Raw genomic sequence first — 144,179 nt, 5'->3', positions numbered from 1 at the left:
CCCTTTGACAGGTCTTGTTTTTGGTCCTTCTGGGGGTCCACAGCCCCCTCCTCACCTGGCAAACCAGGTGGGGGAGATGGTTTAGTCGCCGACTATCCGACCATGGAGCAGGTAGCAGGGGATTACATGGTAACCGTGGCGGGGGGAACTTCCCCTGGTGTTGTCAAAGGTCTTGCTAAAGTCCATGTAGACAATGCCTCCAACTCTGTCCTCATCAGTTCTCTTGCCCAAACCCATGAGACGCGATCTCTACACATAAAGCAACGCTAACTATCCCGAATAAGTCCTAACCTTTCCAAATGCAGGTAGATATGTCTTTCAAAACCCCCTCCAGTAACTTTATCACCACTGATGTTAGACTCTCCAGCCTGTAGTCCTCTGGTTTGATCTTCAGGTCAAGTTTATTCGTCACGTACACATTACAAGATGTGCAGTGAAATGAAAAGTGGCAATGCTCGCGGACTTTGTGCAAAAAACAAACAAACTACAAGCAGAATGGAACAGAATCACATATTCTTTTACATATTAAATATTGTGGGCGGAAGGAAAAAGGGAAAAAAAACAACAAAAACAGCAATTTAAAAAAAACAGTAGAGTGGTTCAGTAAAGTTAGTCCCTGGTGAGATAGGAGTTTACAGTCCTAATGGCCTCTGGGAAGAAACTCTTTCTCAACCTCTCCGTTCTCACAGCATGGCAACGGAGGCGTTTGCCTGACCGTAGCAGCTGGAACAGTCCGTTGCTGGGGTGGAAGGGGTCTCCCATGATCTTATTGGCTCTGGAGTTGCACCTCCTGATGTATAGTTCCTGCAGGGGGGCGAGTGAAGTTCCCATAGTGCGTTTGGCCGAACGCACTACTCTCTGCAGAGCCTTCTTGTCCTGGGCAGAGTAATTCCCAAACCAGATTGTAATATTTCCGGACAAGAAGCTTTCCACAGCCGCTGAGTAGAAGCACTGGAGGATCCTCGGAGACACTCTGAATTTCCTCAATTGCCTGAGGTGGTAAAGGCGCTGCCTTGCCTTACTCACCAGTGCTGTGGCGTGTGATGTCCATGTCATATCCTCAGAGATGTGGACTCCCAGATATTTAAAACAGCTCACCCTATCCACAGTATCCCCATTTATCCTCAATGGTGTGTACGTCCTCGGATGATGTGCCTCTTGCAGTGCTTCTTAAATAATGGTACCTTAACCAGCCTCCCTGTCCCCCCCCCCCATCCTGCACCCCGGCTTCAAACAGTGCCTGACATGTGCTTGATGATTATACAAATATCTCTGCCTGGGCCCCAGTAATTTCTTTCCTAACTTTCCATAATGTCCTAGGCACCTCATGGTCAGTCCCCAGGGATTTATTCATCTGTATGTTTCAAAACATCTGTATTCTCTTCCCCAAATTCCTTCATTTCCATGAACCTCTCCATGATAAATATAGACAAACAGATTTTGTCCCTCTCCTGTGACTCGATACATTGATAGATGCAAAACCAGCATCTGCAGTTCCTTCCCACACACTCCATACATTGATCCTGAAGAAGACCTAATCCCTCCCTAATATACCTTTTACTCTTAATAAACATAGCCAATCTCCTGGAATTCCTCTTTACCTTATCTGCCAAAGAAACATCATGCCCTCTTTTTCCCCCTTTACCTCACATATGCCTCATTTTCCTGACCAGTGCTACAATATCCTTCACCAATCAAGGTTTCCTAATCCTGTGTGCTTCTCCCTTCACTCGAACTGGAACATGCTGGCCCTAACTTTCCCTACTTCACTTTTAACAGTCTTCCAGTTGCCAGATGTGACATATTTTCCCAGTCAATCTTTGCAAGTTCCTGCCTAATGCCTTAAGGATTAATCTTGGCCCAATTTAGAACTTTAATTGTGGAGCAATCCCATCTTTTTCTATAACAATTTTAAAACTAAATAGAAATCTGGTCACTGGCACGAAAGTCACCGGCCCCGCCTCATTTCCCAATAGAAGGGCCAGTTGCTCCCCTTCTGGTAGGGCTTTCTGTATATCATGAGAAAAATCTTCCTGGCCATTAACAAATTCCACCCCATCCAAGCTTAGAACGCTACAACGGTCTCCATCAATAATCAGGAAGTTAAAATCACTTACTACTACAATCCTATTATTCTTACAACAAACTATCTCCCTACATATTTCCACCTTTAACTGCCACTGACTATGAGTGGGACTCAAGTACAATCCCATCAAAGTGACAACCCCTTTCTTATTTTTAGGTCCCATCTATAAAGAATCACCAGATGATCCCTCAGGAATATCTCCTCCAAGGACCGCTATATACCACCGGGTGGCACCGTGATGGCAGCCTCGCCAAGTCTTTTTAAATTACTTTCGTCCCTTCCTAATTATTTTTAGTGTGTTTTAAAAGTCTGTGTTAATGTTCTCTGGTTTGTTTTATGTTGGGGTTGGGGGAAACTTTTTTTCAATCTTTTACCTTGCCGGAGATGGGATTGTTTTCCGGGTCGTATCTCCGGTGGCTCTGCGGCCTAACATCATGGAGCTGGAGGCCTTGTTCATGACTGACTTCGAGCCCCACCGCGGGGCGTGGACTTTCATTGGAGCCTGCGATCCCTTGCCTGGGATCGACGCTCCAACCGCAGCCTGCAGACTTTAACATCAAAAGATCAGTCTTGAGAGAGGCCGAGTCGGGAGCTCCAACAACGCAGGTTTGACAAGCCCCGACTCGGGGTCAGAGTTGACATCCCCCCGATGCAGGAGCTTGATCGCCCCAACAAGGAGGCCCACTGCCGGCTACAGGAATCAAGATCGTCCCATCAACAGAAGGCTCGAGGTCCCCCGATCCCAGGAGAACAATGAAGGGAAGAGATTGAACTTTTTTTCACCTTCCATCACAGTGAGGAATGTGGAGGAGTCACTGTGGTGGATGTTCATGTTAAAATGTATTTTGTGTGTTCTGTTGCTTTTTATTAGTATGACTGTATGGCAAACCAAAACATACTTGGCTAATAAAGTATGATTATGATAATATTCTCCCTGATGAAAAACACAACTCCCCTTCCTCTCTTCCCACCATCTTCATCATGCCTGTAACATCTGCATACTCGAACATTGATCTGCCAGTCCTGCTCTTCCCTCAACCAAGTTTCTGTAATAATATCCCAGTCCCACTTACATCTGGGTTACAGCGTGCCAGTGATTAGATCAATAGAGGCTCAAAGGTTTCTTTCACAAGGTGACAGAAGTTTTGATGTTGTGGCATCAGTAGCTCATTAAATTCTCTTTTCCTCTTTGCCTTCTCCATTCTAGCTCCCTCATACGAGTGAGCTCCCTATATGTTGCAGGTACTCCAAATTGTTGATCCTGGCGCTATGTGTCATTGTTCTAAAAGTGACTTTGTATCTCTTCTTCTGCCCACCACATGATCTTGTGCCATCAGTCATTTCTCCATAAAGTGGTTGCTTTGATATTCTATATTTCTAAGAGAACATGTTGGTCTGCTAGCACAATGCATGTTAAAAAGGACAAGTACACATTGCATTTCCAGTATGTTTTTTTATGAATTAAGTTTATTTTTCAAATAAAAAAATGTTCACTCAATTTTCTTAATTACATCCACACTTGGAGAATCAGGCACTAATTTCATCGCCATTATCCCTTATGTCTCTTTGCATTCCAACCCAATTAATCAACACCCGGTTCTGTTCCTATCATCAAAGGCATATTATGGTGCAAGTTGTTGGATATCCCAGGAACTACTGCCCCCTCCCGCCCGGCCAAAACGAACTCATGCACCACTTGTATGTTTAATTCAGCCCATCCTGGCTGGCTACATATCAATCATTGTATTAACTGATTACGTAAGTATCCAATCAAGTTGATAACTAGGCATTATGTGGCGGTAGGAAATCTGGGCCATCTATAATGTTTACCAGACTCCTTATCAACCATCACTGAGCTTTAACAATGAATCCTGATATTTAAGATTTCCTTATCTCAATTGTTCTGCCTTTGTGTTGTTGAGAGAGAGAGAGATTCTACTGAGCTGTAACCACAGCGTGTAGTCAAGGCCCACAGTTTTCCATTTTATTTCACAATACATGGTTAGAGGAAGCTTGTTTCCTATGATCTATCCCCAAAACGTTTCTTGATAAAACAAATATGCAAAATCATTGTAGCTGAATCATAAAACAGGTGCACTATTAAGTAAATACTCTGAAAGCAAGCAACAGATAAGGTATGGCATGTTCAGTTAATGCACCAAAAGGACATTGTCCTTGCAGAAGAGTTAGTCTATGCAAAATACTGCCACAGGACGCAAAGGAACGAGACTGAACTCCAAAATGTAGAATGGAGGGTGCCCCGAAAGCAACATAGACAGTTGCTAATTCTAACAGGGAGGAACCCCTTCTTTCGAGGAAGCAATGTGCTCTACATCAAGCAAAAGAAGTTCAGTAACCAAGTAGATTATTAAACAACATTGTGATAACAGTATAAAATAAATAAGCAGTCACATAAGTATTATAAAACATGTAAATGTATAAATTTAAGTGTAGCATTAGTTATATCCCCATATTTGTGCAAGGTCTATGACAAACTTCCATCTTTGCTGAGAAAAAAGGACAGCAATTTTTATCCAAAACTTTACTTGTTACATTTGCAAATTTTAATAAAATAATCACAAAAATAACTAGCTTGAGTATTCGCCCATTTTAATCAGCATGTGGACAAACAATGGTCTTCCAGCCCTATGTCATAACTTCATAAAGCAAAGATAAATATTGGGGCAAACATTTGTGGCAGGCACTGTGACCTGCTACAGTTGCCTGTTTCGAGTGATGCCCAATATTCAGCATCAGAACATTTGGCTGTACTTATAAATGATGATTAAAGCAATCCCACCTATTGCACAAATGGAAATTTCTACATCCATGTCCCCAACATAATGCAAAAAGTAAGTATATGGTACTACAGTGTCATTCCCTGATGCTCAGTCTCAGCCTCTCTCAAACAGGGCCCCACATGCTCTCCAGCTTTTCCCATTACCCTTTCCATTCGCTGCCATGTGAAGATCTTGATACTTCACTTCTCTTTTCCTCCTTTCACTGCTGAGGAGTTGCACATGGTTATATAGCAACTAGTGGACATGGTTATATAGCAACTTGTCCCCTGCCATGCTCTGCTCAAAAGCACTTCAAACAGGCCTAGGTACGAGCAAGTACACCCATCAGTAGTGTGCAGCTTCTGTCTTCAACGGATGTGGCGAGAGATGCGGATTGACTATTGCACTAACCTCACCATTAAAAGACACCTTAGTTGCCACCTTCCCAAGATTTGCAATGTGCTTCTGTGCACACAGAAGCTGCAATTTCCACAAGGTGAAACATTCTATCCATACAAATTTCATGTATTTCTGTCATCTCTGTTTGGCACGCTATGCTTACATTGATGCACAAACATTTACCAGGTAAATACATAATACATAAAAACTTGCATTCTTTCAGTTCCATCATTTCTGGGATTATGGAACTGCATTTCCCCATCAGGTGACATTTGCACTGGGTTGATGTTAATGTGACTCCTTGGGCCACAGGGATCACAGAGCAGATACTGGAGAAATGACATTGTTCAGCTTGCTCACTTCCATCTGCCAGTTCGGAAGTTTATTAGCAGAGAGGTGACGCCGAGCGTGCTTTGTCAAGTGATCGCTCCTCATGAATCGCCGTTCACACATCGGGCACACAAACTTCTTTTCGCCTGTGTGCGTCCTGCGATGTCGGGAGAGCTCATCAGATCGTGCAAATTTCCTATCACAATCTTCCCAATTGCAACTGAAAGGTTTCTCACCTGTAACAGGATACACAGCTTTATTTAAAATATATATTAGATACATGTCGAATCACAACATCAATTTTACCCTCAAATTGTAAAAGAAAAATACACATATCAAATTAAAAAATATTACTACCCTGCTTCTACTTACTCTGCTGCAATCCTTAATTACCATGTTATGAGACTACAACATTTGGTTGGTTTAATCTCTCAATTTCTGGGAAATAATGACATACACGGTAAATAAAGGTAATCTGAGAATTAAGAAAAGAACAAAGAGGCAAGGAGATGCACCACTTCACTAAGGCACTGACGCTTCCCCAGAGACAGTAGCAGCCTATCATTATTTATCTCCCAGTCCTCAATCAGCGGAGTTTCAAGAACATCTCACTTCACTGAACTCAATTCAACCCCGAGGAAACAAAACAGTTTGATAGCATATTATAAGCTCTGAAAGTGCACTTTCCATACCTGTGTGAGTCCTCGTGTGGGCCTTCAGGTGAGAACTTTTGAAGTAGGTTTTCCCACAGCCTGGGTGAACACAGATGTGGCTGCGGTGTCGAGATACATCAATCTGTGCTTCTATCTTCTGCACAGGTGGCATGATCCCTGGGGCAGGTGCAATGGGAGAGAGTTTGGTACCATTGAGGCTGGTGACCTGCGGCATTATGGGCTTGACTGTAGGCTGAGGCATGACAAACATCAAGGTACCCTTTGAGACCGGAGTTCCCATGAAGACAAGAGGAGCAGGGCTCAAGGCCATGTGTTTACCAGGAGTTTTGGGGATTACAGCAGTTACAACAGGGCTGCTTGTAGTGACTGGAAGCACTTGGCAGATGATAGGCAGCGGCGGGATACTGGAAGAGACTCGAGGTGACACCATCAATGAATTCTGCTGAATATGAGCATCTGAAGGAAGCTGGCTCCTTGAAAAGAGGGATTGTACTGTAGCTGGTGTGGAATTCATGGTTGAAGCTAAGCTTTGGTTTTGACTTTTATCTTCTTTTGGTCCTTTATTGGTTTCAATTACTGGTTTGATAGAAGAAATCAGTTCCTGCGATATACAGTTTCTCTTTTTACTGTCATTAATTTCCATCAATTCCTCTTCATTTCCACCCAATGCAACTGTCCTGTGTATTGCTTGCTGACCAGCAGACACCTGGGCCATCCCAACGGGACAAGATCCATCTGCACAGGGCAATATGTCAGCAGTATGACGAATAACACTTGTGGCTTGGGATCGTTGGCTTGTGGCCACATTGGTTGGAATTGGAGTCCTGGCATACATTGCATCCGTGGACACACTCACAGATCCTGCCGCAACCCTGCTGGTATGCCCGGATAAAGGAGCTCCCAACTTAGGTACAGTGGAAGGGAATTTCATTATAGGATGAACCATTTGAGATGCCTCAAAAGTAGGAGGACTATACGGTGGGGTTAAACACTAGAAACAAAGAAAACAAGAGTTGGAGTCAACCCATTCCTTTCAATACATTGTACATCTTACTTTTCCACACCGGTTTTCATTTAAAAACAGAACAGTGCGGCACTGAGAAGGTTCCGCATTCACTGATGTGGACAGACGGTTGAGATATTAACTAAAGCCATTGTCTATCCATTGAGATGGATGCTGAAAATTCTTGAGAATGTAAATGGACAAGCGGTGCCCTGACTTCCTGACTAAAATACATCCAAATGCTACAAACTGCTGCTGGTTATTAATCTCACTGCTGCTTGTGGCGCTTGTTGTACTCAGTGAAGGTGCCTTAAAGCAATGAACCATCCGTGAAGCACTTGGAATTTATGATGTAAAAGATGCTTTAACAAAGCTAATCCCTCTTTCTTTGCTGAATCCCTTCTCCCCCTTTCTTCAATGGGTGCATCCTGAATGCAGGGAAACCACGGCTTTATAGGAGCAAGCAGTGTTGGATACCTCCGCTTTCTTCATGCACAAATTAAATAAACATTTAGGAACTGCTGGTCAAGCCTGATCCTGATGTCCCCATGGTACTGATTTTCTGTTCCCCTGGTATTGGGACAGAGGTTAATTATATTGTCACCCAATGACTGTGTATGAGGTTCTCTGTTTTAATGGCTCAATGCATCCCACAGATACCGAATTTCCCCAATAAACCATTGACAAGGCCATTTTTTCACAAGCTTGATCAACTCTTCTTAATAGTTTTAATTGCACCAATTGTTACTTACAAATAGGGGCAATGCATGGAAATCCTTCGAGCTGGACAGTAAACTATCTTCGGATTCCTCAGACATATCGGAGGCTGGTGTCAGTGGTCTCAGCTCAGTGTACCTTCTGGCATCTGACTTCCAACTGCAGCTCATCGACATGAGTGCTTCGACCGCCTCAATGTCCCCCTGCTCTGTTCTGCTGCCCCAGCAATACTCATTGTCCTGGCACACTTGGACACCCGTCTCCATTATTCTTTCCTGTTGATGGAAAAACATAAAGAATTCCGGTTTAACCGAGGATGTAGATTCATGATTATTTTCTTCTCCTAACATTTTACTCAAATAATACAAAAAATTCAAGCCCAGATTGTTCTGATCACCATCTCCGTACATGGTGCAGCATGATGAACTAGATGTCATAGTCTTACACAAAAACAGGCGACAAACAACAAATAAATCAATGTTGAGATTTAATTTATTCATCAGGTGTCCACTTCAATCTGAACATTATTTAATCCTGTCAACATTTTAAAATCAATGCAGCATTCCTCTCCATCTCCTCCTCCTGTTACCAAAACAAACTTCCCATATCCTCCACTCTGCCTGTTCAGTTACTTTTCCTTGTCCCCAAACTGACCTAAATTGTAAAAGCTATTCAGCAAATGCCAGTCCTCTCAATAAAAAAATATTAAAATCCAACACAACACCCAAAACTCTTTGAAAAGTTCATTCAGACTCCTTTTCCCTCCAAATATCACCCACTGCAGTCTTTTGTCTTAGATATACATATTAACACCCATTGTTCTACAAATCCATCTGAGTTTCTTCAGTGTTCAGCACCAATCCCAGCACTATCCCCATAACTCGAAATCACCTTTACCAAACCAACAAGGATACATTTGAGATGGCGAATACCATGTGTTGAATGGAAATAAAGGTATGTGCTGTTTTCATTGCATTTCCTGATAATATTTTCTGCCACAGAAGACAGTGGAGGCCAATTCACTGGATGTTTTCAGGAGAGAATTAGATTTAGCTCTTCGGGCTAACGGAATCAAGGGATATGGGAAAAAAGCAGGAACGGGTTCTGATTTTGGATGATCAGCCATGAGCATATTGAATGGCGGTGCTGGCTCAAAATGCTGAATGGCCAACTCCTGCACCTATTTTCTATGTTTCTAATGTTTTTTATGAATAAAGTGTATTTTTAAAATAAAAAAGATCTTGTATTATACAGAAGATATTTGCTATAAAACTCAAGAGGTCAGGCAGCCTCTGTGGAAACTAAACAATCAACATTTTGGTTCTGAGAAACATTGATGGCTTTTCTTTCTAGCATTTAAGCATTCCAGCATCTGTAGCTATTATGGTTTTCAATGTCCTGCATTACTTCTCCTCAAACTCTCATTTGAAACAATCCATATTTCAAACAGGAGTGTGAGTAATTATCATATTATCATTGAAAGGATTAAAGCCACAAACAAGGAGATTGAGGTCAGAGGAAACCTCTTTACCACAGAATTACAAAGCTTTGTAATTCATATGCCCAAATTACAGTTTATCTACCGCAACCTCCAAGTATTTCTCAGTTTCTATCAACCATACATTCCCTTACTCTTATTTCACTCCCATTCCCTGTTGCCGACATGGAATTAAATCTTGTGTCCTGGTCCATCAAGGGAACAATCACACTTCATCACAATTCCTTTGCAATATTATCCGCTTTTCTCCTGCCTTGATCCTCATCATCACCAATGAAATGTTCGTAATACTGTGGTCAGCTCTAGATATAATTCCTTCAGGCTTGTAAGTGCCAGTTTATGCGAAGTTCTGCTTCACATAATCTAAGCCATACTAGGTTTGCTCACCTATCGTTATAGGCACGTGTTCATTATCAGAAATCTAAAACCCTTATACTCATGCATCACATATTCTAGCCCTACTGTTGCTATGTTGCCCCTTCTGGTCTCTACCTCCCTCAGCCCTTTTCGGCAGGGTTCCCTCCTAGTCAACTGCGTTTGCTACCATTCACATCACCTTTATAATCCTCCTCAAAAATTGTCTATTGATCCATAATTTTGAACATCTGCCAACCCGTGTTATCAATGAATGTTAATTTCTCTTGTCATCGCCTAAAGATTGCCCAGTTCATATAATTATGCCATTGGAAATGCAGCATTGTCAGTTAATTTTAATACGCTAATGTTCTGTGTAATTTACTTCCATCAGATAATCACACCAGTGCCAGTCTAGGTTTCCAAAATGGTACCGTTGTATGTTTTTAATTTACACAAAAAACTCTACAGCAATGCATAATGACAAGATTGCTCAGTTGATTTTCTAAATGAAATAATTTGTACTAACTTGGTTTTACACAATTTGAGAGAGAAAACAGGAGAATGAAGAAGAGCTATTAGATCAAGGACATAAAAGTAATTTAGCCCTGATTTTAGAATTAAAGTCATTTTTACGTAATACGTTAATCTTTATATTATTTATGGCTTAGTTGTGCTAAGTGCAAAGCAAATGCTAAGCTGATTTGGGTGAAGCATAGTTGAGCATTTTGAGGAACTGGAAGAAACAAAACATTGCTAGGGATGAGGCTTAATTATACATTGGCTAGGCTAGGCAGACAGTTTATATTGTAATTATGGACATAGCAGGAGAAAATATTGGCAGAAATTTTGTATAACAGAAGAATTTTGTATTAACTCATTATCACTTCAGCGACACGTTACATAATAATGATGAAATGAACCAGGAGAAACAAATTAAAGTTTTTATTTATTTATGTTTTAAAAGCATTACAAAATGTAAATCAACAGAACTACTGAAATACAACATACTTAAAGCGTCTCTATTTAATTAAAATGTTAAGAGATTGGTTTGCTTAGAAGAGATTAGTAGCTACATTCTGAAACTGATATCCATTTACCTCAATAAAGCCAATGCACAGTTTAAAAAGAGAACTCAAGTTACCCACAATTCTGTTTCATAATTTGAAAATGATGGGACTGCCTTCCCTTTTCTAAATTTAGAAATCTCTCTGTCAGTCAGAAGCTAATGTACAGAGCTCAGTACATAAATCATACATGCCTGTATAGACCTCGACTAATTCACAAATTGTATGTACAACTGCTGCAGACAATGTTCAAATTAGTTTGGTGTCACTTTTCTGCTTCTGGGAATCTATTAAGACAAGGAACTGCACATGTTATGATCTTGAGTAAAACACGAAGTGCTGGAGTAACTCAGCAGGTCAGGCAGTATCTCTGGAGGGAATGGACAGGCAACATTTTTATCATTTAAAAATAAATTGGATAGTTATATGGACGGGAAGGGAATGGAAGGTTATGGTCTGAGCGCAGGTATATGGGACTAGGGGAGAATACGTGTTCGGCACGAACTAGAAGGGTCGAGATGGCCTGTTTCCGTGCTGTAAATTGTTATATGGTTATTTCAGGTCAGGACCCTTTTTCCGATTGAGTCACTTTGTGTTTTACTCTGGAAAACGAAACTTGTGTGGGATAAAGGTGACCAACTGATCAATGATATGTCTACTTCTGACCAATGAACTTTCCATTGAAAGTGATTTTAATAAAAAGCAACCCAGTGGCAGTAAGCCAATAATGTGTTGTTTAGCCACCGGCAGGGCCTGGCTGCAGCACATACAAAACAAATATACCAATGATCTGAAAAATTAAAATCCCTTTAATCCCTTTAATCCTTGCAGAAAATATATTATCTTAAAATAAAGACGTGCATTTAGGAATATTTCTCAAATGAACCCCAGTTGATTAGCTCTTTAACACATATCACATCACCCAGAGAGTTGGGAATTTATGGAATTCACTGCCACAGGGGGTCAGTGGAGGCCAAGTCACTGGATGGATTTAAGAGAGTTATAGAGCTTTAGGGGCTAGTGGAGTCAAGGGATATGGGGAGAAGGCAGGCACGGGTTATTGATAGGGGACAATCAGCCATGATCACAATGAATGGCGGTGCTGGCTCGAAGGGCCAAATGGCCTCCTCCTGCACCTATTTTCTATGATTCTATAGCAATAATCCCTGTTAAAATGTTTGACATTCTCTGGTCTCGGTACTGTTAAGAAAGCGTACTGTTAAAATGTCTTAACTAAATCTCAATCCACTTACAGGGAGACACTAAAATGCAGCAACATTAAGTTACAGGTAAAAGGAAACTACCATTGTACAACAACTTCATGCTCTGGGATTTTAACGAACTGCGCACAAAACTATTTCGCTGCACAACCAGGAAAGGGAAGTACATCATGACAGCTACACAGCATCAGCATTCTTTCTCAGTAAGACTGTAAATTCATTCTTTGGACTTGGGAAGAAAAATCTGCAAAAGGCACTCCCTTTAGCATGCAGCACAAATCCAAGTCCAGTTCAGATCCCTCACGTAGTTGTGAAAGGTGCCAAGGCTCTACATTGAAGTAGAGCTGGGGAATCAACATTGCTGGCCACAAATCCTACATTACAATTGATCAGATTTCAAAAGTACTCAATTGGTTGTAAGGTGTTTTAGAAAATTCTGAAGTAATGTTGAAAAGGACCATACTTTTCTGCCCTACTCAGACACACCCCTCACCTTTGTTCCTACAACACTGCGATGATTGCATTGGCACGGTTTCCTGTTCTCATCCTGAAATGGGAACATTGCAGCTGTCATGCCAATTTCTATCATCACCATCTTTCTGGAACTTCCTTTCCATGACCCCCCAACCCCCAACTCTCTCCCTCTATGATCCTGGAGAATAGAATGACAACAGTATTAGCCCACCGACTCCCACAGCACTTTGATTTCCAGCCACACCACACCCTAACAGCTTCCTGCATTAACTATGCTATCCTCCATTTCTTATGCTGCCACGTTCCATACCAGTACTTCAGAGATGGCCTCAACTTCTCTCAATATAGGACTCCACTCTATAGTAACCGACAACTATGCACCTAATTTGTTCCTTCTCCTGATTTTTTGTTAACACTCATTCCCCATCTTTATAAAACCTTGACAAACGTTTCCCTGTCCCCATCTTCCATTTTATATCTCATATTCATCAGTATAGCGAAGGTGAGCCCACTACCATAAACCTCTCCAACCGCACCATTGTTCTTCCTCCCAATATCCTAAGGGGAACTTTCTTTACATCTGCACTGCCTACTCCTTAATCAATTTCTCCTCCTCCCCTTCCGACATATTCATGCAAGCTTCTTTAATTTCCTCAGGTGCCAAAATGTTCTTTCAAGGTTAAATTGACATTTATTTGCATTTCTCTCAAATATTTAGTGCTTCTGATTCACTTGATGGAAGATCCAATACTGATGAGGTGACCACTTTGTGGAAATTTCCATTCAGTCTGCCTGATCCAGGGATGCCACTATCTCTTGGCTTCCTACACTACTCTAATGAAACTCAATGCGAGCTTGAACAAGGACGGCTCATCTTTCAACTGGGTACATATCAGTCTTTCAGATTCCACACTGGTTTAGTAATTTCATACCATAACCCAATGCCTTAAATTTCTGCCTAATGCAGCTTTAGGCATAAGCATATTTACACTCACTCTATGACCAACATCCCGTTGTCATTTAATCTCACCACCTTCCCAACACAGACCTTCTCTGTGTTTAAGAAAGAACTGCAGATGCTGGAAAAAATCAAAGGTAGACAAAATTGCTGAAGAAACTCAGCAGATGAAGCATTTATGGATCTCCATACATGCTGCCTCACCCACTGAGTTTCTCCAACATTTTTTGTCTACCCAGACCTTCTCTTTAGTCATTTCCTGTCACCCCTTCTCTTCCTGATTCTGCATATATTTAAAACCTACAAATATTTCATGAGAAAAAAGGTCATCCTGAAACTTTAACTCTCCCCACAAATGCTAAAGCCTGCAAGCATATGCTCTTTCTAAAATCATCTTCTGACAACCACTCGAGTTTGGCCTGCAGAATTAACGTGGAAAATACCCGCAACTGCTTGCTCATATGGTGGTGGGAGAAACAATATCTATCTATCTTCTATACACAACTAAAACTTTGACCTTGTTATCTTCCGGTTTGCTCGGTTTTTCTATATGCGCAAAAACGGTACGCAATAGCGCTATGGTTTTTCGCCAGCTCACTCACCTTTCTCGTGCTGCGAATGCACCGTTTCGTTCCGACCAATGGCTTATTGTAAAACTTAGCGAGGCTTAAAAATCTTAAAAACCGCGCTGCACAGGTCGATCTCCTCTCCTGCCAGCTAGGGCTGCGCGAATTAGTCTCTTCTCCTGTCACTTCACGGGACGGTCCTGTGCCATCGCATCTTTACTGGAGCTGAGGGTGGCCGGCGGAGGTCTCAATTTTCGGAGGGACCGGAAGCGGCCCAGCCCGGCTCTGCACAGAGTCGGAGATGTCACCAAACGGAAAGCGGAGACTCTGATCCCAGCGGAGCGGAAAGACCAGCATTCCCATCGCACCGCCAGCTCCAGCCCCTTCCCCTCTGGTCCCACTCGCTGTCACCTGCCCCCATTCCCCCATGATACCCCCCCTCCCCCCCCCATGGCTCTTCCCCAGTCTTTTCTCCAAGCTCTCACCCCCCCCCCTCCTGCCCACACAACCCCTCCTCCCCCCCCACACCCCCCTCCCCCACAAGCCCCTTCCCCCACAACCCCCAGCCCACGCACACACCCCCCCTGCGCACACACTCCCCCCTCCCCCGCCCACACACCTCCCACCGGCCAAACCCCCCCCCCACCCGCAACCCCACCTCCCCCCCGCCCATACACACCCCCCCCCCGCCCCCTACACATCCCCCCCCTCCACATCCCCCCCCCCTCCCCCCCCCCCGCCACACACCCCCACTTCCCTCCCACACATGAAGAGGAGGGGGAGTGAGTGCTGGGTGATATGGGGAAATGAGCCATGCCTGCGCAGTTAGTGGCTATGGATGAGTGGTAGAATTTTGCATTGGGGGAACGGGTTGTGTTGGGGAACCAGGCCTCCCGTGTGACTGGGACCCAACGGGTTCCACTTAATCCAATGTAAGAATAAATGGGACAAAGCATGTTGTGCCTGGAAGGAAAGGGAAACTTGGAGGGGATAGTGGGGGATCCATTGAGCAAGGGCACGACTAGGATAAACATAGTACAATGGGACAATAAGCATTGGGTAACCTTTGACCATCACTAGCCTAAAGCCTGCCAGAGTTACCTTAGGAAAAAATCTAGTTTGACAAAAACATTAATGATGGATAGTAGTTGAAAGACCAAGGACATGTGGGGAACAATTAGAAAAAAGGCATTATTGGTGAGAAAAGTTATAAGCTCAGCACCATGGGGATGGTCGAGAAGGAGGGAGACCAAGTGTTCAGAGTTTGTGAAAAAGGCTATAAAACAATGACTAGACTACGACTAGCTGGAAGAAATTGCTACTCACACAATATCTGGCAAGTACCCACAGCACATGCAGATTTGAGGTCGAGATCAGCATGTTGATAGTTATAGGGTTCAGGCAAGCACTAGAGAGGAGAAGGATCTTCTGAGGTACATGAGGAAGTCGGCTGCATCTTTGGAATAACATAGTGCAAGTTGAAAGAGATGGAAGGGGGTGGGAGGATGAATTCTAAGGTAGTCCAAGCCCAAGGAATGAGTAAAGAATGCTGCTGTTGAAGATGAAGTGGCTGCAACCAGGAAACTTGGAACTGTACCAAGTAGTTATAGTTCCATGTACTTAGCCAACAGTGTCACAATCTACTAAGGATAAATTACTATGGTCAACTTGACACAATGATACTAAACACAAAAAAGTCATTGCCAAACATCCACAGTTTTAGAGTATCAAATTCACTAGGCTCATACAAAATAAATTGATGATGGTTACAATGTCTTGGCTTCATCCAAAATAATTAATGCAGCATTTTGATATATTTGTGCAGAAAGCCAGAACCAGATTTGTCACATTCACTTGTAGATCAGATAAAACTTGCAATTCAGAAGAAATCATATCTCTGCCAGATGAAAAAGAGCAAGTTACATACCCTCTTGCATCAGGTATGTAACACTGCATACTGTAGCATTTAAAGTAGTCATCAGCACAGACACAGGCCACTTGTTCCACAATGTTGATGCCAATCATTGAGTATCCATCTACACAAATCCCATTTTACAGTATTTTTTGATAGCTTTCTATACCTTAGTGGTTTGTGCTTTTGTAGATATATCTTAAATATTGTGGTTGTGTCTTAGGCAGTGCATTTCAGATTCCAACCACTCTCTGGCTGCAAAAAAATCTTCCTCCGTTTCCCTCTACTCCCTTCACCCCATAGCATATATCTATGCCCTATGACCTCCTTCGATCACTTCTGTTCCAGGGAAGACAATTCCAACCTCTTTGCTCAATATTCCCAGTTCGATGGCTCTCCTCTGCACCTTGAAGATAGACACAGAAAGCTGGAGTAACTCAGCGGGACAGGCAGCATCTCTAGATAGAAGGAATGGGTGTCATTTCGGGTAGAGACCCTTCTTCAGACTGGTTAGGGATAAGGGAAACAAGAGATATGGAATGTGGAGAGATAAAGAACAATTAATGAATGCAAAAAAGTAACGATGATAAAGGAAACAGGCCATTGTAAGCTGTTGTAGGGTGAAATTGAAAAGCTAGTGCGCCCTGAGTGGGGGAGGGATAAAGTGGGAATGCCAGGGCTACATGAAGTGAGAGAAATCAATATTCATACCACTGGGCTGCAAGCTGCCCAAGCAAAATATGAGATGGTGTTCCTCCAATTTGCGTTAGCCTCACTCTGACAATGGAGGAGACTGAGGATGGAAAGGTCTGTGTAGGAATGGGAAGGAGAATTAAATTATCCAGTAACTGGGAGATCAGGTTGGTGCAGGTGGGCTGAGCGAAGGTGTTCTGTGAAACGATCGCCCAGTCTGCCTTTGGTCTCGCCAATGTATACGAGTCCACATTTTGAACAATGGATACAGTAGATGAGGTTGGAGGAGGTGCAAGTGAACCTTTGCCTAACCTGAAAGGACTGTCTGGGTCCCTGGGCAGAGTCGAAGGAGGAGGTATAGCGACAGGTGTTGCATCTTCTGCGGTTCCAGGGGCAGGTACCCGAGGAGAGGGGGTGGTTTGGATGTGAAGTGATGAGTTAACCAGGGAGTTGCGGAGGGAACGGTCTCTGCGGAAGGCGAAAAGGGGTGGAGATAATGTGGCTAGTAGTGGGATCCCGTTAGAGGTGGCGGAAATTTCGTAGGATTATGTGTTGTATGCGACGGCTGTTGGGGTGGAAGGTAAGGACTAGGGGGACTGTGTCTCTGTTGCGACTAGGGGAGGGGGAGTAAGGGTGGAGCTGCAGGGTACCGAGGAGACACGAGTGAGGGCCCCATCTATGATGGGAGAGGGGAACCCCCATTCCCAAAAGAATGAGGATATCTCAGATATTCTAGTATGGAACACCTCATCTTGGGCGCAGATGCGGCGTAGACGGAGGAATTGGGAGTAGGGGCTAGTCTTTGCAGGGAGCAGGGTGGGAAGAAATGTAGTCGAGATAGTTGTGAGAGTCAATGGGTTTGTAATAGACGTCAGTCAATAGTCTATTTCCTGTGATGGAGACTATGAGATTAAGAAGGGGGAGAGAGGTGGTCCAAGTAAATTTGAGTGCAGAATGACACATTCTCTAGTGCAGTTATATCCTTCCAATTCCCTGGTCATCGGCAATTTTGCAGTAATCTACTGTGGGGAAATGTTTCTCATTATCTCCCCTATGTAGATCTCTCGTCAATTTATATCCCTCTATCAAGTCATCCCTACACCTTCTCCGCTCCAAGTAAATTAAACCTAGCCTATCCAGCCTCTCCTCATAACTGAAATACTCCAACTTAGTCAACATTCTGGTGAATATTCACCGTGGTGCAATCAGTGTATGGCGAACAAAACTGATATTATATTCTATTCCTTGGCTAATATGCTTCTTCATCAACTGTACTTGCTCCTTCAGGGATCAATAGGCTTATACTTTGAGCTCCTCCTGTTCTTCAAGCCTTCTCATACGATCCTACCATTCATGGTATATTACCGCCTTATCGGTTCTTCCAAAATGCACTTAAATGTTAAGGATTACTGCCTCTATTGTCCTTTTAGGCAGTAAACCCCATGCTTCTAGCACTCTCTGCAACATTATTTTCTCCCCTCCCCACTGATTCTTGAACCTATTACTTGAAATCTATATCCGCTGATTATTAACTCTTCTTCTTAATAAAGAGGTTCTCTCCTGCCTTATCACGGCAACTCTTAATTGTGAACACTCAAATAAATTTGTCCCACACCCACGGAAAGCAACCGCAGCCTATTTGCTAAAATTTCACAGTTCTAGCTATCTTAACTTTAGGATCTCTAGTGCAATCATATCTTTCCCATCCCCTCATCAGTAATTTATGAAATGCTCAAGTTATGGTCTAATTGGTATTGCAGGTTCTAGCATTACCTTTGTGCTCTTATGTTCTATGCCCCAGTTATAAAGCAAAGCCTCCTATAGGAAGCAGCATAACAGAGAACACCCTTATCTATGGGCTGTTCCCATGAATGCTTACTGAGACAAACATCAACTGCTGACAGAAGAACATCAACTCAGTGAAAGATGTAAAATAAAAACAGAAAATGCTGGAAATGCTCAGCAGGTCAGATCGTATCTGCGGGAAAATAAACAGAGTTAATGTTTCAGATCGAAGACATTTTATCAGCATCTTCAGTTTTCACTTACTCAATGAAAGATATACTTTGGTTTGCCTGAAATGTATTTATATTCCAGGGTAAGGTGATGTTCATGAGGGAAGACACAAAAGACTGCAGGTACTAGTTTCTAGAGCAAAAAAGCAAACTGCTGGAATAATGGGCATGTCCCACTTAGGCGATATTTTGGGCGACTACAGGTGACTACCGCAAAACTTTCAACAACTAGAACATTTTTGGCGACAGCGGCGACAATTTTTGCTGTCGTAGGTGAATTCCATTAAAACTAGTCCCTGGCAGTCGCCGAAAGAGTCGCCTAAGTGGGGCAGGCCCTTAACTTAACCACAGGGTCTCACAGAACTCCTGTCAGGGTGGGCATACTTTGCAGAGATTTCACAATAGGGAAGTAAAATGAAGGCACAAAAGTCTGCAGATGCTGAAATCTTAAGAAAGTTGTTGAAGAATAGGAGACCTCTCCTTACATGGATCCACCCATCCATCACTTGCCGGCTCTTGCCCCATCCCTTCCCCATACCTGTCTCCTAGCTAATTCTCGGACACTTCAGTCTTAAATAATGTTCCGACCCGAAATGTCATGCGTCCATTTCCCTCCATGGATGCCACCCCACCTGCTGAGTTGGTTGAGCAGTTTGTTTATTATCCACGAGTGAAAGCTGCTGTCTGGCACATTCCAAGATGCAAGAGAACATGCCGAGAGCAGAGATGCAATGAAGCTTGGTGCATGCGCCACAAAGAGTTTGCAGGGTGTGCAGGAAGGACCAGTCTAGGGTCCACTGGACACTGAGGAGCTGCATCCTGTAAAGCAGCATCTCAAATACTTCATGGACATACGGTTTACAGAAGGAAATTAACCTCTGAAACTTTCTAATAGAATGTACTGGTTTGATGTCACTATGAATTAATAAAAAAATGTGTACTGATTACATTGCATATTCTGTACACATTTATGAATAAGGTATGTTTTCAAATAGATATTAAATATTTTCAACCACGTTGATTCAGCAGCTATTTTTAAGGATCAGAGTATGCAGTCCGCACCTCGGTACCCTCCCATTTATTCTATTAAATATTTTACCCTTGTTCCCCTCCCCAAATTAACGCCCTCACTCTTCCTCTACCATACCCTGCAAGCATTTAACGTTATACGTCTTATTAGGAGCCCCCTAGATCGGCTTCCCTTTGCAGTGTTTTAACACAAAGTCAATGATTTGGCTTTTAGTTCAGATGTATGTCCGTTACGGCGATCTGGGTTTATACTTAGGTTCCTAGAGAGTGTAAAAAAAATGCAAACGTCCACGCAGGTACTCTTCGGCAGCAATCTCCTCACTCACCAACACGAATGATGAGCAGAACAGAGCCCTGCCCCCGCCCCAGCTAGAGTCTGCGGGAGGAGGATTGGCGCAGATCCGAGCCCACGTGAAGGCTGCGTGCTGAGCCGTGTGCGAACTTGAACCAGTCACCGCGGCAACCTTTCACCCACTTCCAGACAAGCTTCAACTCACACTCCCCTCCCCCGGAAAAAAAAGGCAGAAAGTAGGCAGCGGCGTCACTTGCATATAAGTGCAAATGATTCGTAGGGAAAACCCAGCACTGAATGCTGCAAACTATTGTGCAAGATTGCAGGGGGGAAACATCCCCTTGTTGACGAGTTTAAACCTGGAACCGGCATTCGATAGACGTGCATTCAATTTAAAACGAACTCGTTTATTCCCTGGAGAAGGGGTTCGTCCCGAAACGTCGCCTCTATCCTTCGCTCCATAGATGCTGCCTCACCCGCTGAGTTTCTCCAGCACTTTTGTCTACCTCCAGTTTATTCCCATTGACACCGGATGGGTGAGAAGGGATGAAATCACTAGGCATTTAAAAAAAATTAACAAATACAACACAAACCTCTGAGCAGCAATATCCTTGTATTACAAGGGTATTGCTGCTCAGAGGTTTGTGTTAGCAACTGAATAAACCTACAGCTGCTTCGTTAGAATGAAACATTTATATAAAAGTTCTCTAAACGCCTACATTATAATAGACGAGTTTTCACCAGTCACCTGCAATGAGTGAAATTATTTTGGATTCAGCCAAGAAAAGCGGTACTACTAGTATGACAAGATGAAAAGCAAAGATACTAGAGGAGCTCCTTTAGTATCTTTGATGAAAAGTACCAAATAGATTCACTGAACATTAACCCCCGGGGAATCACAAAACGGATCAAGGGAATTGGATGCGAGAGGTTGGACTCTCTTTATTCTATTAAGAAAGGAGAAATACTCACTCACTCACACGCAGCCTAAGCGTTGCCGTTCACCGGTGAAACTCATGCATTGGGCGCAGACGCGCTCTCTCAGAGACAGCACCGTGCGTGCAGACACTGCTGTTGCTGCTGTTGTTGCTGCTGCCACCTTTGCAGCTGTTGACACCGGCTGCTCGCTCGCGCCCCGGCCCTGCCCGGCCCGGGTTCCATTCAGGTGGAGCGCGCGGGCGGGCGGGGGCGGCGCCGATGGGCCCGGCCAATCGGACGGACAGGCGTGCAGCGCGGCGGCCAATGGAGGGGCGCGAGCTGCGTGATCAGCGGCTGGCGGTTGGCATGACCGGGCGGTGGGGCCCGCGCTGCCTCGCGCGCGCGAACGAGCCAGCGCCTCCCGGGGATGTGTGGGCTCTTGCCTGCTCCAGACCTGACTCAGTCACAGCACATGCCCTGACTCACCACGCACCATAACCATGCACCACAGAAACAAGTAAACAACTGCAAAGAACAAAAAGCACCACGTCTGGTTGAACAAACAAGGGGACATGATTTGAGAATTAAGGGACAGAAGTTTAGGGGTAACATGAGGGGGAATTTCTTTACTCAGAGGGTGGTAGCGGTGTGGAATGAGCTTCCAGTGGTGGAGGAAGGTTCGATTTTATCATTTAAAAATAAATTGGATAGGACGGGAAAGGAATGGAGGGTTATGGTCTGAGTGCAGGTAGATGGGACTAGGTGAGAGTAAAGGGCCTGTCCCACTTGCATGTGTCTAGCGTGACCAAAGTTGGTGGCTTGAGGCGTACGGCCTCGCGGGGCCGGTCCCACTTCCAACCGCGGAGTCGTCTGGAGTTGTGCGGGGCTGGTCCCGACATCATACTCACCAATCGGCTGGGCAGGAGGTGGGCCGACTGAATTTGGACGTGGCACGGCGGTGGGTGGTTACGTCATCACGCAATGGCACACTGGGCGGTGACGTCATCGCGCAAAGCCACGCGCTAGGTGTACGCCGTCAAGACGCTGCATATTCCCGCCGAGGCGCTGCGTACGGCCTCAATGCGGCTGCGGGCCGACAGGCCATTGCTGCGCGGAATTTTTGGACAGTGTCAGTTTTTCGGAGCACCGCGCGATGTCGGGACCAGCCCCGCACAACTTCATACGGCTCCGGCAATCCAAGTGGGACCAGCCCCGCGAGGCCGTACGGCTCAAGCGACCACGTTGGGTCGCGCTCGCCGCATGCTGGTGAAACAGGCCCTTAAGTGATCGGCGCGGACAAGAAGGGCCTTCACACAGAGAGTGGTGAATCTCTGGAACTCTCTGCCACAGAGGGTAGTTGAGGCCAGTTCATTGGCTATATTTAAGAGGGAGTTAGATGTGGCCCTTGCGGCTAAAGGGATCAGGGGGTATGGAGAGAAGGCAGGTACGGGATACTGAGTTGGATGATCAGCCATGATCATATTGAATGGCGGTGCAGGCTCGAAGGGCCGAATGGCCTACTCCTGCACCTAATTTCTATGTTTCTATGGCCTGTTTCCGTGCTGTAATTGTTATATGGTTATTTAGACATGCAGGGAAGGAACTGCAGTCCCGCTGAATCACTCCAGCTTTTTGTATCTATCTTCAGAACTTTTCCAAATTACATTGATATGAAGAGAATATGACTCAGGAGAAAGAGCAAATTAAAGGATAATCGAGAAAGGTTTAGATAAATTGAAATTGTAACCTCAAAATTAAGACAGGAAGCTTTATTTTCTAGCGCTAAGTGTGTGCAAATCATTTTTATTTTCATAATAGAAAACCATGGCCAATTGGGTCACTCTAGAACATCAACAAGGCTGTGAAGGACCCTTCGAAACAAAGAACCACAAATGTTGGTTTACAAAAAAAAAAGACACCAAGTGCTGGAGTAACTTAGCGGGTCAGGCAGCATCTCTGGAGAACATGGATTGGTGACGTTTCTGGTGCAGACCCTTCTTCACATTCTTGCTTCAGACCCTTGCTTGTCAGTTGCCATCCACTGCACCAGGTTCCAGATCTATCTGGTTCCCAGCTACAGGATCTCTCTTGCCCCATTACTGGCCAGACTTTTTAAACAGGTCTTATGGCCCAACCCACCCATCCTGACCAAGATGCCCCATCTAAGCTAGTCCCATGTGCCTACGCTTGATCCATATCCCTCTAAACCTTTCCTTTCTCATTTCCTATTTTATGACATTTTCCTATTTCCGATTTGATGGATGGCTTTGCAGGAATCAGAAAATGATGTGCAATTATGCTTCTGAAGCAGTTGCTGACTAATAATGTTATTGTCAAGGGACCTTTAGGGAGTGTGACCATAAAGTGTACTATTTTACCTTTGGATTTGAACAATGTACAATTAGGGCCTTTAAAGTAGCAAACGGAGATAAAAGATGCCAGAGTGTTTAATCGTCATATGCATCCAATCAGAACAATGAAACTCGTACTTCCTGTAGCTTTATATGTAAAAGAAAATGTGTGTGTTTATGACTGTGTTTATAGTTTGTTTGGTTGTTTGTCTTTTTGCACAAAGTCCGCGAGCATTGCCACCTTTCATTTCACTGCACATCTCGTATGTGTATGTGACAAAAAAACTTGACTTGACTTTAAAGGCACATTGAAGCCACAACATGACAAATAAATATACATAAACAGTAATGCAATAACATCAGTTATACGAGGTAACCAAACAATAATAGTTTAAAAGATTAAATACATAGTGCAACCTTGTACAAAGTCCATACTAGTTTGGTACTGAAGTAGGCTGTAGTTAGGATTGTGAAAGGTGTTTCGAGGACCCAATGATTGATGCAAATAAACTGTTCTTGAACCTGGAGGTCACAGTTCTCAGTCTTCGGTATCATCTCCCCAATGGTAGCTGTGAGAAGAGAGCATGGCCAGGGTGGTGGGGGTCTGATGATGTTAGCTGTTTTCTTGATGCAATACTTCCTGTCGATCCCTTCAATGGTGGGGAGGTCAATACCTGTTATGGAGGACAATTGCCACCACTTTCTGTAGCCCCCTTCGTTCTTGGGCTTTCGAATGACCAAACCATGCCGTGATGCAACCAGTCAGTACACCCTCCACTATAACTGCAGAAATTCGATACAGTATTCGGTGACATGCTGAATTTCCAATTCTTCTAAGGAAGTAGAAGTTTTCTTTGTGATTTAATCAACCTGCTGGGCCCAGGACAAATCATCCGAGATGTGCACTCCAGGAACTTAAAGATGTTGACTCTCTTCACTGCCATTCCACTGGTGAAAACAAATACATGGTTTCTCAGGTTTCCCTTCTATTAAGGTATGTTGGGAGATTTAACTGTCTTTGATTGGGAGAGTACATGTGACAATGGATGGGCAAAGGTTAGCATTTAAAGAAATAGTGCACGAGAAGCAAACAAATATTTCTTCCTTTTAGGCAGAAAATCACAAAAGGAAAATGATTACTCAGCAGCTGATTAGATAAATTAAGGATAAGTGTTAAATTAAAAGAAGTTTTGGTGAGTTGCCAGAATTAGAAGGGGACCGGCATTGGGAACATTCTAGAATTCAACAAAGGAAGACGAGGAAATTAATATGCAAAGGCAAGAAGAATGTGAAGCTACACAGGTAAGAAACATAAGAAGAGTATAGGGACTTTTATCAGTATTTAAAAAGTGAAGCCAATTATGAGCCTTACTAGCAGAGAATTTAAAATGGAGATTGAAAAGACTAGGCTTGTATTCACTTGAGTTTAGAAGGATGAGGGGTAATCTTATAGAAACACATAAAATTATAAAAGGACTGGACAAGCTAGATGCAGGAAAAATTTTCCCAATGTTGGGTGAGTCCAGAACCAGGGGCCACAGTCTGGCGGCAAAAACAAGGGGGCAGATTATTATCTCAATGGGGTTAGGTTAGGTAAGGGGGAGGTGCAGCGAGACCTGGGCGTCCTTGTACACTGGCCACTGAAAGTTGGCTTACAGGTACAGCAGGCAGTGAAGAAAGCTAATGGAATGTTGGCCTTCATAACAAGAGGATTTCAGTATAGGAGCAAAGAGGTTCTTCTGCAGTTGTATAGGGCTCTGGTGAGACCACATCTGGAGTATTGTGTACAGTTTTGGTCTCCAAATTTGAGGAAGGTCATCCTTGTGATTGAGGCAGTGCAGCGTAGGTTCACGAGATTGATCCCTGGGATGGTGGGACTGTCATATGAGGAAAGATTGAAAAGACTAGGCTTGTATTCACTGGAGTTTATAAGGATGAGGGGGTTCTTATAGAAACATATAAAATTATAAAAGGACTGGACAAGCTAGATGCAGGAAAAATGTTCCCAATGTTGGGCGAGTCCAGAACCAGGGGCCACAGTCTTAGAATAAAGGGGAGGTCATTTAAGACTGAGGTGAGAAAAAACTTTTTCACCCAGAGAGTTGTGAATTTATGGAATTCCCTGCCACAGAGGGCAGTGGAGGCCACGTCACTGAATGGATTTAAGAGACAGTTAGATAGAGCTCTAGGGGCTAGTGGAGTCAAGGGATATGGGGAGAAGGCAGGCACGGGTTATTGATAGGGGACGATCAGCCATGATCACAATGAATGGTGGCGCTTGCTCGAAGGGCCGAATGGCCTCCTCCTGCACCTAGTTTCTACGTTTCTATGAGATAAGAAAATGGCAGAGGAATTAAGCTGTTAATTTGCATTTGTCTTTATGTAAGGATACACACAAAACCTGCTGGACACGTCAGAGAGTCATGAATCTAGCGAATATGAGGACTGAAGGAACGAAGTAATGGTCAAAAAATAGAACAATAGATTCTGTGAGCTTGTAGGCTAATAATCTCCAGGATCTCATGATCTACAGTACATCCCAGAGTTTTAAAAGAGATGGTAGTTATCATCTTCCAAGCATTTGTCTCTGGTCTCTGCTTGTAAAGGGCTCATACTTGGCTTCACTTTTTAAAGTATTTATAAAGGTTCCCATGATTTGGAGCGAAGCAAATGTGGCCCCACTATTTAAGAAAAGAGGAAGAGAAAAACAGAACTGCTGACCCATGACAGTGGCCGGGAACGTGCAAATTATAATTTATGGTCTTTTATGTCGAAAATATTAAACAGAAACAATGGCTTTGAGCAGAGGAAATCTTGTTGGAAATGTATAGGGTCTCTGTGAGATTGCACTAGTGTACAATTTGGTTTTCTAACCTAACAAAGGATGTGCTTGCCATTGAAGAATTGCAGTAGCTGGTTCTAAAGGTGATTTTGCCAATATGAGTTGAGATTTAATAGACTGCAACTGTTTTTTTTCTTCTCCTAAGTATAGAGAATGAGAAAAAACAAATAAAAATTCTTGAACAGCTTGGCAGTCTGGATGCATGAACGGGACAGGCCATGTTGGACTAGGATGTGAAGAGGTTTCTTCGCTGACGGTGGTGAAGCTGTAGAATTCTCTGCCCTGGATGCCTGAAAGCTCAGTCACTGTCAAATTAAAGGAAAGTCGTGAATTTATGCAGTTAACAGATGTGGGAAAGTGCTGAAAATGACACTGCGGTGGGAGATCAGCATGGTTTTGGAGAATGGCCAAAGGACCCATTCTAATCCTGTTTCATATGTCTTTATCAATTCAAAGAATTCTAATAGATGAATTAAACATGATTTTTGTTTTCCATGGATCCATATCTCTTCTCAATCATTATTATTTTCTAAGTGTCTTAATACAATCTCCCCGACAGTTGATGACACCAACAATGTCACAATATCAAGTTAATGGTTCCCTGTTTTCTCTTATCCTACTTCCTTAAGCAGTGCTTACCTCTAATGGCAGGAATCAATAGAATTTTGGAAGATGCTAATCAGAGCATCCACTACCTGAATTGTCAATAGACAATAGGTGCAGGAGTAGGCCATTCAACGCTTTGAGCCAGCACCGCTATTCAATGTGATCATCCCCAATCAGTACCCCGTTCCTGCCTTCTCCCCATATCGCCTGACGCCGCTATCTTTAAGAGCCCTATCTAGCTCTCTCTTGAAAGTATCCAGAAAACCGGCCTCCACCGCCCTCCGAGGCAGAGAATTCCACAGACTCACAACTCTGTGTGAAAAAGTGTTTCCTCATCTCCGTTCTAAATGGCTTACTCCTTATTCTTAAACTGTGGCCCCTGGTTCTGGACTCCCCCAACATCGGGAACATGTTTCCTGCCTCTAACGTGTACAAACCCTTTATAATCATACATGTTTCAATAAGATCCTCTCTCATCCTAAATTCCAGAGTATACAAGCCCAGTCGCTCCATTCTTTCAGCATACGACAGTCCCGCCATCCCGGGAATTAACCTTGTAAACCTACGCTGCACTCCCTCAATAGCAAGAATGTCCTTCCTCAAATTAGTGGACCAAAACTGGACATAATAATCCAGGTGTGGTCTCACTAGAGCCCTGCACAACTGCAGAAGGACCTCTTTGCTCCTATACTCAATTCCTCTGGTTATGAAGGCCAACATGCCATTCGCTTTCTTCACTGCCTGCTGAACCTGCAAGCTTACTTTCATTGACTGATGAACAAGGACCCCCAGATCCCATTGTACATTCCCTTTTCTCAACTTGATACCATTTAGATAATAATCTGCCTTCCTGTTTTTGCTAACAAAGTGGATAACCTCACATTTATCCACATTAAACTGCACCTGCCCATTCACCCAAACTGTCCAAGACACCCTGCAATCTCATAGCATCCTCCTCACAGTTCACACTGCCACCCAGATTTGTGCCATAGAAACATAGATAATAGGTGCAGGAGTAGGCCATTTAGCCCTTCGAGCCTGCACCGCCATTCAATATGATCATGGCCGATCATCCAACTCAGTATCCTGTACCTGCCTTCTCTCCATACCCCCTGACCCCTTTAGACACAAGGGCCACATCTAACTCCCTCTTAAAAATGAATTGGCCTCAACTACCTTCTGTGGCAGAGAATTCCAGAGATTCATCACTCTCTGTGTGAAAAATGTTTTTCTCATCTCGGTCCTAAAAGATTTCCCCCTTATCCTTAAACAGTGATCCCTTGTTCTGGACTTCCCCAACATCGGGAACAATCTTCCTGCATCTAGCCTGTCCAACCCCTTAAGAATTTTGTAAGTTTCTATAAGATCCCCCCTCAATCTTCTAAATTCTAGCGAGTACAAACCAAGTCTATCCAGTCTGTCTTCATATAGTCCTGACATCCCAGGAATCAGTCTGGTGAACCTTCTCTGTACTCCCTCTATGGCAAGAATGTCTTTCCTCAGATTAGGAGGCCAAAACTGTACGCAATACTCCAGGTGTGGTCTCACCAAGACCCTGTACAACTGCAGTAGAACCTCCCTGCTCCTATACTCAAATCCTTTTGCTATGAATGCTAACATACCATTTGCTTTCTTCACTGCCTGCTGCACCTGCATGCCTACTTTCAATGACTGGTGTACCATGACACCGAGGTCTCGTTGCATCTCCCCTTTTCCTAATCGGCCACCATTCAGATAATAGTCTACTTTCCTGTTTTTGCCACCAAGGTGGATAACCTCACATTTATCCACATTATACTGCATCTGCCATGCATTTGCCCACTCACCCAGCCTATCCAAATCACCTTGCAGCCTCCTCACAGCTAACACTGCCCCCCAGCTTCGTGTCATCCATAAACTTGGAGATGTTGCATTCAATTCCCTCGTCCAAATCATTAATATATATCGTAAATAGCTGGGGTCCCAGCACTGAGCCTTGCGGTACCCCATTAGTCACTGCCTGCCATTGTGAAAAGGACCCGTTTACTCCTACTCTTTGCTTCCTGTCTGCCAGCCAGTTCTCTATCCACATCAATACTGAACCCTTAATACCGTGTGCTTTAAGTTTGTATACTAATCTCTTATGTGGGACCTTGTCAAAAGCCTTCTGAAAGTCCAGATATAACACATCCACTGGTTCTCCCTTATCCACTCTACTAGTTACATCCTCGAAAAATTCTATAAGATTCGTCAGACATGATTTACCTTTCATAAATCCATGCTGACTTTGTCCAATGATTTCACCACTTTTCAAATGTGCTGCTATCCCATCTTTAAGAACTGACTCTAGCAGTTTCCCCACTACCGACGTTAGACTAACTGGTCTGTAATTCCCCATTTTCTCTCTCCCTCCCTTTTTAAAAAGTGGGGTTACATTAGCTACCCTCCAATCCTCAGGAGCTACTCCAGAATCTAAAGAGTTTTGAAAAATTGTCACTAATGCATCCACTATTTCTGGAGCCACTTCCTTAAGTACTCTGGGATGCAGCCTATCTGGCCCTGGGGATTTATCGGCCTTTAATCCATTCAATTTACCTAACACCACTTCCCGGATTACCTGGATTTCACTGAGTTCCTCCATCTCCTTTGACCCACGGTCCCCTGCTATTTCCGGCAGATTATTTATGTCTTCCTTAGTGAAGACAGAACCAAAGTAGTTATTCAATTGGTCTGCCATTTCCTTGTTCCCCATGATCAATTCACCTGTTTCTGACTGCAAGGGACCTACATTTGTTTTAACTAATCTTTTTCTCTTCACATATCTATAAAAACCTTTGCAGTCAGTTTTTATGTTCCCTGCCAGTTTTCTTTCATAATCTATTTTCCGTTTCCTAATTAAGCCCTTTGTCCTCCTCTGCTGGACTATGAATTTCTCCCAGTCCCCTGGTAGGCTGCTTTTTCTGGTTAATTAGTATGCTTCATCCTTTGCTTTGATGCTATCCCTGATTTCCCTTGTTATCCATGGATGTACTACCTTCCCTGATTTTTTTTTTTTGCCAAACTGGGATGAACAATTGTTGTAGTTCATCCATGCAGTCTTTAAATGCCTTCCATTGCATATCCACTGTCAACCCATTAAGAATCAATTGCCAGTCTATCTTGGCCAATTCAAGTCTCATACCCTCAAAGTTACCTTTCTTTAAGTTCAGGACCCTTGTTTCTGAATTGACAATGTCACTCTCCATCCTAATGAGAACTCAACCATATTATGGTCACTCTTGCCCAAGGGGCCACCTACAACAAGACTGCTAACTAACCCTTCCTCATTACTCAATACCCAGTCTAGAATAGCCTGCTCTCTCGTTGGTTCCTCTATATGTTGGTTTATAAAACTATCCCGCATACATTCCAAGAAATCCTCTTCCTCAGCACCCATGCCAATTTGATGCACCCAATCTATATGTAGATTGAAGTCACCCATTATAACTGTTTTACCTTTGTTGCACGCATTTCTAATTTCCTGTTTGATGCCATCCCCAACTCCACTACTACAGTTAGGTGGCCTGTATACAACTCCCACTAGTTTTTTCTGCCCCTTAGTGTTTCACAGCTCTACCCATATCGATTCCACATCCTCCAAGCTAATGTCCTTCCTTTCCATTGAGTTAATCTGCTCTCTAACCAGCAATGCTGCCCCACCTCCTTTTCCTTTCTGACTATCCCTCCTGAATATTGAATATCCCTGGATGTTCAGCTCCCAGCCTTGATCACCCTGGAGCCATGTCTCCGTGATCCCAACTATATCATAGTCATTAATAGCTATCTGCACATTCAACTCATCCACCTTATTACGAATGCTCCTTGCATTGAGACACAAAGCCTTCAGGCTTGTTTTTACAACACTCTTACCCCTTATACAATTATGTTGAAAAGTGTCCCTTTTTGATTTTTGCCCTGGATTCGTCTGTCTGCCACTTTTACTTTTCACCTTGCTACCTATTGCTTCTACCCTCATTTTACACCCCTCTGTCTCTCCGCTCACTCATTTAAGAAACCCTTTCCCTTTAACTCCACCCTCCACTATCCCATTTAACACCCCACCTTTGTTCAGTTTAAAACCACACGTGTAGCAGTGGCAACCCTGCCTGCCAGAATGCTGGTCCCCCACCTGTTAAGATGCAATCCGTCCCTTTTGTACAGTTCCCCCTTACTCCAAAACAGATCCCAGTGATCTAAGAATCTAAATCCCTGCCCCATGCACCAGTTCCTCAGCCACCCATTCAGGTCCCGTATCTCATTGTTCCTGCTCTCGCCAGCACGAGGAACTGGAAGCAAACCGGAGATAACAACCCTGGAGGTCCTGCTTTTCAGCATTTTTCCGAGCTCTCTAAAGTCACACTGCAGAATATTCATCCCCTTCTTTCCGACATCGTTTGTGCCGACATGCACTACCACTTCTGGCTGCTCACCTTCGCCCTTGAGGATTTTCTGCACTCTGTCCGTGACATCCTGGATCCTGGCACCAGGAAGGCAGCACACCATCCTCGCATCCCGTCTGTTGCCGTAGAAACTCCTGTCTGTACCTCTCACAATGGAGTCTCCCACTACAATGGCGTTGCCTGACTTTGGTCTATTTGGTTTTGGCTCAACAGCCCTATTTGCATCGCAAGCCAGTCCGCCGCTCAGTGTAAAAACGTCCTCAGTCCCGACAGCTTCTAAGTCGGTGAACCTGTTCACAAGAGGTACAACACCCGGGGACGTTGGCATTCCATGCTTCCCTCCCTTTCTCACCGTCTCCCACCTTCTCTCTTCCAGTACCTTAGATGTAACAATCGTACTGTAGGACTTGTCGAGGAAAGACTCCGTTTCTCGGACGAACCCGAGGTCATCCACTTGCTTCTCCAGTTCCCCAACACGGTCTTTCAGGAGCTCTACCTGGATGCACTTCTCACATTTGTAGCAGCCAGAGGCACCAGCGGTGTCCTTGACCTCCCACATACTGCAAGCATCACACTGAATCAGCTTGCCTGACATCTCCTTCTTTCGTCTCTCCCTCTCCAGCGTGCCTCTCCCCAATAGCCGTCTTGTTTATATTGACTGATAAATTGCCTAATTTACCAATTTACAAACCAAATTCCTCAGTTTTCAACTGTTTTCCCCCCTCTGACTCACTTCTAACTCTCCTCCCACTTGGGCTAGAGCCAATCAGTGTTTTATCTTGCTTATCTTCTCCTGCTGTTGCTTCCAAATTCACAGCAGCTCTGAGTCATCTGCAAATTTGCTAACATTGCTTTGTATCCCTTCATCTAAATCATTGATGTATATTGTAAATAGCTCCGGTCCCAGCACCGAGCCTTGTGGTACCTCATTAGCCACTGCCTGCTATTCTGAAAGGGACCCGTTAATCCCTACTCTGTTTCCTGTCGGCCAACCAATTTTCTATCCATGTCAGCACTCCGCCCCCACCCAATACCATGTGCCCTAATTTTGCCCACTATTCCCCTATGTGGGACCTTACCAAATGCTTTCTGAAAGTCCAGGCACACTACATCCACTGGCTCTCCCTTGTCCATTTTCCTAGTTACATCCTCAAAAAATTCCAGAAGATTAGTCAAGCATGATTTCCCTTTCATAAATCCATGCTGACTCAGACCGATCCTGTTACTGCTATCCAAATGTGTGGCTATTTTATCTTTTATGATTGACTCCAGCATCTTCCCCACCACCGATGTCAGGCTAACTGGTCTATAATTCCGTTTTATCTCTCCCACCTTTCCTAAAAAATGGGATGACATTAGCTACCCTCCAATCCACAGGAACTGATCCTGAATCAATAGAACATTGGAAAATTATCGCAAATGCATCCACGATTTCTAGAGCCACTTCCTTAAGTACCCTGAGATGCAGACCATCAGGCCCTCGTGATTCATCAGCCTTCAGTCCCAGCTGTCTACCTACCACCATTTCCCGCCTAATGTGGATTTCCTTCAGTTCCTCTGTCAACCCCATATCCTCTGGCCACTAGTACATCAGGAAGATTGTTTGTGTCCTCCTTAGTGAAGATGGATCCAAAGTACCTGTTCAACTCATCTGCCAATTCTTCGTTCCCTATATTAAATTCACCTTTTTCCAGTCTTCAAGGGTTCAACTTTGGTCTTAACTATTTTTGTCCTCTTCACATACCTAAATAAGCGTTTTCTATCCTCCTTTATATTCTTGGCTAGCTTACTTTCGTTCCAAATCTTTTCTCCCCGTATTGCCTTTGTAGTTATCTTCTGTTGCTCTTTAAACATTACACAATCCTCTTGCTTCCCGCTCATCTTTGCTACATTGTACTTCTTCTCTTTAATTTTTATACTGTCCCTGACGTCCCTTGTCAGCCACGGTCGCCCCTTACTCCAGTTGGAATCTTTCTTCCTCTTTGGAATGAACTGATCCTGCACCTTCTGTATTATTCCCAGAAATACCTGCCATTGTTGTTCCACTGTCATCCCTGCTAGGGTATCTTTCCAGTCAACTTTGGCCAGCTCCAACCTCATGGCTCCATAGTCCCCTTTGTTCAACTGTAACACTGACACCTCCGATTTACCCTTCTCCCTCTCCAATTGTAGATTAAACCTGACCATGTTATGGTCACTACCTCCTAATGGCTCCTTAATCTCAAGTTCCTTTATCAAATCTGCTTCATTTCATAACACTAAATCCAGAATTGCCTTCTCCCTGGTAGGCTCCAATACAAGCTGCTCTAAGAATCCATCACGGAGGCACTCCACAAACTCCCTTTCTTGGAGTCCAGTAACAACCTGATTTTCCCAGTCTACCTGCATGTTGAAATCACCCATAACAACCGTAGCATTACCTTCACTACATGCCAATTTTAACTCCCGATTCAACTTGCACCCCATATCTAGGCCACTGTTTGAGGGCCTGTACATCCCAATAGGGTCTTTTTATCCTTACAATTCCTTAATTCAATTCACAATGACTCCCCATCTCCTGTTTCAATGTCACCCCTTGCAAGGGACTGATTTTCATTCCTCACCAACAGAGCTACCCCACCCCGTCTGCTCATCGGTTTGTCTTTTCGATTAAAGGTATAGCCTTGAATATTCAGCTCCCAGCCCTCTTGCAGCCATGTCTCTGTAATTCCCACAACATCATACTTGCCAATTTCTAACTGAGCCTCGAGCTCGTCCACTTTATTTCTTATACTCCGTGCATTCATACACAACACTTTGTCCTCCGTTTTCACCTCCCCTCTCACAATTGGCCCTGACCTTACTCTCTTATCCCTTCTCAAACTTTCCTTTCCATTAATTTGGGAGTCTTTGTAATTTTTCCTGTACTCACTTCCCCTTCAACTCCATCTTTATACTTCCAATTTGTCAATCCCTCCCCACTATACAGGTCACCCCTACAGTCATGTCGTCATATACACCAACAACGGAACAATGCAATTATTATTCGCAGCGGAGTAACAGGCAAAGGCAATACACACAGATTAAATATAATAAACAAAAAACCCCAATAAATTAACAACCACGGTAGTGCAGCGGTAGAGTTGTCGTCTTACAGCGCCAGAAACCCTGGTACGATTGCGACTACGGGTGCTGTCTGTATGGAGTTTTACACTCTCCCCGTAACCGCGTGGGTTTTCTCCAACTCCAAAGTACAAGATTGTAGGTTAATTGGCTTGGTATAAGTGTAAATTGTCCCTAGTGTGTGTAGGATAGTGTAAATGTGCGGGTATACAATACAATTTATTTATCGTGTGGACCCCGATGAGGTCCAAACGAAATGTCGTTTCTGCAGTCATACATACAAAACGAAAAAGACCCAAGACACAACACAATTTACACAAACATCCTTCACAGCGCACCTTCTCCTCGCTGTGAAGGCAAAAAAAAAACATACCTCTCCCCTGCACTGGTTGGTGCGGACTCGGTAGGCCAAAGGGCCTTCCTTGCTATATCTCTAAACTAATAATATACTAAACAATACTTGTGCAAAAAAACCTGCAGTCGTTAGTGCAAGTAAAGTCTAAAGAAGTTCATAGTTGAAGTTAGTATTGTGTGATTGAACCTGATGATTGCTGGGAAGAAGCTATTCTTGGCCAGGTGATCACGGTTTTCAGACTCCTATACTTTCTTCCTAATATGAAATGAGAGCATGGCCAGAGTGATGCGAGTCCTTGATGATATTGGTTGCCTTTTTGAGGCAGCATGTTCGATAGATTCCTTTGATTGTGGGGACGTTAGTACCTGTGATGGACTCGGCAGTGTCTACCATTCTGTCATCTTCATTCCTGGATATTCGAGTTGCTGAACTAGATCTTGATACAACTGGTCAGTATGCTTTCTACCATACACCTGTGGACATTCAAGAGAGTATTTGTCGACATACTAAATCTCCTCAATATTTTAAGAACATAGAGGCGTTGATGGGCATTTGTGATTACATCAATGTGCTGGGCCCAGGACAGGTATTCAGAGATGTGCATGCCTAGGAACTTGAAATTGGTCTCTCGCCTACACTAACCCATCGACAATGACAAGTTTGTGGATCCTCAGCTGTCCTCTTCTAAAGGTAACTGTCAATTCCTTGATCTTGCAGATGTTCAGAGCAAGATTACTCTTCTGGCAACATTCAATCAGAATTTAAATCTCCCTCATGTACCCTGACTCGCCATTACCCGTTAGTCATCCAATAGCCACTTCTTTCAAAACTTTGAAATGCAGATCATCTATTGGAATTTGTTATACACTAATCTCAAACCTCTCACCTGAAAGTACTTTGCTCTATACCCTGGTGTATAAGCCTGCCTCCTTAAATGTATAAACTGCTCTCTGTCGCCCTGGATGAATACATTGTTATCTATTCACCTAGGTGTGTATTTTGTGCACTACTCATTAACTCCCCGACTCAATAAATTGCTCTCTACTCACTGGCTGCAAATGCTGCCTTATATACTTCTGCATGCATTTAATACTGTGTCCCTTAATAAATGTACTCTGTCCCCCAGCTGCCTATACTGCTCTCTATCCAGTGTTTGTGTTGTGGTCTCTGCAGTCTGTCTCTGTGTATGGGTATCTAACCCCTCTGCTGTATGTACAGTCCCTTTGGTATTGGTATTGATTCATTATTGTCACGAGATAGTGACATTTTTGACTTTCATGCTGTCCAGTCAAATCATACTAGACATGAGTACGAAAAAAGACACACACATAACGAGCAGTGAAAGAAAAAAATAATCAGAGAGCAGAATAGTGTTACAGCCACAATCAACTGGTATCTGTGTGGTTATCTTGGGACATTAACTTGGTCTGGCTGTTTAGCTCGCTGGCTGTGGATAGATACCTCACTCTATTCAATGAGCTGAATGGCCAATCTGCACCCCTAGTGGATGTGCTGCTCTCTGTTCCCTAGGCTGACAATTTCCACAAGTTCTCACCTTTACATAGTCCATCTCTGACTCTTCTCTTCCCACAGTGCAAAGGATGATCCAGGTGAAACACTGATTCACTTGCACTTCTTCCAATCTAGTGTACAGTGCTCGATGCTCAAAATTAGGTCTCCTCTATATCTGAGAAATAAACAGATTGGGTAACCAGTTTGTGGAGCACCTGTGTTCTGTTCATCAGGGAAACCCTGAGCTTCGCCATTTATTTCACCATCCCACACCCCTTCTGACCTTTCCTTCTGCCTTCAGGATTGAAATGCAATGCTTGCTCGAGGAACGGCATCTTATATTGTGCTAGGACAAATCTTCAACTTTAGAAACTTACCTTTTCATTCTGTGTTCATTGGAACTGACCACTTCTCTGCCACCATATTGGTTGTTTAAATTTTTTTTTTATTTTTAGTACCGTTTGGAATTGGGAATCACCTAGGACTGTTTGTTAAGGCACATCAGCCAGCAAATTTCCATTTGCACTGCAATGTGTAAATAAGGTGGAATTTCAGTTATGTGTCATTATTGATCAAAGGCAGACTTGCATGTCAAAGGCAGATTTGCACGTCTGAAGAAGGGTTTCGGCCGGAAACGTTGCCTTTTTCCTTCACTCGATAGATGCTGCTGCACTCGCTGAGTTTCTCCAGCTTTTTTGTGTACCTTACATTTCTTTCGTTCCTTTCAAACATAATGCATGGTGCTTCCAGTAGAGCTGCTGTCTTATGGCTCCAGAGCCCCAGGTTTGATCCTAACCACCAGCGCTGTCTGTGTGTAGTTTGCAGTTTCCCTGGTGGGCATGTCCTACAACCTTTCAATGAGCAATGTATTACTCAAAGAAGCTTATCCTGATTTTAACTGCCACCTAAACTAACTTTGAATCATAGCACCATTTAGTATGGAAACAGACCCTTCAGCCCAACTTGTCCATGCCGACCAAGATGTATCAAATCAGCTAGTCCCACTTGCTTGTATTTGACACATATCCTTCTAAATTCTTCCTATCTATGTTTCTAAGTGTTTTTTTTTTTTTTTTAAAGCTATCATAGCATTTGCTACCTGAACTCCCGGTGGCTCAGCACTTCAACTTCCCCTCTCATTCCCAATCCGACCTCTCTGTCCAGGGTCTCCTCCATTGCCAGAGTGAGCAACACCGGAAATTGGAGGAACAGCACCTCATATTCCGCCTGGGTTGCTTGCGTCCGGATGGCATGAACGTTTAGTTCTCCCAGTTTTGCTAACCCTTGCTGTCTCCTCCCCTTCGTTAACCCTCGAGCTGTCTAATCCCCCCGCCCTCGAGCTCCTCCTCCCTTTTTCCTTTCCCCCCCCCCCCCCCCCCCAGTCCCAGTCTGAAGAAGGGTTTCGGCCCGAAACGTCGCCTATTTCCTTCGCTCCATAGATGCTGCTGCACCCGCTGAGTTTCTCCAGCTACCTTCGATCTTCCAGCATCTGCAGTTCCTTCTTGAACCATAGTATTTGCCTCAACTGGCAGCCTTACATAATCCCGCAACCTTCTGTCTGAAAAAGCTGCCCTCTCAGTTTTGTATTAAATCCTGCTCCCTCATATAAACATATGTCCTATCGTTTTTGATTCCTTACCCTGGGTGACTCCGTGCAGCTTGCTTCTCTCTTTCCCAGTTCTGATAGTCTTGGATCTGACCTACTGAGTGTCCTTAGCATTTACTTTTATTCCTGCTCCCTCCACCAGTTGTATCTACTGCTAACCCATCATTATATTAATGATCTGGATGAGGGAATTGAAGGCAATATCTCCAAGTTTGCGGATGACACTAAGCTGGGGGGCAGTGTTAGCTGCGAGGAGGATGCTAGGAGAATGCAAGGTGACTTGGATAGGCTGGGTGAGTGGGCAAATGTTTGGCAGATGCAGTATAATGTGGCCCTTATCATTTTGGTGACTATAAATCTAAATGGTGGCCGATTGGGAAAGGGGGAGAGAGACCTGGGTGTCATGGTACACCATCATGAAGGTAGGCATGCAGGTGCAGCAGGCAGTAAAGAAAGCGAATGGTATGTTAGCTTTCTTTGCAAAAGGATTTGAGTATAGGAGCAGGAAGGTTCTACTGCAGTTGTACAGGGTCTTGGTGAGACCACACCTGGAGTATTGCGTACAGTTTTGGTCTCCAAATCTGAGGAAGGACATTATTGCCATAGAGGGAGTGCAGCGACGGTTCTGATTCCTGGGATGTCAGGACTGTCTTATGAAGAAAGACTGGATAGACTTGGTTTATACTCTCTAGAATTTAGGAGATTGAGAGGGGATCTTATAGAAACTTACAAAATTCTTAAGGGGTTGGACAGGCTAGATGCAGGAAGATTGTTCCCGATGTTAGGGAAGTCCAGGACAAGAGGTCACAGCTTAAGGGGGAAATCCTTTAAAACCGAGATGAGAAGAACTTTTTTCACACACAGAGAGTGGTGAATCTCTGGAACTCTCTGCCACAGAGGGTAGTTGAGGCCAGTTCATTGGCTATATTTAAGAGGGAGTTAGATGTGGCCCTTGTGGCTAAGGGGATCAGGGGGTATGGAGAGAAGGCAGGTACGGGATACTGAGTTGGATCATCAGCCATGATCATATTGAATGGCGGTGCAGGCTCGAAGGGCCGAATGGCCTACTCCTGCACCTAATTGCTATGTTTCTAACACCCTGCTTGCTCACAGCTGCGTAGGTGCTGTCTATCACACTGGCTACATGAAATTGCCAGCATGGCCATGTTGCATTTGCATAAACGCTCATTAATTGTTCATTATCCCTCTTGCTGCCTCCACTGACTTGCTCATCCTCTGGCATTGTGCAGTGCCTACTATTCCTCTGGCTATGTTTTACACATCTCCATGCTCCTGGCTACATCTACCACCCTATTTCATTGCACCTGGTCAGTATTCAGATCTGCAAGCATTGGTCTCTCTTCTCCTGCTACATGCACTGCTTTCTCACTTCCTGACTTACTTCAGTCTCTTTGTCTGCATACCCTGCTTTGTCCCAGTGGCTGCACTGACAAAGATAAGCAAACACAATTCTGAGACCCCGACAGTCAAAAATTAGGAAATTATAATAAGGAACAAAGATAGAGCAGAACAATTGAACATATACTTTGGTTCTGTCTTAACAAAATAGGACACAGGTAATCTCCAAGGTATGGTACACAAAAATGCTGGAGAAACTCAGCGGGTGCAGCAGCATCTATGGAGCGAAGGAGATAGGTAACGTTTCGGGCTGAAACCCTTCTTCAGACTGAAGAAGGGTTTCGGCCCGAAACTTTACCAGTCTGAAGAAGGGTTTCGGCCCGAAACGTTACCTATCTCCTTCGCTCCATAGATGCTGGTGCACCCGCTGAGTTTCTCCAGCATTTTTGTGTATCTTCGATTTTCCAGCATCTGCAGTTCATTCTTGACCACCTAATCTCCAAAGTATGTTTGGAGACCAAGAGTCCAGAGAGAGGAAGGAACTGGAGGAAGTTGCAATTGTTAAGAAAGAGTTTGGGGGAAATTAATGCAGCTAAAGGCAGACAAATCCCGAGTCTGATAATCTATATCCCAAAGTACTAAAGAAAGTGACTCTGGAAATAGTCGGCAATTGATGGTGATCTTCCAAAGACTTTGGAGCAGGTTGGACCAGTTATTCATAGTATATGTGAATGATTATGTGAGGGATCTAAATATGTGTAAGTTTGCAGTCAACACAAATTTGATGCTGAGGATGGGGAGCTGTGAGAAGGATGCAAAGAGATTACAATGTGATTTGAACAAGTTGGATGAGTGGGAATATGCAAGGCTGATGCAGTTTAACATGAATATTTTGTGAAGTTTCCCACTTTGTTTCTAAAAACAGAAAGACAAATTATTACTTAAATAGTGATAGATTGCAAAAAAGGAAAGGTGCAGCAAGACCAGGGTGTTCTTGCACACCAATCGCTGAAAGCAAGTTTTCAGGTATACCAAGCATTTGGGAATGCAAATTTTATGGTGGCCTTCAAGGCAAGAACATTTAAATACAGGAACAAAGAAGGTTCACAGGGCCCTGGAGTCACTCAGATGGAATTCAGTTATAAATCACTTTAGTTTATTGTCACCTGTACCGAGGTACAATGAAAAGCTTTTGTTGCTTCTGGGCCAGTTGTTCTTCACAGGTTTACCCTCAAGAAGGCTGATCTAACCTCTGCTAGTCACCCTGGGGAGAGGCACACTGGAATCTGAAGGGTCAGGTGTCATGGTTTTAAAGAAATATCTTCCCCAAATCCTATAGCACATCCTTCAGTGGTCATCATTCTCAAGAAATGTAACTTGTTCAGGCATGCAAATGAAATAGAGGCTGGACATTCTGTGCAGAATGACTCCCCAAAGACTTTATCATCACCTGTAAGGCAGATAATGAATACTGTTTGCTGCAAACATATGAAAAAGCAGCATCATTCAACACAAAGGAAATATTATCCCTCTACCTCTGCTGTTGTACTGTTTCTACAGCAAGAATTTACAATCTATATATTATTAAAACTCTTTGTTGTGCCGGCAATGACACTCTACTCTGCTTTTTCCTATCTTCTTCCAAACGCTAGGCTACAGCCTTCTCATTTTCACATATTCTACTCACATTTTTCCCGTCGAAGCGATAAACATCTTCCCGTCGCATTCTGACCCATATTTCCGAAGTTATTGATGATTTAAAGTTCCAAAAAAGCCTAAAGCGCTTTCTCAGGGAGCATCCAGTGATGATGTCACAATGCCTCTCACAGTGCACCAATCACAATGGGCTCTCAAGCTGTCCAGGCCCTGTCGCTACCAAAGACAAGACAAAATGCTGGAGTAACTCAGCAGCATCTCTGGAGAAAACAGATAGGTGATCACCTCACCTTTCTATTCTCTGCCTGACCCACAGTTACTCCAGCATTTTGTGCCTATCTTTGACAGAATTTAAAATTCATAATTTGACTCAATTCTAAACATCAATGTGCATTCATTTCAGTGACTCCTTCGCCCTCTTCAAGCTTCTTTGCGAGGGTGCGACTATTCCCCGAATCGCATCTTCGCCACCCCCCCCTCTCCCCCGGCCTACCAACTGGATGGGCTGGCCTTTCATGCCGGAGACTGATCAGAGCTTCAGCAGCGGTGCAGCACTGATTTACCATCGAGGAGCGGGCGATGCCTTACCTGGGATCAGCGTTTGACGCTCCGGAGTGCTGGGCCTGCTGCTTCAACATCGTGGAGCTGTGGTTTGCGGGGCTTCTAGCCGCGGGCGGTGCTGACTTCAACATTGCGGAGTCCTGGGATCCCTTTGCCGAGGGCCGCCAGTGTGAATCTCCGCCAAGCTCAGCCTGTGGACTTCGGGAGCCGCAGTCTCCGGTAAGAAGTGGCCGATTCGGAAGTCCAAGCCGCTGAGAATGTTCTTCCTTTCCGACATCATCCTAGCGAGAGGGCCCGAACATCGGGCCGCCCGTAGCGGCGACTGCAGGGGGCTCGGGAGGCCCCGATCACGGGTGAACAACAAAGTGGATGACTTCCTTCCCTCACAGTGGGAAACTTTGATTCCGCTGTGTGGGAATGTTTATGTTAAAGTCAATCGTGTGTTGTGTTCTTTTTTATTCGTATGGCTGTATGGTAACCCAAATTTCACTGTACCAATTGGTGCATGTGACAATAAATGTAACTTGAACTTGAACTGGTTGTATTTAGATAATAGACAATAGGTGCAGGAGTAGGCCATTCGGCCCTTCGAGCCAGCACCGCGATTCAATAAGATCATGGCTGATCATCCCCAATCAGTAACCCGTTCCTGCCTTCTCCTCATATCCCGACTCGGCTATTTTTAAGAGCCCTATCTAGCTCTCTCTTGAAAGCATCCAGAGAACCTGCCTCCACCGTCCTCTGAGGCAGAGAATTCCAGACTCACCACTCTCTGTGAGAAAAAGAGTTTCTTCGTCTCCGTTCTAAATGGCTTACTCCTTATTCTTTAACTGTGGCCCCTGGTTCTGGACTCCCCAACATCGGGAACATGTTTCCTGCCTCTAGCGCGTCCAAACAGGTACAGGATACCGAGTTGGATGATCAGCCATGATCATATTGAATGGTGGTGCAGGCTCGAAAGCCGAATGGCCTACTCCTGCACCTATTTTCTATGTTTCTAAACCCGTAACAATCTTATATGTTTCAATGAGATCCCCTCGCATCCTTCTAAACTCCAGAGTATACAAACCCAGTTGCTCCATTCTCTCAGCAAATGACAGTCCCGCCATACCGGGAATTAACCTTGTAAATCTACGCTGCACTCCCTCAATAGCAAGAATGTCCTTCCTCAAATTAGGGGACCAAAACTGCACACAATACTCCAGGTGTGGTTTCACTAGGGCTCTGTACAACTGCAGAGGGACCTCTTTGCTCCTATATTCGATTCCTCTTGTTATAAAGGCTAACATGCCATTCACTTTCTTCATTGCCTGCTGTACCTGCATGTTTACTTTCATAGGCTGATGTACAAGGTCCCCCAGATCCCGCTGTACTTCCACCTTTTCCCAACTTGACGCCATTTAGATAGTAATCTGCCTTCCTGTTTTTGCTACCAAAGTGGATAACCTCACATTTATCCGCATTAAACTTCATCTGCCATGTATCTGCCCACTCCCCCAACCTCCAATTCACCCTGCATTCTCATAGCATCCTCCTCACAGTTCACATTGCCACCCAGCTTTCTGTCATCTGCAAATTTGCTAATGTTATTTTGAATCCCTTCATCCAAATCATTGATGTATATTGTAAATAGCTGCGGTCCCAGCACCGAGCCTTGCAGTACCCCACTAGTCATTGCCTGCCATTCTGAAAGGGACCCGTTAATCCCAACTCTGGTTGGTTTCCTTTCTGCCAACCACCTCTATCCATGTCAGCACTCCACCCCCAGTACCATGTGCCCTAATTTTCCCCATTAATCTATGTGGGACCTTATCAAAATGCTTTCTGAAAGTCCAGGTACACTTGCTCTCCTCCCTTGTCCATTTTCCTAGTTACATCTTCAAATAATTCCAGAACATTTCTTCAAATGTTGCCTTTTATGCATCCCTGATTTTCTTCACATCTTTTGCAGGTATGTATTACTGTCAAGACCTTAAGCGCGGTACTCCTTCAATCTACTCTTTTTAAACATAGTTAAATTGTATATAATATTCCTGTTAAATATGTTGAGCCATTTATCCAAACTTGGTGCAGCACATTTGTTTTCAGAGGTATCCTATTAGCAAATGTATTCAAAACCTTGTTTAACATGTCTATTGTTCTTTAATTATAGTAATTGCTCACACTTCATGATTTCCTATACATGAACAGTTGAAGAGCTTTCCTTGATCAAACATCGAAAAACATGTTGTGTTCGAAGGTCAAATAGAGGTATATATTTCTGTGAAGAATACATCCCACCACTTCTTAAATTGGAAGAAATCTCACAAAGAAGCCTAAAGGGATTTAACCCCATCGTAGGTCGAGGAGCAGCTGTAGTATTGCCTAATCGTTTACAATGATAGAAAAGTAAGGAAAACAAGGCTTAAATGCATGGAAGAGCTGATTGTCTTCTTCAAATGACTCGTCGATCAATGTTCAAGACGTCGCACAAGAACTACTTCAAAATCACACTTTGCTTCTCTTGAATAACCTCTGCTTCCTTCCATGGAGCCAATTTGCTACCCATCCAACTATCTCTCCTTGGATCCCATGCAATCTAATCTTCCAATGCAACCTACCATGTGGAACCTTGTTACTCCAGCTTTTTGTCTATCTTCGATTTAAACCAGCATCTGCAGTTCCTTCCGGCACTGGCCTAGTACACCAAAGGTTGGATTTTTTAGTTTGGATAGGATTAATATTTCATATGCAGTCAACTCAATAGTCGTGAATGTGGGTAACAAAAAACACCCAGAAAAATAGCTCTGCAATTACAGCTTTTAAATACAGCACTAAAAATTTCAGATAAAGCAGTAAGAAATCAAGCCTACTGTCTACAAAGGTAAACACCAAGATGTCTTTATATAAAAAAAGATGTTTTATCAACGCAAGTGTACGCGTTTGAAAATACCACGAGCAGAACATGTAGGCCAGCTTGGATTCTTATCTGATTTTTGTAATTGTTTTACATTTATCCAATTCAATCAACAAGAATAATCATAAGAGGAACTTAACTTTTCAGTTAGCATGGCCTTTCAGATAATGTTTTGTACAGCAATAATTTAAAATGAGCAGTAGATTTGCCGATTTCTGTTCTTTAACAAGTCTTGGTATATTTTGCTCAATTAACAAAGAACCAAAATGAAGCTATATAATTTTATTGGAAATCAATAACAGGGACAATAGATCATATAAAGTTTGCTGCAATTTTACATTTATTAAACTACAGAATGAAGCACATATTTTACACATCCTAAACATTTTACACATCAAATCTTTCAGGTTATTCTGTTAAAATGGGTAAATGAAAACCTCAAGACATCTATAACAAGAATATCTGTATAAAAAATGTGTATATGTAAACTGTTTAAGCAGGGAACCCTGTGAAAGGTTTCCACCTCTTCCAAGTCATCCATTTTGTTGCATATTTTATTGTTGGTTTGTGGGGGGAGGGAGAGGGAGGGGGGGGGGGAGAAAGTAAAAAGTTACATCAACTCACAGGCTTCATTTCAGATGGTTAAAATGTTAATTTTTTCCACATGACCACTTGTAGTTATTCTAGCCGATTTCTGCCTGGTCCCGATTAACTATTTCAAGTGTTCAAGTTAAAATTTTAACAAAAATTAAGAAAGCAGGCTTGTTCCACTGGTTTCCTTCCATGTTGGAATGTCAACCAGACATGCGACTGAACAGAACTGCAATTCCATAACTTAAACACTGATGCCAGACAAACTAGTAGCTGGAAAACCACCATCCCGGCTGAACTGAAAACAAGAAGGCACACACGAGTTCTTCACAGATGTTTCCAAGGTTAAACCAACTTCCTGCATCCAACACCTGAGACAAGAGAAAATCCATCAAAGATGAACATATTAAAAAAAAAAGTACACTTATCTGCTGAATTTCAGCATGGTGATTAGTTATTAATGCTGTGGCTTATCTTTATGATAATTTAACAAGTCTATTTTGAGTTACTCACCAATCGCTTGTTGACATCACACAGTAAATGGGCAACTTCTGGAACTCATTAAAAGTAGACTGCTTTAATGTATATGCTCCCATGTTTTCAAAGATGACCCAATCACCGACACTTAATTCTGGTAGAAGACAATGCTCCACAACCTGATCAAGCCCATCACAGGATGGTCCCCACAGGCTACTGGCAAATACTGGCTCTCCTGAAATAGGTTTCTATTAGAGAAAAGGGTATATCAGAATGATTTTTCAGCTACAATGAATTATCCCATATTTATCCAGAAAGCATGCTTGACATAACTTAAACCAAGAGTATCTGCAAAAATAATCTTGTATGCTAAATGAGTGTGCTAAATGAATAGCAGCCTTCCAGTATTTTTACTTCAAAGAGGTCTTGCATTCCGAGGCTGCCAGTACTCTCATTATATCAACCTGCTTCAAGGTCACAATTTATATTATAGCTACCCGTACTTATATTTTATACTTATGTTTATATTTAATGTAAATGTTTCATTGTATTTTACAATTTTTTTTTTTTTTTTAAACTGATTTTCATCATAAAATCATTAACCCACCTTGTGAAGAATTGGAATAGCATTCACAGTTCCGTACAGATTGTTAACAAAAGATCCATAAACACCATCACTGATGTAATACATGAAGAATGGTTCATCATTCATGGACGAAACTAAGGGATGAAGAAATTATGATTAATATTCTGCAGTCAATTTTATTAATTCGTGTTTAGTATAATAAAACCGTCACTGAAGACTGTAGGTCAATAGTTTTGAACACTATCTTTCCAAAGAAGTCAAATTCAATCCAGATTGACAGGATGACTGTCCAATAGTTTGCAACTTTACAAAGGATAAGGTTTAAAAGGAAAGTTTAGAAAATGTTTTCAGGATTTAAAGAGTATTAAGAAGAATTGTTACAGAAAACATAAATAGTGCGTGAATTCAAAAAGTGTTAACTCTGAGAGCCTTACTTCAAAAACCACAAATAAACAATGAGAGAGGGGAAAAAACAGGATGAGGCCAGGAAGGACTTCTTTCAGACTGATGAATGCCAGGGACTATCTTTTTGGCGGTGAATGGGGCATAAATCATTTGAGATCAGTAAAGGCATTTAAGAAATTGTAGTCTTAATCGTAGAATTAAGAAACAGGGGTTAAATTAGGTGATTGGCCTCCTTAAATCTTTTGAAGTTTTTAAAATGGGTTCAATGTGCTCCCTTGAGTGTCAAAAGTCTGCAGGTGGAAAAAAATCAAACAAATGCGAATCCTCTCTTTGAGAACCTTCAACGGACTGAAAATACAGGCAGTGGTGTAACTGGGAGTGAATTATTGAAGACAAGAGTACACATTTAGGTTGATGGTAAATGTACACTTTTGATGAAAAATAGAATTCTGCTCAAAACCTAATGCTACATTCAATCTATATTTTATGTTAATCAAGGTTGGCTTAGCTTTTTCTAACATATCAAACCAAACATATATAAAATAAACTAATTATTAGACACTGGTGTCAACCACTGGGATAGCATTACAGACATCTTCGGAATATGTTGTATAATTATCGTTTGAATTAATAAATGGAGCAAATTACATATTGTTCAACTAACAATGACAGCCAGTGGAAATATTTGTGATTACCTTCTGACTCATCCTGTGAATCTCTTGCAAGGGCCTTCTTGGCTACTATGTTAACTGCTAGAGTGAATGCCGAATTCACATAGTAGCTACCGGGTTCAGCAATAATTTTAATACCATTTTCGGAGGGAAAGTAAATCTCAAGGAGTGGAGTAATGGCATCAAAAAGCTATCAATGGAGAAAAATAAATAATGAAAACACAATCACTTGCAAATTATATTAATACGTAGGCTAGCTTAATAATGCTCTAAAAATAGTCATTACATAGAAACATAGAAAATAGGTGCAGGAGTAGGCCATTCGGCCCTTCGATATGATCATCCAACTCAGTATCCCGTACCTTCTCTCCATACCCCCTGATCCCTTTAGCCACAAGGGCCACATCTAACTCCCTCTTAAATATAGCCAATGAACTCAACTACCCTCTGTGGCAGAGAATTCCAGAGATTCACCACTCTCTGTGTGAAAAATGTTTTTCTCCTCTCGGTCCTAAAGGATTTCCCCTCTATGCTGTGGCCCCTTGTCCTGGACTTCCCCAACATCGGGAACAATCTTCCTGCATCTAGCCTGTCCAACCCCTTAAGAATTTTGTAAGTTTCTATAAGATCCCCCCTTAATCGCCTAAATTCTAGCGAGTACAAGCCGAGTTTATCCAGTCTTTCTTCATATGAAAGTCCTGACATCCCAGGAATCAGTCTGGTGAACCTTCTCTGCACTCCCTCTATGGCAAGAATGTCCTTCCTCAGATTTGGAGGCCAAAACTGTACGCAATATTTCAGGTGTGGTCACACCAAGACCCTGTACAACTGCAGTAGAACCTCCCTGCTCCTATACTCAAATCCTTTTGCTATCGATGCTAACATACCATTTGCTTTCTTCTCTGCCTGCTGTACCTACATGCCTACTTTCAATGACTGGTGTACCATGACACCCAGGTCTCGTTGCATCTCTCCTTTTCATAATCGGCCACCATTTAGATAATAGTCTGCTTTCCTGTTTTTGCCACAAAAGTGGATAACCTCACATTTATCCACATAATACTGTATCTGCCATGCATTTGCCCACTCACCCAGCCTATCCAAGTCACCTTGCAGTCTCCTAGCATCCTCCTCACAGCTAACACTGCCCCCCAGCTTCATGTCATCCGCAAACTTGGAGATGTTGCATTCAATTCCCTCGTCCAGATCATTAATATATATTGTAAATAGCTGGGTTCCCAGCACTGAGCCTTGCGGTACCCCGCTAGTCACTGCCTGCCATTCTGAAAAGGACCCGTTTACTCCTACTCTTTGCTTCCTGTTTGACAGCCAGTTCTCTATCCACATCAATACTGAACCCCCAATACCGTGTGGTTTAAGTTTGTATACTAATCTCTTATGTGGGACCTTGTCGAAAGCCTTCTGAAAGTCCAGATACAGGTGCACAACCTTTTATCCGGAGTTCCGGAAACCGAAAAGCTCCGAAAACTGGACATTTTTTCCAGGATGTCGGCTGCACACCAAAGCTCGCGTTTGGCGCCAAACTTGACCTGAAACGACCCACGGTCAACCCAGGTCTGTACTACTGTAGCGGCTGCCTCCTCCCCGGAGACCGGGGAGACACTTAAACATCTGTAAATCATTGCTTAAATGTTAGTCAGTTAGTTTGGAGGGCTTTTATGTGGGGGGGGGGGGGGGGGGGGGGGGGGGGGGATGAAGGGGGGAAACTTTAATTCTTAGTCCCCTACCTGGTCGGAGAGGCAGGGAGCGGGCAATGCCTTACTGGGTCGCCGTGCAGTAAGGTCCGGAGCGCTGTGGCCGCCGACTCCCAACATCGCGGAGCTGGGGCTGCGGGCGGCGCCGGTTGTAGCTCCGACCCCGGCAACTCTACCCCTGGCTGCGCGGCGCTCCAAATCCAGTGGGGCCCGCGGCTGGACGCCCGCAGCCCCAGCTCCGTGATGTTGTGAGTCGGCGGCCACAGCACTCCGGAGCTTACCGCACAGCAACCCAGTAAGGCATTGCCTGCTCCCCGCTGGTATCCCAGCGCTGCGACACCGCCGACTCCCAACATCGCGGAGCTGGGGCTGCCGGCTGGATTTGGAGCGCCGCGCAGCCAGGGGTAGAGTTGCCGGGGTCGGAGCTACAACCGGCGCCGACCGCGGCCGGACGCCCGCAGCCCCAGCTCCGCGATGTTGGGAGTCGGCGGCCACAGCGCTCCGGAGCTTTGCCCGCTTGCCGCCTCTCCGACCAGGTAGGGGACTAAGAATTAAAGTTTCCCCCTTCACCCCCCCCCCACCGCATAAAATCCCTCCAAAATAACTGACTAACATTTAAGCAATGATTTACAATGATTCCCCGGTCTCCGGGGAGGAGGCAGCCGCTCCAGACTTTTCACGCGCTACCTACCTAATCTACGCTAAAAATCTTCCATTCGGAAATCCGAAAAATTCCGAAATCCGAGAAGTGTCTGGTTCCAAGGCTTTCGGATAAAAGGTTGTGCGCCTGTATAACACATCCACTGGTTCTCCCCTATCCACTCTACTAGTTACATCCTCGAAAAATTCTATAAGATTCGCCAGACATGATTTACCTTTCGTAAATCCATGCTGACTTTGTCCAATGATTTCACCACTTTCCAAATGTGCTGCTATCCCATCTTTAATAACTGACTCTAGCAGTTTCCCCACTACCGATGTTAGACTAACTGGTCTGTAATTCCCAGTTTTCTCTCTCCCTCCCTTTTTAAAAAGTGGGGTTACATTAGCTACCCTCCAATCCTCAGGAACTACTCCAGAATCTAAAGAGTTTTGAAAAGTTATTACTAATGCATCCACTATTTCTGGAGCTACCTCCTCAAGTACTCTGGGATGCTACTTCCTTAAGTAATCTGGCCCTGGGGATTTATCGGCCTTTAATCCATTCAATTTACCCAACACCACTTCCCAGCTAACCTGGATTTCACTCAGTTCCTCCATCTCATTTGACCCGCGGTCCCCTGCTATTTCCGGCCGATTATTTATGTCTTCCTTAGTGAAGACGGAACCAAAGTAGTTATTCAATTGGTCCACCATGTCCTTGTTCCCCATGATCAATTCACCCGTTTCTGACTGCAAGGGAACTACATTTGCTTTATCTAATCTTTTCTCTTCACATATCTATAAAAACCTTTGCAGTCAGTTTTTATGTTTCCTGCGAGTTTTCTTTCATAATCTATTTTCCCTTTCCTAATTAAGTCCTTTGTCCTCCTCGGCTGGTCTCTGAATTTCTCCCAGTCCTCTGGTAGGCTGCTTTTTCTGGCTAATTTGTACGCTTCATCTTTTGCTTTGATAAATAAACTTTAAGAACAAACCTATCGCTATTATTTGCGCATCATGAAATTATTACAATTCATTTTACATGCAAGGTTTGATATTATATAACATTATACATGCAGGAAATGTTTGCTATTATATAACATTATACATGCAGGACATTTTATCCCAAATTTGGAATGTTAAAACAAAGATCCTCCATACCTTTTCAAGCTGCAATTCACCATCTGTTCCAGAAAACCCACCTCCAATGTCCAGCAGATTCATGTCAAAACCAAGCTCTTTCTGTAACAGAAAAGATGAGGAATCAGGAAGTTAATCAATTTCCCTTTAAAACAATATTAATTTGTAAATTGCATTTTCTTGAAAATGATATGAAAATATAAAATACAAATATAAAATCACAGTGGATTACCTTAAAAATTTGAACAAAATCAATACAAACTAAACCTAAAGGCAAGGATAAGTTGAATTGTTCGGCAGTTCCAATGGTCATAACCTGGAAATATGTTCCAATCTGACTCTTCAGAGCAGAGAAGCAGGAATCATACATCACATGCTACCATGGTCACTATATTTTTAATGTTTTGTATCAAATTGGATTCAATTTTTGATATATTGAATTGATATATATACGTTGAAAGCCAAATAGATGACCCATAAGGCATCAATTTACAATGACCATATTTTGTAATGCAATGGCAATCATTTATTGAGCAGCACCCTCTGCTGTTTAAATTCTGCACTGTGAACAGCATACTTCAAATTGTGTATTGTCAAGATAGCTTATGTCAAAAAAATGCACAATTAAACAGGATACTTACAGCCATATCAAAGACACATCGAGCATCAGCTAATGCATGCAGATAAGTCTCTATATTGCTGTTTGAACTTGAAACATAAAACCTGTTGAAAATTAAAAAAGATTGAATTTGCTGACATTGTTCTAATCATTCACTCATTTTTGCAAGCCTGTCATCAATTAGATATTACAGTGAATAAGCTAGATATCTCATGTAGATACCTAGATATTTTTTAGCCTAAATATATATATATAACACTTTTAATAAAATTAAACACGTTAAATTATTAAAATGCCCTGGTTAACTTGAACTCTCTTTACAGATATCACCACTGTCCTATCCACTCGTCTCCTATCCTCTGCAACTAAAAACTTGTTTTCACGCTTTCCCAGTAATGACAAACGGTCATTATGAAAACATCCTTATGATAATTCTCAATACACGACCTCAGCTCCTCACTAGTCCCACTAAATACTATGCAGCCAAATACTGCTCTAACTCCATTTAAAAGTTTGCAGATGAACCACCGTAGTGGGCCAGATCTCAAACAATGAAGCAATGTAATACAAGAAGGTAAAAAGAGCTGAGTAAGAGATCAAGACAACCACTCCCTCAATGTCAACAAGACGAAGGAACTAGTTATTGACCTGATATGAGGTGGTTTACTCATCCCAGTCAGGATCAACGGTGCTGAAGTAGAGATAGTTGAGGGCTTCAACTTTTTAAATATCACCCACAATTTGTCCTGGACCAACCACATTGAAGGCACAGCCAAGAAGGCATTTTGCCATGTCTCCTATAACTCTTTCCAACTTCCACAGATGTACCACATGTCGGGATGCATGACAGTTCAGTTTGAGAATAGCTCTGAACAAAACTATAAGAAATTGCAGTTGTGGAAACAGCTCAAAATAGTCTCCCCATGTCCCAATCGACTCCATCTACACTTTACACTGCCTTGGGAAAGTAGCCTTGAAAGTAATCTAGGTTACACCAATCATTCCTCCTTCTCCCCTCTCCCCTCTCCCATCTGACAAAAGGTACAAAAGCTTAAAAGCATGTACCGCCAGATTCAGACAAAATGTGTAGGAAGGAACTGCAGATGCTGGTTTACACCAAAGATAGACACAAAATGCTGGAGTAACTCAGTGGGACAGACAGCATCTCTGGAGAGAAGGAATGGACGGCGTTTTGGGTTGAGACCCTTCTTCAGACACAGTCAGGGGAGAGAAGAGATATGGAGGGTACGAAGGTATGAAAAGGACAGATCAAAGGAAATGTACAATGGTTTAATTATGGCTGAGGGGAAGTTGACAACAAGGCATACAAACAGTAAAACTAATCAGTAGGACAGAGAAACGTCGAGTATTAGGGTGGGAGGGGGACAGCAAGGGTTACTTGAAGTTGGAGAAATCAATATTCATACTGCTGGGTTGTAAGTTGCCCACACGAAATAAGAGGTGCGTTCCTCCAGATTCAGAAAGAGTATTGTAAAATGAGTGCAGGATAGTTTTGTGCAGCTATATATAGAGGGTACCTACTAGAGGAGGGGCAGTGCTGGACCTCCTGTTAGGAAATGAGACAGGACAGGTGGCGGAGGTATGCGTTGGGGAGCACTTCGGGTCCAGTGATCACAATACCATTAGTTTCAATATAATTATGGAGAGGGTCAGAACTGGACCTAGGGTTGAGATGTTTGATTGGAGAAAGGCTAACTTTGATGCGATGCGAGATGATTTAAAAGGAGTGAACTGGGACATTGTGTTTTATGGGAAAGATGTAGAAGAGAAATGGAGGACATTTAAAGGGGAAATTATAAGAGTACAGAATCTTTATGTTCCTGTTCGGTTGAAAGGAAACAGTAAAAATTGGAAAGAGCCCTGGTTTTCAAGGGAAATTGGACATCATGTTCGGAAAAAGAGGGAGATCTACAATAATTATAGGCAGCATGAAGTAAATGAGGTGCTTGAGGAGTATAAGGAATGTAAAAAGAATCTTAAGAAAGAAATTAGAAAAGCTAAAAGAAGATATGAGGTTGCTTTGGCAAGTAAGGTGAAGTAAATCCAAAGGATTTCTACAGCTATTTTAATAACAAAAGGATAACGAGGGATAAAATTGGGCCATTGGAGAGACAGAGTGGACAGCTATCTGCAGAGCCAAAAGAGATGGGGGAGATATTGAACAATTTTTTTTCTTCGGTATTCACCAAGGAGAAGGATATTGAACTATGTGAGGTAAGGGAAACTAGTAGAGTAGCTATGGCTACTACGAGGTTCAAAGTAAAAGAAGTACTGACACTTTTGAAAAATATAAAAGTGGATAAGTCTCCAGGTCCTGACAGGATATTCCCTAGGACATTGAGGGAAGTTAGTGTAGAAATAGCCGGGGCTATGACAGAAATATTTCAAATGTCATTAGAAACGGGAATAGTCCCCGAGGATTGGCGTACTGCGCATGTTGTTCCATTGTTTAAAAAGGGTTCTAAGAGTAAACCTAGCAATTATAGACCTGTTAGTTTGACTTCAGTGGTGGGCAAATTAATGGAAAAGATACTTAGAGATAATATATATAAGCATCTGGATAAACAGGGTCTGATTAGGAACAGTCAACATGGATTTGTGCCTGGAAGGTCATGTTTGACTAATCTTATTGAATTTTTTGAAGAAGTTACTAGGGAAATTGACGAGGGTAAAGCAGTGGATGTTGTCTATATGGACTTTAGTAAGGCCTTTGACAAGGTTCCTCATGGAAGGTTGGTTAAGAAGGTTCAACTGTTGGGTATAAATGCAGGAGTAGCAAGATGGATTCAACAGTGGCTGAATGGGAGAAGCCAGAGGGTAATGGTGGATGGCTGTTTATCGGGTTGGAGGCAGGTGACTAGTGGGGTGCCTCAGTTGTTGTTTGTCATGTACATCAATGACCTGGATGAAGGTGTGGTGAATTGGATTAGTAAGTATGCAGATGATACCAAGATAGGGGGTGTTGTGGATAATGAAGAGGATTTCCAAAGTCTACAGAGTGATTTAGGCCATTTGGAAAAATGGGCTGAAAGATGGCAGATGGAGTTTAATGCTGATAAATGTGAGGTGCTACACCTTGGCAGGACAAATCAAAATAGGACGTACATGGTAAATGGTAGGGAATTGAAGAACACGGTTGAACAGAGGGATCTGGGTATAACCTTGCATAGTTCCTTGAAGGTGGAATCTCATATAGATAGGGTGGTAAAGAAAGCTTTTGGTATGCTAGCCTTTATAAATCAGAGCATTGAGTATAGAAGCTGGGATGTAATGTTAAAATTGTACAAGGCATTGGTGAGACCAAATCTGGAGTATGGTGTACAATTTTGGTCGCCCAATTATAGGAAGGATGTCAACAAAATAGAGAGAGTACAGAGGAGATTTACTAGAATGTTGCCTGGGTTTCAACAACTAAGTTACAGAGATAGGTTGAATAAGTTAGGTCTTTATTCTCTGGAGCGCAGAAGGTTAAGGGGGGACGATAGAGGTCTTTAAAATGATGAGAGGGGTAGATAGAGTTGATGTGGACAAGCTTTTTCCTTTGAGAATAGTGAAGATTCAAACGAGAGGACATGACTTCAGAATTAAGGGACAGAAGTTTAGGGGTAATATGAGGGGGAACTTCTTTACTCAGATAGTGGTAGCGGTGTGGAATGAGCTTCCAGTGGAAGTGGTGGAGGCAGGTTCATTGGTATCATTTAAAAATAAATTGGATAGGCATATGGATGAGAAGGGAATGGAGGGTTATGGTGTTGAGTGCAGGCAGGTGGGACTAAGGGAAAAAAAGTTGTTCGGCACGGACTTGTAGGGCCGAGATGGCCTGTTTCCGTGCTGTAATTGTTATATGGTTATATGATTAGTATCTTCCCCACTATTCAGATTACTTGACAGTCCCCTCATAAATTAAGATAGTAGTCTCTATTTTCAAACCTACCTCATTGCCACCTTTGTACTTTGTTAATCTGCACTCTCTTCCAAACTGTAATGCTATAATGTCATAGCACAAAATTCTGCACTGACATTTTTCTCTTTCCATTAGATTTGACTGGTGTATGATTTGATTGCACTTAATGTATGAATTGATTGGATAGCAACTTAAGTTTGTCATGGTATTGTGGCACATATTATAATAAAAAAAACGAATAACACCAATACTAGACTCCATTGGATAACAAAAATAAGGAAGCTTTCCATCACCAATGCCACTTGCAGTAAGACTGCAATAACGTACAGTGGTCACTCCTTCACCTTCAGTCCAAGTTTCATTCTAAGCACATAATCTGCAGAATATTAACATTATAGATCTTGGCTCACTGCAAACTGGCTATATTCCAGATCACTGGTGATCCTAGACACAATTCCTACCAACTATCAACGCCATACATCGGCCCATAATCACAATTATTGACATCTTACTGCATGCCAGTACAAAACATCAAATACAATTATCTAAAGTGCTGAAGGAACTGCAGATGCTGGTTTAAACTGAAGATAGGCCCTTCTTCAGTCCTCAACCCGAAATGTACCCATTCCTTCTCTCTAGAGATGCTGCCCATTTAGTGTCTATCTACAATTATTTAAAGTGTGAATAACAAGGATGATGTGCACATCTCTATTATTGCAATGTTATAACTCAAGCTGCACGAGGAAATTTAATTTGAATGTATTTTCAGGTGTTCACCAATTTTTTTTTAAATATTCTCATTGTCAAGCCAAGACTTTTCTTTCTCCAAACACAATCATTTTACCCTGTTACCAAAACAAGAATGTTTTTAAATGCCATTTATCACATCAAGACCACAATTTTCAATGACACTGCTGTACCAGGCACCAAGTAAACACATGAGCTATGCCCCTCCTCCTCTCCCCCCCCTTCCCCCACCCACTCCTTAGAACAATTATTTAGTATATCCCAGTCTCAGTTACATTGCTATCTTTGAACTCTCATTTCCAAATTCATGCTTTAACTTTTTTTTTTTAAATGGCAAGGATGATCAGACCGAAAAGGGGGAAATAATACATTTTTATACTAATGATGCAGTTTCAATTAGAGGAAAAGCAAAACCTTCCAAATTGAAAACTGCATAACATAGCTCTGCACAAATGTATCCATTCATTCCCTTCCCCACTCTGTACACTTAGAACATTCATACTCTTGGCACAGGAAAAATAACTTGCAACGGTTGGTCAAAAAGAAGAAGATGCATGGGACAGGTATAGGCAACTGAGATCAAGTGCATCCCTGGAGGAGTTTCAGGAACTGAAAAAGGAGATCAGAGGGGCAAAAAGGGGCCAGGAGATAGCTCTGGGGGGTAGCATTAAGGAAAATCCCAAAAGATTTTATAAATACACTAGACCAAGGGGGACCCGTTGGGTCCTGTCCCATCAACGCGCGGTTGCAGGGGGAGGTGGGGGGGGGCTGCAGCGTCACACACACATGAACCACCCTCTACACACACACAGGGGGGAGGGAGGGCGAGAGAGGAGGGGGGCGAGAGAGGAGGGGGGGCGAGAGAGGAGGGGGGGGAGAGAGGAGGAGTGGGGGAGAGAGGCAGGGGACCGGCCAATCATGGCTTACGAGAGGGGAAGCCTACCCACCAGCGTGAGACGATCGGGCCGGGGAGACGGAGAGGTGGTCATCCCCGGCGACGGTAGAGGGGAGAGAGGGAGGGAGGAGAGGGGGTGAAAAGAGGGGGGGGGGGGGGAGGTGGAGGGGAGCCGGGCGAGTTAGTGGGCTGCGAAAAGCGGAGAGAACTGGCCTGACTCTGGAAACCCGCAGCTGCAGTGAGCGCGCTGGGGAGTGGCATGGCTTCACAAGCTGCACCGGCCGCGAGGAGAGAGAAAGTTCTTCAGCGCGCATGAGCGCCTGTGACCTCGCAATCTGCAGAACTTTCTCGTTCTTTCTGCGCCTTTTGAAGAAACGGTCGTGGGGAAAGAGGTGGGGGCAGAGGAGGAAGGGAGCGGGGAGCGTAACTGGCTGCGCATTGAAAATCTGCGCAGCTGGTCATGAGCAGCAAAGGCATTGGGACATCAGCAGCTGGCCAGAGACTATTTTTAAAAAGAACGTCAGTTTGGTGATGAATTTTAGTAAATATCTCGGGAAATAATTGACCAAATTTACAGAGGAATGGATTTCTAAAATCATAAGGTAAATATCGACTGAAATATGTAAAAAGTTCCCCGTTATTTGTGTAAGATTTAAAAAAGGTCAGATTGGTCAACAATTTTAATTAAAAAGTCTGGGAAATAATTGTCCAAATTTAGAGGAGTGGATTTCTAAAATCATAAGGAAAATATCTACTGAAATATGTAAAAATGCCCCTTTTCGGCGTCTGGTTTTCGAGGAGATGCGTTTCACAGGTGAAATGACACACACACACACACACAGTTTTAAATTATACTAGACCAAGTGCAGACCCGGTGGGTCTGTTCCCCCGTGTGTTTGTGTTTGGGGGGGGGGGGGGGGGGGGGGGGGCAGCATCACACACACTAACTGACCCCTTGATATTATATTGATAATTTGCTCCCATAACCGCCCTATTCACTGACGCATAGCCCCCAACTCGCAGGCGCGTCTAGAGGGGGGGGGGGGGGGGGGGTAGAGCGTGAGGGCAGAGAGAGAATAGGGAGAGCCAGAGAGAGGCAGAAACAGAAGGGCAGGAGACAGAGGGGAGAGGTGGAGGGGGAGGAGAGGGAGAGTGGGTGGAGATATGAGAGAGAGATTGGGAGGGGAAAAGAGGGGGGCTGAGGGTGGGGGGGGGGGGAAGGAGGGAGAAGGAGTGGGAAGGGGAGAGGTGGGGGGGGGGGAAAGGTGGTAGGAGAGGGGGTGGAGGGAAGGGGATAGGGGAGTGGTGGAGGGGGAAGGGGGTTTAAGGGAGAGGAAGGGGAGAGAGAGGGCGGGGAGGAAGAGAGAGGGGGAGAGATGAGATAGAGAGAGGAGATAGAGAGAGTGAGAGAGGGGAAGAGAGGAGAGGGGCAGCAGCCCGAGCGTGAGGCTCGGAGCAATCTGAGGGCGGTCAAAAGCAGCTGGGGGGGGACCAGTCGATCGTGGCTTCCGCCAGCGTGACAAAGCCGGGCCGGGGGGCAGACGATCGTGTATAGGATCTTTGGTAGGGAGCAGAGGGAGAGAGGAAGGAAGGAGAGGGGAGGAGGTGAAATGTAGGTCCCTTGCAGGTGAATTGATCATGGGGAACAAAGACATGGCAGACCAATTGAATAACTACTTTGGTTCTGTCTTCTCTAAGGAAGACATAAATAATCTGCCGGAAATAGCAGGGGACCGGGGGTCAAATGAGATGGGGGAACTGAGTGAAATCCAGGTTAGCCGGGAAGTGGTGTTAGGTAAATTGAATGGATTAAAGGACGATAAATCCCCAGGGCCGGATAGGCTGCATCCCAGAGTACTTAAGGAAGTGGCCGCAGAAATAATGGATGCATTAGTGATAATTTTTCAAAACTCTTTAGATTCTGGAGTAGTTCCTGAGGATTGGAGGGTAGCTAATGTAACCGCACTTTTTAAAAAGAGAGGGCGAGAGAAAACGGGGAATTACAGGCCAGTTAGTCTAACATTGGTAGTGTGGGAAACTGTTATAGAGTCAGTTATTAAAGATGTGATAGCAGCACATTTGGAAAGTGGTGAAATCATAGGGCAAAGTCAACATGGATTTATGAAAGGTAAATCATGTCTGACGAATCTTATAGAATTTTTCGAGGATGTAACTAGTAGAGTGGATAACGGAGAACAAGTGGATGTGTTATATCTGGACTTTCAAAAAGCTTTCGACAAGGTCCCACATAAGAGATTAGTATACAAAATTAAAGCACACGGTATTGGGGGTTCAGTGTTCATGTGGATAGAGAACTGGCTGGCAGACAGGAAGCAAAGATTAGTAAACAGGTCCTTTTCACAATGGCAGACAGTGACTAGTGGGGTATCGCAAGGCTCAGTGCTGGGACCCCAGCTATTTACAATATATATTAATGATTTGGATGAGGGAATTGAATGCAACATCTCCAAGTTCACGGATGACACGAAGCTGGGGGGCAGCGTTAGCTGTGAGGAGGATGCTAGGGGGCTGCAAGGTGACTTCGATAGGTTGGGTGAGTGGGCAAATGCATGGCTGATGCAGTATAATGTTGATAAATGTGAGGTTATCCACTTTGGTGGCAAAAACAGGAAAGTAGACTATTATCTGAATGATTAGGAAAAGGGGAGATGCAACGAGACCTGGGCGTCATGGAACACCAGTCATTGAAAGTAGGCATGCAGGTGCAGCAGGCAGTGAAGAATCAAGTGAATCAAATTGGCAGGGGTGCTGAGGAAGAGGATTTCTTGGAATACATGCGGGATAGTTATCTAATCAACATGTAGAGGAACCAACGAGAGAGCAGGCTATTTTAGACTGGGTATTGAGTAATGAGGAAGGGTTAGTTAGCAATCTTGTTGTACGTGCCCCCTTGGGCAAGAGTGACTATAATATGGTTGAGTTCTTCATTAGGGTGGAGAGTGACATTGGTTCTGAACTTAAAGAAAGGTAACTTTGAGGGTATGAGACGTGAATTGGCCAAGATTGACTGGCAATTAATTCTAAAAGGGTTGATGGTGGATATGCAATGGAAGACATTTAAAGAGTGCATGGATGAACTACAAAAATTGTTCATCCCAGTTTGGCAAAAGAATAAATCAGGGAAGGTAGTACATCCGTGGATAACAAGGGAAATCAGGGATAGTATCAAAGCGAAGGATGATGCGTACAAATTAGCCAGAAAAAGCAGCATACCGGAGGACTGGGAGAAATTCAGAGACCAGCAGAGGAGGACAAAGGGCTTAATTAGGAAAGGAAAAATAGATTATGAAAGAAAACTGGCAGGGAACATAAAAACTGACTGCAAAAGTTTTTATAGATATGTGAAAAGAAAGAGATTAGTTAAAACAAATGTAGGTCCCTTGCAGTCAGAAACAGGTGAGTTGATCATGGGGAACAAGGATATGGCGGACCAATTGAATAACTACTTTGGTTCCGTCTTCACTAAGGAAGACATAAATAATTTGCCGGAAATAGCAGGGGACCGCGGGTCAAAGGAGTTGGAGGAATTGAGTGAAATCCAGGTTAGCCGGGAAGTGGTGTTGGGTAAATTGAATGGATTAAAGGCCGATAAATCTCCAGGGCCAGATAGGCTGCATCCCAGAGTACATAAGGAAGTAGCTCCAGAAATAGTGGATGTATTAGTAATAATCTTTCAAAACTCTTTAGATTCTGGAGTAGTTCCTGAGGATTGGCGGGTAGCAAACGTAACCCCACTTTTTAAAAAGGGAGGGAGAGAGAAAACGGGGAATTACAGACCAGTTAGTCTAACATTGGTAGTGGGGAAACTGCTAGAGTCAGTTATTAAAGATGGGATAGCAGCACATTTGAAAAGTGGTGAAATCATTGGACAAAGTCAGCATGGATTTACGAAAGGTAAATCATGTCTGACGAATCTTATAGAATTTTTTGAGGATGTAACTAGTAGCGTGAATAGGGGAGAACCAGTGGATGTGGTGTATCTGGACTTCCAGAAGGCTTTTGACAAGGTCCCACATAAGAGATTAGTATACAAACTTAAAGCACACGGCATTGGGGGTTCAGTATTGATGTGGAGAGAGAACTGGCTGGCAAACAGGAAGCAAAGAGTAGGAGTAAACGGGTCCTTTTCACAATGGCAGGCAGTGACAAGTGGGGTACCGCAAGTCTCAGTGCTGGGACCCCAGCTATTTACAATATATATTAATGATCTGGATGAGGGAATTGAAGGCAATATCTCCAAGTTTGCGGATGACACTAAGCTGGGGGGCAGTGTTAGCTGTGAGGAGCATGCTAGGAGACTGCAAGGTGACTTGGATAGGCTGGGTGAGTGGGCAAATGTTTGGCAGATGCAGTATAATGTGGATAAATGTGAGGTTATCCATTTTGGTGGCAAAAACGGGAAAGCAGACTATTATCTAAATGGTGGCCGATTGGGAAAAGGGGAGATGCAGCGAGACCTGGGTGTCATGGTACACCAGTCATTGAAGGTAGGCATGCAGGTGCAGCAGGCAGTAAAGAAAGCGAATGGTACGTTAGCTTTCATTGCAAAAGGATTGAGTATAGGAGCAGGGAGGTTCTACTGCAATTGTACAGGGTCTTGGTGAGACCACACCTGGAGTATTGCGTACAGTTTTGGTCTTCAAATCTGAGGAAGGACATTATTGCCATAGAGGGAGTGCAGAGAAGGTTCACCAGACTGATTACTGGGATGTCAGGACTGTCTTATGAAGAAAGACTGGATAGACTTGGTTTCTACTCTCTAGAATTTAGGCGATTGAGAGGGGATCTTATAGAAACTTACAAAATTCTTAAGGGGTTGGACAGGCTAGATGCAGGAAGATTGTTCACGATGTTGGGGAAGTCCAGGACAAGGGGTCACAGCTTAAGGATAAGGGGGAAATCCTTTAAAACGGAGATGAGGAGAACTTTTTTTTCACACAGAGAGTGGTGAATCTCTGGAACTCTCTGCCACAGAGGGTAGTTGAGGCCAGTTCATTGGCTATATTTAAGAGGGAGTTAGATGTGGCCCTTGTGGCTAAGGGGATCAGGGGGGTATGGAGAGAAGGCAGGTACGGGATACTGAGTTGGATGATCAGCCATGATCATATTGAATGGCGGTGCAGGCTCTAAGGGCCGAATGGCCTACTCCTGCACCTAATTTCTATGTTTTCTAAGAAAGCAAATGTTATTAGAGAGAAGGTTCACCAGACTGATTCCTGGGATGTCTGGACTTTCATATGAAGAAAGACTGGATAGACTCGGCTTGTACTCGCTAGAATTTAGAAGATTGAGGGGGGATCTTATAGAAACTTACAAAATTCTTAAGGGTTTGGACAGGCTAGATGCAGGAAGATTGTTCCCGATGTTGGGGAAGTCCAGAACGAGGGGTCACAGTTTAAGGATGAGGGGGAAATCTTTTCGGACCGAGATGAGAAAAACATTTTTCACACAGAGAGTGGTGAATCTCTGGAATTTACTGGCACAGAAGGTAGTTGAGGCCAGTTCGTTGGCTATATTTAAGAGGGAGTTAGATGTGGCACTTGTGGCTAAAGGGATCAGGGGGTATGGAGAGAAGGCAGGTACAGGATACTGAGTTGGTTGATCAGCCATGATCATATTGAATGGCGGTGCAGGCTCGAAGGGCCTAATTTCTATGTTTCTATAAGAAGAGGAGCCGGGCTGCCAAAGGAAGAGGGAGAGAAGCAGCTTCTGACTCTGGAAACCCACAGCTGGAATGAGCGCTCAGGGCTTCACGAGCTGCGCCAACAGTGATGAGAAAACTCAGCGCGTGATCCTGTAGCTGAACGGAGCTGTATGAGGAGAACTTGTGAGGAGTAGATTCAGCACGTGAGGAGTCGTTGCCCGGAGATCCGTAGAACAAAGAAGCTATAGCGGAACGGAGCTGTAGAATGTTTGTTCTGCAGAACTTTCTCGATCTCTCTGCGCCTTTAATCCACAGCGGCGGGGGGGGGGGGGGCCAGGACGCAGGTGGGCCTGGATTGGTCGGCATGTGGGCATTGTGATGTCAGCAGCTGGTGAGTGCTGTTTATATATTTAAAAAATTGAGTTTTGTGATACATTTTATTCAAAATCTGGGGAAATAATTTACCTAGAAGTGGATTTCTGAACATAAGTTAAATCCCTACCGAAATTGTAAAAATGTCTGCGTTTTTGCGTCTGGTTTTCGAGAAGATACGTTTTGCATGTAAAATAACACACACGCATAGTTTTAATAGATATATGATATAATATATGATAGAGGAGGAAAAGGGTAACTAGAGAGAGTGGGACCTCTCAGGAAACAAATCGGTCACCTCTGTGTGGAGCCACCCAAGACGGGCTAGGTCCTCAATGAGTATTTCTCCTCTGTATTTATCGAGAAGACAAGGTTCACGAGATTGATCCCTGGGATGGCGGGACTGTCCTATGAGGAAAGATTGAAAAGACTAGGCTTGTATTCACTGGAGTTTAGAAGGATGAGGGGGAATCATATAGAAACATATAAAATTATAAAAGGTCTGGAGAAGCTAGATGCAGGAAAAATGTTCCCAATGTTGGGCCAGTCCAGAACCAGGGGCCACAGTCTTAGAATAAAGGGGAGGTCATTTAAGACTGAGGTGAGAAAAAACGTTTTCACCCAGAGAGTTGTGAATTTATGGAATTCCCTGCCACAGAGGGCAGTGGAGGCCGTCACTGAATGGATTTAAGAGAGAGTTAGATAGAGCTCTAGGGGCTAGTAAAGTCAAGGGATATGGGGAGAAGGCAGGCACGGGTTATTGATAGGGGACGATCAGCCACGATCACAATGCTGGCTCGAATGGCAGAAGAGCCTCCTCCTGCACCTATGTTCTATGTTTCTAAACTTGAATATTTGATTTTCAATGATAACATAGCACATGGTTTAGTTTCATGACGTCTCAGGATTGGATACAATGGAAAACTAAAAACACACTCACCTTACACCAATCACCTGAATCCCTAGTTCTTTGGCAGTTTCCAAAAGCTGCCTGCAGTTCTTCAACGTAGCTCCAAACTTCATACCAATCACATTTTCTTCATTTGAATCAGCAGTTGCAATGTCTACCAAGAGCCTAAGAGAAGAGGAAGATGATTGGGGCACAGTTGGTTTACATCATCATATGTGTAGCTTGAAGACTGTCAGAAGTATGAAGATTATGTTGGCAGAAGCTTCCACTTTCAAGGTCTGAATCTGAACCTAAATAAAAACAAATCCTGCGCAGGAGAGAAAACTGATGATTAGGGCCTAGATGTGTTGCTACACGTAAAAGGACATGGAGGAGAAAAAAAAATGTAGTAAGCCAAGACTCAATTGTTTCATCAAAAGAGTTGACTGGACACTGTAACAAAAGAATTTAAGAACAATAAGCCAATCAAGTCTAATTCTATCCTCAAACAGCAAAATCCTTGCTCAGTATACTATTGTATCTAATTACCAAATCAAGCACTTGTTAGTTACATTATTGATCTATCTATCCACATCATCGCACCTAATATTACAATTATTCTCAGCTACTCGACTAAGATGGCAATATAATAAGTCATTAGTATCTCAAAGTTTGGGCATGTGGGGAAGTAGTCCATTCCTATTAGTTGCCCATATTCCTGACAGAAGGCTAGAACAAGTAGTGCCAGTCAAACTGAAATCAGTAATGTTCCACCAATGCTAAGGTGTGGGTTTGACATGAGGAATGAATGCCAACTTTGAAGATACCTGTCCTCCAGTACCTTGTCTGTGGAATTTCATCTCAGCACAAGCTTGGGAAAAATACTCTTTCTAGCCCTTTTTGTCATTTGGTTTATGCTTTGAATGTTATAGTCAAAATTTGGCAGATACTTTCACTATTATAAACCTTTTCAATCCACCAAAATGCATTTTAGTAGATGCAGTATTATGGAGCAACCCACTATTCAATTCTAGTATTGTAGCAAATCAGCTACAAACAGGCTACAGTCATACAGAAGTGTCAAAGACATGCAATGAAACTGGCACATCTGTACAGTACAGGCATTTTAATGTAGGCCGAGCATCAACTTTACAATCAATTTCTTTCTAGGGAATATATTTAACTTTTACTTCATTTTCATGGGGATGAACATTATCAAATGAAGCTAGTTTTGGAAAATATGTCTTCTGCTCCACTTGTTTTATATTCAAAAAGCTGCTGACATCTCTGGCACCAGAGACTGGAGTTCAGCAAGTACTATACAGGGTTAGTCATGTTTCCTGTATTATGCCACCTGACATATGATTTTTACTTCTTGTAACCACCAATATGTAAAATTGGTAACTGCTCTGCAGCAAGTTAAGGCAATATTTTGGGTGGTATAGTAGCCAACAAGTTAATTTATATCTAATTCAAGACTTTGCATGGACCATTGTTTTAGCTTTATTTTGTGAAAATTAACAGCCAATATTTGTACAAGGTTTAAATATTTCAAACCAAGGAACTTGTTTAAATATATGACAATTATTTATAGCTGGAGCAGTTTCAATCTCCCACTGAAATTTGTCTCCGTTCCAATTTCCCTCCAGGGATGATTTATCGTATCATATATCAACGTGATTAGGGTTTAAAAAAATAACACTTTAGCCTGGATTTCATGTCTTTTACCAATAATAGAAAGGTCCACGGTACTCTATAAAAACCTGAAATGATCCAATTCAAAAACAGCCCGCTGAAAAGGCAAAGTTTAAGCATTTATTTAAAGTGAAAACTCAATGTTCATATATAGAATGCTCACAAAAATCTAGAAAATATCTACAAAAAATGTTCAAGCTTAGTGAATGTTGAACGTCTTGGATATGTAAAGCATTATTTGATAACCTTAAATACTTTACTGTATATAATAGTTTTGGAGGCAAGATAAAGGTGACTTCAGGTGACACAGCTCCTAAACGAAAGGGAGTTCATTTGTGTCTGTATTCAAAGCCACAGAAATATTTGAAAGAATATATTAACAATTTTTATTTAAAAATCTGGCAGTTTAATTGCTAACTTGTCAAGTTTTTGAACAGTTAATGCTACAAGTATATGAAGGAAAAATAATATTCTATTAACAATGTGCTACTGAATATTTTGGTTTTGGTTAGCTTTACACACTTACTTGGCACTGGGATGGTTACGTGCAATTTTCAGAAGTTCAGCCTCGTTATCGCAACTCATGATATTTATTCCCTTTTTGGCGGCATACTTAATCTGGGAAATCTGCTTGCATGGGTTTATGTAGATAATATTGTCAGATGTAACACCCAAGCTTTGCACAAGTGTTATTTCATTCTGTGTGAGAAAATATACATGATCAGACTAGAGCATTATTATTTATTAGTAATTTACATGATTTTAATTGTAATTTAATTTACATTTTTAAAGAAAATTTCAAAACTATGAAATAAAAACAAGATAATGTGAATTCAAACTATAGCAACAATCACCTTATTTGCGCAGGCAAAACCAGTTCCAAGAGCTGCCAGAACTTCAATTACAGATTGACTGCTGTTACACTTGACAGAGTAAAATGGTTTCACATGCGTCATCACGTTCTGCCATCGAATGTTCTTCTTCATAACATTCCCAAGATCAGCAACAAAAAAAGCATTCCTTTCTGTCTGCTAAAATTGATTACAAAAATATTAGTTTCAAGATGAACTCTATGCTAATGTGGCTTCAGTTATTTACAACAAAATTTCAGCGGACATTTTTCAGAGCAATAGCTGTAAACTAAAATATAATGCCACCATGCCTGATTGGCTAATTTACTGGAGAAGTCCAGCCATAAGCATGATGATCATAACCAAATTCGTTTCCCAAACCGTGTTGAAATAGTTGGTTTATGCAAACTAATTGAATCCTATCCATTGAACACTCTTAAAATGAGGGTGTGAATGCCAAATTATAACAGAATACCAGATAAATTGTCTCCTGGAAGCAACTATGATCACCAAACTTAATAGAGAATAAAGGAGAAATTTACATACAACTTTTAAATGGGCAGTCAGTTACATTTATTTTGGATAGAATGCTGCCACTTGATAGTAATGCCACTTGGCACTGGTGCAAATCAGACATGGAGACCAGGATGTCTAAATCAGGGTGTTATCAATTTTCTGCCTGTTAAGAATGCACCAAGAATAACATATCTATGCACTTATCTTACAATCAGAGAGAAAATGTAAGTTGGAACAACAGAGGAAGTTTAAAATCTCTTCAATAAAGTCTAATATTTTAAAATAGTCCCACTGAACATAAATTGGGATAATATATCCTTAAGTACCGTGAACGAACAAAAAGATTTCTGGAGTTTAAAAAAAAAAAAATTCTGCCCAAATCCACTTTTCAATAAATGCCAACATGCATGTGTTAACATAATAAGACTAATTTACATTAATATCCTCTTGTCAGTCAAAAACTATTCTTAAAACAAGTTAATCATTTATCGTGATAGAAATGTCTGGATTTTGAGACAGAGGCAATGCCAGTTTTACTGCATCCACATCTGAATACGAGTCAATAAACACGGTTGATTAAAAGACTCGTGTTCAGATGAGGCGTCTTCACATTATGGAAAATAGCATGAGGGGGTTTTTGGGGAAAGCAACCATCCATCAACCCCCCACCCTTGGAACGTAGTGGCGGCGGCGCCTGTACCATTTTTCATGGGATTGTCTCCTCAGAAATGCAGTGGAACAAATCAGAACGTATCGAATATTATGGCATTGTTCTGAAACAGGCGTAACGTTTCAACAACATTTGCACAACACAGAATAAAAAGGATTTAAATGGTTCTTTTACTGATCTTCATATTTTTTATTTTAATCAAAGCATCATTTTTCTAAGAGAGCTGGGGTGGGTTTGATTGTACAGGTGCACAAACTTTTATCCGAAAGCCTTGGGACCAGACACTTTTCGTAATTCGGAATTTTTCGGCTTTCGGAATGGAAGATGTTTAGCGTAGATTTTAACAGCTGGCTCAGTGGTAGAGTGCTCGGCTCATATCCGCAAGGTCGTGAGTTTGAGCCTCGATCCCGGCAGTTACTCGATCGCGAGTTTGAGTCTTCAATGTAGTTTTTTCTTGCAGAATAGGAGAGAATAGGGAGGGTTAGGACGGGATCATTCTCTGCGAGATGATCTTAGTGCGGGAGACAAGTGTAGGAGAGGTGTACTGACTGTGTGGGCAGAACTTCGGAAGTGATTGCCCACCATTCTCAAAAGCCGCTGTGTCTCCGTCCCTCCCCCTTCAGATCCATCCTGTACTGACCCCTCCCCCCTCCATTTATCCTGCACCGTTCCCCCATCCATCCTGTAGTGATCTCCCCATTAATTTTTTATTGTTCCCCTCATTCATCCTGTACTGATCCCCCCCATTCATCATACACTGATCCCCCATCCTGTAGCGACCCCCCCCAATCCATCCTGTAGTGATCCTCCCCATTCATCCTGTACTGAGCCCCTCATTCATTGTACTGATTCCTCCCATTCATCCTGCACTGATCCCCCATCCACCCTGTAGTGATCCCCCCCCACCCAGCCATCCTGTAGTGACACCCCCATTCATCCTGCATAGACCCTCCAATCCACACGGTACTGAACCCCCACATTCATCCTGTACTGATCCCCTCATTCATCCTGCGCTGACCCCCCCCCCATCCATCCTGTACTGATCCTCCCCATCAAGAAGAATGGGGGGAAGAATGGGGGGAGCAATCTAAAGAAGGGTCTCAACCCAAAACATTGCCTATTTCCTTCGCCCCATGGATGCTGCCACACCCGCTGAGTTTCTCCAGCATTTTTGTCTACCCCCAATTCATCCTGTACTGAGCCTCCCATTCATCCTGTACTGATCCATTCATCATGTACTGATCACCCCCCCCCCACGCATCCCGTACGGATCGAGGACCCACCCGGAGGGCCGGTAAGTAGACTGGCTGCGGGAGGGGGAGACGGGAAGAGTGCACGTTCTCGACAGTTGGAGGCCTCTGGGTGCCGCTCCCAGAGGCAGAGCACATGGACTGCACATGGGCTACAGCGGTGGAGCAGCAGTGGAGCAGTGGCCGACACTGCAACGTCGCCAGGTCAACAGACCTTCATGGTCAGATCAAGATCCTTGCACCTACAACAACTGGGACTTGAAAATAGCGCCAAACTGGCAATGCTGTATACTGTATTACTGCTATACACTTGTACTGTATCTGAGATGCCTATCTAATATGTATCTAATTGCTTATGTATAGTGATACTTGCAGTGAACTGTATACAAAAATGAATTTCACTGTGCCTCGGTACATGTGACAAATAAAGTTCCATACCTTACCACCCACATTATTGTGACTTTTTTTTTGTGGCAGTATATAAAGTTCCCAAGTTTCAAAAGATTGCTTTAAAGATATATTTTTATAGACAAAAGACATATATCAAATTAGGAATGGATGTTAACATTTCAGATCTTCTTCAATAAACACAACATTAAAATATGTTATTAGATTCTATTGCAGAGAACAAATGTCACTTGAAATTTAAAATGCCACTTATGCAATAAACCAGGGGTCGGCAACCTTGTTCTGCATAGGGGCTGGACTGGACGCATGTCTGTGAGCGGATGGCGGGCCACATCTATCACGTGTACACATGGATCCTGCCCCGGCTGGCAGGCAACAAATCACGTGCCACATTGATCCCGCCCCTTCGAGGAAGCCACCCGGAGCACAGGGCAAAGATCATAGAGCGGAACAAGATACTCCACTCTGCAGTATATGCACTATGCAAAATATGCAGCATCAACAATGCCAACCATTTGCACGGGTTTGTAACTGAAGGTGCTGGGTACAAAGGCAAGGAGGTTGTGTTGAAATTCGTTAAAACATTGGTTTAATTAAGGCTGGGATATTGGGCACTGCACTGTACAGCGTAAAAGCACGGCAGAGAGCGCAGACAAGATTTACTAGTACAATGTAGGAAGGGATTGCAGATGCTGGTTTACATCGAAGGTAGATGCAAATTGCTGGAGTAATTCAGCGGGACAGGCAGCATCTCTGGAGAGAAGGAATGGGTGACGTTTCGGATCGAGCTCCTTCTTTGGTTTTATATACATAAACAATGGCAGTAAATCAACTGCTCTTGCAGAAAGCATATGGTCAGCAATCACTCCACCTCTCCCATCCCACCATCAGTCCAAACCAGTTATATAATTCCATACAACACCTCCACGGGGTCAATATTCCACAGAGATACAAAGAATACTTGTGAATAGACACAAATTGCTGGAGTAACTCAGCGGTACAGGCAGCGACTGGAGAGAAGGAATGGGTGACGTTTCGGGTCGAGACCCTTCTTCAGACTGAACTAAACTCTCGTCGGTGAGAGTACTTGTGATTGTCTGAAGAAGGGTCTCTACCTGAAACGCCACCCATTCCTTCTATTCAGAGATGCTGCCTGTCCCGCTGAGTTACTCCCAGCATTTTGTGTCCGTCTTTGGTTTAAACCAGCATCTGCAGTTCCTTCCCACACAAGAGTACTTGTGACTTGTAGCTGAATGTCTGGGTACTTTACAATTTGAGTCTCGTGATAAATTACTGTCCGAATACACAATGGGTGCTCCGGGACCGTTTCTGCAGGAGACCCGTTTATTTCATGTATATGAATATTGGATGCACGTCGGCAGTACATTTCATATGATTAATTATTAATGCAGGCTTCAGTCAATTAATGGCTAGTACTTCATCGTGTTTTGAGTCCATTTCGTAATACCCCTAATAATGAGACCAAACAACTAACGTCCAGTTTACAAAATAATGTGGAGATTTATACATCAACAGGTCAGAAAGAGTGGGGCGTATATCCCCTCAAGTTTTTAATGTGGATTTGTATCAAGTTGCATTGTTTCAGGTTTCACATTTGGAATTTATTTTGGAGCTGGGTTCAGCTGGGGGTCCATGGAAGTTGGAAGAATTCTGCTTACTGGGAATAAAGACCAGAGGCAGAGCAGCGCGGACACTTCCCGTCTCTCGGGTGTGCACGCTGGCATTAGCTCACGCCGATTCCCACTTACTCACACACACGCGGACGTACGCAGGTGTGATCGAATTTTATGCACGGGCAACGCATAACGCTGAAGGGTCTCTACACGAAACGTCACCCATTCCTTCTCACTGGAGATGCTGCCTATAACGCTGAGTTACTTCCGCATTTTTGGTCTATCTTCAAGTTCAGAGTTAAATAAAAAACAGAGTGCTGGAAGAAAGCGCCCACCAATCCAAGACGGGTGCGGGAAAAGAAAAAAACGCCCGCTGGCCGGAATGGTTCCGCCACGTGCTGAGCAGCAGTTGCTGCAGCGACACTATTAGATGCGGGGGAAAAAAATTATGAACGTGGGCCGGATGAACGTGAAAAAAACAAACCATAACGGATGGATGAATGAGGAAAAAAAAAAATGCCCATGGGCTGGATGATTTCAGATTACGGGCCGCATTCGGCCAGAGGGCTGTAGGTTGCCGACACACTGCATTAAACGCTTAGAATAATTAAATCAAAAGCCAAATGCAGAATCTTCTTTTCGCTTCTAATCCACACCATTAAGTGCAGGCTATTCTGCACTGGCACAATTTTCCATAATATGAATTCTATATAGCGTGATTGATGAATGAAGGAACAGATTCAGATTCAGATTCAATTTTAATTGTCATTGTCAGTGTACAGTACAGAGACAACGAAATGCAACATCACTTGTATTACACAGACCGAATAGGTTATTAGAACAATTTGAATTGAGATCAGAAAAACTAATTCAAAGTAGCTTTGGAAAAAGACAAGCAAAGCAAAAGTTCTCGCACTGGATGGGCAGTTTATGTAAATTAGATCCCATTGTTACATCATAGCTGCCAACTGCCACTTCAAGTTGAAGTAATTCTTTCTCAAACTGGATTTTGTAAAGTTAAAAATGTGAATAACTTGTAAAATATATCATCAATCTTCCCGAAACTTGCAAAAGTACACCACAGGACAATGGTGAGTAAGGTGGGCCAAAAATTGTAGCGCTATCGCGTACTGTTTTGCCGTAATTTCAGGGACCCGCACAGACAGACATAGATAGAAACAAACAAGATGTGAGATTTATTTATTTATATATATATGTGCGTGCTTGCTTATTTTGTTACTACAAGCTAAAAATAGAAAAAAAACTGGTTACATTACTAAATAAATAATCACTGCATTAGTGTGAAAAGAACTAATGCAACAACAGAACGGGTGCATTTGGGAGCAGACCCAACGGGTCTGCACTTGGTCAGATACTTATTAAAAGTCTGATCTTGTATATATGTATATGTGGTTATCTATACATCTTTGTAAAACGACTACGCGGTAACTATTACATTTTTACATATTCTGGTTCACATTTTTCCCCTCTAGGCAGACACCTTAACTGAACATTTTATGCTTTATTTCTCGACTTATTACTGATTGAAGTAAAAAAAAAAAATCAAAACACTGAAATTAAAACGAACAGTTTCAAATGATGACATCACAATGGCTTGGCTCATGCATAATCTTCCATGCGCTTCGACTGACATCACCCCCCCCCCCCCACCCCCCCCCCCCCCCGGGTTATTCACACTCCCCTCCATCACCCCAGGGTTATTTAAATACCCCACTCCCCGGGTTATTCACATCCCACGCACCGCCGAAAATGTCGCCACTGATGGAACAAAGGACAAGCACAGAGATGAAGCCCAGGCCCTGGACTGGAGACTGCGGCAGCCAAACTCATGGCTGCAGTCTACAGCCAGGGCCGAGATGAGTACGAGAACTCATGAACAGGGTAAAGCAGTGGATGTTGTATATATGGATTTCAGTAAGGTCGTTGACAAGGTTCCTCATGGAAGGTTACATAGAAACATAGAAATTAGGTGCAGGAGTCGGCCATTCGGCCCCTCGAGCCTGCACCACCATTTAATATGATCATGGCTGATCATCCAACTCAGTATCCCGTACCTGCCTTCTCTCCATACCCTCTGATCCCCTTAGCCACAAGGGCCACATCTAACTCCCTCTTAAATATAGCCAATGAACTGGCCTCGACTACCCTCTGTGGCAGAGAGTTCCAGAGATTCACCACTCTGTGTGAAAAAGGTTCTTCTCATCTCGGTTTTAAAGGATTTCCCCCTTATCCTCAAGCTGTGACCCCTTGTCCTGGACTTCCCCAACATCGGGAGCAATCTTCCTGCATCTAGCCTGTCCAACCCCTTAAGAATTTTGTAAGTTTCTATAAGATCCCCTCTCAATCTCCTAAATTCAAGAGAGTATAAACCAAGTCTATCCAGTCTTTCTTCAAAGACAGTCCTGACATCCCAGGAATCAGTCTGGTGAACCTTCTCTGCACTCCCTCTATGTCAATAATGTCCTTCCTCAGATTTGGAGACCAAAACTGTACGCAATACTCCAGACCCAGGTGTGGTCTCACCAAGACCCTGTACAACTGCAGTAGAACCTCCCTGCTCCTATACTCAAATCCTTTTGCTATGAAAGCCAACATGCCATTTACTTTCTTTACTGCCTGCTGCACCTGCATGCCTATCTTCAATGACTGGTGTACCATGACACCCAGGTCTCGCTGCATCTCCCCCTTTCCCAATCGGCCAGCATTAAGATAATAGTCTGCTTTCCCGTTTTTGCCACCAAAATGGATAACCTCATATTTATCCACATTATACTGCATCTGCCAAACATTTCCCCACTCACCCAGCCTATCCAAGTCACCTTGCAGTCTCCTAGCATCCTCCTCACAGCTAACACTGCCCCCCAGCTTAGTGTCATCCGCAAACTTGGAGATATTGCCTTCAATTCCCCTATCCAGATCATTAATATATATTGTAAATAGCTGGGGTCCCAGCACTGAGCCTTGCGGTACCCCACTAGTACTGCCTGCCATTGTGAAAAGGACCCGTTTACTCCTATTCTTTGCTTCCTGTTTGCCAGCCAGTTCTCTATCCACATCAATACTGAACTCCCAATGCCGTGTGCTTTAAGTTTGTATACTAATCTCTTATGTGGGATCTTGTCGAAAGCCTTCTGGAAGTCCAGTTACACCACATCCACTGGTTCTCCCCTATCCACGCTACTAGTTACATCCTCGAAAAATTCTATAAGATTCGTCAGACATGATTTACCCATCGTAAATCCATGCTGACTTTGTCCAATGATTTCACCACTTTCCAAATGTGCTGCTATCCCATCTTTAATAACTGACTCTAGCAGTTTCCCCACTACCGATGTTAGACTAACTGGTATGTAATTCCCCGTTTTCTCTCTCCCTCCCTTCTTACAAAGTGGGGTTACGTTTGATACCCGCCAATCCTCTGGAACTACTCCAGAATCTAAAGAGTTTTGAAAGGTTATTACTAATGCATCCACTATTTCTGGAGCTACTTCCTTAAGTACTCTGGGATGCAGCCTATCTGGCCCTGGGGATTTATCGGCCTTTAATCCATTCAATTTATCCAACACCACTTCCCGACTAACCTGGATTTCACTCAATTCCTCCAACTCCTTTGACCCCCGGTCCCCTGCTATTTCCGGCAGATTATTTATGTCTTCCTTTGTGAAGACGGAACCAAAGTAGTTATTCAATTGGTCCGCCATATCCTTGTTACCCATGATCAACTCACCTGTTTCTGACTGCAAGGGACCTACATTTGTTTTCACTAATCTCTTTCTTTTCACATATCTATAAAAACTTTTGCAGTCAGTTTTTATGTTCCCTGCCAGTTTTCTTTCATAATCCATTTTTCCTTTCCTAATTAAACCCTTTGTCCTCCTCTGCTGGTCTCTGAATTTCTCCCAGTCCTCCGGTATGCTGCTTTTTCTGGCTAATTTGTAAGCATCATCCTTCGCTTTGATACTATCCCTGATTTCCCTTGTCATCCACGGATGCACTACCTTCCCTGATTTATTCTTTTGCCAAACTGGGATGAACAATTTTTGTAGTTCATCCATGTAGTCTTTAAATGACTTCCATTGCATATCCACTGTCAACCCTTTTAGAATTAATTGCCAGTCAATCTTGGCCAATTCACGTCTCATACCCTCAAAGTTACATTTCTTTAAGTTCAGAACCATTGTTTCTGAATTAACAATGTCACTCTCCATCCTAATGAAGAACTCAACGATATTATGGTCACTCTTGCCCAAGGGACCACGCACAACAAGACTGCTAACTAACCCTTCCTCATTACTCAATACCCAGTCTAAAATAGCCTGCTCTCTCGTTGGTTCCTCTACATGTTGATTTAGATAACTATCCCGCATACATTCCAAAAAATCCTCTTCCTCAGCACCCCTGCCAATTTGATTCACCCAATCTATATGTAGATTGAAGTCACCCATTATAACTGCTTTGCCTTTGTCGCACGCATTTCTAATTTCCTGTTTGATACCATCTCCAACTTCACTACTACTGTTAGGTGGCCTGTACACAACACCCACCAGCGTTTTCTGCCCCTTAGTGTTTCGCAGCTCTACCCATACCGATTCTACATCCTCCAAACTAATGTCCTTCCTTTCCATTGCGTTAATCTCCTCTCTAATCAGCAACGCTACCCCACCTCCTTTTCCTTTCTCTCTATCCCTCCTGAATATTGAATATCCCTGGATGTTCAGCTCCCAGCCTTGGTCACCCTGGAGCCATGTCTCCGTGATCCCAACTATATCATAATCATTAATGGCTATCTGCACGTTCAACTCATCCACCTTATTACGAATACTCCTTGCATTGAGACACAAAGCCTTCAGGCTTGTTTTTACAACTCTCTTACCCCTTATACAATTATGTTGAGAAGTGGCCCTTTTTGATTTTTGCCCTGGTTTTGTCTGCCTGCCACTTTTACTTTTCACCTTGCTACCTCTTTCTTCTACCCTCATTTTACACCCCCCTGCCTCTCTGCTCTTGTACCCATCCCCCTGCCACATTAGTTTAAATCCTTCCCCGGCAGCACTAGCAAACACTCCCCCAAGGACATTGGTTCCATTCCAGCCCAGGTGCAGACCGTCCTGTTTGTACTGGTCCCACCTCCCCCAGAACTGGTTCCAATGCCCTAAAAATTTGAATCCCTCCCCCTTGCTCCATTTTTCAAGCCTCGTGTTCATCTGCAATATCCTCCTATTTCTGCTCTGACTGGCCCGTGGTACTGGTAGTAATCCAGAGATTATTACCTTTGAGGTCCTACTTTTAAGTTTATCTCCTAGCTCCCTAAATTCATCCTGTAGGACCTCATCCCTTTTTTTACCTATATCGTTGGTGCCAATATGCACCACAACAACTGGCTGTTCACCCTCCCCCTCCAGAATGTTCTGCAGCCGTTCAGTGACATCCTTGACCCTTGCACCAGGGAGGCAACATACCATCCTGGAGTCTCGTTTGCGGCCGCAGAAACGCCTATCTATTCCCCGACAATTGAATCCCCTATTACTATCGCCCTTCCACTCTTTCCCCCCCCCCTCATGTGCCGCAGAGCCACCCATGGTGCCATGAACTTGGCTGCTGCTGCATTCCCCTGATGAGCAATCTCCCTCAACAGCATCCAAAATGGTATGGTTGGTTAAGAAGGTTCAATTGTTGGGTGATAATGGTGGAGTAGCAAGATGGATTCAACAGTGGCTGAATGGGAGATGCCAGATAGTAATGGTGGATGGCTGTTTGTCAGGTTGGAGGCCAGTGACTAGTGGGGTGCCACAGGGATCTGTGTTGGGTCCACTGTTGTTTGTCATGTACATCAATGATCTGGATGATGGTGTGGTAAATTGGATTAGTAAGTATGCAGATGATACTAAGATAGGTGGTATTGTGGATAATGAAGTAGATTTTCAAAGTCTACAGAGAGATTTATGCCAGTTGGAAGAGTGGGCTGAAAGATGGCAGATGTAGTTTAATGCTGATAAGTGTGAGATGCTACATCTTGGCAGGACAAATCAAATTAGGACGCACATGGTAAATGGTAGGGAATTGAAGAATGCAGTTGAACAGAGGGATCTGGGAATAACTGTGCACAGTTCCCTGAAGGTGGAATCTCATGTAGATAGGGTGGTAAAGAAAGCTTTTGGTGTGCTGGCCTTTATAAATCAGAGCATTGAGTATAGAAGTTGGGATGTAATGTTAAAATTGTACAAGGCATTGGTGAGGCCAATTCTGGAGTATGGTGTACAATTTTGGTCGCCTAATTATAGGAAGGATGTCAACAAAATAGAGAGAGTACAGAGGAGATTTACTAGAATGTTGCCTGGGTTTCAGCAACTAAGTTACGGAGAACGGTTGAACAAGTTAGGTCTTTATTCTTTGGAGCGCAAAGAATTAAGGGGGGACTTGATAGAGGTCTTTAAAATGATGAGAGGGATAGACAGAGTTGACGTGGATAAGCTTTTCCCACTGAGAGTAGGGAAGATTCAAACAAGAGGACATGACTTGCGAATTAAGGGACAGAGTGTTAAGGGGTAACATGAGGGGGAACTTCTTTACTCAGATAGTGGTAGCTGTGTGGAATGAGCTTCCAGTGAAGGTGGTGGAGGCAGGTTCAATTTTATCATTTAAAAATAAATTGGATAGTTATATGGATGGGAAAGGAATGGAGGGTTATGGTCTGAGTGCAGATAGATGGGACTAGGGGAGAATACGTGCTGTAATTGTTATATGGTTATAGGCCAAGTTCCAGGCCTGGGTAGGTGCTGCCGAGTTGAGCTGGGGTTGCCCCCCCGGGTTATTCACACCCCCAGGGGTTAGTCACACCACACTCCTCCCCCCCCCCCACGGGTTATTCACACCAGTCTCTCTCCCCCCCCCCCCCCCCCCCCGCCCCCCGAGTTAATCACACACCCCTCCAAAACGCAGCCAACACCTTTCCTCTCTACCCCTCCCCTCCCTACCCCCCATCCCTCTCACTCTTCCCCCTCCTTCTCTACCCCTCCCACTCCACCACCTCCCCCTCGTTCTCTACCCACCCACCCTCTCTGCCTGCCATCCCCCTCCCTAGCCTCGCCTGCGCAGTTGGAGGCTATGTGTGAGTGGATAGGGCGGGGGATGGGGAAAGGAGCAAATGAATAATATCAATATAATGTCATGGGGGGGGGGGGGGGGGGGTTTGTGTGTGTGTGCGCGCGTGCGCATATGGGAGGGTTAGTGGGGGTGTGTGACGCTGCAGGGCCCCCCCCCCCCCCCCCCCCCCGCAGCCGCATGTCGAGGGGACGGGACCCAACGGGTCCCACTTGGTCTAGTATATTACTAAAACTCTTATCTTGTTTGTTAGCGAGTCTGTCTGCGTGTGATTCATGCCCCGAATTATGCCAAAATAGCACCATTTTTGGACCACCTTACTCATCATTGTCTTGTGGCGTGGTGAATCAAATTTTTGTTCAGATCGACGTTATATTTTTCAAGTTTTTCACATTTTCAAGTTTACAAAATCCAGTTAGAGAAAGAATCACTTGACCTTGCAGTGCCAGTTACAGCTGTGACATCACAATGGGATCTCAGTTACATAAACTGCCCGGCAGCAGTGCTCCACCCGACAATGACGTCACAATAGGATTTTATCTACATAAATTGCCCGTGAGCAGTTCCAGCCCACAATTACATCACAATGGGATCAGCAGCTTTCACATCAAGGGGGGTAGGGAGGGGAGAGAAGTTATGGAGGGAGGGAGATTTAAAAAACAAATCTGTTTTAAACAATTTATTGGGGGTAGGTTTCATTTACAAACAAAAATTCCAGATTTTCTTTGTGTGGGAGTTGGATGGGGGGAGGTGAGCACCTGCGCAGTTGCAGGCAGTGGGTGAGTGGTAGAATATTGCGTTGGGGGAACGGGTGAGTGGTGGAATATTAAGTTGAGGGAACAGGGCCCAACGGGTCCCACTTGGTCTAGTAGCTATTAAACACCTTGTCTTTCAAAAACCTGCAGGGGGGAAAAATTGGATATTAGGAGTCTGAAACTCCCAAAACCCCGTTACCATTGATACAGTTGCTTTGATTATGCATTTATTACGCAAGAGATTGTTGACGCTGGACGCTTGAGCAAAGATTCTGATCTTCAGACTGAAGAAAGGTCCAGACCTGAAATAGAGCGTGCCCATTTTCCTTGACATATGGTGCCTGGTCTACAGAGTTCCTCCATCAGTTTGATTTTAGAACTCAATTTTTTATATTGCAAGGCTCCTTAGAAAACCAATTATCACATTAAAGCAGGACTGGCTGTACTTGTTTATCGAACCATAAAGCACATGTTCACACCAGCTCTTTGCTCCTCGTATTCAAATAATCATCCAACTTTCCCAGCCACTCCCTCTAGCCATGTTCTTGGCAACTGACCTTTGCTAAAACAAACTGTTTTAAAATGTCTTCTTCAGAATTTCCTCAGTTCTCAATTTCCTTTATTGCTTCTGCTAAATATATTATCCCAAATTTTTCCTCATAAGTCTCTTTCCATACCATATTGGATGAAATATTACTTGCAGTCCAGTGATATAGTTATAATGAAACTTTGTTCAATCAATACCAGAAAAATAGGTTACCTTCTTAAAGAAGGATAGACAGAGAATCTGATTAATAACTAGCAAATATTAATACCACAGCACACTGTGAGCATTAATGAACATGTGATCATTCAAACCCACCTCTCTTGTCCCTTATAATTGTAGAGGTCTTAAGACTTGTTATTCACAAGTGTTTTCCAACATCCCAACCAAAGTTTTGGTGGGCCCAGCTCCAAGTAGTCACAACACAATTAACATTCTGATCCAGGAACGGATAGTCTTATGTTGATTGCTACTTTTAAGAAGTCATCACTGAACCAAGAATTTTACTTCTGGTCAAGTAATCCACGATGCATTGTGGTAATGCTTCATTCTCAATTGCTTATGCTTAAATTACATTCACAACTTTATAGTACAGAGCACATGGTTAAAACTGAACCTGTAGTTAGCAATTTTATACACTAAATATCCAAAAAAGTCTCATTAACACAGAGTCATGGTCCGAGCAATTTTCTGCCTACATCCGCAGCACTCCCACACAAAACTATACCTGATACTCACTTATCTCCATTGATACTTCTCCAAAGATTGCCGTATAGTTTTTAATCTTTAAAATGTACATTGTAAAATCTATCAGCTAATCATTGCCATGTTATAGCACAAAAAAAAGTAGTGATGTACTGCTACTCAGTCCTAGTGCATGATAAAAAGGGTTTCAAATTAGGGTTCTTACAGTACAGGTGATCTTTCAGCTCATCATACCCAAGTCTTCCAAACAACATTCCCGTTGGCCCTAATCTCCCATAATTTTCTTTTAGTAAATATCCAAATCCTTTAAAAAGCTATGATTAAAGTTGCTCCCACCACTTTTTAAGATATTGTATTTATGATCGCTAACCAGTGCATCTATATCTGCTATTTTCTCTGCAGCTCGCCTCTGACATCCATTTGCATTGAAACTCAGAAGTAGTAGGTCAGATTTGGAGTAATTAATTGGCTGTCTATTCGGCCACTGGACTCCTTAGAGGTACTAAGATGTATTAATTAAACACAAAAAAACATGACTGCATTCATTTTTAGTGATTAGCATTTGCTTGAAGGGGCATTTGCACACAAGCAGTTCACTTGTTTTACTTACTTAATTTCTAATATTTAAAAGTGTTTTTATTGAGCCTATTGGGGTTTTGTTTTTTAATCAGTTAGTGAGTAGCCTGAAGCATCCAATAGCAGTTGGCAGCCCACTCATTTTGAAGGTCAACACTTTGGTACAAAGGGTCAGCTGTTTGTCCTCTGGATCTGTAACATGCTGATTTAAGTGGGAGGCTGCTGCACATGCCAAGTTTTTGCAGCTAGATGGATCCTGGTTGATTAATAGTCTTAAATTCTTGTTCTCTGTCAGTACTTTTGTTGATGGGAAGAAAATGCCCCCACAACATGCCTCACAGCTGCAAGGATCCTGGTTTAATCGCACACGCTTGCTTGCTATCTGTGTGGAGTTTGCACATTGACTGTAGGTTTCCCCCAGGTACTGCAGTTTCCTCTGATGTCACAAAGGCCTAGTATGAATTCCCCAATACTGTAGAAGTGTCGATAACAAATTAAGTGTGAACTGATAAGACAAGCAAGATAAAAATAGGTTGCAGGAATGTTGAGGGAAAAAAGCAAAGGTAATGCTCTTTGAGCTGGCAAAGGCCCAATGAGCTGGGTAGCCTCCTGCATCTAGTCCTCCATGAAAAAGATTCTGGGATATGCCAAATCTTCAATTTGTTGCAGAGGTAATTTAAAAGACTGCACCAAAATCTTTAAACTGACATGAATGTTCTGTACCTTAACACTATCCACCTGTCATGGATCTCTTACACGATCTCAGCAAATAGCAATATCAGATTTAGTATCTACACCTTGAGAAATCGTTCCACATTTCTAATACTGCTCGTTTTGAAACTTCGTTATTAAATAGTTAACTCTGGTTTTAAAATTTGTCTGAGATTTTCATCTCAGCAATCGAATTTTCGTTCTACTTCACTGTCTCTCTAACTATTTAAACCATAAATAAATCGAGGAGATGCAAATTACATGCTCATCAGTTGCAACATATCTATGTGATATTTTGACGATTCTTCACCATGCCTTGTCAATGCCAATGTGCTTTTGGAGATGTAGTCTGAGAATTACACACAGCATTTCATACGAAATCCAGTCAGGGCTTTGGGGCTCCGTTGATAACAAAGCAGTTAAATTAAGTACATTTTTTTACCTTTAAAAGTAATAGTCTGTCTCCATATTACACAATTTTTTTTGGAATACCTCCCATTGTTCAATTATAATTTTACCCAACAACATTAACCATACTACTGTCATCAATGGCAGTCAGCTTGCAAAATAAATCAGTATCTAAATCTAGAAACTTTAAGATTCTTCTTTTCAAGCTGAATTTGGCCACAACCATACAAATGTCTGCCTCATCATCATTTACTAGACATTATAGGCATTCACTTGAATACATTAGTAGCACTTTTATCAGTTTGAACGTTATGGATTAGAAACATTATGCAACATTTATAAATTGAAACAGTTAATTAATCTATCTGATCACACAATCAGCAAGGCTTCTCGCATTACATCATTTAATCCGAGCAAGATATCATTTTATTCCTTTCTCCTATGTATTTATCCAATTTCCTTTAAATGTGTCCTTGCACAGTGCATAAACATGGAAGTGTGTACATTTTAACAACAATACCTTGAGAAATAAACATTTTCAAACTGGGAATTTGAATAGCCACTTGTTCTGTGACTTGATTAGATCTTAAATGGGGAGCCACCATCGACCCCACAGTCAAAAAAGCCCAACAGAGGATGTACTTCCTGCGGCAGCTGAGAATGCACAATCTGCCACAGGCAATGACAGTCCACTTCTATACTGCCATTGTAGAGTCTGTCCTCATCTTCTCCATCATGGTCTGGGTTGGCTCAGCCACCAAGCACGACATCCAGAGGCTGCAGCGAATTGTTCGATCAGCTGAGAAGGTTGTTCGTCAGGAAGGGAGCGGGTAAGATCATCTCTGACCCTTCTCACCCCGGCCACAAACTCTTTGAAGCACTTCCCTCTGGAAGGCGACTCCAGACTGTCAGAACCTCCACGGCCAGATATTAAAAACAGCTTTTTTCCCCCAGTAGCTTTACTCAATAACCAAAAGTCTGTAGCCCCCCCCCCTTTGCTCTGGTATTTAATTTAATTCACATGTTTAAACTATAATGTTTTATTCTTCATGTTTTATTCTTAATTATTTACCGTATGTCGTGTTGTTACTTGCAAGCAGAGCACCAAGACAATTTCTTTGTATGTGTACATACTTGGCCAACAAACAAACAAATTAACTGATAAATAAATATCAATTCCTTATATAAAATACAATGTTGAGTAATATTGTCACTGGCTCAAAATAAATAGGTTAGCTTTGCGTGAACTCCACAAATGCTCATACTCTGAATCTTATGTACACAGTTAGATAAATTAATAATATTACAGAATTTAAGGTGTAAACATTCCACCTAGTAGAAAACTTTTGTTTTAAATACGAAGAATGTTAAACAGACATTCCAAATCTCTGGGTTAGATATAATGCTTGATACACTGAAACAAGGCCATAGCTTTTTCAAACCAGCAAATTATTTTAGATTATATCACATTGCCAATCAGAAACTATGGATTTACATTAATTGGCTGGCACCATGAAGGTGCTGAATTGTCAGGATGACAGGATAATTCTATTCTTTTGTATCATATGAATCTGTACATTCAACTGCGTTAAAATATTCTTACCTCAAGTGTATGGTCACGAATATGGTTGTCAATAACATCATTAAGTGTGGTTTTTTCTTCCAGAAGGTCAAAGGGGTAGGTTTCTTCAAGTCCAACAAATCCTTTCATCATTGGGTGATCCACAAGCCAACGCTCCTAAACCAAACACCAAGTGAAGGTCCTCACCGAGCCTTCAATATCGGGGTTTTAAAATATGCAACAAACTGCAAAAGGAAAAAAAAAAAAATCTTCTATTACTAAGCATCTTAGACCTTCTCTAAAATAAATTACTACATCAAAAAACATTTTCAGAAACCCAGAGATATTAGTTATCCTGAACGTTTCACTGACTCAACATTTGCCATATAATTCCTTCATTGTTCAAAACATGTTTACTAATTTGCCATGAGCTACTTTTTAGTATGTTCCAATTTTTCACCAAGTATTGGTTTAGGTTCATAACGATATAAGGATTATTGTATGTCATTCATTGGTATTATTTTCTACACAATGAATAGATTCATATTTAGGCCACGTGCCAGGACAAAGAATGTTGACAAAACAATAAACAGTTTCTAAATAAACATACTTGCAAATGTCAACTGATGAAAACATCAAATATTTGATTTACAGAAATGTACATATCCCAGACAAACTACAGAAAATGAACATAATTTTTTTTAATATCATTATTTTTGGGGGCAGGATGCAATACTTCCATTCATACTGACATTTTACATTTGATTGCAGATGGCAAAAATATATTAATGCCAAGTTTTAACATACAAAGCACAATGGATCCCAACTAGGAAACAAGAAATCTAGGTACAATCTAGGCTGAGTTAAGAACTTCGACAGATGCACAACAGAAAGTATACTGGAGGGTTACATCATAGTTTGGTTTAGGACAGCTCCGCCCAAGACCGCAAGAGACTGCATAGAGTTGTAGATGTTGCCAAGTGCAACACACAACCAGCCTTTCTCCCCATCAACTTCATCTATACCTTGCTGCCTCAGGAAAGCAGTCAATATAATGAAGGACAACCCACAGCCTAGTCATTTCTTTTCTGCCCTCTCCTGTCAAGCAGAAGATACAAAATCCTGAGAACACAAATCACCTTATTTCAGAACAGTTTCGTCCCCGGTGTTATCAGTCTCTTGAAGGAATCTCTCATATAACAAAGGTGTATTCTCTGCCTCTCAATCTAGCTCGGCATGGCCATTGCATTTTTATTAAAAATCTGGACTTTTGTGGTTCTAACATTAGTTTGGTTTAATTAATTGTCACGTGTACCGAGGTAGAATGATCCGTTGTACTCATATATGGTACAAAGTCCCAAACATGATCATGATCAAACTAAAATCAAAAATTGCTGGGGTTGCATGTCAGGTAGTATCTGCTGAAAATGTAAAGCAGAACTTATGTTTTGGTTCAATGAACTTTCACAACCTCGATGACTTGATATGCTAAATTAATTGAGTAATTTCCAAAGTGTTTGATTCCTCTTTTATTTGGTATTGCTAGTTCCCATTGCTCTCCCACCAACTGCATCCATTACAGATGTTCTATATGCAGAACTACCTCAAACGATGACAAACTTTTTCCTGCATTTAGCCCATTTTGTCTTTGTTGGTTGAAAACAAGTTGCCCAAATGTATCTTCCTTTTCAGAAGTTAGTCGCCGTGCAGGTCACAACTCTTCCATGTACACATGGTATCATTTATATCCAATAAATATTTATATGCAAAACGCTGGAGAAACTCAGCGGGACAGGCAGCATCTCTGGAGAGAAGGAATGTGTGACCTTTCAGGTCGAGACCCTTCATCTGACTACTCTGGGTAAGGTTAGACAGAGGTTAATTTGCCCCTCCTCCAACCTCATCGACTGTATCTGCTGTTCAAGATGTGGACATCAACGAGACCAAATGTAAACTGGGCGAACGTTTCGCTGAACACCTTCGCTCAGTCCGCCTGGACCTACCGGATCTCCTGGTCGCCAAACCTCTTCCCATTCCCACATTGACCTTTCTGTCCTAAGTCTCCTCCATTGTCAGAGTGAGGCTAATCGCAAATTGGAGGAACAGCATCTCAAATTTTGCTTGGGCAGTTTACAACCCAGTGGAATGAATATTGATTTCTCCAACTTCAAGTAATCCCTGCATTCCCTCTCTCTCCATCTCCCCACCCAAGTTGCAACAGGTTCCCGTTCTCACCTAGCAAACAGCTAACAAAGGCCCGTTTCCTTTCTCACTGTTACTTTTTTTACATATCTTTAATTCATTTGTTCTATATCTCTCTACGTCACCGTCTGTATCTTTCATTTCCCTTTCCCCGACTCGTCTGAAGAAGGGTCTCAACCCGAAACATCACCTGCTGCCTGTCCCATTGAGTTACTCCAGCATTTTGTATCTATCTTTGGTTTAAACCAGCATCTGCAGTTCCTTCCTACACATAACAAATATTTTTGTTTTGCACTGCTTTTCAGACACATACTGCCTGGTGAATAAATGTTTTTAATTGTCTCATCTTCACACTTTCTAATAACTATTTAAAATCTGATCACTGATCTTTAATTCCTCAGATACTACTTGGTTTTATGGCTGTGCTGGCAGACTGAGGAAAAGAACGGTGCTGGTGAGCGAATTGGGGCCTTACATCTCGTGCCCTTGGTTCCGACAGTGGTTATGGGAGGTACCTTGGGGCATGGAGGCTGAACGATAGCCGCGAGGGTTGGTGTGTTTGCGGATCGATGTGTCCCGATCGAAGTGTCGGTGGAGTGGGATGCTGGAGTCAACCTGGGACTCAATTGGATCAATCACCACTCCAAGTGGCTGTGTGTGGATTGAACACAGCCTGCAGTGGCACAGAGTGGAACGTCGACAACCTCATCTGGCCAAGCCGGCCCCCTGTAACTCCAAGCCAGTACCGCCTCCTAGGTCAACAAGCCTTTATGATAAATTTAAGATTCTACATGTTTTACAAGTTTGAACTTGAAGAATACATGATGGTGCTGGAAAAGTGACGATTCTTATGTACTGCTTCAGTAAAATCTATTACTTTTACACTCTGGTGCTTGTGCTTAAGTATAGCAAGACTTTTACTAAACTACATGCTAAAAAAAAAATTTCACTGTACCCAGGTAGATGTGACAATGAAGTACCATTAAATTGAATTGGTTACCATAATATGTATCCTTCCGAGTCCCTCAATTTTACAGAACTTCAAGTATCCTCACTGCCCCTGATTACTGTCCCCGAATAATCTGGTCTTTTTAACTGACAGTTCAGCTCAAGCCATAATTTGTCCGCCAAAGATAAACAATTACTTCCCTTAAGCAGAACAATGTTACAAGCTCCTCTACCCTTTGGTGTCATCAGTAGCCAGGAGAATGGGAAGATTGCAGTTAGGGCTTGCACAATTGCCTCACCAGCCTGAGCTTTCACCCAGCGATGGTCAATAATCCATTTACAAGAGTTGCCAAATCCCATACAAAATCATCTTAGGTTGATCCCACCCTATATTTCATTCACTCTTCTCAACTTCAACATTGGTGTCATCCCCTTCTTGAGTGATGTTCACAAAACATTAAGAAACGTGGATATGTCATCTCCCACCATGCTCACACTTTTTGCTTCTGAATATGGCAGCCTAGTTTCTTTGTTATTGTTTGCTTTTCAGAATCATCTTTGAATTCTGTCTTTAACCTGATAATATTTTTCATACTTTCCTCTTTTCCTTTTAATTTCATTTCAAGTTTACGTGCACTTCTAGGTTTTCTGTTGGTTCTTCAACTAACCAACACAAGATTTTTTGACTTATCTCACCCTCTCTGCACTTCGTCATCCAGGCGGGCTCTTGATTTGGCAGTGCCACCCTACTTCTTTGCGAAAACATGTTTATCCCTACAGAAAAAAAATTTACTAACAGAATTTTCAAACACACAAAATCATACTGGTTGCTTTGATCATATAAGGATTCACTCACCAAATTCCATTCCCATTTAGGTTCAATGGCACCTTCTCGGGAAGATGATAGATTTATACTATTTACCCTACTTTTCAAAATTTTCTATGGTCTTGTCAAACCTCATCATTGGAATCCTAGTGATGTAACTCCCATCTCTGTCCATTCATACTTCCAAAAACAGACCTCACTCAATCCTCCAAATTCTTGCTCGTGCTCTCAATCAGGTTCCTCCCTCAAGGTTCTGTTTGTTGGTCTCAAACCCCCAAATTGGCTTTAATTGTCATATTAGCCTCCCCTCCCATTGGCCTCATAGGCAAGATCCACCATATTCTTTCCGTCCTTATTACAATACTGTCACGCAATTCCCTGTAACAATATATAAAAATGCACGTTTTAACTTACGGAGATTTGAACTACCAAAGGAAGTTGAGTCATCTCCTTGCTGCCACATGTAGTATTGTACAAATAGAATGTGACAGGATGCACATTTTAAAAAGTACCTATCACTCATTCAGTCTTTTTATTGAACTGTTCTGCTGGTATATCAATGCAAGGTCTGTTCAGCACACAAGACCACAATTATTTGCATTCCAAAACTGATTTAACAGTAACTTAGCTCTCTATTTAACATTTTATGCAGCAATCTATAGCCATAACCAAAATTCTAATTTGACTTGAGAGTCACAAACAATATTACCCCCCACCAAAAAAATGTCACAATCTAATTTCTCAAGCTCACCATCACTGAGCACGTTACTGTGAATGAGAATTTGACTCGTGCTTCCAAGATAAATATTAAAAACTGATTTAGCTTTAGTTTAGTTTGGTTTAGAGATACAGCGCGGAAACAGGCCCTTCAGCCCACCGAGTCCGCACCGACTTGCAATCCCCGCACATTAACACCATCCTGCACACACTTGGGACTATTTACACTTATACCAAGCCTATTAACCTACAAACATGTACATCTGTGACAAAAATCCCACCACAAACTGTCAATTACAAAATGCAAGACCAATTTAGTCAAAAGAACATTAGTTGCTTTCACTCAGACCAAGTGCTCTAGAGAAAGGCTATTATCAGCTGACTTAGCAATCAACTCCCAACATTATCCATTTCAAATTTAACATGCATGTAAACTCTTTTCTAATCGAGCAATATGGTTGAAACAAAATATAAAAGTTATTTTTACATAACTCTAGCAAGACTTACATGGACAAGTTGGGAGATGGAACACCACCACTATCAGCTGGGGTCCCAAGGAGGCTCGGCGTTGAAGTCGAACTGTTCTCTGTAGAGTGCTACTCCCGGACCTTCTGTATAACTGTTATACACCCAAACAGAAATTTTGCCCTGTAAAAGGAATGACAATAATACATCAATAAATGCAGCTAGCCAAGTAAATTTAAATTGGTTCAAAACACTGCCATTATGCGGACTAGTACCTTCAAACTCCAGTAAAAAAAAACCACACCAAAAAAAAAATCTGGGTCAAGTGAATCATTGTCCTAACCTCCATTCATTTATTTTTGATGTGTTGATTAGCATGAGACAAACAATTGTCTGATAATTTCTCAAGACAAATAATTTGGCAAATTCAATTGACTTCAATTTCACATCAGTTTTGGAATAGAAAATGATTTCCTTCCACAAAGGTTTACCCGTCAACTAGGAAGTTAAAAGCAGGAATTGTCTACTGGTATTCGTGAATCATGTTGGGGTCTGAACTGTTCAGCATACAAGTAATTTGGATGAGCAAGACATTTATGTTAAATGGAAGCACAAGTAAGTTTCATAAGAATATAAAGTTATTGAACCATTTAAATGAGGTTTAATGGACAAAACAGACATGTGGAGATCAGTGAGATCCAAGAAAAAACTGGAATATATCAAATTCATCTGAACTATCTCCTGACACCTCTCTCCCCCCTTTCTTGATATCTGTCAACATCACGGCACAGGCTATTGACTGACATCTACAACAAACTTACTGACTCCCAGTTATCTGGACTACACTTCCTCCCATTCTGTCTCTTGTAAATATGCTATCCCCTAATCTCAAATGTCTCCATCGTAACTGCACCCAAAATGAGGCTTTTCGTTCAAGGACAGAATAGTAAATAAGCCAAACTAAACACCAGAGATGTCCTCATTCTTTTGTGAACCTTGTTTTCAACCCAACTGTCATAGAGAGATCCCTCACCCACGTCTCCACTTCGTCCCATAGTTCTGCTGTTGTTCATCCTTCCCACAGACGCAACAAGGATAGTTCCCTTTCACCCTCCAAAATGATCCAACCATTAGTCACATCTCCCATCCCCACCCTCCACAGAGATCATTCTCTTTGCAACTCCTTGATTCACTCATCCCTTCCCATCCAAAGCACCCCCTTCCCAGGTACTTTCCCGTGCAACCATAGGAGATGCAACACTTGTCCATATACATCCTCCATCACCTACATCTAGAGACCCCAGCAATCCATCATGGTGTGACAGAGGTTCACATGCACTTCCTCTAACCTCACGTACCGAATCCAGTGTTGTCAATGTGTACATCGGTGGGATCAAATGTGGACTTGGCGACCATTTTGGCAAACACCAGCGCTCTGTCCACCAAGACATCGGGGATCTCCCGGTTACTAACCTCTTCACTCTCTCCTTGCTGGATCCCTGGCTGACCTTTCAGTTACTCCACTCCCCTATATTCCTTCCTCTGGCTACACAATTTACAACAATTCTATCCCCAAGCTTCACAATTTGCAACTCCTTCCTTTGGGCTCACACCTGTTCTTTCCATTTTTCCTGCCATCTTCACCCCACAATCATTCTGAAAAAAGGTCCCAACCCAAAACATCACCTATCCATGTTCTCCAGAGATGCTGCCTGATTCACCGAGTTACTCCAGCATTTTGTGTCTTTCTTTGGAATATATTCATGGCAAGAAATCAAATAGTCATAGAATGATGCAGTGTGGTAACAGGCCCTCTGGCCCAACTTGTCCACACCGCCCAACGTGTCCCAGCTACACTAGCCCCTGCTAGATTCATATCCCTCAAAACCTGTCCTATCCATAGGGGTATCTGTGTAACTGTTTCTTAAATGTTGGAATAGTCCCTGCCTCAACTTGTTCCATACACCCACCACCTTTTGTGTGAAAAATTTAGCCCTCAGATTCCTATTAAATCTTTTCCACTTCACCATAAACCTATGTCCTCGATTCACCTACTCTGTGCAAGACTCAAGAGTTCAAGAGACATTTATTATCACTGTGCATCTATCCGATCTATTCCACTCATGATTTAATAGACCTCAATAAGATCACTCCTCATCCTCGTGCTCCAAGGCCCTCTCAGACCCCCTAGCCCTGGCAACATCCTTGAAAGTCTTCTCTGTATCCTTTTCAGCTTGACAACCTATAACATGGTGCACAGAACTGAACATAATACTCTAAATGCAACCTCTGCAACGTCTTATATAACCGCAATATGACCTCCCAACTCCTATACTCAATACACTGACTGAAGGCCAATGTGCCAAATGCTTTTTTGTCCACCCTCTCTATCTTCAAGGAACCATGCACCTACACTCCTCTAGATCCCTCGGCTCTGCACTACCCAGAGCCCGACCATTCACTGTATAGGTCCTACTCATGTTAGACTTCCCAGAACTCAATACCTCATATTTCTCGGTATTAAATTCCATCAACCATTCCTCAGCCCACATGGCCATTCAATCAAGATCCTGCTGCAATTTTTCACAACCAACTTCTGGAAAAAGCACCCACTTTCGTATCATCTGCAAACTTGCTAATTTTGCCGTGTATGTTCTCATCCAAATCATTGATGTAGATGACAAACAGTAATGGCCCAGCACCACACAGGCCTCCAGTCTGAGAAGCAACCTTCCATCATCACCCTCTGCTTCCTTCCATGAAGCCAATTTTCTATCTATTCAGCTAACTCTCCTTTGATCCCATACGATCTAACCCATCCAGAGCAGCCTACCATGCTGAACCTTGTCGAATGCTTTGCTGGTCCATATACAACATCTATAACTCTGCCCTCATCGACCTTTTTGGTCACAATAGACAATAGACCACAGGTGCAGGAGTAGGCCATTCGGCCCTTCGAGCCAGCACCGCCATTCAATGTGATCATGGCTGATCATCCCCAATCAGTACCCCGTTCCTGCCTCCTCCCAATATCCCCTGATTCCGCTATTTTTAAGAGCCATATCTAGCCTTCTCTTGAAAGCATCCAGAGAACCCGCCTCCACCACCCTACGAGGCAGAGAATTCCACAGACTCACCACTCTCTGTGAGAAAAAGTGTTTCCTCGTCTCCATTCTAAATGGCTTACTCCTTATTCTTAAACCGTGGCCCCTGGTTCTGGACTCCACCAACATCGGGAACACGTTTCCTGCCTCTAGCGTGTCCAAACCCTTAACAATCTTATATGTTTCAATGAGATGCCCTCTCATCCTTCTAAACTCCAGAGTGTACAAGCCCAGCTGCTCCACTCTCTCAGCATTTGACACTCCCGCCATCCCGGGTATTAACCTTGTAAACCTACGCTGCACTCCCTCAATAGCAACAATGTCCTTCCTCAAATTAGGGGAACAAAACTGTACACAATACCCCAGGTGTGGTTTCACTGGGGTTCTGTACAACTGCAGAAGGACCTCATTGCTGCTATATTCGATTCCTCTTGTTATAAAGGCCAACATGCCATTTGCTTTCTTCACTGCCTGCTGTATCTGCATGCTTTCTTTCATAGACTGATGTACAAGGACTCCAGACCCCGTCGTACTTCCCCTTTTCCCAACTTGACACCTTCACATATTCAAAAAACTCAGATTTGAGAGACATGACTTTCCCACGTACCAACCCATGCCGACTTTCCCTAAACAGCCCTTGTTCGTCTAAATGCCTATATCCTATCCCTCAGAATACTCTCTATTAACTTTCCAACTACAGATGTTAAGTTCAATGGCCTATAGTTGCCAGCATTTTCCCCTGCAGCCTTACTTGAATAGAGGCTCAACGTTTGCCACCCTCCAGTCTTCCGGCACCACTCCTGTATTAAAGACGACTCGCAAATTTCAATCAGGGCTTCCTCTCTGGTTTCCCAGAATGTCCTCAGATATATACGATCAGGCCCCAGAGATTTGTCTACCTTCATACATGATAGTACCTTGAGCACCTCTTTGACCGTGACACTGACTGCTCTCAAGACACTCCCATTGACTGCCCCAAGTTCCTCTGTCATGTTTTACTCCTCAGTAAATATAGAGGACAAATACTAATTGAGGACCTTGCACATCTCCCGTGGCTCCATACAGCTTTGATTACTGAGGGGTCCCACTCTCTCTCTCTCTAGTTACCCTTCACCCACTTTTTAGATTTCTAAAATCTCTTGGGATTGCCCTTAATGCTATCTGTCAGAGCTATCTCCTGTACCTTTTTTTGCCCTTCTGAGTTCCTTTTTTACTTTGCTCCTTAATTCCCAAAACAAAATTGCCTATGCCTATAGCCAATGCCTATCCCATGCGTCCTTCTTACTCTTGACCAATGCCTCAAATTTCTCTCGTCAGCCAAGCTTCCTTACATTTGCCTGCCTTGCCCTTCACTCTAATGTTTAAGAACAATTGGGTTTAGGAGCCAATCCATATAAATTTCTCAAAGATGGTACACAGACAAAATAATCATAAAGGCCAATTACATCTTACTATGGACATTAGCAGAGCCAATTTTGAAAATCGATCTATTTATTGATCAAATTTCTAGCTATTCTGGAACTTTAAACCATAATTCTCACACTCAGTTTCTAAATTTAGGCTAAAGAACTGCAATTTCCATTTTATTCTTATTTGTGACTATGGATGGAAAGAAAAACTTGGTAATGCAGACTTCTGACAAGGGCTTGTCTTACAGATCAAATCTAAAATTCAAACATGTTTTTATCTGAATTTGATTAATGTCAAGGTGACGTGTTTGGTGCAGATTAAGACAGAATGCATAGCAGAATCCAAAATATTAATTTGGGTTGTAATGCATTCAATCTAAATGCACACCGATCACGAGTCACCTCGACTTATTGGTAACACTTTTTGCCTTATGATGAAGGCTAAATACTCTACTTCAGTACAGCCAAGACGCCATAAACCTGGCAACACTGAGAAAATTCTGGATTGTTGAAGGTATTATTTATCACATGCAACATTAAACCCAGTTGATAGTTATAAGAGACACAATGTTCAAATAGTGCAATTTTCTCTCATCATCACCTAGTATTCAATGGGCTCTACTGAATTTTATCAGTCTGCTATAAAAATGCTGCCTTATGAAAAAGTAACCTTCACTTAGCAAACTCCAACAAATTTGCTGTAACCAGATTCTTTATTTTGCTATAAGACAATGCAGAAAGGTGACATAACAGCCACACAAAAGCATGCGTTCCTAATCCCTTTGTATAAACCCTATACTCACACCCATGTGGCCAAATTGAGTTCTAACACCATCTAAAAGTTTGTAGATCACACCCAAGTCAACAAGACAAAAGGAGCTAGTTATCAACTTCAGGAACCATGTTGGCATACATGGTCTGATCTACACCAATGGGGCTGAAGTGGCAATGGTTGAGAGCTTCAAATTCCTTACCCATGATTTGTTGTGGACCAACCACAATGAAGGAAGAAGGGTTTCGGCCCGAAACGTTGCCTATTTCCTTCGCTCCATAGATGCTGCTGCACCCGCTGAGTTTCTCCAGCTTTTTTGTGTAACCGCCAAGAAGACACTAATGCCTCTACTTCCTCAGGAGACTGAGGAAATTTGGCACGTCTCCAATGACATACACAAACATCTATAGATGCACCATAGAAATATAGTCAGGTTGCACCACAGCTTGGTTTGGGAACAACTCTGCCCAAAACCGTAAGAAATTGCAGAGTTGGGGATGTAGCCTAGCCCATAACAAAGACCATCCTCACCAAAGATCCTATAGCATATGGGTTACTCTCACGCAAACGTGTAGTACGCTCATGGGCGGATTCATGGGTGATTTTATGACTCATTTTAGCAACCTGCCCCTGCCATCTCGCTTCCGGCCAAAGATTGGATCCGCAGCGGGGAGAGGGAGTGTGCGGCCCGGGGCAGCGGGAGAGGGAGTGTGGGGTCCGGGGCAGCGGGAGAGGGTGTGTGGGGTCCGGGGCAGCGGCAGAGGGAGTGCGGGGCAGCGGGGAGAGATTGTAGTGTGGGGGGCGAGGCGAGGGGGGGGGGGGGGGGGGGGGGGGGGGGGGGAGAAATAAGGCTTAGTGTGTGTGAAGTTGCGGGGAGGTTTACAATGTTTCTTATTTAATGTCCCTTGTCTAGTCTGAAATAAAGTTCATTATTGGATCAGAAGAAATATAATTGTGTGTGTTATATGATTATATACATTTATATGATTTTCATGTATGTGTGTTTATAAACATTTTATTCTTTAACAAGAATTAATAGAATTATGAACTAACAGAATTATGAATCTAACCCTATATCACACACAAAAAGTTCCCCCCGCAATGTCAATTACCCTGCGAGTCGGGTCGGTTCCGGTTACTGCAAAATCAACTCAAACACTGCTTGTGAGCCATTTAAAAAGAAATGATTTAAAAAACATTAAAAAAAAACTATTACCAGAGTCAAATTTCATTCTTGACAAGAAGTTTGAACTGACAGATTTATGAATCTAACCCACACAAACTGTTGCCCCGCAACATTGATTACACTGCGAGTCGGGTCGGGTAGGCTCAGGTTACTAAAATGGGCGGGGAAAAATGCCCAGGATCCCCTCCATAGTGTACTACACGTCAGCCCATTGCATTTAGCAGGAGTAGCCTATCTTGCTCTGCTATAGGATCTTTGATCCTCACCACTGACTTCATGGCCACTTCACGCTGCCTCAGTTAAACAGTCATCATAATTCAAAATTTTCCCCATCTCAGTCATTTCTTCTTTGCCCCCCCTCTCCGATCGGGCAGAAGATATAAAGCTTTAAAGTGCAGACGACCAGACTCAGGAACAGCTTCATCTCCTGTTATCAGGCTTCTGAACGGTTGTTCCATTTGCTAGGGTACAGTTCAATATTCCTCCATCTCGTTGCAGATATTGAACTTTGCCTCTGGAACTGTTGTGCTATAATGCCGAGAACTATATTACGCATATCTATATCTGCACCCTTCCCTTTGTTCTACCTATTGCACTTGAGTGTGGCTTGATTGTATTTCTGAATGGTATTTATCTGATTTGGATTAGATTGAATGTAAAATAAAGCTTTTCACTGTACCTCAGTACATATGACAATAATAAATGTAAACCTAATCTCTGCACCCATAGCCACCTAGCATTTTGTCAGTAAACTTGAATACATTAAAATTCAAGAGTCACTCACCCAAATCATTGATATAGATTTTAAGTAAACTGCTGTTGCCCCAGCATTGACCCCAATGCCACTCTCCTAGTCACAGCCTCTGCGTCACCATTACTGTCTGAGGCCGAATATACAACCTGCACAATATATCCTGCCCCTTCCCATTTCATATGTCAACCTAATCTAATTCTTGATTTTCTAAGCTAGTTAAGTTATTTCCTCTCAAATTACCTTTACCCATTCATATCTTCTATGTGCAGAACTCAAGGCTTTTTGCTATAATTCCATTGAGTCTTTGGTATATACCCTCAATTTACAAAAGCATTTTTGCTATAATCAAGGGTGCAGCACTCCTTAGCATAAAGTATTTTGTATACACTATACTGTTGTCAACATAGACATTACGGTTGTTATGATTTATTAACATTTTAAGCATCCTTCAAGGATATTTTTAAAAAACAAACAATTTTAATGAATGCACTTTCACTGTTATCATAACTATTAAAAACTGAGCAGAATACATTTTGTGGAGGAGCAGGACATATTATTTTTGTGAATATTAATAACTTATTATATCATTGGCAGTATCACCAATCTTTCATGCTTTCAGAATAAAACACAGCCTGTCTTCCCTGCAAGTCCATTACATAGGGTGTAGGACTTAATCACTGAGTTTTATAATAGTATAAAAAACAAAATTAATATGGCAAGACTTGAAAGAATGTGAAAGGGGAATTAATGTTCTGGCCCAAACTTTAAGAAATGTGTAAAACCTAATATCTGGTCAGGGCTCTCACTTAACTTTTTTTCTCTGTTGCCAGCGAGGCAACCTTGACAGCTTTTTAGGTTGCCAAATGACAGTTTAGGTGGTTGTTTAAGACAGTTTGCATGACGCGTGCGATAATGTGCTCGGACGAAGTACGTAGTTACAAGTCGGAATTATGCTCAATGAAGCATTCACATATTATGTTCAAGAAGGAACTGCAGATGCTGGAAAATCGAAGATAGACAAGAGTGCTGGAGAAACTCAGCGGGTGCAGCAGCATCTATGGAGCGAAGGAATTAGGCAACATTTCAGGCCGAAACCCATCTGGGTTTCGGCTCGAAACGTTGCCTATTTCCTTTGCTCCATAGATGCTGCCGCATCCGCTGAGTTTCTCCAGCACTTTTGTCTGCATTCACATATTATTTCTGCTTCAAATAACTCACAAACTAAACATATTCACCAATCAAGACATGATATATTCACAATGACATGCAGCAAAATTATAATACAATATCTCAACTCTTTTTACACATTGCAATTAATGCAATTTCTATTAGTTCTTTCCACTTACAAACAAAAATGTGGTTGGATTATTCAGCATATGACCAACCTGTGTCAATAAATCCTGGACCATGGTAACATATATGCTTAACCATGCACACTACAGATTGATGCAAGCATGTTTTCTGTGAAGGACCGAAAATTACCATGACGTGGCCATAGCCTGGGTCGTTATTGCTATTGGTACAGAAACACTCCCACTTCCCACATAATTTATCCACAACCAAATATACAGGTTGCAAGGAAATTTCTAAAGGCATTTTATGATAATAGCTGTTAAAACCGACTATACCCATCTGACAGGTTAAACATTACACTAACTGACAAAAGATGGCCAAAGGACATAACTGCAGCAAATGTTCTTTTGGTAATATGTTTAAAGGTGTCAAAACAAATAATAACATTGGGAATTAAAACACATTTGATTGCATTCCGCTATCAAACATAGCCAATGTTCGCTCTGAAGACCATGAAGCACAATAGGGTCAGGGGGTGTGTGAATCAGTGCGGGGTGAATAGATGGGGGGGGGGGGGAGGGTCGAGAAGTCAATCGGTGCGGAATGGATGGATTGAGGCAGGTGAATTAGTACGTGTTGTCAGTACAGGATGAATGGTGCGAGACGAAAATGCTGGAGAAATTCAGCGTGTGAGGCAGCATCTATGGAGCGAAGGAAATAGGCAACGATTCGGGTCGAGATCCTTCTTCAGACTGTTCCCCCCATTCTTCTTGAATGGGGGGGGGTGGGAGATCAGTACAAGATGGGGGGGGGGGGGGGGGGGGGGGGGGGTCAGCACAGGATGAATGGGGGTGAATCAGTACAGGATGAATAGGGGGGGGGAGGCAGGACAGTGTGGATCGGAGGGTCTGTGCAGGATGAATGAGGGGATCAGTATAGGATGAATGGGAGATCAGTACGGGATGAATGAGGGGATCAGTACGGGATGAATGAGGGGATCAGTACGGGATGAATGAGGGGATCAGTACAAGATGAATGGGAAGATCACTACAGGATGGGGGGGGGGGGGGATTGGTGCAGCGTAAATGGAGGGTGGGTCAGTACGGGATGTAGTATGAATCAGGTGAAGTGCAGGGTGGATGGGAAGGGGGGTTGGCAGGAGAATCAATGCAAGGTGGGTAGGGTGATGACTAGATTGGGTGTGGGGTAGATGGGGAGGGGAGCACAGGGGATGTCAGTGAGGACTGAATAGAGGCCGGAATGGGGATCAGTGCGGGATTGAGAGGAGGGGGGTCCCAGGATAAGAGGGGTGGAAGGGAGCGTACAAGAGAGGGAGAGAGAGAAAGAGGGGGGGGAGGGGGGGGGGGGGGGGGGGGGGGGGGGGGGGGGGGGGAGGAAGGGGGCAGAGGAGGTGGGGAGGAAGGAAGGTCAGCGCTCCTCGGACAACATCGCCTCGCTGCCTTTGCCGTCCCTGTCCAACACCAAAGAGGGTGGCGGTTGGGATCTCCTCGCCAGCGCCTCCCCTCCTCCGCCAGCCGACAGGAAGGTGTGGGGCCGACCTCTCTCTCCCTCCCTCCCCCCGGCCTCGGCGTGCGAGAAGGGTTGTTTTGAAAGCAAATCCACCAACAGCGCTTTCAAAACAACCCCTCTCGCACGCCGAGGCCAGGAGGAGGGAGGCCTCCTTCCGCCGGGCTACTTTGCGGGGCGTGTCATTCGCTCCAACCCTTCGTCACCAAGCACCTAGCATCTTTGCCCCGCACAGCCGCCGCCGACACGAAACGTCACATTCCTATTCTCCAGAGATGCTGCCTGACCCGCGGAGTTACTCCAGTTTTTTGTGTCTATCGGTATAAACCAGTATCTGCTTGCCAAGCCGGGCAAAATGACTCGGCGTTTAGGTTGCCCAGAGGCGCTTTGGGTGGTTAATTTCGAGCCCTGCTGGTTAATGAGACAGCAAATGCATATCCTACGGGAGAAAACATTCCTAAGCAGTGAGACAAAAACAGCATGGAAGGTAGATATTCTCCTAAACATAAACAAGTGCTTAATGCAAAAGAGTGCCCTTTTAAAAGATGCCTTCACGTACTTTCATCTCAAGACAAGAAGACAACTTAAGGGTTTGGGACAGCCCTCCAAAAAAAAGTCTCCTCCTTACAAACAATGCTTAGGGTAAAGGGGCTGTCCCACTACGGCGACATAATCTGCGAGTTTAGAAGAGTTTGCCCCTGACTAAAACTCGCAGCAACGTCGACACTTGGTCCTATGAGATCACAGGAACTCTCCTTCATGCTAGAGGGAAGTTCCCGCATTCTCGTGGCCTCAGCCAGGTCGTGGAAAAATCTTCAGCATGTTGAAACATTTTCTTTTTAACTCGTAGTGCAGTGGTGTGAGGTCGCTACTTAGTTACAGGCAGTTGAGGGCAGCCGTAGGCAATCTCCTTCGCTGACCTGGCATTTTAATTGGCTAATTGGAGTTTTCAGGACCAAGGAAAACCGACACTCCTGCACTCGAGTCCCAGCCTACTCAACTTCCCCCTAAAGCTCAGACCCTCTAGTCCAGGCAACATCTTCGTACATCTTCTCTGTCCCCTTTCTACTTTATTCTAACAACCAGGGAGCAGGCGTTATTGCTACGATCAGGACTTGCTTCTTGTTATGCCTAATGAGCTATGCCATTTCAGAGCTAAGGGTACAAAATCAAAATGGCTAAGTAAGTGCATGTCAGTGAAGCTTGGGACGACAAACCCCATGCAACAGTGAATGCTGCCTGGACCATATATATAAATGACTCCAGCTGTCACAAACTGCTCAGATCTGTTAAAATCTGAGTAAAGATCACAAGAGGAATAAGTCACCAACACACATCACCACCAAAACAGCTCACTGTGAAAAAGCCTTAGAAACCATTTCCAAAATTGAGCTACTGATAGCCATTTTAAAGACAACAATCCTACAACATGAAATGTTCATATGACAGAAAATATTTTGCGTTTATCAAGGAAGGATTGTTTAGATTTCCAGTGGCATCTACTTTAAGGCTCATGAAAAGTTATTTGAAAAATCCACACCATCACACTGCAAATTGCAAAGCTAAGATTCAAAACAAGCAAACTCCATTAATATGTAGGAAGGAACTGCAGATGCTGGTTTCAACCGAAGATAGGCACATAAAACTGGAGTTACTCAGCAGGACAGGCAGCATCTCTGGAGAGAAGGAATGGTTGACGTTTCGGGTCGAAACCTTTCTTCAGACTGGTTAGGAATAAGGGAAACAAGAGATATAGATGATGATGTGAAGCAATAAAGAACAGTGAATGAAAAATGCAAAAAAGCAACAATGATAAAGGAAACAGGCCATTGCTAGCTGTTTGTTGGGCGAAAACGAGAATCTAGTGAGACTTGGGTGGGGGAGGGATAGAGTGAAAGGGAATGCCAGGGCTACCTGAAGTTAGAGATATCAATATTCATACCACTGGGCTGTCAGCTGCCCAAGCAAAATATGCTATGCTGTTCCTCCAATTTGCGTTTAGCCTCACTCTGACAATGGAGGAGACCTAGGACAGAAAGGTCTGTGTGGGAATGAGAATGAAAGTGTTTAGCAACCGGGAGATTAGGTAGGTTCAGGCGGACTGAGTGAAGGTTTTCAGCAAAAGGGTTACCCAGTCTACGTTTGGTCTCGCCGATGTACAAACCCCCATTTGTGTAAGAAAGAACTGCAGATGCTGGTTTAAATCAAAGGTAGACACAAAATGCTGGAGTAACTCAGCGGGACAGGCAGCATCTCTGGAGAGAAGGAATGGGTAATGCTTCGGGTTGAGACCCTTCCTCAGACAGATGTCAGGGAAGTGGGCGGGACAAAAATGAACAGCTCTACCTCTCACATCATGCATCATCATCTCAACAGGAAAACCACCATGGAGAACACTTTTCCAAAGTACTCAATTAATGACATCTTAATTTTAACTGTAACTAGACCAAGTGCAGGCCCGTCTGCTCCCCCAACGCAATATTCCACCACTCACCCGTTCCCCCAATGCAATATTGCACCACCCATGCAAAGCCCCAAACAGCGCAGGCGCGGCTCATTTCCCTCATCCCCCAGCACTCCCTCATCTTCTTCAATCCCGAGAGAGGGAGGGGAGGGGGGGTAGAGGGGGGGGGGAGAGGGTGGTGGTGGGGGGGGGGGGGGGGTAGAGGGGGCGCTGGAGGTGTGTAGAGAGGGAGGGGGTGATTAATATGTGGAAATTTCTGTGCTAGTGCGCGTGACGTTTTGATGGTAGAAAGACACAGACATACATACATACAAGATGAAACTTTTACTCGTATAGAGATTATTAGACATTTATCATTTCAAAGGTGACACAGGTGATCAATAAGGGAATGGCGGTGGATGTGTTTGCATGTATTTTAGTAAGACATTTTATAAAGTCCCCCATTGTACACTGATCCAAAAGATTAAGATGCATGGGATAAACAGAGAATTGATCATATGGATTCAGAACAGGCTTGCTGACCGAAGACCGGGGGTTATGGTGGAAGAACAATATTCAGGCTGGAGGTCTGTGATTAGTGGATTTCCACAGGGATAGGTGCTGGTTAACAAATCATGAAGGGAACATAATGAGGAAGGCTTTCTGTTAGCTGAAAACTGGCAGGGTCTATAGTACCAACAATGAATTGCATTGGAATGAAATTGATTTGATTAGCTTCCAGAAAGAGCATTGGTAGCACAAGTAGAAACTAAAGTTGACAGAGTATATGCATGAGTCCACAGGTGACTTTTCTCAAGGAGAGTCCAGCACTAGAAACAGCATGAGAGCAGGAAGGCTAATTTTGAGGTGATGAACTGGGATCTACTGCAGTAACAAAACACTTAGAAGAATGACAGAAGTGCAGATTACTTTGACGTGGCAAAGATTAGGATAAACATTCGTCTTTTTGTACTTGTAAAAAGATGCTAACATCAGAATTAATCAGAAGAATTTCGCATTTAATTCTAATTGCACAACTTTTCAACTTGCATTGCAGTCAACTAAGTGCAAGATTCAGCCAATACACGAATAGAATGAAAAGTGTAAAAGCTGTACAGTACCAAGCTGCTGAAGTTTGTGATGCACTAGTAGAGTTTGCAGAAAACACTGATGACGCTCAAGCAAAGAGCGATGCTGAATCATTAGTCCGTCAAATGAGAGATTACAAGTGTCTGGTCTCATGTTTTCTGGCACTCCTTACTCTTTCATAGAAGCATAGAGACATAGAAATTAGGTGCAGGAGTAGGCCATTCGGCCCTTCGAGTCTGCACCGCCATTCAATATGATCATGGCTGATCATCCAACTCAGTATCCCGTACCTGCCTTCTCTCCATACCCCTGATCCCCTTAGCCACATCTAACTCCCTCTTAAATATAGCCAATGAACTGGCCTCAACTACCCTCTGTGGAAGAGAGTTCCAGAGATTCACCACTCTCTGTGTGAATGGCTATACATATTCATCAGATGAAATATTGTGGGAATATCAGTAAGAAAGCAAGGAAAAATCAACTCCTAAAAAGATTCCTGTTTATTCTTAACTAAATGCATATTAAAATGACCTAACAGTTAGTTTGAATGCATGTTAGTTGGTGCACTAGAAACTTGGAAGTGTTAAATGTGCACTATTCTATAATTCAAAGGACACTTGTGTGGCAATAAGATTTGGTATCACATGGCATGGAAGCAGTTCTGTGCAATCATCGTACCAATTCCTCCAAATCAACGCTAATCCTATTTTATTCCCCCAATTCTATCACTCACTTACACACCAGGGGCAATTTACAATATCTAATGTATCAACTGCACGAGCTGCGATATGTGGAGGAAATATATGGATATATGGAAACATATGAGATATATGGAGGAACAGAAAGTGTTAAATTCTGCCAGAGCTCAGAGTGAATCCAGGTTATTGGAACAGTGGGACAATAGCTCTACTATCTGGCCACTGTGCTGGCCAATTGTGGAAAGTACAAAATCATGCTAAAATATTTAACACGTACAGCCCAATGACAGTACTTTCGGAATAACAAGTTACATTTAACTCGTAGCAAGATTTTGAAAGGATAAATTGTAAATTATAATGAATCCCCTCATAAAAGATATTACAATTTAGTATCCATGTACATCTCCATTGCAGGGAAGGGAACATTAACTAAAATGAGCCCAATGTTTAGGTTTATTTAATCCATATGTAAACTGGACTTCAGTTATACTGCCTGCTTGGAATTCAGGTTGAATAGTACTTTAAACTGCTAATTACACTATGCTGTCATGATACAACACACCCAATTTGCTCAAGAGTAAAGTCTATTTGACGAGCCTCAATTCAGTCCAGCTGCTATTTTTCTGTGCTGTCACTGGCACAGCTCATCCACTGACTTCTCCTCCCTTATATATGGCACATGCATTTGAAATTGTTTCCTGTTAACATCAATTCAAAGTAGTGTATACTAATAGTCCATTTCAACCAAAAGCATCTTCAATCATTTGTTTGCACGAAGACATTTAGTCTCATGTCTAAATTCAATGAGATCATGGCTGATTGCCCTTTGCCCAGCTTCAGGTTACAAAATTCAATCACTTTCCGATTTAGAAATCATTGACCAGACATCAATTGCTGCAAATTTCTATCCTCTGTGTATAGATGTCCTCTGTGTATCCGATAGTCCTGGTTCTCTTTCTTTATCCTATGCTTCCTGGTTCTTACCAGGGATTTTCTCTCAATTCCCTTTAGTACTTACTTATTACAATTAATTCCCCAACTTTCCAAGTTTGTGTCTACTCTTCAAACTCTAACCCTGGAAATCCTGTCTTCATTCTACCATTTTTTTTTATAAACATTTCACTTCAAGAATATTACTCAAAATGTTCTAGGTTTGGGACTTTATTCCCCTTGTACTGCAGGGGGGGCAGTGTTAGCTGTGAGGAGGATGCTAGGATGCAAGGTGACTTGGATAGGCTAGGTGGGCAAATGTTTGGCAGATGCAGTATAATGTGGATAAATGTGGGGTTATCCATTTTGGTGGCAAAAACAGGAAAGCAGACTATTATCTAAATGGTGGCCGACTAGAAAAAGGGGAGATGCAGCAAGACCGGGGTGTCATGGTACACCAGTCATTGAAAGTAGGCATGCAGGTGCAGCAGGCAGTGAAGAAAGCGAATGGTATGTTAGCTTTCATAGCAAAAGGATTTGAGTATAGGAGCAGGGAGGTTCTACTGCAGTTGTACAGGGTCTTGGTGAGACCACACCTGGGTCTGGAGTATTGCGTACAGTTTTGGTCTCCAAAGCTGAGGAAGGACATTATTGCCATAGAGGGAGTACAGAGAAGGTTCACCAGACTGATTCCTGGGATGTCAGGACTGTCTTATGAAGAAAGACTGGATAGACTTGGTTTATACTCTCTAGAATTTAGGAGATTGAGAGGGGATCTTATAGAAACTTACAAAATTCTTAAGGGGTTGGACAGGCTAGATTGCTCCCGATGTTGGGGAAGTCCAGGACAAGGGGTCACAGCTTAAGGATAAGGGGGAAATCCTTTAAAACCGAGATGAGAAGAACTTTTTTCACACAGAGAGTGGTGAATCTCTGGAACTCTCTGCCACAGAGGGTAGTCTAGGCCAGTTCATTGGCTATATTTAAGAGGGAGTTAGATGTGGCCCTTGTGGCTAAGGGGATCAGAGGGTATGGAGAGAAGGCAGGTACAGGATACTGAGTTGGATGATCAGCCATGATCATATTGAATGGCGGTGCAGGCTCGAAGGGCCGAATGGCCTACTCCTGCACCTAATTTCTATGTTTCTATGTACTCTAGTCTTCTCAAAGGGAGCCAGCACTGTGTATACCTGTCAAGTGCCTAACCACTGCCTGACATAACTGACCTTATGTTTGGTTTGGATCAAGCTCAAAAAAAAAAAATGTTACGTCCTTGGGTTACTAAGGACGTAGCTTTTTATAAATACATTTTAAAAATCATTGCCTCTGGATGGAATTACATTACAGTCTGGGAGTAGTTTGTGTATCCAAGATAAGGGTTCTGCAGTCTTATAAGCTGGAATTGGAAGTTATTAATTGGGTCCAGTTTATATATTATGCAATACATTCAGTAAAGTCCACATAAAACTGTCAAATCGGTAGAACATCAAACTGAAACAGCAGTGCTCTCCTCAACGGTCTCGTCTGTAACCAGCTCCCAATGTGACCCAGTGACAAGCATCAGGTCTGGATATTGAAAGAAATAAAGTTCTCCGTGATTAGTTGGGTTTAATTTTCGCTCCCCAATAGATCACGATGCCACAACAGTTAGAGGGCTATGGACTTTCCCCATTGTTAGATCACTCTTAATTCTGTATTTTCACCATTTGTAATTATATTCTCCATGGTCCAAAGTAGGTGACTTCATATTTTGCTTATTTAAATGAATACGCTACATCTATTAGTAGAGCCAGGTTTTTGCCATAAATGCCATGTGCCTTTTCATGCCTTTTTTGATGGTGTCACCAGGATAATACCTTTTTCACAATCGAGTGCCTAAATCGGCCATATTTTGCATTTAGCTAAAAGGTCATGCTCTTTTTAGTTACATCGTGATTACAATGACGTTTTCTATGTTAACACATTAATATTAATGTTATTATTAACGTGTTAACATAGTATAACTTACAAGTCCCTTCCCACCTAAGAGAGGGGGTGGGTTAGGTGGGAAGGGACGAACTGGCCAGGGAGTTACGCAGGGGAGCAGACTGGGGAGGAGATGAGCAGATGTGGCCAGTGGCGGGATCCCGTTGGAGGTGGCAAAAATGTCGGAGGATTATTTGTGTATGTGACGGCTGGTAGGGTGGAAGGTGAGGACAAGGGGGGGACTCTGCCCTTGTTAGGAGTGGGGGGGGGGGGGGGGGGGGGGGGGGAGATGGGGGGGGGAGTGAGAGCAGAGTTACGGGGTACAGAAAAGATCCTGGTTTAAAATAAAAAGGTCCAAAGCCCGTAGATGGCCATGAAGAGGTCTAAGAGGAGGTGGTCCGTTGGACATGGGAGAAGGGGGGGGGGGGGGGGGGGCGAAGGGAGCGAGGGCACCTTCCCCAGAACTCTTGGATGCGGGGGGTGACGGAAAAAGATAGTAGAAGAGGAGAACCCCCATTTCCTGAAGAATGAGGACATCTCCAATGCCCTGGTGTGAAACACCTCGTCCTGGGCGCAGATGCAGCGTAGATGGGAGGAATTAGGAGTAGGGAATGGAGTCCTGACAGGAAGCAGGGTGGGAAGAAGTGTAGTCCAGATAGCCATTGGAGTCAGTGGGTTTATAGTGGATGTCGGTCAGTAGTCTATCACCTGCGATAGAGATAGTGAGGTCTGGAAATGTCGGAAATGGTCCAGGTGTATTTGAGTGCCGGATAGAAGTTAGTGGTGAAATGGATGAAGTCAGTGAGTTGTGTGTGGGTGCAGGAGGTAGCACCAATGCAGTCATCGATGTAGCGGAGGTAGAGTTTGGGGATAGGGCCCTGGTATGCCTCGAACAAAGATTGTTCGACATAGCCTACAAAGAGGCAGGCATAGCTAGGGCCCATGTGCGTGCCCATAGCTACGTCTTGTATTAGGAAGAAATGGGAGGAGTCAAATGAAAAGTTGTTAAGGGCGAGGACCAGCTCCGCTAGGCGGAGGAAAGTATCAGTAGACAGGGATTGGTTGGTTCTGCATTCGAGGAAGAAACGGAGGGCTTTAAGACCGTCCTGATGGGGGATGGAGGTGTAGAGTGATTGGACGTCCATGGTGAAGATGAGGGAATGGGTGCCTTGAAAACAGAAGTCGTGGAGTAGACGAAGTGCATGTGAGGTGTCTTGAACATAGGTAGGGAGGGATTTAACCATGGGGGATAGGATGGAGTCGAGTTATATGGAAATAAGTTTGGTAGGACACGAACAGGCAGAAACAATACATCTGCCAGGACAGTCAGGTTTGTGGATTTTGGGTAGAAGTAAAATCGGGCCGTGCGGGGCTGGGGAACGATGAGGTTGGCGGCTTGGGAGGGCAGGGAGCCGGAAGTGATGACGTCAGTGATAGTGCTAGATAGTGGCCTAGAGCTCATCTGTGGGATCAAGGTCCAAGGATAAGTAGGAGGTGTCTGAGAGTTGGCGAGTGGCCTCAGCCTTGTAGAGATCAGTGCGCCACACTACCACGGCACCTCCCTTGTCGGCAGGTTTGATAACCCAGTTTGGGTTGCTGCAGTGTGAGTGGAGGGCTGTGCGTTCAGGAGGGGAGAGGTTAGAGTGAGAAAATGGAGTGGAAAAGTTGAGGTTGTTGAGGTCCCACTGGAAGTTTAAAATAAAAAGGTCCAAAGCCCGTAGATGGCCATGAAGGGGGAATCTAAGAGGAGGTGGTCCATTGGACATGGGAGAAGGGTCATCACTTGGGGGGGGGGGGGGGGGGCGAGGGCTCCTTCCCCAGAACTCTTTGATGCGGAGGCGACGGAAAAAAAGCTCCATATCGTGTCAAACGCGGAACTCATTGAGGTGGGGACGGAGGGGAGCAAAGGCGAGGCCTCTGCTGATGACAGACCATTCGGTATCAGAGAGGGGGGGAGGGGGGGGGGGGGGGGGGGGGGGGGTGGTGGTGTGAACACGCGGCAAGGATGGGGGTTCGGGGCCGGAGGAAGGCAGGTGAGTGGACTGAGGCCAAGGCGTGGGGGCAAAGGTGTCTGGTGGGGGGGGGGGGGGGGGGGGGTGTGGTCGGGGGGAGGAAGGGGGTATGAGGACTATAATATGTGTGTGTGTGTGGGGAAGCTGAGGTCATATGGTTTGAAGGGGAGGGGGAAGGGGAAGACCAAGTGGAACAACCACTGAGATTCCCTGTGTTAGGGGGAAGAGCACTAGAACCCAGACACAGCACAGTCAGACCCCGTGATGTCAGAGTCTGCAGCGTGGAAACTTCAGGCCCGGTGCCGAGCCTAGGACTCCTAGGAGGTCCTGGTCAGCGGATGGCCGGTGAGACGCCGAGGTTTGACAGTGCAGGTGAGGCGGAGAGGTTCGGCCTTGTCTCTTAATGCTCCCACCAGTTCTTATTTGTCCTTAAGTCATTACAAAATGTAGACATGCAGGGCTCGATTCCATGATTCAACTCATTACAAATATGATGAACAGTTGCAGGCAGCATTGGCAACATCCTGCTCAATTGAGTTTGTATCAATTTATCCCCACTCCAAGTTCTGACCTATCAATGCAACATGAACAAAACTGAAACCATACTTTCGTTCTGCTTGTAATATTCATCTTAATTGTCACCCACTGATTTAACATTTGTACAATCGCCAAGAGTAAACAAAAAAAGGGCAACTTCCTGGATGATGATTGGAATAATTAGTTGAGGTGTGAGCTGTGGTAGGGTAAACAATGTTCAACGTTTAGAATGTAGTAACTTCTGCACCATCAAACTAAAACAAAATACACGAAGTTACCTGAAACATTTACGAAAGCTCTGAGTAACTTGACTCGTTGACAATATTAAAAATGATCTTTGGTTGCTTAGCTGGCCCGGCACTGACTGTGCACCCTGCATCCCCGGCTCCGCTCCGCCTGTCCCGCTTCACTATTATTACCACAGGCGCAGCAGGCGCTATTGTCCACACGCAACAATGGCATCAATCTGACCCGTGCTGGCCCCAACCGGAACATTTTCACCACCGACTATTATTTCAGACTAAGAATAACAGGCGCAAACTTTCCAATCATATCGCACCGGCGCGCCTTTTTCAAATCCAGAAACGGATGGGCGGGGAGAAATTCAAACAACATACACAATTAAACTATTACAATTCATTGGAACAAAAAGCTGTTTTTATATAAATTAATATCGGTGTGTTTATGTGTTTCCATCTAAAGGTTTAACGAGATTTAGGAAAGTTTGTTTAGAACGATAATATTGGGAACTAAAAAAGTTGACGGGTCGGGTGAAAATTATGTTTGCCTTTCCTCCCAAAAAGAGATCTGGCTTCAAGTGTAAGAAAATTTCTCATCAAACACTCGTAACAGGAAAAACCATCAATCAAAAAACATTAAAACACGGCTCACAGAAAGTTTCCAACGTTCCCGTTATTTCGAAACCATGTCCCAGCTTGCATTTTATTGTTATTTTCCTTTCGGGAAGGGGTGGATTATATGAATGGTTACAAGCCAGCTCTCGGATCGAAGCGGCCGCCTGCAACTAGCGATTCACAGGGACAGGTGTTGCGGCAACTCGCCCCAGACAAGAGGGCGGGCGGGCGGCCATCACTGCGCCACTTGTCATTGTAACGTAGTTGAGGACAGCGGCAACCACAGCCAATAGATATATGTACACGGCGGGGAGAGGAGTGGGGGTTAGACGGGGGTCCTCTCACGGTCAGTACTATCATGCCCCGGTCCGCTAATTGTGACAGAAACGAGGAACGAAATGGAGGCCAGCAACCCCCTCTCCCCTTCCCCTCCCCGTGGAATTCATTCTAACACAGGCAGGCCATCCTTCAGAATGACACGTCGTGCCGACAAGAGGCCAATTACGCGGCCATGTGGGAATGTTTTACTTATTTTTTTAAACAATTAGCCCACTTTTAAATTTAAAAAGTACAATTCCGGTGGTGGTGGCGGCGGCACTCTGGGTGAAAGTGAGACTTCCAACGTTGGGGTCTGGCTGATGCGTTTGGACTGACAGGCTCGTGGGCGAACCAGGGGCGGGCGCTGCGATCCGGGCCGGGGAGGCGGGCGGGCGGGCGCTGCGATCCGGGCCGGGGAGGCGGGCGGGCGGGCGCTGCGATCCGGGCCGGGCCGGGCGGGCGTCGCCGCTATTGCCAAGCGCGCCGGAGCTTCATCGTCAGGCACCCAAGGCCGAGCCGAGCGACTGCTCACTGAGTCCCGGGCTCCATTCCTTCCACCATGTCCTCGTCTCCCGGCGTAACAGTACTCCCCCCCCCCCCCCCCCCAACATCCAGCCCCGCTCCGTGATCCAGACAGAACCCGATCCAAACACGACGCAGCTCTTTGTCGATACCGACACCATTATGAATGGAGAGTTTACACATATCGGAAACATGGCATCTTTGGCGTTCAGAGACTGAGAGAGAAAAAAAACACCACAATGTACTTACGCGAGATAACGGCCCAAAAGATTTGGTAAAGCGTCTTCTCTTTTGAGGCGGAATTTTCAAAGAGTAATAGGGGGACGCTCAAGAGAAAGACGACGACCGCTCTTTGCCATAAAAGCTTGTCCCGGATGAAGAGAGGAAGGAGCGACGCATGCAATCTCTCATCGACAACGGACAGCGTGTAAAAGGAGCAGCGGCCCGCCCAGCACACGCTTTTAAAGCCTCGGTCTAGTACCCGGATGCTGATGCCACCTCCTCCACACCAAGGTCCTGGTTACCACAACAACCGCCCGCCCGCCCGCCGGCCTGGGCCTGGGCCTGTGCTGGTGCCTGTGCCAGTCGGGCCAGCAGCGGGTTAACCTTGCAACAGAGCCCCCACTCAAGGGCTGCCTACTCTTCTTCTTCTATGTAGTTTATTTTGGCGGTTGGCAAACAACTTTTTAGTGCATTACCGCCACCAACTGGTATGGAGTGTGGATCAAATAACATTATAACTTATATATGTGTATATATACTATATATATATACATATATATATATGTACATATATATATATACATATATATACCATTTCTTCACCTCTGCCTATCCTTAGCCCCACGTCCCCCTCCCTTTTCATCTGTGCATTAATTGCCCCATATTGTGTTTTGAATTGAATTCTGTCTTTACTTTGTGTACTAGTCATGTCTCTACTATTTATTTCATTCCCCTTACATGTTTTTCCTCTACCTGCTAAATTTTTGTAAGGTGTCCTTGAGACTCTTGAAAGGCGCCCATAAATAAAATTTATTATTATTATTATTATTATTATATACTAATAACCTATATCTTTCCAAACAAATTGGTTGCCCTGAGAAAAAGCATTAGGATTTGATAGCACTTATATGAATTTTTTTGTAAAATATCTATTAAATCAAATTGTACTTTTTCTTTTCTTAATCGTTCACTCATTTGTCTTCTTTCTTCCTCATACCTCTCACAATGTATAATGACATGCTCTATTGTCTCTTCTTGCCCACAGTATTCACACCTGCCTGTATTATGCTTGCCTATTATAAAGTGTACTGTTCAGACCAGTGTGTCCAAATCTGATTCTTGAAATTACTGTATCCTCTTTTGTGTTTTTTCCTGCTCAAGGGCTGCCACTGACGATAGCCTCTATAAATACATAGGTATGTTCACTGATGGCTTGAGCGCCCGAATGTCTTCATGCCGTCACGTTCAGCAGCTGGACGCGGGGTGGGATTTTACCCCGCGGGTAAAAACTGGAGCGAAATCGGGGATTAATGATTTTTTCCCCCTATGTACATAATTGAGTTTCATAAAATTATGAATCATTATTTAAATTATTTGGCGGAATTCTTACTATTTAAAAAAGGTTTCGACTCGAAACGTTAGCTATCCATGTTCTGCAGAGATGCCCGACCCGCTGAGTTACTTCAGCACTTTGTGCCCTTTAGTGTAAGCCAGCATCTGCAGTTCCTTGTTTCCGAAATAATTATTGTGTGTATAAATGCATGCAGTTATCATCAACCATGGTTATAGATTTTTTCACTTCACTAAAGACTGTGGAATATACTTCACAAATATGATTGGCCACTCTTGGTTAGTTTGCTCTTGGATGATATGCACGCTGTGATCTCAACTGACATGTGCATAGCAGACCCACTCCCAATGCGGACGAGTATTGTGCAGGACTATAATTTATTTACCCCCCCCCCCCCCCCCCCCCCCCCCCACGTGTTTCTTAGTCTTTCTGTTTATAGTACTGCGTCCTATCTCCAGCTGGAGTGGTACTGTTCTGTGGGACAAATGAGAAACTGTTCAACATGTTTCACCTCTCTTAAAGAACCAAAGTCATCCCAGTATGCACACATTTTGGGATTGAACTCCGTCATTGGTAAATTACTGTAACATGATGGGATTTGCCTTGTTCTTAAGATCTACAAAACAATGACCTCCTTTGAGATTCAATATTCCATCCAGTGTGCCAGCACAGCGTGGGTGTCTGAGAAGATTAAGATCTCAAACAGGGTGCAAAAATAAATCTACTTGGCAACAATGGACCACCACTCTCCTGAGGCTTTTGATACCTGAACTCCCTAAATCACAATGGGTTTCATTTACTTATGACATCACAATGGGACAGGGGTGAGATTGCAACCTTCACATGTTTCCACAATTGCAATCAACCTGGCGTGCACAATCAAATAAATCAAGTAGAACAAGAACTAAGTTGTCCCCCTCGCCCCTCTACTCTACCCCCCTCTACCTCCCTCTACCCCCCTCTCCCTCCACCCCTCTCCCTCCCCCCCCCACCTTACCCTCTACCCCTCTACCCCCCCCTCTACCCCCCCCCTACCCCCCCTCCCTCCCCCCTCTCTCTACCCCCCCTCTCTCTCCCCATCCCTGCCCCCTCTATACCCCCTCCCCCTCCCTCCCTCTCTGCCCCCTCCCCTCCTCCCTCTCTTCCCCTCCCTCTCTGCCCACTCCCTCTTGCCACGTCCCTCGCCCCTGGGACCCTGCAAGGCCCGTACTACCCCCCCCTGACAGGATCTCCCCCTCCTGTGCCCTGCTCTCTACCCCCCTGCTCTCAGGGGTTTTAGATGCTTTCCTCGCCCTGGAGCCCCCCTCCCTTTCTCTCTAACCCCCTCCTCTGTAACCCTCTACCCCCCGTACATGGATAGGACAGATTTAGATGGATACTAGACCAAGTGCAGACCCGTGGGTCTGCCCCCCCCCCTCCCAATATTCCCCTCTCAACCTCCCTAAGATTCCAGCCACCCCTCTCCCTCCCCATCTCTCTCCCTCCACCCCTCCCTCTTTACCCCTCCCCCTCCCTCTCTCTACCCCCTGCTCTCTACCCCCTGCTCTCTACCCCCTACTCTCTACCCCCTGCTGAAACTGAAAGCTGCTCAGTGCATACATACAATCAACCCCCTGCACTCTACCCCCCTCTATCCTCTCAACCTCTCTCTACCCCCCTTCTCTAACCTCCCTTCTCTACCCCCCTCTCTCTGGGAGCCGCCCATGCCCTCTATGTCCCGCCCATCCCTCTCTGCCCCTGAAGCCTCTCCCTGTCTGCTCCCTACCCCTCTCTGCAGGCCCCTCCCTTTCTGCCTCCTCCCTCTCTTCCCGCTCCCTCTCTGCCCCCTCCCTCTCTGCCCCCCTCCCTCTCTGCCCCGTACCTCTCTAGGGAGTGGTGAGTATTGGGACCTATGCAGGCCCGTACGAAGCTTTTCAAAAAGGGGGGTGGCATGACAGGATTACAAAAAACTTAATGTGAAATCATGTGCGTGCAGTGCACATCACGAGCGCGAAGTGTGAAGTCCCTCGATGCCAGGGTCCAGGGCCTGCTTAAGGGCCCTGGAAGCTCAGGGGTTTTAGATGCTTTCTGATCCACTGAGCCTTATTTTGGAGCATTTTTGCACCAAATTTATGACCAATATTTCAGAAATTAACAGGAATCTGAAGTAGCTTTTTCACACAAAGGGTGCTGGGTGTATGTAACGAGCTGCCAGATGAGGTAGTTAAGACTGGGACTATCCTAATGTTTAAGAGACATTTGGACACGTACATGGATAGGACAGATTTAGATGGATACTAGACCAAGTGCAGACCCGTTGGGTCTGCTCCCCCAATGGTGTGATCCCCCAACCCAATATTCCACCATGCACCCGTCTCCTCCAACGGAACTGAACCCGTTCCCAAATGTAAGATTCCAGCACTCCCCTGCCTCCCTCAGCAGTGGATTGAAGCTATTGCCATCTGTCCCAGCCTGGAAAAAACCAGGATGGAGTGGATTTGGAGAGGATGTTTCCACTAGTGGGAGAGTCTAGGACCAGTGGCCACAGCCTCAGAATTAAAAGACATTCCTTTAGGAAGGAGATGAGCAGGAATTTCTTAAGTCAGAGGGTGGTGAACTGTGGAATTCATTGCCACAGACAGCTGTGGAGGTCAAGTCAATGGACATTTTTCAGGAGGAGATTGATAGATTCTTGATTGATACGGGTGTCAGAGGTAATGGGGAGAAGGCAGGAAATGGGTTTGAGAGGGAAAGATAGAGTCATAGAGTGATACAGTGTGGAAACAGGCCCTTCGGCCCAGCATGTCCCATCTGCACTAGTCCCACCTGCCCACGTTTGATCCATATCCCTCCGAACCTGTCCTATCCATGTACCTGTCTAACTGTTTCTTTAATGTTGCGATAGTCCCTGCCTCAACTACCTCCTCTGGCAGCTTGTTCCATACACCTACCACCCTTTGTGTGAAAAACATACCCCACAGATTCCTATTAAATCTTTTGCCCTTCACCTTAAACTTATGTCCTCTGCTCCTCGATTCACTTATTCTGGGCAAAAGACTCAACCATATCTATTCAAATCTTGATTTTATACACCTGTTAGATCATCCCTCATCCTCCTGTGCTCCATGAAATAGAGTCCCAGCCTACTCAACCTCTCCCTATAGCTCTGGCCCTCTAGTCCTGGCAACATCCTCGTAAATCTTCACTGTACCCTTTCCAGTTTGATGACATCTTTCCTATAACATGGTGCCCAGAACTGAACACAATACTCTGAATGCGGCCACACCAACTTCTTATGCAACTGCAACATGACCTCCCAACTTTTATACCTGACCCGCTGACCCGCTGAGTTACTCCAGCACTCTGTGAAACGTCACAGAACAGGGCAAGATTAGCAAGTTTGCTGATGATACAGAAGTGAGTGGTTTTGCAGATAGTGAAGATGGTTGTGAAATGTGCAGGATTGCAGCAGGATCTGGATCAATTAGCCAGGTGGGCAGAGGAATTGTTGATGGTTGCATGGTTCCTTGAAGGTCGTGTCGCAGGTATATCAGGTGGTCAAAAAGTATTTTGGCACTTTGGCCCTCATTAGTCAGAGTATTGAGTATAAAAGTTGGGAGGTCATGTTGCAGTTGTATAAGAAGTTGGTGAGACCGCATTTAGAATATTGTGTTCAGTTCTGGGCACCATGTTATAGGAAAGATGTCAAACTGGAAAGAGTACAGAGATCCCCATCCTGGGTCAGTTCCATCAGGGTTGTGTCATCCGCAAACTTGAGAAGCTTGATAGAGGTGTCTGTGGAGGTGCAGTCATTGGGTGTGAAGTGGTGATTGTAGTGGGGTGGGTGTAGAAGGGCCCAGTCTTTGCAGACTGAGGTCAGGCTGTGAGTGGGTGTGAAGTGTTGGTTGGGGTGGGAAAGGGTCCATTCTTTTCATACTGGAGTCTTACCTTAAGTAGGTGTGAAGTGGTGAATGGGAAGGAGAGGGTGCAGGGTCCATTCTTTGCAGACTGGTCTGGCTGTGTTTGTTGGGGAGGGGGTACCAGGGTTACGTTTCTGATTTTCAAGCCTGCAGTAAAACTCATTCAGGTCGTTCGGCAGCTGACAATTGTCCAAAGAGAGGGGGGGTTTCCTCTTATAGCTGGTGATTTCTTGCATGCCCTTCCAAACTGAAGAAGAGTCATTAACTGAGAACTTTCTCCTCAACTTCTCAGAGTACCTTTCCTTTGCAGCTCTGATTCCTCTTCTCAGCGCTTGATCGATTAGGCTATCTTTTAACTCTTTAGCGATTAGGCTATCGGCTTGATGCATATTTGCCCCTCCCCCCCCCCCCCACCCCCAATCTCAAAATGGAAATGTTACATCTGTATATAATTATCCCATTAAAAAGTGTATTTATGTCACAAACTATGGAATTAATATTTTTCAGTATTGTTATCAAGGAAAAGAAAGCAGTTCCAAGTTTGATATTATTTGATATTGTTTAATATTATTCATATGGAGGAGAAAAGATAATAGCTCTAAAACCTACCTTAATTTTGCAATCTTGTTCAAGATAATCCCCCTTTCCCTCTCCCCTCCCCCATCTCTTTCTCCTCTCCCTTCCCCTCTCTCTCTCCCCCTCCTCCCTCTCACATCCCCCCCTCTTTCTTGCGGGGGGGGGGGTGAAGATGAAGGTGGCATGGGCCCAGTGGGGGTGGCGAGGGCCCAGCGGGGGTCAGCAGGGGTGGCGTGTGCCCAGCGGGGGTCAGCGAGGGTGGGCCCAGCGGGGGTGGTGTGGGCCCAGCGGGGGTGGTGTGGGCCCAGCGGGGGTGGCGTAGACTCAGCGGGGGACAGCGGGTGTGGCGTGGACCCAGCTGGGGTCAGCAGGGGTGGCGTGAGCCCAGCAGGGGTCAGCGAGGGTGGCGTGGACCCAGCTGGGGTCAGCAGGGGTGGCGTGGGCCCAGCGGGGGTCAGCAGGGGTAGCATGAGCCCAGCGGGGGGTGGCATGAGCCGAGCAAGGGTGGCGATGGCTCAGTGAGGGTCAGTGGGGGTGGCGTGGGGGGGAAGATGGCTTGGGCCCCGGCGGCGGGGGCTGGCGAGGGGAGCGGGCTCCACCGCAGCAGCATCTGGTGTTGGGTTTACAGCCGTTGGGTTCAGATTCAGCCACTCCCGTCCGGGGGACTGGCCATTTCCAAAGTGGAAACGTTGGGGTTTTTTTTCCGATTTTTTATTTTTTTTATTTTTTCGTAACTTTTTTCTTAGGGGAAAAAAAGGGGGAGCGGTCGCACCCAATGCACTCCCCCCTTCGGACGGCCATGCTATGAGTGAGTGGTGGAGTATTACGTTTGGGGACCAGCCCTCCCCTGTGACGCCAGGCGCCCCCCCCCCCACCCATTAATCTCTACCCCCTCTTCCTCCCCGTTCCTCTACCCTACCTCTCTACTCCCCTCACCCTCTCCCTCTCTACCCCCCTCCCTCTCTAACCGCGCCTGCGCAGTTGGGGGCTATGCGTGAGTGGATAGGGCGAGGGATGAGGGATAATGTGCAAATGAATGATATTAATATAATATCAAGGTGAGGGAGGTTAATGTGTGTGAGTGGGGTGGTTTGTGTGTGTGACGCCGCAGCCACCCCCCGCGCGTTGAGGGGACCCGACGGGTCCCACTTGGTCTAGTATACAACAAAATTCATCAATACTCAAATTGGAGATTGAGGAGGTCTAATGACACCACTGAGAACCTTGAATCTATCTATGAGTGCACCACCCTCCAGAGTATTTATTTGCCCTCACTGTTAAGCCCTGGTCTACCGTTACAAAGGTAACAGTCTTTGATACCACACTGATCTTCATTAGCCACCTACAAAACAAAGAGTAGAAGCAAGTCATCTTGATCAGGAACTGCCTCAGAAATATATGGATGCACATATTTCTGTTCTCACATAAGTCGTTACTAATCACCTGTAGTTCCTTGTGCCTCTAATCATCTTTATTTCATTTGGTACATATTAATTAGCAGGTCTTCTATGAATTTTGTATATGCTTTATGTAAATGACTTTTTAACTATGTTACCTCATTATTAATACTTTTGAACACCGAGTACATTGAGATCTGGTTGTACTAAGTATTTAGAACACTATGCCTTTTCTCTTAACCAAAATTGATATATGAGGTTGTTCATTGCCATCAGTAAATTAATTTACAAAAGCAACTGCCTTTTTATTCTTTTGTTACAATTAATAGAAACCAAATCAACAAAGCAAATATTATGTATCAAGTTAAATATTATTCTTTGCATCCATATTCAACTTAACAAGATTCATGGAATCAAAAAGGCAAACTCTGAGATGCTGTCATACTGTAGATGCAGATCAAATAAATATGCAAATTATTAATTGCTTATTTTGGTCAACATTTTAAGGTGTTTTTTGTTTCAATCTCATTCCAGTCACTTTGTGCCCAGTGCATTTTTGAGTTGGAACCAAGTGTATATTTATTTTTTTAATTGCCCCATTAAAAATGTATTATTTAGCTATTATTATTATTATTATTATTATTATTATTATTATTATTATTAAAGGCAATCTGCAGTTTAAATTAAGATATGAACCTTAAGTTTGCATTTGTAACTGAATAGATAGAATTGCATTTGTATACTGAATAGATATTGAAGATAGGTGTCAAGCAAGACTACATAATTGTTCCAAAATAGTTCTAAATGTTTTTCATTGCAGTTGTGCACTCCGATAAGCTTCCTGCTGAAGTTGTAAATTTATATATTTCTAATATTGACACTTTTCTTATCTGTTGTAGGTGCCCAACACCATCCTTTCTGCTGCATATTTGGAAACTTCACCGACCCAGTAGATCTAGCTTTCACCTCTTCCTGTATATTGCTTAACTGGTCCTGGGAATAAAATTTAACACCACAATGAAAAATAAAGTGTTGGAAATACTGAGCAAGTTTGTCAGAATCTGTGACGAATTAATCAGATTAATGGGTCAAATTTTGCTGGATCCAACTCACCCATGGCTATCACTCCTTCCCCAAATTTGCCTCGTCCAGAGGTAGAGGACCATTTAAAATTGTCCTTGGATAAGTTTGCAAAGTCCCGTCTGCTGGATGACTTTGACAAAAGCAAAGCAATGGAAGAGATTTGCCTTGAGTCAAAACTGAGTTTTAAGTTTAAATCTATTTGGTTGATGTATGTTATTCATTAAAATAATCACAATTCTTAAATATACAAAAAGAAACACGTAGAGATAATACAAAAATCTTCAACTAAAGTATAGTAATTAAACAAACTTTTTGGCTCCTCATCCACTGGCTCAATAACCCTAATGTTATTGGTCTACTTCCAGACTGGGCAAGTGTGGGTGAGTAGTCACAGCTGTGGGTGACCTAGCGTGGGATTGGTGAAACAATTCACGAGTGTATTACTCGGAATCCTGGAATGATTTGGTTCTGGAATGCAGTCGTGTGGATCGAGACTTAAATCTCAACAGCTAAAGCTGCTAGTTCCAGTTAGAACCACTGCTTAGTAATGTTCTCCTATTATTTTGAGTATGTATCTCTTTGTCAGAACCATGTTTTTTTAAATTTGTGTTGCTGACTAAATCCCTTTGTATTTTCAGAACATATGACTTTATTTTTGTTTTTCTTGTTCGCCCATTCTAATCTAACCACACTTTGTTGACAACACTGTGAGTTCAGATGTTCACTAATTTTTGCTTCCATGTCCTTTTTCTGACAGTTTATTTCACTCTACAAAAGATGTTAAATTATTACTGGTGTACAATATCTTAAGTAATGGTCATTCTTTAACTCAATATAACATTTTCTAACTTAATAAACACCAAGCTCTGACAATTTATGAACTTCTTTTTATTTATTTATTTCTTTTATTAGAAGTACAGTAAATTACAATAATACACATCCGATATATCTTATTACATTTGTTGTACCACTTCATTTTTCGAGCTTTAAAAAAGATAGAAATAAAAGAAGTAAGGAAAGTGAGCAAGAATCGTGAAGGTGCAGGAAAGTGTTGGGAAAAGAAAGCCCCTTAGGGAGGAAGTTAGAGAAGGAAGTAAAGAAAGGAAATAAGACCCTAGAAAGAAAAGAAAAAAAAGGAAAAACAATCGCTCTATTGTAACACAAAACTCGCAAAAAAGGATATACCAACCGTGTTTTTTAAAAAAAAAATTTATTTTATACCCCCTGTTACCAGATCCTGGTACCATTTATATTTTAAATTACTATTGCACCTTATGCTTGTAATAGTTCCATAAATGCAGACCACGTCTTTTGGAAGTGGTCTGCTTTGCCTGCTAGGAGGAGTCTCATCTCTTCCAAGTGTAGTGTTTCGAACATGTTTTGAAATCCACATTTTTATTGTTGGTATTGGAGCATTTTTCCAAAATTTGAGTATAAGCTTTTTTCCCATTATTAGCCCGTAATTAAGTAAGTTCTTTTGAAACACGTTTAATTCGGGGTTACCTTCCGATATTCCAAAAATGATCCATTCTGCTTTTGGTACAAGTTTTATTTTAAATAATTTTGTGAAGATTTCAAATATTTTGTTCCAAAATCTTTGGATTTTTATACAAAAAACAAAAGAGTGCTCTATGTTAGCTTCTTGTGACTGACATTTATCACAAATGGGTGAGACATTGGGGAACAGTTTATTTATTTTAGTTTTTGAATAATATAGTCTATGGAATGTTTTATATTGAATTAGAGTATGTCGTACGTTGATCGAGCATTTATGCACATATAGTAAGTGTTTATCCCAGCTCTCTTTTGAAATTTTTATAGCTAGTTCTTGTTCCCAGTCTCTTCTAATACCATCAGTATTTCTGAATTTAAAATAATGTTGTATGTATGATATTAGATTTGCTGATTCAGCCTTTGTCTTCATGGCTTCATCCAATAAGTCTGGGGGCATGTTATGATAGTCTTTTGTGTATTTTTTCAGATAGTCACGATTTGAAGATATTTAAAATATTGATTATTTTTCAAATTATATTTCAGTTGTAATTGTTGAAATGATAATAATTTTCCTAATTCATACAAATCTCCGAGCGTTTTGATTTTCATTCTTTCCAATTGTGTAAATGATTTATCTATAATTGAAGGTTTAAACGACGGGTTATTGACTATTGGCATTAAAAGAGATAGATTTCTTAATTTTAGATTCTGTTTTATTTGTTTCCAAGTTCTAATTGTACTATGTATCATTGGATTTTTATTATAATTTTTGTTATTCAGATTCGTTGGTGAAAGGAGAGTCGCTCCTGTATTACACGGAGAGCGCTCCTCTCTCTCCATTACAATCCAGTCCACCTGCTGGGCAGAATTGTCCAGCTCTGACAATTTAAGAACTTGAATACCATCTTTATGCTTATAAAACTCTGATCCTGGATGTGTATTTATTTGTGTGTGTGTGTGTGTGTGTGTGTTTGCGTGTAATCACATCTTCGCGAAAAAACAACAACATTTTGTAACATTTGTAACGGTACCATTTTTACATATTCTGGTCGACATTTTCCCCGTGGAGTCCAAATTCGCCTTATCTGAAAATTTCATGCTTTATTTCTCGAGTTATTAATGAAAATGTTCAAAAATCTGACAAAACTTAAAAATTTAAAAACAAGTCTTTTGCTGATGACGTCACAATGGGTCTGCGTGCCTTCTTCCTCGCGCTGCGAGTGATGTCACCCCCCCAACCCTTCCTCCTCCCCTCCCCGTTATTCAAAAGACGCAGCCGGAGATGAGGTCGGGCCCTGGACTGAACACCAAAGATCATAGCTGAAGACTGCGGCGGCCCAATTTGCGGTCCTTTGGTCGACGCTCGCCCACCCGCTCGCCGCCTTGCCCCCTCGCTCGGGGTCCTCGTGTCGGCGCATGATGGGGAGGTTGCTGCCCCTCTCTGCCTCTCTCGCTGCCCTCTCTCTGCTTCAGTCTCTATCCGCTGCCTCTATCAGCTGCCTCTGCTCCTGTCCCCTGCTCTCTGCCTGCCTTCTGTCACTGCCCTCTGTAAATTGCCCCAAGTGTTAGGGAGTGGATGCAAAAGTGGGATAACATAAAACTAAAGTGAACAGTGATCATTAGTCAGTGTGGACTTAGTGGGCCAACGATTATCATGTTAATATTGGCCAAATTAAAGACACCATAAAATGGAGGATCCCTGCACGTCAGAATTGCTTAACCCGTGTCAGCTGAACTTTACAGGCTTTGATTGGTGCCAGCCAGTTTAGGCTCAGACTGGTATACAGGTTGGTGAGGGGTCCAGGTGTTCTCCCTGTTTCTCTTAAATTGATAAAATGTATAGCAGTTTTGCAAACAAACCTTAAATGCATCATTTCGATTGAATCGCTGCAAAATCATTGTAAATAGTATAAATAATGTTGTGAGATGATCATCTTGTTAATTGATGATTGGTCGAACTGTTGAGCCTTGGAGAAACTGTTTGAATCTCAGGGCACATGTTTCAATGTTTGTTCTTGATTGCTTCTTTCTAGCGCTTTATTTCAAATACAATGTATTAGCACTGTATTATTGGGTTAGGGAAATGTCTGTCATGTATGGGGTTAATCGATATCTGTATTTGGATTGTAAAGAGACCACCCCCATGTGGTTTGGCCCCTCGAGGTCCAGGGACCAATAAAAGTCCGCTACCACGAGGTCCTGTGTCGATCTTCTGGGAGAGCGCTTAGGATTGCGTGACCTTCTGGAGTGTCTCTGTTTGAGCGAGGCCAAGAGGGCTTGATCAGGCAGATACAAGGATCGAACCCGCAGTGGTTAGGTACAGTAGTGGGAACTGTAATTGTGTTTTGTCAAAATAAAATTTAGATGCGCAAGTGCTTGACTCAGTGATTTTTGACTGAAACTAGACTGGGGGGAAGCTTAGAACGAGCAATTTACATTGGGGGAACATCCAGGATCTCAATGGACCCCCAAACACAAGTTTGCGATCCAGGGTGTTGAGTTGTTTCGATCGCGAGTGCAGAAATCGGGCCTACTGTGGGTCCAATCGAGATCATTAGAACAGAGTCTAGCAAGCACAGAGGGGGGGGGGGGGGGGGTTAGCACTCCTTTGGGTTAGGGGCCCATAAAACAGGGCGTCAAGTAGCCCAAAACATGGTCGTAGTTGGCAGACTGCAGTTGCTTTAACGAGAGCCTGACACGCTTCATTAGGCAAGGGGTGGCCCAAGGTTCAGATTTGGTATCCAATTGGCGGGGTATTGAAACACAGGTCTGGTCTACGTATTGATCTATCGTTGCCGGTAGCGCTGATTGGAAAGGTGGGTTCCGAATATCGGCATCGACTGCCAGCGCGAAGAGGCTAGGCGCTGAACCCTCAGTGCCCAGCAGAGAGGGGTGTCTGCATGAAGATATCTGAGTCCTACCCTGGAGTGATGGACGAGGAATCCCGTAAAGGTACTGGGCTCGGTGGATAGAGTATAGATCAGTTGAGAATACTCTAGTTCGTTTGAGATTTCATTGGGTCATTTAGTTTGATTCGAGAGCCCGCATATGTGGAGGGATACGCACTAATACTAGGAGTTCGAGAACAAGTCTAGATTTGCAGAATTAAATTTTCCAAATACAGAATTTCACATTGAAGTTCTGCCCGTACGGTAGAATTTGAATTCTGTCTAGATAGAACTTCGGAGTTTGTGCATGTTTGTGATCGATTCCGAATAGCGGCTGATCAACAGTGAATAGTAACCCTCTGGTCGATTGTTGATTAGTACCTGATAGCTAAGAGTACCTGAGAGACGGGAAACTGATTTACTTGGTGAAAAGTAATCTGAATGCGAAGGGTACCCCTAATTCTGTGGAACAGAGAGGAGGGATAAAGATCCCCTAAAGAAGTCCAATCTTAGCGTGAGGATAGTAACATTCGGGAGGAAAAGTAGTCATTTGAGTAGTACCCCTCAGCAAAGAGTGACCTGGGAAGGGGAAAATCTTCGGTATCGGAGGGAGAGGTTCACTGATTAATAACAGTGTGACACGGAGTTGAGATCGAGTGTTTGTAAACTGCTTTAAATCATTTTTGTAAATTGTAAAAATCTAGCTTTTTGTATTATTATCGTCTATCCGAATTGTGTAAATATTTTGTGTATGTAAATAGGTTTATAGTATATTAAGATTTAGAAAGGTAAGAAAGTTAAGATTTAGAGTGGGTTAAGGTCACGGACCGCTATCTGTATTGCTGCTTGTGTGAGTGTTTAAGGAGTTAGATACTTGAAGTAAAAGTGTGTTTGAATTAAATATTTGTAATTGTTTAGATTGTAGTATTGTGAGAATCTGAGTCGTGGTGGTTCGATCAGGGTTTGTACTTTTTTGATCGCTGTGTCGGGGGAGGAGTCATTCCACTGACCGATTGCGCCACGAAGAGGATTTATTAGAGTGTAATTTATCATCATAATAAGTGGATATTTGTGATTTATGCAGGAGTATGGTTAGGTATATTCTAATGTGGACTAATTTATTTTTTGTGTTCAATTTTGCTTACGTGTTTGGAGTTCATTTGCATGTGTTTAGATTAAGGTCAGGGATAGGAAACGGGCTGTGAGAACGTATGTGATTGTGGTTGGTTGTTTTCTGGAGCATTTTGATTTAAATATTGTTTAAAATGATTTTGGTAACTTCGAAATTAGAAAGGGAAATTGTTAAGAGGTGCGAATAGCTTGAGAGTTGCTTCCATATCCAATAGAATGGGGAACCACGCAAATAAAGATATGACCGCTGATTCGGAATGTCCTTTTCAAGAAATATGCAGTGAATTTCCACAAAAAGCTGACCGATTGAGAATTCTTTCCCGATCATTAATTAGAGAATTAGGGAGCAAATTATATCTAAGAGGGGGCATAGATACAGTAAAGGGAATGAAATAATTGAGCAGATTATATGGCAAAGCAGCAATAATACAGCGGCAAAGGAACTAATTGAATTGTGGAGAAGTTATTATGAGGAACAGAAAGCGAGTAGAGAGGAGGAAAGAATGGCAAGTTGGAAGGAAGCAACTCTAAAGCGGGGGATAAAATTAGAAGATACTGAAGCATTTGAACTTCCAGGTAGCCTAAGGGAAGAGCCTGAGAGTATTAAAGATAAAGGGAGAAGGAAATCTTTCACAGAAAATTTGTCAGCCATAAGTTTTAAGCGTGAGGATCCGATGGTTGGCATTGGTTACGAGGGGGATGATGATGATGATTATTTGGAAGATTGGGAGAGTGTTAGAATTAGGAATTCACATCCACCACCTTATTCCTCTTACGATCCCAATACCTTAGATGCACATCGCGGTGCTTGTGAGGGGAATAGACAATCAAATTACAGAGCACAAACTTCCTTAAACCCGACCACACTGCCCATTGGTAGGCGGCGCGGCTCTGGCCAGTCCTAGAGTTCACAGTACCAGACTATTATTTTTTGTCTGTGTTTTCAGATTTGTATTTTAATTGTCATGTGTCAGTGTATGGGGGTGGGGTGGACAACGAAATGCATTTAGAATCTCCCTGCACTGAAGAGCGACATAGCAAACGTGTCGTTGAAGGCCGCAAAGCGGCCTCCAACGTGAAGAAGCCGGGGGGGGGACTCACCGTTGGTGATTGGCAGTCACCGAGGTACGTTGTTGAGCTGCTGGAGTGACAGCCGCCGGCTGCTGCTGCTGTTCCTCGACCTGCTGCTGCTTCGGCAACGGAGAGACTGCGGTAGCGTCCTCGGGAGCCCACGGATCCCTGGAGGGAGTAAACAGTCCATGGTTGGGGAATGAGAGCAGTGTTGCTTGGCGCTGCTGAGCGCCCTGACCGCAGACAGCACTTGCTTTGGACAGACTTTGCAATGGCACGGGGAGTCTCTAACACCAAGACCCGGTGCGATCGCACCACCCGGCGTGGCTTTTTTCGGGACAATCCCATCGCCAGCGGGGGCTTTGACTTTGACTCTGACCGGTCGGAGACAGAGGAGAGTGCCATACCATAGTTGTTTTGGCTTCCATCACAGCTAAGTGATGCTCTCGATGGTAAAATGTAATTAGAAGTTCACCTGGGGTCTGAGGATGTACAGCTGCAGACCATTTCTTCAGTCTCCTCAGGGGTCAGAAGAGACAATTAAATGAGCCTTCTTGACTCTTGACTTGAGTAGAGGTCCTATTCACAGTACCAGACTAGAAATCTAAATTAGTTCGGAGAAGTTGACTACCCAGGAACCTGAACATGCTAGAAAACACGTTTTCCACCTACCGTGAACCCCCTGGTTAATGTGGACATCGGGGGGTGTGACAACAATTGAAGAAGCTGAGGTAGATCCTGAAGCTAAACAAACAACACTTAGACAGTTCCCTGTAAGGGAAATACCTAATCCTTCTTTTGATCCAACCAATGCAGTGAGTGCAAATAATCCCCGTACAATTAGAGTCTATTCCCCATGGAAGCCTAATGAGATGATGGCTATTTTAAGTCAAATACCCGATCATAGAAAATCACCCGCTTCTTTTGTGGATCACTTAAGAATTACAATGCGTGTTTATCCCTCCAATTCCCTGGATTTATGGGTGGTGATCCAGCAAATAATGACCCCAAGTGAGCATACCAGATTCCTAACGAATTTAAGGCATCTGTCACATGAGGCTCTTGCAAATATAATAGTGGACAATGGTACAAGAGAGGATGCTGTTTTAACAGCCCTTGCAAACACCCTTCAAAAACCTATCGGTTTGGCCAGAATATCAGATGTAAGACCAAAAAGGGGAGAAGAAGCGGATGAATTTTCAGAGCGATTCTCTGAATTATATATGGACCAATCGGGTGACTTAAATTACAGAAATGGAGTGAATTCCCCAATATAGTGCCTTCTTACTGAATTGCCTCCTCACCAACGTTGCAGAAGCCATTAAGACTAATAACATAGACTGGACAGAAAATAGTGCCAGTCAAATGGGCGAGGGCTGTAAGATATCATTGGAAGGAAATAAAGAAGCAGGATAGCCCGCCTGCAGTAAAACCAAACACTGAATACGTGATCAGAAAAGAAATACCAAAATTCGACCCTGAACTATGGACCCCTGGAGTACCAGCAAACCATGGACTGGGAGATGTTAGAGTCCCGGAATATCCAGACCGATATTATAGAGAAGCATCTGCCCTAGAGCCAGTCCTCCAAAGACCAGGGTCAAGGACATGCCGGCCAACAAGAATGGGCCAGTGTTATAATTGTGGAGGGGTAGGTCACTGGAGTATGGGGGTGCCCAAATAAAGTAAGGAATGACAGAGGGGGCCACAGAAAATATTTCCAAGATCCTAGTGAATGGAGGGATCAACGGGATAATTGAGAGCACAGAGGGAACTGGCAGGAAAATCAAAAGCCAAGGGGGCAAAACTCCTTTTCGCAGAATAACCCATTCACACGCCTTTGATTGGTTGTGACTGGATGCAAGTCTGATGAGGAACCTATGTTGTCTCTATAGGTTGAAGGTAAAATCTGCACCTTCCTAGTAGACACAGGCGCATCCATGTCATCTCTTCAATCAATTTATAATTTACCAGAATCAAGAGAAGTTAAGAACCTGTCCGGGTTTCAAGAACAAGTTTGTCAGTATCCCATCTCTGAGGCAGTCAAAGTAGTATATGGCAGAAAGGCAATCAAACATAGATTTGTGATAACCACTGAATTAGATTTCAACCTGATGGCGAGAGATTTACTCTGTGCTTTCCAACTAAAAATAGAATGTGGTGATAGAGGTATGGTAGTGCCCCCCTGGGCCCCTGTATGACAATGTTACTCCATAGTGACCCCTCAATGGTGGTCCTTAGATCTGGACGAAGAACCCCCACTTCACATTACACTGGCTTACGATAGGAGTGGAAAGGACAGTGAGCTGGAAACCTTCTTTAAATCAAACGAAGGACAGGAATGGGAAAGAGAAGTATTGACACTAGTGGAAGGAAGAGCTGCCAAGTAAGGTAAAATACCAGCACAGTTATGGAAAAGAACTGATAATGTTGCTCCTCACATCACCCAAAAGGTCAATTTCCTGGCTAAAGCTAAAGACCTAGGAACGCTGGTAAGAAAGGCAATTACCTAGGCAGACCCGAATAATTATCAAAATCAAAATTTGTCTAATCAATATGTTGTTGATTTTTTACCAGGCCCCAAGGAAAGTTGTTACCCATTTACGTCAATCCCATCCGTGTAGCTCTCCAGAAAGGGGTAACACTTCCTTCAATCCAACAATATCCATTGAAACTACAGGCCATCAACAGCATTGACAAATTAATTTAGGGTTTGCTCGAACAAGGAATATTGGAGAAGTGCCAATCAATCTGTAACACCCCTGTTCTTTCCGTTCCAAAACCGAGAAAGGAGAGCCAATATAGACTTGTACAAGACTTAGGGGAAATCAATTCTGTTGTAGAACCACTTCATGTCCAAGTGCCAAATCCTGCCCATATCTTAGCCCAAATACCGGCTGAAGCAAAAGTCTTTTCGATAGTCAACTTACCACATTCATTCTTTTCTCTTCCTATTCATGAAGACAGCTAATATTTGTTTGCCTTCACATATAGGGGCCAACAATGTACTTGGACCAGGTTGCCTCAAGGATTTGTCAATTCGCCTACCTTATTTTACAGGTGTCTGCAGGATCAATTAAGTACTTTGAAGTTCAAAATGAATTCAATATTAGTGCAGTATGTTGATGACCTATTAGTGGCTAGTGGTTATCACAAATCCAGTAATCGGAAAGACACTGCACATCTACTCAATCATCTAGCCGATCTAAGATATGTGGTCTCACCATCAAAAGTACTGGTAGCTCAGGAGAAAGTAAAATTTCTAGGAATTATAATTTCGGCCATCGAAAGGAGTCTTGAGAAGAGCAGACTCAAACCTATTTGCGAATTTCTAATCCCAAAAGAAGCCAAACAAATGAGGCAATGGCTGGGCATGGTTAATTAAAGCCCCGGCATTGGGAAGGCCATTATATGATCGTCCTTTCCAGCTGTATTGTACTGTGCCACTTCGGTACTAACGCAAAAGCATGGGGATAGACACAGACCAGTTGCATATTACTCCTCCGAATTAGATCCAGTAGCTAGTGGACATCCTCTTTGCACTCAAATCCTAACTGCAGTCTACAATAGTTTACAATCAGCTGCTAATGTGACACTCCAGCAGGAAATTGTAATGTACAGTTCACATTCGGTATCAGCATTGTTGGTGCAGCTTCAAACCCAACACTTGACAATGGCCCGCCAAAATAAGTATGAGATCTATCTGTTGAACAATCTGAAATTGCAATTCAAACATTGTACATTGATTACCGAAGGGTTTCGGCCCGAAACGTTGCCTATTTCCTTCGCTCCATAGATGCTGCTGCACCCGCTGAGTTTCTCCAGCTTTTTTGTGTACCTTCGATTCTCCAGCATCTGCAGTTCCTTCTTAAACATTGTACATTGATTAACCCAGCTTATTTTCTTATTTCACTCCCAGAAGACCAATCTTAAGCAGGGCACGGCTGTCTATTTGTTATAGAGGAAGAAACATCAGTGAGGGAGGACTTGAGGGATGTACTCATGGAAGACCCTGACATCACATTATATGTGGACGGGTGTGCATCCATTGGACAGAGGGGTGAGAGGTTGTCTGGGTATGCGATTATTAATCAAAAGACAGATTGTAGAAGCTGCTGCTTTTGAATCATCCTATTCAGCACAACAAGCTGAATTTGCTTTAATTTGGGCATGTATTATTGGGGAAGATCGAAAAGTAAATATTTACACTGATTCTCAATATGCATTTGGGGTCGTACATGATTTTGGACAATTAGGGAAAAATAGGGGATTCCTAAATTCTGCAGCAACCCAAATATCACACAAACAATTGGTGACAAATTTATTGAAGGCCTTAATGCTTCCCAGACAAATCTCTGTAATAAAATGTAGCACCCATACCAAAGGACAGACCCCAGTAGATATTGGAAATCATAATGCCGATTTAATAGCTAAGAGAGTATCGTGAGAACGTAAGGTGGTGGTATCTAAAATAACAAGGCAGACTAAAAGTGTAACTAACAAGTCCCCCTTGGAGAAACTGATGCCAACCATCCAAGAAATTGTTCGATTACAAGAAGGGGGCGCTGTCCTGTGCACGGCTGCCCAGCCAGCAGCTGTCTGTCTCTTCATCTTTTTATTTTTATTTTAAGTTAGTTAAAGTGTTTTGTTGGAGGTCTAGACTTTTTTTATGTGGGGGGTGAAGGGGGAAACTGCCTTTCAGGGTCCCTGCCTGGTCGGAGAGGCGGCTTTTCTCCGGGCTGCAGCTTCGACCCGTCCTCGCGGCCTACCAGCGGGCCTGGAGCGGCGTTTCCTGTCGGGGACCGCCCAGAACCACGGCTTTCGACGGCGGCACAGTGCTGGAGCGCTATCGCGGAGCGGGCGATGCCTTGCCTGGGTCGCCGCGCTGGAGCTCCGGTGAGCTGAGACCGCCGGGAACAACATCGCGGAGCTGCGGGTCTGAGGAGCGGCCAGCTGCGGGCGGCGGCGCTGACTTTACACCGGGAGCCTGGGATCTCGCGTTGAGATCGCCAGTTGTGGAGCTCCAACCGGCGCGGCCTTGTCGGCTTCGGAAGCCGCGGCCTCCAGTGCGAATGCGGCCGTTCCAGGGTTCCCAGGCCGCTGGGAGGACTATCTCGACGCCGGAGCAACATCACCCGGCGAGAACGGCCAGGAACATCGGGCCTCCGTAGAGGCAACTGTGGAGACCTCAATAGGCCCGACTATGGGTGAACTAGGGTTGGGGACTGGACTTTGTGCCTTCCCTCATGGTGGGAGCCATTGTGGGGGGATGTTCTATGTGTTTAAGACTCTCATTGGTGTTATGTCTGTATTTTTTTTGTGTGCTGCAAAATGGCAAAAAGCATTTCACTTCACTACACCTCGGTGTATGTGAATGTGACTAATAAAATACCTTTGATACCTTTGACCTTTGATTGAAGAGGATACTGAAGGAGATAAGGAGAGATGGAGACAACTGGGATGTGTACCATATTGTATGACTGGGCTGTGGACCACTCCAGCAGGGCAAACTTGCATAGACTCATTAGCAGTATGGGTTATAGAATGTATGCACTATGCAACCCATTGTGGTGCAAGGGCAGTAGGGAACACTCTATTGGCTACTTGGTGGCATCCAAAATTACAATCTTTTGCTCAAAAGTTAAGCAGTAATTGTTTGGTCTGCCAGCAATACAATCCAGGAAAAGGAATAGGATGTGAAGAAGGGAAAACACCATTGCCTATGGGTCCTTTTGAGACATTGCAAATGGACTATATGGAATTAGAAAGATGCCAAAGATATAAATATGTTCTTGTCATAGTCGATGTATTCAGCCGGTGGATCGAAGCATACCCAACCCTTGACAATAAAGCGGCTACTGTCGTCAAGGTGCTAATGAGAGAAATTGTCCCTGGATTCGGCATTCCCATTCGACTTAGCTCAGATAAAGGTCCACACTTTATTGGACAAATCAATAAATCATTTTGTGAACAGCTGGGGATCCAGCAGCAATTACACTGTGCTTATCGACCACAGGCTGCTGGACTTGTAGAAAGGGCAAACCAGACCCTTAAAACTAAATTAGCCAAATTAAAGGCGGAGACTGGACTTGGATGGTTTAAATTACTCCCAATAGCCCTATTTCAGATGAGAGTAATGCCTGCAGGGAAATCTAGATTAAGCCTAGCTGAAATTATTTATGGTAGACCCTTAAAAACCCCTTGGAACCAGAATGCGATGAAAATAGTTAATTTCCACCATATGTCTGCAGAGATGACCGACTACATCTTAGCTTTGACAAGAGCCTTAAGGGATTTACATTGTAGATTAAGAGCAGCCTTTGGGGATATGCCTTCATTAGTAACTCCCATTAAAGTAAAACCTGGAGACTATGTCTGAGTAAAGAATTGGGTAAGGAAAGGATCAGACGTTAATTGGGAAGGACCGTTCCAAGTTCTTCTAATGACTCCGACAGCAGTAAACGTCGAGGGATGAAATTCTTGGGTGCATCTTCATCATTGTAGTGATGGTTAACTTGTTTCCTCCCAGGTTTTCTTAGGAATTCTCCACTCTGTTACGAATCATGGTCCAATGAACTATCAAGATTGATGGATGGAATTTGCGCCCACAAAACTCGGGAGGTGAAGACATCAGACAGAAATCATGGAGCTACGCCCACGAAAATTCGGGAAGCTCGATGAAATCCTGAGAAGCTACATCAACATCTTCTTGTTAGAACATTGTTAAAGTGTAGCAGTCATCATTGTATTCTGGAGTTATAATTTATGATCAGGGCTATCATGAATGATAAAATGGGGGAATGTTAATATTGGCTAAATTAAAGACACCATAAAAGGGAGGATCCCTGAACTTGTCAGAATTGCTTAACCCTTGTCAGCTGAACTTTATTGGCTTTGATTGGCGCCAGCCAGTTTAGGCTCAGACTGGTCCGCAGGATGGCGAGGGGTCCAGGTGTTCTCCCTGTTTCTCTTAAATTGATAAAATGTATAGCAGTTTTGCAAACGAACCTTAAATGCATAATTTCAATTGGATCGCTGCAAAATCATTGTAAATAGTATAAATAATGTTGCGAGACGGTCATCCTGTTAATTAATGATTGGTCGAACTGTTGAGCCTTGGAGAAACTGTTTAAATCTCAGGGCACACATTTCAATGTTTGTTCTTGTTTGCTTCCTTCTAGAGCTTTCTTTCAAATACAATGTATTAGCTACGATATTATTAGGTTAGGGAAATGTCTGTCATGTATGGGGTTAATCGATATCTGTAATTGGATTGTAAAGAGACCACCCCCATGTGGTTTGGCCCCTCGAGGTCTGGGGACCTATAAAAGTCCGTTACCACGAGGTCCTGTGTCGATCTTCTAGGAGAGCGCTTAGGACTGCATGACCTTCTGGAGTGTCTCTGTTTGAGCTGGGCCAAGAGGGCTTGATCAGGCAGATATGAGGATCGAACCTGCGTTGGTTAGGTACAGTAGCGGGAACTGTAATGGTGTTTTGTCAAAATAAAGTTTAGATGCGCAAGTGCTTGACTCAGTGATTTTTGACTGAATAGACTGGGGGGAAGCTTAGAACGAACCATTTACATTCATATCTATATTACTAAAACTCTGATCTTGACCGCTTTTGGCCCACTGTGCTGCGATTTCCGACAGAACGGCACCACCTACGGCCGTCATTTTTGGCCACCTCGTTCAGAGCCCCCCTCCGCCTTACGGATGTGGGGGATTTTTCCCATCGATTACAAATCAGAGAGATATTAATGTTTTAAAAAAAATTCACCATTCTCTCTGCTGTCCGTGCTGGAGGGAGGGGGAGGGACTATAAAACCAGGAAGTGGTGTGCCTCACTCAGTCTCTGCAAGATGGATGAAGCCAAGGGTTATGTCTCTCTGAGCTCTGAATAACATTGAACAAATGTCTACACAACTGTGAGTCCCCTTAATGTGGTTTGAAAATGAAAATATGGTTTGTTTGAAGTAAAAAGGCACTGCCTGCAAATGGTTGTTTGGGTGCTTTGGCTTGAAGTTGAAAGGCACTACCTACTGCAAATGGTGGCTTGGGTGCTTTGGCTTGAAGTTGAAAGGCACTACTTACTGCAAATGGTGGCTTAGGTGCTTTGGCTTGAGGTTGAAAGGCACTACTTACTGCAAATGGTGGCATGGGTGATTTGGCTTGAAGTTGAAAGGCACTACTTACTGCAAATGGTGGCTTGGGTGATTTGGCTTGGTGAAAGGCACTACTTACTGCAAATGGTGTCATGAAGTTGAAAGGCACTACTTACTGCAAATGGGGGCTTGGGTGCTTTGGCTTGAAGTTGAAAGGCACTACTTAATGCAAATGGTGGCTTGGGTGTTTTGGGTTGAAGTTAAAAGGCACGACTACAAATGCACTTACTTCCTGTTTGCACTCTATATTGATTTTAGATAAAACACTTACGGCTGTGAGTTTTGGCAGTCTTACTCAGTCCCCCTCCGCTGAGCAGGTGCAGAGAATTCTTCCCATCAATGAAAAATAAAAGTGTTATTAGCGTTTAAAAAATGTTGTGAATCTCTCTCCTGTCAATCACGCCATGAAAGCCACACCTTTTCCGGTGGGAGGGGGAAGGGTTATAAAACCCGGAAGTGTGGGTGTGGCTCAGTCTCTGCATGATGAGGGAGGGAGAGGTCACGACTCTGTCTGAGCTGGGAATCAACTGAACACACTGAATTGTGAGTTTGGTGTTTTGTGTGGTTTTATGGTTGTTTCACCGTGCATGAAATGGTATGAAGCTGCACTTGAATTTGGCAGCCTTGCATCCTGCTTGAAGTGGTATGAAACTGCACTTGAATTTGGTGGCCTTGCACCCTGCTGAAAGTGGTTGGAAACTGCACTTAAATTTGGTGGCCTTGCACCCTGCTTGAAGTGGTATGAAACTGCACTTGAATGTGGTGGCCTTGCACCCTGCTTGAAGTGGTAGGAAACTGCATTTGAATTTGATGGCCTTGCCCCCTGCTCATAGTGGTAAGAAACTGCACTTGAATTTGGTGGCCTTGCACCCTGCTTGAAATGGTAGGAACATGGATTTTAATTTGGTGGCCTTGCACCCTGCTTGAAATGGAATTTCAAGGAATAGTCATGAGTCAACTGCCAGCCCACCAGTCGTGAGTGAGCTGCCTGCGGTAACTACTTACCTCATGATTTCAAAAATCCCCTCATCTGAAAATTTGATTCATTATTTCCAAGTTTTTTACGAAAATATAAAATAATCTTACTTGGATGACCTGAAATTAAAGCATATAATTAGTTAGTTACCCAATTGTAGCTAATTTCAAACTTCAATTACTAGTCTAAACATCTATCCATTTCTTAATAAATGATTAACATTTTTAAATAGCCTAAGTGTCCAAATAATATTCACAAATAATTCACAATAAAACATGATTTTTAAACCTCATTTACATCAATTTATAGGCCAAATGGAAGGAATTTAGTGTTCAATTGCTGTAAATTAAAGTCAATTTAAATCGGCTTTCTAGTGGGTTCCTGTGAACGCGCTGGTTTAGAACGTTCACATTGCGCTGGATTTGTGCCCTCAAGTGCCCAGAAAAATACTGCGGGATATAAAGAGCCCAAAATGAACTACTCGCTATAGAAAACTTTATATACAGGGTTATATACAAGCCCCATTTAATGTAAAAATAATTGTTTGCTTTATAAAACCCTGGGGCTGCGAGGGGTTGCGGAGTGAGAGAGTGATTTTTAAACTACTATAAATATTATACAAGGCCATAAAAACTAATAATACCTTTTGCGACGGGGTCTTTCAGCGATTTTCCGTTAATGATTTACTAGGCTGAACATTTTCGATTGGAACAGCCTAGTAAAAATCGCGTTTTAAACCCGCCCCCTCTAAACAGCGCCAAAATCACACACAAGGGATGGGGCAGATGCTCAGCCACGATTCAGGTACGTTTTGTAACATACCTACTTAGTCACGTTACAGTAAAGTATAAAGTATTCCATTTCATTCCATATAGTGTCTTCCCATTTACCATGTCTAGGCTTCTTAAACTTTGTACAGCTCTATGAAACCTATCTTTCTTCACCTCTGTTGAAACTAAATGTCCGGCTGAGCTAACCTTGTAATTGAAATTCTACATCTAGCCACATCTTGAATCTCTACTACACCTTCTATAATGCCATCACATATTGTACTTTGCCTCGACTAGATAGTGTCTTGAATATTTGCAGCATGATCTCCCTGCTTATGGACTCTATGACAGCACAGACTTGAAGATTCCTTGGTTCCAGTACACTGTTCAGAATCTTACTATTTGCTCTTCCCAAATATATTCCCTTATCTTACTCTTCTCTGGACTGGATTAAGTTCCATTTGGTTCTTTGATATTTTTTTGCGCACGGGAACCAGCCCTCATCATACAATTGCATCATACAATTCTTTATTATTAATTAAATTTTCAATTTTTGTATTACTTGCAAACTTCTTACTCAATATTACTATTTGTCACACACAAACAAAAATAAGGAACTGTGTACTGAGAAATGCAGAAGCCTAATGTGTGTAGTTTTCCAATCTAGGTTGACCAGAGACTGAGGGAAGAAAAAAAGAAGTTATTTTTATGAGTGCAGGGGGCTAGGGTAGTTGCATAAATAACATGAAAACAGCTTATGCTCTCAGGCCAGTCACTGTAGGCATAACCTATATGAAGCAGGTTCTTTGCATAAATGGAGTGGGATTTTTGAGGAAGTAGTTGAGGGAAGTCAAGTTGACTTTACATTTGTCTTACAAAGTACTCACTTCAGCTGGAATGTGTTCAATGGTTCTTTGATATGCCTGCTCAATTAATTTGGGGTGGCACAGTGGTTCAGGGTAAGAGTTGGTACCTTACAGCACTAGAGACCAAAGTTCGAGTCTTACTATGGGTGCTGCCTTTACGGAGTTTGTATGTTCTCCCTGTGACTGTGTGGGTTTTCTCCGGGTGCTCTGGTTCTCTCCCACATTCCAAGGATGTACAGGCATGTAGGTTAATTGGCTTCTGGAAATTGTCCTTAATGTCCAGGATTGAACTAGTGTACGGGTGATTGGTGGTTAATACAGACTCGGTGGGCTGAAGGGCCTGTTTCCAAGCTGAACCTCTAAACTAAACTAAACTAATAAGGGTTCCACCAGAGCCCTGCAGACTTCATCATAGGATCAGATTTCATTAATTAAAATAATTTTACTTTCTAACAAGAATGATACCACTTTAAATTTATGGAAAACCCTTTTGAATGCCTATGCTTTGAAATTCATTTCTAAGTCTTTACAAACCTACCTTCCCATTCTCTATGTGAAAACCTATCGCTAGCCTGAGGTCCTGGCTATAATTTGAAGCTGCTATTTACTTTTTTTTCATGAGGTTAGCAAGATATTGTTGAGTTGTTCAAAGATTGAGTTGATGTTCCCTTTCCCAGCACGGTATACAGATTGTGCAGAAAGATCATTGTGGTCTTGGGGTGCAATTCCAACTGCAGCCACCTGCAACTATTTGTTGGACATTGTAGCTCCACATTGTAGCTCCACATTGTAGCTCCACAGAACTTGAGGCCATAGGAAATCGTGCAAAGGTGGAAACAGTGGCAGCATGAATGGGAGCTAGGTCTTGGTTCTTGGTTTCCTGGTCCTCCAAAAATATTCCAGATGGAATTTAAACTGGAGGTGTCGGAGGGTGGACTTAAGCAAAAAAGGGTTCTTGGAGAAAAAGAGCTACCTTCAATTTAGTTGGGTCTGGTTGGGTAACTATGGTAGGGTGAAGACTATTCCATGCTTTAATTGTGTGGGGGATGAATTAATTACTGTACACATCTGTCTTGGTAGCTGGTATCTCAAATTGGATCGAATGGCCTCGTCCGCTCCTAATAGGGTTTGGGTTTGGTGTCGGTTTGGTAATCTATGTCGAGCTGACCATTTAACATTTTCTAAAAACAGGTCAAACGTTGAGCTTTACGTCTGTCTTGGCGAGGGTTCCACCCCAGTGAAAGTTTGGTAACACTCGCTTTTCTCTCATAGGTATTAGTAACAAATCGGGCTGCCTGTCTTCAGACACGTTCGATGGAAGAAATGTTTTTATTTGTGTATGGGTCCTCTGCTGCAACTGCGTAGTCCAAATTTGGTCTAACGAGGGTGAAGTATAACTTCTCCTCGATAGAAGTGGAACAATGATGAAAGTTGTGTCTCAGAAAATCTAGCACACCAGTTACTTTCACCATTGCATGATGAGTCTGACCATTCCAATTTAGATCGTTGTGTAATTTGATACCAAGATACTTGGTCTGTTTGGATTCTTCACGGGTGGCATCAAGGATATTGTAAGATGTTTCGCCTGGTTTCCTCTTTCTGATGACACGCATGGTTTCACATTTGGAAGGGTTGAACTGCATGCCCCATTGTTGTGACCACTCAACCATAGTATCGATATATTTTTGGAGAGCATCTTTATCATCAGCTGACTTAATTGGACGGTACACCAAACAGTCATCAGCAAATAATCTGGTCGTGCTTGTGACTTTTTCATGAATGTCATTAATGTAAAGCAAAAACAGACGTGGGCCACATACTGTGCCCTGAGGTGTACCACTTAACACTGGATGCCAATCAGAGCTTTTTCCATTCACACATGCGCGCTGAAGATGTTTTGTCAGAAAACTGGAAATCCATTGTTTTGTGTTGGAACGAACACGGTAGAAGTCAAGTTTCCGAAGCAGTCTCTGGTGTGGGATGGCATCAAATGCTTTAGAAAAGTCTAGTACTACTAAATCCGTGATGACATTGCTATCAAGGTTCTTGGCCAGGTCATTTGTCATCAGGATAAGCTGAGACTCGTATGATCCATGCCTTCTAATTGCATGTTGGTTGTCAGCAAGAATGTTATGTTTGCTGAGGTGTCTCATCAGATTACTATCGATTAAATGCTCCAGCAGTTTTCAGCAAGTGTTTGTTAATTAAACAGGACGATAATTCGCCGAGTTGGTGGTTGAACCCTTCTTAAAGCGAGGAGTGATGCTATCCTTCCTCCAATCCAGCGGAACATCACCTGAGTCAAGCGACTGTTGGAAAATGAACTGCAAAACAGGAGCCAGTTCTTCGGCTGCGATCTCGAGGGCTTGATTCTGTATCTGATCTGGTTCAATAGCTTTTGTTGTATTGATGTTGAGCAATAACTTCTTGACACCTTCAACCTCAATTTTAATAGCAGGCATATCAGCATATGGGCTGGGCGGTAGAACTGGAAATGATGAAGGCTCCATATCTTCCCGGGTGAAAACGTGTTGAAATTGCTTTGCAAGAGCCTCTGCTTTCGCCTGGTCCTCAGTGATCAGACAGTTGTTCACTTTAAGCAACTGGACACCAGTGTTGTCTGTCCGTCTAGATTTCACATATCCCCAAAAAGCCTTGGGTTGCTCTCCCTCAAGAATAGAAGAAACATGTTGTCTATGGGCACTCCTAAAAGCACAATCGACTTGCTTTCGCACTCTAGTAAAAATGGACCCAATCCAGTTTTGTACCCCTTTTTTTTGGCATGATATAAAACTTCTCTTTCTTACTGCAGTGATGTTTCAGTTTTGCCGAAAAACAAGGAGGATGCATACGGCCCTTTATGAGTTTTTGGGGAATATGATTTGCAACAATGTCATTTAAAGAGTCTCTCAGCCACACCCAGCTGTCTTTTACAGCTTGTAAGACTGGTTGCAGGTTGACGAAATCTTTCTCCAGTTTTTTTGCCAAGTCTTTAAATTCCTCACTTTTCTCCAGAGGGAAATTTCATATGGTGGTTTTGAAGGAACTTTAATCTTTGTTTGCAGTTTTGCTTGGATAATAAAATGATCGCTGATTCCAGCACGCGATGAAACTTCTGAAATTAAATCTGGATGCGAAGAGAACAATAAATCTAAAGTATTTTCGTTGCCAATTGTCTCATCATGCCTGGTACTTTTTGGGACAGGTGATTTTCCAGAATGCCAGCCAGGGCTTCCGGAAGACCCCCTTTTGGTTCGCTTTGTGGGCCGTCAGATCAATCTACACCTGGGACATTGAAATGAAAGATCATAGAGTGGAGCAAGATGGTCCACTCAGCGAAAAAACCGTAGTAGGTCATGGGTAATTTTTTGCGCCATCTTTGGAACCGGCTTTGCAATTAGTATCTTTGCCTGCAAGTGCAGAGTGCGCAGTGCCACGTTAGTCATGCCAGCGCCGCACATTAATGTTATTATAGCAAGGCACATTAATCGGGGGCCCCATTAGTCTGCAGCCGTGATTATGCGATTCGAGTCAGCGTGCACCATAGCAACAGCGTTCCTAGCTCCGTGTACACACCGCGTTATCTCCGAGGAAGTAATTTCTCCCAAGTTTGGACCATGCAATTAATTTAATTAATTGTGCAAACTTTTTTGAATGGGATTGCAGTGAAAAATGCATGCACTCTGGGAGCGAAAACGTGGGAAGTTTCCCCGATCTTTGCTGTGGGTGCTCAGTCAGATTTATTTGTCACATGCACAATAAAGTGTAGTGAAATGAATTTGCCAGCAGCGGAACAATAAAAAAACAAACCACACAATACACAATAAAAATTGAACACAAAACATCCACCACAGCATTCATCACTGTGGTGGAAGGCACAAAGTTCAGTCAGTTCTCCACCATTTTACTCCGTGATCGGGACCATGAACCTCCGCAGTTGCCGCTGCGGGCAGCCAGATGTACAGGCAAGGTAAGTCCCGAATCGGTGCTTCTCTACCGGAGACTGCAGCTTGAAGATGACGTGGGCCGCAGGCCGGCGGTCGGAGCTCTTCTCTAGGGATTCCCGGTGAGGGATCTTGCTCTGGATGGTAAGTAAGTCAGTCCCCGCCATGCCCGCGGCTAGAAGCACCGCAGACCGCGGCTTCAAGCTGTTGTAGGCCGCGGGCCGGTGGTCGGAGCTCTTCTCCTCCGGGGTCCCCAACGAGGGATCCCAGACTCCGTACGCCGCACCAGCTGGAATCTCATCAGACCGTGGCTTCAGGCTGCCGCGGGCCAGCGATTGGAGCACTCCCTTCGGGCGACCCCTGCTGAGGGCTTGCCTGCTCCGTGATGAAAAGTTCATGCTGCGCCCGCTGCTGAAGCTCTGGGCCCGTCTCCGGGAAAGGCCGCACCAATCCCTGGTGTTAGGCCGCGAGGGAGGCGACATGGAAAAAAAGTTGCCTCTCTGTGGAGGAGGCGACTGAAAGAGGTTCCTCCCTGACCCCCCCTCACCACCCCCCACACTGAGAGACATTAAAACAAATATTTGGACATACTAAAAAAAACAAAAAAAGTAGAATTGACTAACACGCGGCTGGCAGGGCAGCCATCTCGCAGCGTCCCCACCGACCGCTTGCATTCACTCATTAACTTTTATTCCTGTATTAAAAAGTAATTAAGAGACAGGCAATTTGTTTAGATATTGCACACATTAAGTAACGAAATGGCCAATTGTGAAAATGAACACTGAATAATTTCTTCTCTACTTCTCATTTAAGATTGAGAACATATAATGCAGATATATTTAATTTTGTGACTGATTCAATCGTCAATATTAGAAATCCAATATGCTGCGGGCGAGGTTACAGTATTCTATGGTGTATACGGTGTATATTGCAGCTGGGCCAGGTGACGGAAAAATCTTCAAGGTTAAAATCAGCTAAAAAGCAGTAAATTTCCAGCGAAAATCACAAAATTGGTCTCGTCTGCTAGCACGAAATGCACGACAAAAGTTTAAAAACGCTGCTTTACTAGTTTAAAAAAGGGCGCGATAAAATTGGTCTCAGTTGGTAACATGAAGATTTCCTTGCACAATAAAAGGTTAAAAACGCTGCTTTACTAGTTTAAAAAAAAAAAGAAAAGTCGCTATAAACGATAAAACTAAATAAGACTCGGAAGAGAATAAAAAACGCATTCGCCCAGCCTCCGGCCTGGGAGCGGCTCTGGCGGCCTGAGTGAAGCACTCTGCAGGCAGCAGCTGCTCCACGAGCAGCGGTGGGCCGGCTAATGCAGGAGAAGAATGAGACCCGTGAATGAGCTGGGACGGCTTCTAATGCCAAGCAGAGGCCTTTCCCTTATCTTAGCTGCTTCTCTTTGACCATGACTTCTAATATTTGTCTCCCTAGAAATCGTGAAAAAGTTGATGACCCTTCTTTGGTTTAGAGAGTGTTTTCAGACTGGTATGGTGTCATCAATGTCATGTCTAGAACTGCAGCCCGGTTTTGTTGAAATAGCATACATGCATTCTCCTGAAAACGTTCTCATTACATAGCCTGCATACATGCACATGTATCCATAACTTGATCAAGTGCTGGGATGAAAACATTAATAAATGGATGATCCTAGTATTATTGGGATTAATAAATGGATGATCCTAGTATTATTGGGATGTTTACCATCTTCAAATTAGTAAAACTCTATTTTATGGTTTTTATTTGTTTCTGAGTGAGCCAATTTTGGATCCCAAAAGTCACTTTCTTTTGATTCCATTTCCTGATACATAATTAAGTTCATCTATTTTTGAAGTCGCAGAGTAATTGTTATGCATTTTTAATCATTTTCCCCCGTCATTGATAATGCACTAAGTTTTCTCCAGATCTATTTTTGGAATTAACAATTTGTATACCATCTACTTGTGATTTGAAGATCACAAAATAATTATGAATGAGGTTTGATTGATTATCATCCATCCAGCATGATCCTAAAGTTTCTCCATTCTTAAACAGATCTGGGGGTTTTGCAGATTTTTTTTTCTCTCGGATTCCACCCCATTTCAATTGTATTACTTGGCTAATTTCGGTGAAGAAATTCCAGGAAAGGAGAGCTAAACTTTTCATTTACTAGTTGAATTTTTTACTGATTCAATCGTCAATATTAGAAATCCAATATGCTGCGGGCGAGGTTACAGTATTCTATGGTGTATACGGTGTATTTTGCAGCTGGGCCAGGTGGCGGGAAAATCTTCAAGGTTAAAAACAGCTTGCAATTTGAAATAATTAATATCTTATTTATAGGATTTTGAGTGAATGGAAGCAATGATAATCTGAAGGAAGATGCTGGAACTGTTCAGCAGGTCAGTCAACATCTATGCAATGAGAAACCAAGTTAATGACTTCAAAGGACTTAAAGCAAATGCCTGATAATGTGTAGAAAGAAACTAGATATTAAATGTCACAATAATTAATAGTACAAAGCAAAAATTGATGTTCCTGGGACAAATAAAGAAACAACAGATCAGTCTCAAGGAGATGCAAATGGAGAAACAGAATCTACCTAGAATTACAAAAGACAAATACGGCATATGCTGAAAATCTGAAATTAAAAGAACATTTTGGTTCTTATTTGATATTATTATCAAGTCTGGAAGGTTATTATATACCTACTTCTGACTGGGAACTCAGACACTCTAATACTGATACCTTGAGTGAAACACGAGATGGCCAGCTCAAATAACAAGTTAACTTTCTGTTTGAAAGTCAAAATGTGGAGAATCACCATCTTCATGTGATGAGGGTTGTCATCAACAAAAAGGGAGTATGGCATCTCACTTATTCCACAGCGGGAAATCCATTGCATAACCCTCATTAATGTGGAACCAACATGCAATGGTCATCAGTGCGTGTATCACAATCCTGGGAATTCAGGGATGACTGAGTGAAGGAGCTAATAGTCAAATCTAATAGTCAAATCTAAAATGGAGTTGTTCTTCTACAAAAGCATGAACTAGTAGAACAAAAGAATGGCTCGGTGCCAAGTCTGAATGACTTTGTAAATTATATGGAACACCTTTATGGAGGCCAGGTTGTCTTTTCAATAAAGACATTAAGATGGCAGCCTGCATAATAACACGTGCTTCTTTTCAAGGCCATAAAGAAGCCAAGATTGAAAAAGTAGCTGACGCTCCAGAGATAAGTAATAACTTGTTATTGGATGAGCTTGATTTGGACCCAACTTTTCCTATATTCTGAAAGGCTATAAAATGTTTTAGTCATGCCATATTCAGACTTAGTAGGAGTGTTTTACTGATAAGAAAAATGAATAATTGTGCGAACTTTCCTTTGTTCTGTGAGTGGAGCCCGAGAAGCACTGAATGTTTGTGCTCATTGTAATCTTGCCACTCCCGTCTGATGAAATCAATTAAAGATTGCCATGGTTTACCTTTAACAATTTTTGTTGCTATCTGTTTTTTAAGAAACGAACTTTGACATTTGGTGTAGTCGGCAGGATCACAATGAAGTTCTTTCAAGTTGTCACTCATCCAAGTCTGGCCCTTATCAGATTAGACAAATAACATATAACATATAACAATTACAGCACGGAAACAGGCCATCTCGGCCCTACAAGTCCGTGCCGAACAATTATTTTCCCTTAGTCCCACCTGCCTGCACTCATACCATAACCCTCCATTCCCTTCTCATCCATATGCCTATCCATGAGATCTCCATGTTCTTTTGAGTTGTCACTCATCCAAATTTTGTTCCTTATCTGACTAGAGTTCTTTTCAAGGCTATGCTGCCAAGATAATGGCAGCTCTATCCTACTGTGTTCAGGATTTCACTATGTCTGTTTCATTTCTCCCAAAGCCTATCAGGATACTTGACATCCAGTCCCAGGCTAAATTTATATATTCATATATATGACCCTTTTGATGAAATGTTCTGTGTCAGATGAAATAGGATATCATTGAATGAGCTTACAATCTATGAAAATTAATTATTTATTCTTTGTTTTCTCTTAACTTTAATTTTTTCCCCCCTATTTCTTACCTTTTGAATTGAGTTCAAATAGAGACCTGAATTCCACGATGGCTACGTGGCATTCAGGTAGATGTGTTAGATGAGATTGCGGATGCCTTTATCTGTTAATTTGAAATTGTAAATTTGGGGAGATAGATTGGAAAAATTGGGAATATTTTTTAAATAGTTTTTAAAAAAATAATAATCTTTTTTTAAAGGGTCTGCCTTATAGGTAGTTAAAGAGTGATCTCACATCCCCCACCACCCGTAGAATTATGGATTAATGGAGGGGATGAATAGGACACTAAAGAGTGTGGGAGTTAGTTATGACTGACAGCAATGAATTAATCACACACGCACAGCAATTAAGCACAACCCTGTCAGTCTTGCATTGACAGGGGTTGAAAATGCAGAAGCCACTGCCAGTTGAACACAGACACAGTCCATACTACTGGGTTCGGACAAAATTGGGACTATGTTGGAGGGGACTGTACCAGGTGGTACTACGACACCAACCGCCGTGAAGATTGAAGATTACCCCGGTTGGAGACATCTGATACGATTGATCGTAAATGGAGAACCAAGAAAGGGCAATGGGACTATTGACCCTACTTTTTATCCTGAGGTTGGTGTCACAGTCTGCCCTCTCCTCATTCTCATCCACTTCACCTCCCAGTACTTTTCCACCAGTCCCTCCTTCTCCTCACCTGCCACTCCCCTCTCATCAGCCCAACT

The 144,179-nt window shown here is 43.3% G+C and overlaps 3 protein-coding genes across 8 annotated transcripts; all 3 read right to left on the bottom strand.

Moving 5' to 3' along the window:
• Positions 1–3,534: 3,534 nt before the first annotated feature.
• LOC129696716 (Krueppel-like factor 10) lies at positions 3,535–21,212 on the bottom strand. Of its 3 annotated transcripts, none has more exons than XM_055634845.1 (4): positions 21,036–21,212; positions 8,025–8,264; positions 6,288–7,260; positions 3,535–5,831 (listed from the first exon to the last, which is right to left on the bottom strand). In XM_055634845.1, the coding sequence occupies exons 2-4, from the start codon at positions 8,253–8,255 to the stop codon at positions 5,581–5,583; spliced, it is 1,455 nt and encodes a 484-aa protein (XP_055490820.1). In that variant the 5' UTR covers positions 8,256–8,264; positions 21,036–21,212; the 3' UTR covers positions 3,535–5,580. The 3 variants fall into 3 exon arrangements, with proteins under 3 accessions (XP_055490820.1, XP_055490819.1, XP_055490821.1); XM_055634844.1 differs by having other exon boundaries at positions 21,040–21,212; XM_055634846.1 differs by having other exon boundaries at positions 21,044–21,212.
• A 1,560-nt stretch (positions 21,213–22,772) lies between these two features.
• Positions 22,773–37,465, bottom strand: LOC129696715 (uncharacterized). Of its 2 annotated transcripts, none has more exons than XR_008723389.1 (2): positions 36,215–37,465; positions 22,773–24,284 (listed from the first exon to the last, which is right to left on the bottom strand). XR_008723389.1 is itself a non-coding variant. In XM_055634843.1 (2 exons), the coding sequence occupies exon 1, from the start codon at positions 31,795–31,797 to the stop codon at positions 30,871–30,873; it is 927 nt and encodes a 308-aa protein (XP_055490818.1). In that variant the 5' UTR covers positions 31,798–36,196; the 3' UTR covers positions 22,773–24,284; positions 26,211–30,870. The 2 variants fall into 2 exon arrangements, 1 of the variants encoding a protein (XP_055490818.1); XM_055634843.1 differs by lacking the exon at positions 36,215–37,465 and adding an exon at positions 26,211–36,196.
• Positions 37,466–44,566: 7,101 nt separating this feature from the next.
• azin1b (antizyme inhibitor 1b) lies at positions 44,567–109,990 on the bottom strand. Of its 3 annotated transcripts, XM_055634839.1 has the most exons (13): positions 109,812–109,990; positions 88,192–88,332; positions 86,838–86,915; positions 83,034–83,236; positions 66,135–66,311; positions 65,807–65,979; positions 63,637–63,771; positions 51,115–51,196; positions 50,495–50,575; positions 47,004–47,169; positions 45,925–46,037; positions 45,354–45,565; positions 44,567–45,211 (listed from the first exon to the last, which is right to left on the bottom strand). In XM_055634839.1, exons 4-13 carry the CDS (start codon positions 83,142–83,144, stop codon positions 45,085–45,087), a joined length of 1,377 nt encoding a protein of 458 aa, XP_055490814.1. In that variant the 5' UTR covers positions 83,145–83,236; positions 86,838–86,915; positions 88,192–88,332; positions 109,812–109,990; the 3' UTR covers positions 44,567–45,084. The 3 variants fall into 3 exon arrangements, with proteins under 3 accessions (XP_055490814.1, XP_055490813.1, XP_055490815.1); XM_055634838.1 differs by lacking the exon at positions 86,838–86,915; XM_055634840.1 differs by lacking the exon at positions 86,838–86,915 and having other exon boundaries at positions 66,135–66,308.
• Between the last annotated feature and the right edge of the window lie 34,189 nt (positions 109,991–144,179).

This window comes from Leucoraja erinacea, chromosome 4 (assembly GCF_028641065.1).
Source record: "Leucoraja erinacea ecotype New England chromosome 4, Leri_hhj_1, whole genome shotgun sequence".
Classification (NCBI taxonomy): Eukaryota; Metazoa; Chordata; class Chondrichthyes; order Rajiformes; family Rajidae; genus Leucoraja; species Leucoraja erinaceus.
The sequence above is the reverse complement of the archived record's forward strand: the minus strand, read 5'-3'. Positions and strand labels throughout refer to the sequence as shown.

Excerpts from the sequence above, each read along its gene's own strand:
- LOC129696715 (XM_055634843.1), bottom strand. The coding sequence starts at position 31,797 with ATGTCAGGCAAGCTGATTCAGTGTGATGCTTGCAGTATGTGGGAGGTC.
- azin1b (XM_055634839.1), bottom strand. The coding sequence starts at position 83,144 with ATGATGAAAGGATTTGTTGGACTTGAAGAAACCTACCCCTTTGACCTT. Across the intron at positions 47,170-50,494 it reads GTGAATTGCAGCTTGAAAAG|CTTTTTGATGCCATTACTCC; the intron begins GTATGGAGGATC and ends CTCCATTGATAG. Across the intron at positions 45,212-45,353 it reads GTGATGTCAACAAGCGATTG|GTGTTGGATGCAGGAAGTTG; the intron begins GTGAGTAACTCA and ends CTCTTGTCTCAG.
- LOC129696716 (XM_055634845.1), bottom strand. The coding sequence starts at position 8,255 with ATGGAGACGGGTGTCCAAGTGTGCCAGGACAATGAGTATTGCTGGGGC. Across the intron at positions 7,261-8,024 it reads TCCATGCATTGCCCCTATTT|TGTTTAACCCCACCGTATAG; the intron begins GTAAGTAACAAT and ends CTTTGTTTCTAG. Across the intron at positions 5,832-6,287 it reads CCACACGAGGACTCACACAG|GTGAGAAACCTTTCAGTTGC; the intron begins GTATGGAAAGTG and ends ATCCTGTTACAG.